Source organism: Haemaphysalis longicornis, unplaced genomic scaffold (genome assembly GCF_048455015.1).
Source record: "Haemaphysalis longicornis isolate Haplotype H1 unplaced genomic scaffold, Haemaphysalis longicornis Haplotype H1 scaffold_16, whole genome shotgun sequence".
Lineage (NCBI taxonomy): Eukaryota > Metazoa > Arthropoda > Arachnida > Ixodida > Ixodidae > Haemaphysalis > Haemaphysalis longicornis.
This window is the reverse complement of record NW_027526266.1, coordinates 8,927,592-9,071,770: the sequence shown is the minus strand read 5'-3', so window position 1 is coordinate 9,071,770 and position 144,179 is coordinate 8,927,592. Positions and strand designations below refer to the sequence as shown.

Sequence of the window (144,179 nt, the reverse complement as noted above, 5' to 3'; positions counted from 1 at the left end):
ATTTGGAAAGACAGGAAGAAAGTCCAGAATACTTGCCCGCTCGGTGGGATCCGGCGGAAGATCCGGGTTATATACAGGGTGATTCAGCTAACTATAACCAGAGTTTAATCATTAGTCGACGAACTCGAAGACGACGCAATCAAATGCATGTTGCTCAACTTTGTATGTAGATTCTCACATAATTTCTGCATTTTGCTATTATAAATTAGGTCCATTTGAATGACCCAACGTTCGCGCCAACACATCTACACAAAAATCTCGATTAGAAAGTTGCAGAACGGCATTTAAAACGTGAGAATAAACAGTTCCTGTCTTTATATTTATTAAGTATTAGTGTTTTTCAGCTCGTTCAAGATGCCCATGAAATACAAAAGAATACCACGTGACCTCCCGGCTACCGCGTCTTTACTGTAGTCCTCCCACATATTCAGCGCACAAACTGCAATATTCGGGCTGCCGATTAAAAGGCGACATATTATACACATTTGCGGCTACAAAGTTTGGAAGATGGTAGGGACCCCAAAAAATAAAACTTCAAACAAGGTACCGACCATGATTATTCTGAGGCTTTCCTTCAACCTGCAGAAGGGAGGTGTCTTTGCTGAAACGCTGGGAAAAATAGTGGTCAATAAATATATTGTAATGTAGTGATGTGAACGTATCACCCGATATCGATCGGCCAATCCCTGCTCGGGTATGCACCTGAAGCATCCAGCTATCATCATCTGTGTGCATCCGTGTGCTAGGAGCAGCGACCACCTATTCGGTTCATCTTGAACAGGCTGTGCTAATTCCCGCCTCCTGCTTTCACTACTTTAGTGATTAAACCGCCTTGCAAGTGGTTGAGGAGCCGGGGTACGAGGTGAACCTACCTGGAGCTTCGCAAGCCCACGGTACCAATGTCCATCGACCCCGCCGACGTGCGCCAACAGCCACCATCCCCGGTGCCACCGGTGATCTTCACCGGCCCCACTCGTTAGCACCCCAGCACTCGGCATACATGTCTTTGTTACTTAGATGACGTCGTCGTACTGTCTCCCGATTTCGCCGCACATATAACTAGTCTCCACAAGATCCTGACGTCTCACCTCTGCCGGCTTCCAACTGAACCTAAAGAAGTGTCGCTATGTTTCGCGCAAGTGTACCATTCTGGACCACATTGTTTTAAAAGATGGTTTATCAACTGATCGTGATAATCTACGTGCTGTCGCCGACTTTGCCAAGCCGATTTCTATGAAAACCCTTCGCCGGTTTATTGGGCTCTGTTACTATTTCCGACGCTTCGCCTGAAATTTCGCTACCACCGTTGCCCCCATAACAAGACTGCTGAACGGCAATAAAGTTTTTTCTGCGTGGTCCTCAGAGTGTGATGATGCCTTTTTCTTCTTGCGACCTCTCGTAATTTCACCACCTATCCTCCGGCTTTACGACCCGGCAGCTCCTACTGAGATGCACACTGATGCCAGTGGCGTCGGTCTAGGTGCAGTGCTCGCGCAGTGGAAGCCCAACTACGACGAATATGTCGTAGCGTATGCAAGTCGAACTCTTACCAAGGCCGAGCGGAACTAATCCGTGGCCGAAGATGAGTGTCTGGCCATAATATTGCCGCTCACCAAATTCCGCCCCGTCATTTTTGGTCGCCCCTTTGGTGTTGTCACTGACCACCACACATTGTGCTGGCTGTCGTGTCGCAAAGACCCCATGGGACGACTCTCTCGATAAGCCCTCCGTCTACAAGAATTCGACTTTCGCGTTATGTATCGATGCGGATGCAAGCATTCTGAGGCCGACGCCCTCTCTCGCTCACCTCTGTCTGCTGGTACCGAACACCTCAACACGACGGAGTCTCCTTGGTCATCGGTTACTCTCTCAGAGATGGCCTCCCAGCAGAATGAAGATCCATGGATCGCTCCTTTCGTCAACTTCCTTTCTTCACCGTCGAACCTTCCTCAGCTTAGAGCCCTGCGGCGCTGGCCTGCTCACTTTTCCATTAGCGACAACCTCCTCTACCGCCAAAACTACATGCCGTACCGCCGCAAGTGGCTCTTTATGGTTCCACGGATCCTCCGCGTAGAGGTGTGTGCCGCTTACCATGCTGATCCGCAGAGTGCTCACGCGGAACTCTTGAAAACCTATACAGGACTTTGTCAAAGATACTGCTGCGGTCGTATGTACAGCTTTGTACGAAGATTTCTTCGTGCCTGTACTGATGTTCAATGACGTAAGCCGCCTTTCCCCAAGCCGCTCGGCCCGCTACAGCCCCTGCCATGCCCCGTACGCCCATATGAGTGTGTTGGCATTGATTTATAGGGTCCTCTGCCATACACCTCTTCTGGTAACCGTTGGATAATTGTGGCAGTAGATTACCTCACGCGCTATACCGAAATACCAGCGTTTCCCTCTTCCACAGCCCGTGAGGCTGGTGCTTTTATTCTGCACTCTGTCGTCCAACGCTTCGGTGCACCACGGGAACTCCTCAGATATATGGGACGTGTATTCCTGACTCAGGCCACTGAAGCGCTCCTCGCAGAATGCAACATTGTGCACCGCGCCACATCCGCTTACCATCCTCAAACCAATGGGCTGGCAGAAAGATTCAACCGCATGCTCGGCGACATGATCACAAAGTACGTCGCGCAAGACCATTCGAACTGGGACTCCGTGCTGCCGTTTGTAACGTCTGCTTATAATACGGCCGTGCAGACCACTACAGGTTTTTCACCCTTTCTTTTTGCTGTACAGACGAGAGCCATCGTGTACAATGAATACCATCCTTCCCTACAGCCCTGATGTGTCCGAATGACATCTTCTTTCCGACGCAACGCGCCACACAGAAGAGTGCCGCCTGCTCGCACGTTCATTAATGTCAAACGACCAAGCTCAACAGAAGTACCGTCACGACTACGAGCACTCACAAAATTCTTACCGTTCTGGCGAACTCGTTTGGCTGTGGACACCATCTTCCACTGCTGGTCTCTCCTCCAAGCTCTTTTCTAAATACCATGTCCCTTGCCATGTCGTCAATTCTTCATCCCCTGTTAACTAAGTTGTGGAATCGCTGCCGGACTCTGATGATCTTCACCGTCGCTGAACTATTACGATGCTATTGTGCTCAACTCGCCATAGGTCGCTAGGGTGGCTCTCTATTCGGCGGGGGGGGGGGGGGGGGGGGTGTGATTGTAATGTAGAGATGTGAAACGATCAACTGACCTCCATCGGCCAATCCCTGCTCGGGTAGCGCCAGCAGCATCCAGCTATCATCATCTCTGTGCGTCCGTGTGCAAAGCGCAGCGATCCCCTATTCGGTCCATCTGGAACAGGCTGTGCTGATTCCCGCATCTCCCTTTCACTACTTTGGTGATATGTAAGCCGCCTTGCAATATATATATATATATATATATACAAAGTAGAAGTACGCTCTTCGGAGACTTTATTTCCAACGTTTCGACCTGAGACAGGTCTTCTTCAGGAATGAAAGCTTTGGGTAAAATCGTACGGACTCAGAGTGGGGGCGGCGCCCCGAAACACAAGCCACATGGGAAACAAACACACAAACGACCACAAACAGCATACAGAGCTTCTTCTCCCAAAGGCAGGCGAAAAAAAGCCTTAAAGAAAGGCGAAAGGAAGAGGGAGGAACAAGGTGGCAAGGAGGAGGCAAGAAAGAGGCAAGGAGGAACACACTGCATGAACGCGGGTTGTGGGGATAACAGAAAATGCGACGAGTTCACGGGTGGCGAAAGGCCCAAAAACATCCGGTGTCTCCGGGAGGGAAAAACTACAAAGCACACGCCGCCAGGAGCAGTGAGTTTACATGCGCGTCACCGGTAACAAGGATTAACTACTGACCGTCTTCAGCGGCATGGTCAAGAATGCAAGCGGGGCCAATTACTGCATCTGAAGCGCAGGCAGCCTCCACGACTTTGGGGGGTCCCACAAAAGCCAATGGGGGAGCCCATTTGAGGCATCCCCTTCTCCGCCTAAGCCTCCATTTGTACACGGCGTCGCGTCGTGTCGCGCCAGGTCAATGTGCGGCCTGTTAACTGTTAGTACTCGGCTGTCGCCGGCACGCGTGGAGCCCTGGGCCCAATCCACGAAAATATGTCGGAGCGCGGCAATTAAAAAAAAAACATGAAAACACGAAGAGAGAGGCGACCGTCGGTATGTGCCGTGCCTCTTGGGCAACCAAAGCAAAAGAAAAAGAAAAAGAGGGAAACAATGAAAAAGAGAAACAAAGCAAAACATGAGTGGAAAGACAGGAAGGACGCGTGCACTCCGTGAACACCAGCATTGGGGATCACAATGTGATTGCAAAACACCCGAGGCATAAGCCACAACGGCACCAAAATAAAATACTTCTTACACGCTCGGTTGGAACTAAAAGCTTGAACATTCCGTTTCACATTTCTCAAGGATAAAATGGGTATGACATATGGTGACATAAACAGGCAATGGGTACCATCTGGGTATTAATGAGGCATGTTATGCTTGCTGAGCGTTGAGACAAGGAAATGAACATTTCTCTCATTTCCTTGTCTCAACGCTCAGCAAGCATAACATGCCTTAATAATAACCAGATGGTACCCATTGCTTGTTTATGTCACCATATGTCATACCCATTTTATCCTTGAGAAATGTGAAACGGAATGTTGAAGCTTTTAGTTCCAACCGAGCGTGTAAGAAGTATTTTATTTTGGTGCCGTTGTGGCTTATGCCTCGGGTGTTTTGTAATCACATTGTGATCCCCAATGCTGGTGTTCACGGATTGCACGCGTCCTTCCTGTCTTTCCACTCATGTTTTGCTTTGTTTCTCTTTTTCATTGTTTCCATCTTTTTCTTTTTATTTTTCTTTGGTTGCCCCAGAGGCACGGCGCATACCGACGGTCGCCTCTCTCTTCGTGTTTTCATGTTTTTGTTTTAATTGCCGCGCTCCGACATATTTTCGTGGATTGGGCCCAGGGCTCCACGCGTGCCGGCGACAGCCGAGTACTAACAGTTAACAGGCCGTACATTGACCTGGCGCGACACGGCGCGACGCCGCGTACAAATGGAGGCTTAGGCGGAGAAGGGGATGCCTGAAATGGGCTCCCCCATTGGTTTTTGTGGGACCCCCCAAAGTCGTGCATGCTGCCTGCGCTTCAGATGCAGTAATTGGCCCCGCTTGCATTCTTGACCATGCCGCTGAAGACGGTCAGTAGGTAATCCTTGTTACCGGTGATGCGCATGTAAACTCACTGCTCCTGGCGGCGTGTGCTTTGTAGTTTTTCTCTCCGGAGACACCGGATGTTTTTGGGCCTTTCGCCACCCGTGAACTCGTCGCATTTTCTGTTATCCCCACAACCCGCGTTCATGCAGTGTGTTCCTCCTTGCCTCTTTCTTGCCTCCTCCTTGCCACCTTGTTCCTCCCTCTTCCTTTCGCCTTTTTTTAAGGCTTTTTTTCGCCTGCCTTTGGCAGAAGAAGCTCTGTATGCTGTTTGTGGTCGTATGTGTGTTTGTTTCCCATGTGGCTTGTGTTTCGGGGCGCCGCCCCCACTCTGAGTCCGTACGATTTTACCCAAAGCTTTCATTCCTGAGGAAGACCTGTCTCAGGTCGAAACGTTGGAAAAAAAGTCTCCGAAGAGCGTACTTCTACTTTGTGTGTATTCCTGCAGCAACTAAGGACTCCACTTCACGTCTTTATATATATATATATATATATATATATATATATATATATATATATATATATATATATATATATATATATATATATATATATATACATGAGCATCGTTCAATTGCTACCGTTTAGGCCCAGAAATTTGACATCGCCAGGCGACACATGCTCATCCTTGGCACGCCTTAAATGGGCTGAGACCCTATTATACGAAAGGTGTCAGAGGGAAAGAAGTGGAGCGTAAGATAACGATTGCTTTGGGAGTGCATGGGAGGTGGTAGTCGGGTGAAGCAAGTATGCGTATTTTTTTCCTTCGCAGCGGCTAAGAGGGAAATCAGGTTTGATGAAGTTTCCGTGAAAATCATGTGGGGAGAACGAGGTGTTGTCCCGGCATGCGAATTCGCTCAACGCAATAGGGAGCGCCAGAAGTGGAACATTTCGTGCAAATTGTTATCAATTTGTCTGTAATCCGCAAGTAAAACAATCATACTGAGGAATCTGTGGGTTTCCTAAACAGCAACATTTCTGTACAACGCAGGTTCGGGGAAAGAACGAAAAGATAAAACTAGAAGCATGTAAAATGCGCAACACAAAGTGGTGGAAAACCCAAATGTAAGACATTCGCGTTAAGTTACCGATGACAACCAGTGCATACTGATCTGTGCGTAAATATGGAAAGAAATATTTAGGCGATCACTTCAGGTGCTTGGGGATAGGGGTAATATTGCTGGAGAAACATTTTTGCCAGTCAGTGCCTATGCCTGTGGTTGCTGAAAACGTCGTAAAGCTTCTGAGTTGCCTTAGGAAAGAATAACTCTAGTGAGTTCTAGGGAGTTGATTTAGAAATAGAGGTTTTCTCGGTATTGCTCTACGTGGGAAACTTCAGGTTGTGCTAAAGTATGCGCAACTTCAGTTCAATAAAAAGGTGGCCTGGCTGTTTGAAATGTTGTATGGTTGTTATTTCGGCTTTGATAAGGGGATCCGTTCGGTTACGGTCAGGCCTCGGTACCTAGATTGACTAGTTTCTCCTATATACTGTTATTGAAACAATAGACAATCTAACAAATATACACGATGTTGCGTGAAGTGGACGCAAAATGAATTAATTTTAACCATTTTTGTTACTGTCTTTTAGGCACCACGTCGTCTTTAGGATTATTTACAAGTTCGTAGGCCTGCTCAAGGACGTTTACGTGGTGGTGTGTGTTTGCAAGGATAGACGTGGATTTGTGCAGATGTACTACATAGTCACTGTCATCACTGCATACTTTTGTAACCCTGGTAGCTCGTCGTACAAAAATCCGTCGCTTGCAATGTCACATTTGATGACTTTTATAATCCAGATACTGTTGCTTATTCGGTCGTTGTATAAAAATGTTTTCAACTTACCATTGTCTATCATAAAACTAGAAATCACGAAGTTCACTTGTTTAACAGAATGCCTTAATTAAAATATAGTAAGATGCAAATAAATGAGATGACATATAAACGTTGCTAGAGTCGCACATACGCGCTTGCAATTATTGAAGATGTCCTCTATGTAGCAGAATTAAACCTGACGTTTATACGGGAAGAGTTGAACCTTGTAACTTCAACCTCTCCAATTAAAAGTAATTTCATAGTTCCGCGTAAAAGGAGTATTTATGCTTGTTGGAAAAATTTGCCAATGGTAACATGTGTTAAATTCCAAATGATTGAGAGCACAAACTAGCTTTAGTAATTCTATGTGCCCCTGTGGTGCATGTTGGTGAAGCTGTCTATCATAAAATTGTTTGAATAGCTTCGATTCCTTGAATAAGATGGTGGTTTGTGCACAAGCCACAACGTTATGAACAACCAGGAGGGTGTAATTGATGGGCGGCCAGTCATATTGCTCTCCTATGTTATACGGAGTAAGGGGGGGGTGTAGCGAACAAATGAAGGAAGAAGGGACGGATTGTCGGGCAAAGTATGATTCAGAAACACCGATATTACATCAGTTGGGCTGTTGTTAATAAACCTATGGGTCTGCCAGGTAATTAGGTAGTAAACAATGATTCTCTAGGGCTTAATCATTTTTTGAGAGAAGATAGAAACGTGCTCCCTGCTTATTAGCTAGTACCATCAAGCTTGGGTCGGTGATCATTATTCTTGCTCTAGACAGAAGATGTATATAGGTATGAAGAATTGTATGAAAGCTTCTCCTGGCCCGGAATATAGCCGAAGGGCTTGTAGTTGTGAAGGCTGTTAAGCTGCCTGTGAGCTTCGTCTATGTATTTTCCAAACCGTAAAAAGACTACACAACCACTTTCGTGGGCAGATTCATTAACTGTCTTGGTTCTGGCTGCTAGTATATTCAGGGCAGCTTCTTCCGGCAGAGGTGGGCTCTTAGGCTTCTTTGATTTCTTCACTACGGGCAATATATGATTCCGTACAAATTCGGAGTACAAATCTAATCCCGGGAGTTTATATGCAGCTGGAGTCAAAGGGGTAGGTGTGCGGTCATTATAATCGGTCTGGTCCCGTTTTACAGAACAAAAATTCTCGAAGTCTCACTATCTAAAAAAATTCAGATATATCATTTTCTAAATCGTCTTTATTCACATGATTGTTTGCGTTACAGCTAGACCACATCCTAAAATACATTTGATCTGTTAATAATTTTTTGAAAATGTCTAATATTGGTGTTACTGGTACCAGTGGAGCGGTATTACACGTTTTACACGTTTTGTTTAGTTGCTCATTGAGGGCATGTTATTACCGCGGTTATTAACACTGCGCGAGGAGTGCGCAGTGCGCAGTCGACCTGTTCGGACGTCCTTTCTGGTGCTCCGACAACAGCGTGTCTATAAAGCGAAGGACAGCGAAACGGCAGAGACAGCGGAGGACAGCCGAAGCTGAGTATTTACCGGCACGGTTTCTTTCTCGTTGTGTCGGGGTTTCAGCCCAGATGACGCGTAGAAAGATGGTACAGTGTGGTAGCTGTCCGCGGCACGTACACTCAGAGGAGTTTCAGCGGGATGGCGGCGAGGCAGATGAAGGGGCAGGTACGTGTCAGTTATGCGTAGTGGTGTCGTGGCTAGAACGCGTAGAAGCGTTTAACTGGGGGTTAGCTAAGCAGGTTGCAGAGCTGGAGGCAGCGTTAAGTAACGAACGCTATGAACGCAGGGCCGTTGAGGGAAAGTTAGAAGCGGCTGAGAGGAAGCTAGAAAGGACCGTCATTTCGCCAACAAATGATGACCACCTGGCCCCATGCAGCGAAGCGGAGGCATGCGCCGAGGTGACACCGGGGGTGGAAGCAACAATAGGCAACCGCTACTCCCACGTGCTGCGAAATAGGACAGCAAAACCAGTCGATAACCCGGGTACAAGTAAAGAGCGGCACGTGTCAGATGATAGCATGGTAATCATTGCGGGTGATCCTAACATGAAGAGGAGCAGCGCTGCCATAGTGGAAAGGGTAAAGGGGGATAAGCGTATGAAGGTGGGGTGTTTCCCAGGTCAAACGATGCAGACGGTGATTACTGCAGCGAAGGGGCAGCTGGCCTTGTCTAGTAAAGCTAGAAACCTTGTGGTGATTGCCGCGGGGCCTAACGATGTTCTAAAGGGAGATGAGGGAAAACTTGGCCAGGAGATAGCGAAGGTGGTAAAGGACCTGCGGGCGACGGCCCCAAATGTGCGTATTGAAGTCTGCACCGTGCCGGAGGTGATGAAGCAGGGCGTGCACACCGAACGGGTAGTACTCGCTGCTAACAGCGAGATCGTGAGGTGCGGCATGGAACTTGGGCTTGAAGTGATAGACGTGAACAGGGTAGTGGGCAGCATCGGACATAGGCAAGCTTTTCAGTGGGACGGGATTCACTTCAGCCCCAGGCTAGGAAACAAGGTGGGGGGGCGCTTAGGTGGGAGAGCGGTAGCTTTTTTAGGGGGCCCCGCGCAGCTAAGGAAGGTAAACAGGAGACGAAGGGGAAGAAAGAGACACATGCAAACTCAGGGCTCGGAGGCAGCCAGGCCTAGAGCTAAACCGAGAACCTGCGGACGTAACTGAGAGCGTTGACAGAAGCCATTTAGGTGGAAACAGTGGAACAAACAATTTTGTAAAAGATAAAAACAGACCCCGTAAGAGGAAAGGGAAAAACAAATGCAATAAATATTTAATCAGCTACATAAATATTGAGGGAGGCAGAAAGCCAGATAAGTGGGTGGAAATTGAAAAGCAAATTGAACGGGAAGGAATAGACATGTACGCTTTAGCTGAGACTCACCTCCGGGAACTAGAAGCCCCACCTATCATAGACAATTATGTCTGGAAAGGTTGCAACAGGACCGCAGGAATGAATAAGGGGGAGGTGTTGGCATGCTCATTAAACAGGGGACCGACGGGCAGAGAGTGCATGAAAGTTGTAAAGAGCATCTATGGGTTAGAGGCACCATAGAGGAGAAAAATACATGGTTAGGAGTGGTGTATCTGTGGGATAGTTGAAAATGGAACAGACAGCTTTGAAAGTGACCACAAGCGGTTTAGCTTGCACTTTGGAGGCGCGACCCGGACAAATGCAGAAATAGGTACAATAGGCGGAAATAATTTGAATAATCAGCAGTTAAAGATCATCGCTGATAGATTGGAAGATGAAATCAATAAATACCCAGGCAAAAATTGGGATTACGACGAAATGATTGTGTTCATAAAGGGTAAGATGAATGAAGCAAAGGAACGAAACCGATGGAAAGGGAAGAGAAAGCTGAGAAGCTGGTGGAATAAGGAAATAAAAAAGGCTATTGACCAGCGAAGAAAGGCGTCGAGAGAACATAGAGAAGCAAAAAGAATTGGTATGGAACCGGAGGTAGTGAAGGAAACGTGGGATGTCTACCGTGGGAAAAAGACTAGAAGTGCAGAAAATGGTACAAGCAAAGATCAAGCAGAAAAACGAACAATGGATGGCAGAAATACGGAAGAATGGCAAACGCGCATCCAAGAAGTTGTGGAACCATGTAAAATCACTCAGCTAAAAAAACGATAACCATAAAAAATTCCTGATTGATGAGGAGCGGGAAATTTTAGAAGGAGAGCACGCGTTGGCGCATATTCATCGAGTGATTAGTGAGAAGTTCAGGAAAATAGTGGTAGGGAAACCTGCACCGATAACATCAGCTCCACAAAAGACTGCGGAAAGGGAAATAAGTTTGAGCAACCTTTATTGGAAAGAAGCAGTGCAAAAGGTTTCCCCCCAGGCAGCAGTGGGCCCGGACGAATGCCTATGCAACTGATAAACCTACTTGGACCTAAAAGTAAGGAATCGTTTATGAGGGCAATAGATAAGGTTATAGAAAGCAAACAAATACCAAAGGACTGGTTAAAAAGTAGAATGAATTTAATATATAAAGGCAGAGGAGACAAAGCCACTATTAATTCATACAGACCACTCACAGTAACGTCAGTGGTATATAGATTCGCAGTGCAGGCGATAAAATCAGAAATTTAAGCATGGATAGAAGAAAATGAAATACTTGGGGAACTGCAGAATGGATTTAGACAAGCAGGTGACTGGATGACAATCTGTTCGTGATAACACAATGCATTGAAATTGCGAAAGCACAGAATAAACCACTATGGATTACGTTCTTGGACATTAAAGGGGCATATGACAACGTAAACAGAGAACGGCTGTGGAGAATGCGGAAACTCCAGGGATTAGATGGCGAGTCAGTACAGTTCCTTAAAGCAACATATAAAGACAATAGAGTGCCCCTTACTTGGGAAGGACAGAAATTCGCCCAGCAGGTCAACATCCATCGGGGACTGAAACAGGGATGCCCTTTGAGCACAATACTGTTCATGCTTTACATGGCAGAGTTAGAAAAGAAACAGGAAGAAAGTCAAGTAGGGTTTAACCTAACCCATATGCTGCAAGGCGAAGTGGTACATCAAGATATTCCGGGAATGTTATACGCAGACGACAGTGTTCTTTTAGCAGATAATCAAACCGATATGCAGCGGCTTATAAATATTTGCGGCCAGGAAGCCACTGACCTGGGGTTAAATTTCAGTGCAGAAAAATCAGGAATAATGATTTTCAATGACGCTACCACCGACCTAGTGTCTATCCAGCAAGACGAATTACCTAGAATGAAGGAATATAAATATTTGGGAGTGTGGATAAACGAAGGGGATAACTATTTAAGTACTCACGAGGAGCAACTTAAGGTTAAGGGGAAGCGAAACGCAGCTATAATGAAGCATAGAGCTCTGTGGGGGTATAACAAATATGAAGTAGTAAGATGTATGTGGAAAGGAGTAATGGTTCCGGTTCTCACGTTTGCGAATGCTGTACTCTACTTAAAATCAGACGTTCTTTCAGGCCTTGAAGTAAACCAGAGAGCGGTAGGACGTTTGGCCTTAGGCGCGCATAGAAAAACAACTAACGAATCAGTTCAGGGAGATACGTGCTGGGCTTCGTTTGAAGTTAAAGAAGCTCAAAGTAAAATATGCTTTGAGATGAGGTTGAGGGCAATGGATCAACGAAGGTGGGCAGCTAAGGTTTTTAGGTACCTATACTGGAAAAGCGTGGAAACGCGGTGGTTAAGAAAGACTAGAAGGCTAACGAGAAAATACGGAAAGAACAGTGGGGAATCCAAAACAGCCAAGGTAACCAAATAGAGGCAAGGCAGATTGAAACGAATAAATGGAGGGAAAAATGGAAGCTAAAACCTCGTTAGAGATGTACAGGGCTGAGAAGATGAACATCAGAAAGGAAAATTTCCACGATAATTCCCAGGGCAGTGCTCTGCTTTTTGAGGCTAGAGCAGGTTGCCTGCGAACTAAGAGTTTTGTGAGGAAGTATTCACAAAATGACGGGGTATGTGTGGTCTGCGGAAAAGAAACGGAAACTATGCGGCACATAGTGTTAGAATGTGAGGGTATCCATCCAAATCTACATAAAGGGAATATTGTTCTTTCAGAAGCTATAGGATTTAAGGGTATCAGAGAGGAAGTTAACTTCAAGGCTGTCAAGGGGACGAAAAGAAGGTTAGAATGCTGGTGGACGAAAATCAGAGAGGGGAATATTGCCTAGTACATTAACCACCTGTAACAGGGAAAAGAAGGTATTTCGGGCCTAATAAGCTTTAGTGCCTGCCCTAAGCAGCGGTATATTAAAACAAGAGTGTAAAACATGGTTATATTAGTCCTTTTGGTAAGATGACATGTCATCACCCCACTTCAAAGGGGAAACCAATAGGAATCATCATCATCATCATCATCATCCTGCGTCGAGAAATGTCTGTACATGGCTTACTGCTCCATCGTCGGTAATAATGGAAAACTGATGTTCTACAATGCAAGCTGTATTTCACGCGGGAAGCTGGCGACGTTGAAATCTTATGGTTTTCTTACACGCAGTTCGTCTTCCTTGTGGTTTATAAAAAATATTAAGATCTACGTTTTCCTGACCAGTTAGAAAAATATATTCCGTCTATTTATTTAAAAGGTCCTGTTGGTTGTTACCATGGTCTTTAAGGAATTCTAACAGGGAAACTGACGCATTCTTCTGAATACCCGACCACCTGGGTGTTGTTTTGTGGGAGAGATTGCCAACACAAGGGATAAGATTAGGACGGAGGTGTTAAGTGATCTTTTTGTTTAGGACGTAAGTGAAATAGGTTTTGAAATAAAATCTGTAGTTGGTTTCTTTGCCGCTGAGTTTCTAAGCTTTAAGGAAAGCGCGGGATTGAAGGGGTGGGGGTTCCGGTTTATTCGACTTGAGGATTTTGCATTTGCTTTGAACAGACCCCCGGGGTCACACATATTTATTTTGAGTTCCCTGTTCAGGGCGGCTGTTAAGCGCGTGGCCCAGATCGATGTTGGTTTGGTTGCTTCTTTGCGTTCAAGTGTGTTCCGGCATCTTCGGTATCACTGAGGCTCATATTGATTATGTTTGCGGGTGTTGGGCCAAAACTGTGGTGTAAAAGAAAGATGGGGATGGCCGGTATTGCAGACTTGATGAAGGCCCATGCTTGCCATTTCTTAGCGAACGACGGCCTGGATTGCAGCGATTGTAAGGAGTTGTAAGTGATCATGTGCATATGGCAGTGTGGGGGTCGGGACCATAGCTTCGATTTCGCGGCGCACGATTCTGGTGATATCCGCTGACGGGGCGACAGGGTCGGCTTGCGTGGAGCAGGAAAGGGTAGATGGACGTCATCACAGGAAGACGTAGCAGCAGTGTGCGGGAGCCGGGCAAATTGGTGAGCTATACGGCGTCCCTTGACCTACTCAAATCGCAGGCACTCGTTAATGATGGAATCAACGGTGGCGCAGTCCTTACAAATGAGTATGTGAAAGGCCTCGTCGGCGATGCCCTTTAGGATATGGCCAACCTTGTCCATTTCCGACATTCCTGGGTCAACTTTGGAGCATAGGGCCAAACGTCGTGGATGTAGGCGACGTAACTTTCGGTAGATGTTTGAGCTCGCGTTGAGAGCTCTTGCTGTGCCGCAAGCTGGTGACCAACGTGCTTCCCGAACACCTTTTGAAGCTCTTCTTTGAAAACAGCCCAACTGGTTAATCGCGCTTCATTAGTGTCAAACCATGTCTCAGCCGGTTTTTACAGGCACAAAGCAGTGTTCGCGAGCTTAAGGGTGTCGTCCCATCTGTTGTGAGCACTCGCACGTTCGAATCTACGGAGCCAATCTTCTACATCAATGTCGTCCGTCCCAGTGACGTCGCTGGGGTCCCGAGGGTGGGACACAACGATGAACGAGGAAGGGGATCCGCCCTCATTGGTAGGCATCGCGTGGCCGCGAGCATTGCGGCCACTCCGAAGTTCCATGTTGGTATAAAGCCTCGCTGGCAAGAGGTACAGGAATACAGGAAGTCCAGCGCCTCCACCAAAGATGTCACGTGACAAAGCAGAGATAGGTAGTCAGAAAGCAGCTGTACTTACAAAAAAACACAGTAGTCACCAGGAGAGAGGCGGGTTGATGGCACGAACCCAGTCCAGCGAGAGCTCGGACTTTGTCTACCTTCTCTTCATTCCGTTTAACAACGCCCAGCGTCTTTCCACGGGAGCACATACCAAGATAGGGAGAGATCGGCCATATGGATATGCGGGTATGCTCCGTGTAAGTTTCTCGGGAAGCTGTCCCAAGTCTGAGATAATATATATATATACACACTGGAAGAAGAAAAGTTTCCAATGGTCCAGAACAAATATAAAAAAGTAGAGTCCGTAAACGACTGTACCTCCAGTTGAAACGTTAGAAAACATGTTTGTTTTTGCTTTTTGAGACGTGCGTCGGACTCTAGTTTTGAATATATATATACATATATTGTAAGAGGCCTTCAAGGAGACGTCGCTGACTAAATAGAGCGGAGGAGACATACGCCGTTTATTTGGCGAATGCGCAGCCAAGCAGCACTAGCCTCAGGGATGATAATGATCATGTACAGGTGACGAAGATGAAGCATTACTGAAAAGGATGACAGGTGATGATGATTCACAGCGGAAATCAGCGGAATAATGTGCTGATTGAAATGCGCTGATTGAATAATGCGCTGATTGAAATCAGCGGAATAATGTGCCGTGGAGAACTACACTGCTTAGACTAATTGCCCCCACTCGAGGAAGGCGGCCGCCCGGCCGCTGGCATTTAGTAATAGCGAGAGTGGAACGTTTTGAGACGGGAGACATCCACAATTTCAGTTCTCCGACAGCGACGGTCCGTGCTGGGAGACACAGGGGTGACCCGATAGTTGACTGGCGACGTCTGCTCCAGAACGGTATAAGGGCCGATGAATCGCCGAAGAAACTTTTCGCATAGCCCAGGCACACGAACGGGAGTCCAGAGTAGAACCTGGCCCCCTAGGCGGAACTGGATACACCGGTGAGAGGCGTCCTACTGGAGCTTGCGGTGCTGCTGGCAGGCTTGCGTGTTTTCACGGGCAATACGGTGGCAGTGGTGAAGGCGAGAGATGAATGTTTCAGACCCGGGGACAAATCCCGTCGCAGGTGCCTAAAACAGACACGTGTCTATGTCGAAGGAGGGATCACGGCCATAAACAAGGAAAAACGGAGCGTACCCAGTTGTTCGTTGGCGTGCCGTATTATACGCAAACGTTACGAATGGAAGAATTACGTCCCAGTTAGTATGGCGTGGTCCGATATACATGGAGATCATATCTGAAAGTGTACGATGTAAGCGTTCCGTGAGGCCGTTTGTTTGGGGGTGGTATGAGGACGTCATTTTGTGGATGGTATTCGATGCACAAAGCAGGTCTGCAATGATGCTTGAAAGAAATGTTTTTCCACGGTCACTTAGTAGAACCCGGGGGGCGCCATGGCGTAAGATCGCGTTATGCAAGTTAAATTCGGCGACTTCTTGGGAGCAGGCAGAGTGAACAGGGGCCGTCTCTGCATAACGCGTCAAATGGTCAACGGCGGTCACGATCCAACGGTTGCCGGATGAGGTGGATGGTAAAGGGCCGTATAGATCAATACCCACCACGTCAAAAGGTTCCGCCGGACAAGGAATGGGTTGTCGAAGTCCAGCAGACGCCGTTGTAGGTCGTTTGCGATGCTGACACAATGCACAGGAGCTGACATACTTAGCGACGCACCTTGACATGCCAGGCCAGAAGATGCGAGCTCGGATCCTATCAAACGTTTTTTGAAAGCCGAGGTGGCCAGCAGCTGGGTCATCGTCAAGAACTTCTAAAAGCTTTGGCTGCAAAGCCCGAGGAGCCACAGGCACCCATTTTTCTCCGGCAGGGTGATGGTTGACGCGGCAGAGCACACCGTTGCGGACCGTGTACTTTGCAAGCTGGAGTCGTAAACGGCTGTTAGGAGGCTGCGTCACCCAAGACAGTCGGTCAGTTATGGTTCCGCAGTGCGGTTCCACCTGCTGAAAAGACACCAGCTTGGAGCACCGAACGGATTGCGCAGGGTCGATGGGAGCCAAGGATATAGCTCGTGCAGCGGAGGAAACATCGCCAGTGGTGTTTGATGTCGACCCGAGGGGCATCGTGACAAGGCATCCGCATCAAGGTGTTTCTTGCCTGATTTGTACTGCACAGTGTAGTCGTACTCTTGTAATCGCAAAATCCACCGTCCGAGCCGGCCGGAAAGGTTCTTCAGCGTCGATAACCATCACAAGGCGTGATGATCGGTCACTACGGTGAAGTAGCGGCCGTATAAGTAGGGACGTAATTTTTGTACCGATCAGACGACAGCCCGGCATTCTTGTTCAGTAATGGTGTAGTTCTTCTCTGCGTAACTGAGAGTGCGACTGGCATAGGCCACAACACGCTCTCTAGATTAGTTATCGCGCTGGAGAATAACAGCACCAATTTCGTACCCGCTTGCATCTGTATGTAATATGGTTGTTTTGGTGTCGGCGAAATGGCTCAAGACGAGGTCAGAGGTAAGCGCATCTTTTAAGGCTTGAAATGATTCTTCGCAGTCCTCAGACCATACGAAAGGCGTGCCAGAACGAAGAAGCTGATTTAGCGGAGACGCGAGGGTGGCGAAGTTGCGCACGAAACGTCGAAAGTAGGAAGCCAGACCAAGATAGCTGCGGAGCGTCTTCTGTTGCTGCGGGCGTGGAAAGCTCATGACTAAGCTAATTTTCTCAGGGTCGGGCCGGACACCTTCTTTGCTGACGACATGGCCAAGGACCTTGATGGCCTTGCTGGCAAAATGACATTTTTTTGTGTTGACCTGTAGGCCGGCGCTAGCGAGACAGGTCAGCACTTCATCTAGCCGCTGCAGGTGCTGAGACAAGGTAGACGAGAAGACAACGATGTCGTCCAGATAACACAAGCATGTCTTCCACTTTAGGCCACGCAGAACAGTGTCCATGAGTCGCTCAAAGGTGGCGGGCGCATTACACAACCCGAACGGCGTAACGTTAAACTCGTATAAGCCATCGGTGGTACAGAACGCTGTTTTCTCCTTATCGGCCTCGTACATTGGTATCTGCCAATACCCTGAACGTAAATCCAGGCTTGAAAAATATTGAGCTCCTTGCAAACAATCCAAAGCATCGTCAATCTTTGGCATCGGGTAGACATCTTTCCTGGTAATTTTGTTGAAGGCTCGATAATCCACGCAAAAGCGAACTGACCCATTCTTCTTTCTAACTAATACAACAGGAGAAGACCAGGCACTCGCGGAGGGACGAATTATGTCTCGCTTAGGCATATCTGAGACATTCTCTTCAAATATTTTTCGTTCAGACGCCGACACGCGATACGGACGGCGGCGTATGATGTGAGGACTGTCTGTCTGTATGCGGTGTGCTGTGCAGTGGTCTGGCCTAACGTTTTGGAGAAGGAGTCTAAAGACAAACGGTGCTTGGCCAGTAAGGCCAATAAGGACTGTGCCTCTGCCTGCGTGACGTCGGGGCTAATGGAGGCGGTCAGCGCTGAAGTACAAGTGTCCGACAAAACGGAACGCGGAAGAGCCGACAACGAGCCGATAGGAACAACATCAATGGTTTCTCCCTGATGAGTCGAGGCCATTGTGGTTCCTTCATGCAGCAGGATCAGTTCAGGGCTAGCGTTGGTCACGGGAAGTGTTGCGAACCCATCGCAGAAGCGTATTAGGCACGTAGCTATCACGACTTTTTTAGAGAGTAGGATGGCACAAGGGACGACTAATATGTCCCCCTCAGTGACGTGGGCCGATCTAACTGTGGGAGAGTAGCCAGTCCTGAAGAAAGAACACATTCTGCAGCCACTATGAGGTTCACTTGAGGCATACTGCAAACACTCCAAACTTGCTCATTGGAAAGCTCAATGGTTGGGCTATCACAACAGATGACGGCTGAGGCGGAAGAGAGAAAGTCCTACCCGAAAATAAGCGAATGAGCACACGACGCCAGCACTGCACACGGGATATGATGTCGAAGGCCGTCGATAAGTACGCGCACCGTGCACTGTCTAGAGGGCTGAATCAAAACATTATTTGCCACACACAAGGTCGGGCCAGAGTAGGGCGTTTGCACTTCATGAAGTCGAGCACACAAGTCTGCATGTATAACTGAAATACTGGCGCCAGTGTCCACAAGAGCATCAACACAAATTCCTTCGACGATGACAGATAAAATGTTCGATGGCCGCTGCGGAGGAATTGTACTTTTACCAGGTATAGCAGTTTTCCCTCCAAAAACTGCAGAGGTTAGTTTTCTTGTCGGAAGACAGCAGCATGAGACGCGGGGCAAAGGGGCGATACAGAGCGGTTCGGGAAGGGAGATGGTGAACGGCGCCGCGATGGTCGGGAACTTCCAGGAACGTCATGTGTGTCCGGGGTCGACGGGAAAGGCCGCGGCGGGGAATGATATGCCCGTTGACGAAAGCCATTTGGAGGTCGGTAGGTGCTGCGCTCCGGTATAAGGCCTGCACGTTCCTCTTGCTGACGCCGTCAACAAAATCGGGCAATATGACCCCTGATACCACAGTAGAAGCAAGTGGGTAGGGGGGGTCACCAAGGAGCATAGTACTGGCTGTAAGGCTCAGGGAGTCTCGGAGAAAGGGCAGACAAATGACTCTGAGCAGGCGCAGGATGCGGGAAGACTGGCTGTAGCGGGCTCATCTCAGCGTACTGAGCCACGTGCTGTAGAGCGGCGTGTTCGGTAGAGGGCCCGCTTTCCATGAGACGCAGTTTTTTTTAACCAGGTCAAGCAAAGTGGCGCCAGAGGAGAACTGGCGATCACCAGAGAGTTCAGAGGTCTTCTGCGCTTCACGTTCTTCCCTAATGATACTACGTATCAAAGAGCGCAGCTCCGTGTTGGGTGGAAGGCCGGCTGGTGGGGTATCCTGCTGGATGCGAGCGGACTGTAGCGCATCCAAGCGCTGGCAAATCGTAATTACGTCGCGTACGGTGGTGGTATTTTGAGCGACGAGAGCATTAAAGGCAAATGTGCTAATGCCTTTCAGAAGGTGCCGGACTTTGTCGTTCTCCGACATGTCCTCGTTCGCCTGGCGACAAAGCGCAAGCACATCCTCAATGTAAGACGTGTAGGTCTCACCTACATGTTGAACGCGCTGGGAGAGTTTCTTCGTGGCGCTCCCCGATCGGCTCGCCGACGTGCCAAAAATCTTGCGAATCTCCTCCGTAAACGTATTTCAATCTCCTTGGCGATGTGCGTTGTTATAAAACCACGTCCTAGCAACTTTGTCAAGGCAGAACGGGACATTGTAGAGCTTCATAGAGTCATCCCACCGATTAAACGCACTCACTCTGTTGTAATACTGGAGCCAATCGTCGACGTCTTCACCGCGACGGCCATCGAAGGATCTGGGGTCCCGTTGGCGGCTGGTAACGGTCCACGCAGGAGGCGCAGAAGCCGTTGCAGGGGCGGTGTGAGTCGGGACGTCCTGTTCCGTTGGCCCGGTTGGCATTTGAAGGCGTCTTCCTGAACGTAGCTCCAGGAGTGCGCTAGGAGAGCCAGAGGGTGGGATTGAGGTGCACCTCCACCACGTGTAAGAGGCCTTCAAGGAGACGTCGCTTACTAAATAGAGCGGAGGAGACAGACGCCGTTTATTTGGCGAACGCGCAGCCAAGCAGCACTAGCCTCAGGGATGATAATGATCATGTACAGGTGACAGAGATGAAGCATTACTGAAAAGGATGACAGGTGATGATGATTACACATAAGATTGAAATCAGCGAAATATTGTGCCGTGGAGAACTAAAGTGCTTACAATATATCTATCTATCTATCTATCTATCTATCTATCTATCTATCTATCTATCTATCTATCTATCTATCTATCTATCTATCTATCTATCTATCTATCTATCTATCTATCTATCTATCTATCTATCTATCTATCTATCTATCTATCTATCTATATATATATATATATATAGTATAATAAAGAGTCGGATACACAGCAAGAACAATAACAAACAACAATGTTTACTTACGTAGCGGCAACGGGACTTGCCTTCATCAGAGTAAAGTTACATGATTTTACTCATCTACTCATGTAAAATCATGTAACTTTACTCTGATGAAGGCAAGTCCCGTTGCCGCTACGTAGGTAAACATTGTTTGTTATTGTTCTTGCTGTGTATCCGACTCTTTACTTATACTATTTCTGCGCGCTTTGTGAGTTTATCTTTCTATAGATTTATATATATTGATTTTACTGTCGCAAACATTTTGAACACATTTCTTATATAGGTTTGCATAAAACTGTGAGAAAGACCGGAAAATGTTCCGGAAATGGGGAGTGTGCATACAGTCAGGCTACGCCTATGTTACAACATCAACAAACAAACAAGAAAAATAAAAAGGGGGGGGGGAGCGAGAGAGAGAAAGAGGGGTCGTGTGAACAATGCAGCGTTCAAGGTTGCACCATCACGGGTTGCACCATGACGAGGTTAGTAGAGACAGAGACAAACGAGAAAGACGTAGAAATAAAAAAAAAGTTTACTGACGTTTCAGGGAGAGGACTTCCTTTCTCTCAAGAAAGGGAGTCCTCCCCCTGAAACGTCAGTAAACTTATTTTTATTTTCTACGTCTTTCTCGTTTGTCTCTGTCTCTACTAACCTTATTTTTTTCGCGCTCTCTGTGAGTTTTTATCTTTTCAGACTATATATATATATATATATATATATATATATATATATATATATATATATATATATATATATATATATATATATATATATATAGTAGCGACACCATCATCATCATGAGTGCCACAATCATCTTCGGTTGTGCTTGCCCGGTGGAGTCAGCAGTGACACGCGCCACAGATCGAACACGACCGTGCAGCTTGGAGGCCGCATGTCTGCACAACTCCCACTCTTGGCCGGGTATATGCTCTCTAAATAAATGTAGAAGGCCACTGCACCTCACCGAGTGTGCTTCCTACAAGTGGTGACCAGGATGTTCCACGCCTGATACTCCGCCAGCGGCACACCGACATGGCGACGTAGGGGGACCCGCCGATACCTGTGTTCGACGCACGCCACTTCAGAGGATGGTTCTTCAAGTTCTAGGCTACCCTCTGGCTCAACCACGTCATTGTACAGCCTCTGAAGCACTCCAACCTCTGGGGGACGCTTCCGCTAGAGCTTTGCTGCGTCCTCGCACTCCCACTGCTCAGCGCCACCCCCTACGATGAACTTCGCGCTGCCGTGCTCGCGCACTACGGCTTGCAGCAGAAGAGATACCAGCACGGTCCGCGCACGCTTCGCCCCCACCTGCAGCACACGAAGTACCCGCATGGCTTGCACACACTACGCTGCCCCACACGGTACCCCCCGTGCCACCCAGCACGGCTACCTCCTCCACCACCGAGGCCGACGACGTGCTCTCCATCTGCAGCACAGCATCCCCACATTCCCCGACCGGACTTGAACCCGACAACGTCGCATGCGCTCACCGACGACCTCCCGCAAAGCCCGCTTCTGCCACGCCACGCGAAGGCACTGGTGAGCCAAAAAATACTGAAGCAGCAGAACCTAAACCTAGGACACTAGGAGCGGACGACGTCACGGAAACACGACAGTCACAGCCCGCCTCGACCGCTTCTATTACCCCAGGCGAGGGCTCCGGTGAGCGTCTTTGCTCCGTGACCACGCAATCTTTCCGAACCTTGTAGCCCGATACGCCAGCGTTCCACGTCAACCCCGCCACGGCATTGACGCAATGCCCTCCTCTACTGCAATCGCAGCCCGACTCAGGTGAAGCGTACATTGCGGCCCTCTCCGCCGACACCAACAAAACGGCCACAGCCATAGCTCTGCATCAAACGCTCCGAGAGAATTTTGTAAACCGCGACGTGCACGATGACCAGGAGTGCCTTCGTGAAACTCAACGCCGACGTCGCCATCGACGCCGTAAGCGCCGGTCCGGGAAACGTTTTACCAATTGCTAACCCCGACCTCCGACCACGTCTTACATGGCGGCCGCCGTAAAAAAAGACGTTCTACGTCTCCCGCGGCGGTAGATAAGCGGCGCTAGTTGACCGTCCTCAGACCACTTGTAAGTATAATCCCCCGATTTAAAGCCGAAAGGGGAGCCGCCGCTTGATAGCATAATTGGACAGTGGACCGCACGCGTTATGCGGAGATGTGGGTTCGACTCCCGCTACCGGGAAAAACGGCGGACTTTTTCTCTACGTATATTTTCGCTTATCACTGTATCAAAGAAACATGACAAACACACGTCATTCGGCACTATTAAATATATCGGAAACAGCCGAATAGCACTTGAAGTGACGACTGCAAGCTTGATAGGTGTCCTTACCGAGTCCCTCGTCCCGTATCTTGCTGTTCTGCGACATGCATTACGAGCCACTGGCTCCAGCAGTTCGGATATGCCAATTGCTAACCCCGACTTCCGACCAAGGTCTACGTGGAAGCCGCTGGGGAACAAGACGTTCTACGTCTCCTGCAGTGGTTGAGGGGCGGCGTTAGTTGACCGGCCTCAGAGCACTTGTCAATATAAAACCCCGCGGTAAAGTCGAGAGAGAAGCCGCTACGGGATAGCGTAATGGCGAACGCACCGTACCGGTTATGCGGAGATGTGGGCTCGAGTCCCGCTCCCGGATAAAACGGCGGATTTTTTCCCGGCTTATATTTTCACCCGTTTATCAATGTAACAAAGGAACGTGACAAACACATGTCATTCGGCACTATTAAATATTTTGAAAAAAGCCGAATAGCACTGGCAATGACGTCTGCAACCTTGATATGTATCTTTACCGAGTCCCTCATCCCGTATCTTTCTGTTCTGCTACATGCATTACGAGGCACTGGCTCCAGCAGTTCGGATATGCCAATTGCTAACCCCGACTTCCGACCAAGGTCTACGTGGCAGCCGCTGGGAAAGAAGACGTTCTACATCTCCGGCGGTGGTTGACGGGCGGCGTTAGTTGACCGGCCTCAGAGCACTTGTAAATATAAAACCCCGCGGTAAAGTCGAGAGAGCAGCCGCTACGGGATAGCGTAATGGCGAACGCACCGTACCGGTTATGCGGAGATGTGGGCTCGAGTCCCGCTCCCGGATAAAACGGCGGATTTTTTCCCGGCTTATATTTTCGCCTGTTTATCAATGTAGCAAAGAAACGTGACAAACACATCTCATTCGGCACTATTAAATATTTTGAAAAAAGCCGAATAGCACTGGCAATGACGCCTGCAACCTTGATATGTATCTTTACCGAGTCCCTCATCCCGTATCTTTCTGTTCTGCTACATGCATTACGAGGCACTGGCTCCAGCAGTTCGGGTACGCCAATTGCTAACCCCGACCTCCGACCACGGTCTACGTGGCAGCCGCTTGGAAAGACGTTCTACGTCTCCCGCGGTAGTCGAGGGGCGGCGCTACTTGACCGCCCTCAGAGCACTTGTAAATATAAATCCCCGCGGTAAAGTCGAGAGAGAAGCCGCTACGGGATAGCATAATGGCGAACGAACCGCACCGGTTATGCGGAGATGTGGGTTCGAGTCCCGCTCCCGGATAAAATGGCGGATTTTTCTCGACCTATATTTTCGCCTATTTATCAATGTATCAAAGAAACGTGACAAACACACGTCATTGGGCTCTATTAAATATTTCGGAAAAAGCCGAATAGCACTGGCAATGACGACTGCAACCTTGACATGTATCTTTACCGAGTCCCTCGTCCCGTATCTTTCTGTTCTGCTATATATAAATTATATATATATATATATATATATATATATATATATATATATATAAATATGAGTTATGTACATGAATATATTCCGGGATTCTTTTTCGAAAATACATGAGAGCCCTAGACGAACGTGTGAAACTGATGGTAGATTGATAGATGTAACTTCATCATGAAAAGGGCTGGCGCAGAGGCATATATGAATGGTAGGGCGGAAATGGAGGGGGCAAAATTAAGCCGGGCTCAGAATGTCAGCCTCGCGTGCGAAGTCCCAGAGGGAACGCAGGTCTCAGGCTGCGTTCGTGTGCTGTGGTGCCGAGATCCAGTACTCGTACTTCGGAACTTGGTGGCGATGGAGCGCGCGAATAGCTTAAAGCCCGGGACACTCCCATACAAGATGCTGCATAGTGGGGCGGCCCCCAGGTCGCATGTTCGACAGGTGACGTCGGGATGGGAGGAACAGAACAGAACAAAGTAGTTTATTTCACAGAAAAACATCACAAAAACATGTTGATAAGGTACCTGGATCCATAGCCTGTACGGCTAGTATTGGATCCATTACAGAAATATTTTCAAAAATACAATCCTGGGCAAAAATGGTTGATTGTCGCACACAAGTAAAATAATTGGCAGCAAGTTACATTGTTTAGTGTTTGTATAGTTGTGTTTCTTACATTCAAGTTAACGATTCTGGTTTATTGTACTTGAATTCTAAAGTAATGTTTTAGGGACGGCAACATATTTGTATTCTTTTGATGGAGTTTGGTATGCTATTCCATATTTTTGCTCCCATGAAGGACAAGAGGCGCTGACCATATACATTACGCACTATTTGTAGGTTAAGATTTTTGTGATCAGCATGCCTTGTATCTCGCTTGGGTGTAATTAGCGTTGACGAGTGGTACGGATTCTTTGTGGTAAGTATTTTGTGGATAATAACAGCAGTATTATAGTCCCTGACTCTATCAAATGGTTTACTCGGCGAATAGCGTAGCTGATGGCTGATTCCTCGGCGCTCCGGCCAATATTCTAATGGCTCTTTTTTTAATTATGCACAGTGATTTGCAGTACGACGCGTACGTGAACCACCATGACTTTATGCAATACGTCATATGGCTGTAAATAAGGCGTAAAACGTGCGGAGGAAAATGTTTGCGTGCCTTAACCAGTGTAAAACCGCCACTTGCTAATTTTATTGTTAGTTGTTCTATATGAGGGGCCCAGTGCAAAGACAAGTCTAGAGTTATACCGAAGTATTTATGGGTGGTAACATGTTCTATTGTTGTTTCTCCAAGGTTTAAGCTGCATAGGCTGGTCTGTACTTTTCGGTTCGATGCGAGTATTATAAACTTGGTTTTTTCAGTGTTTAATTCGAGCTTATTACTTTAAACCAGCTTAAGGTGTTTCGGAGTTCCTGATTAGCAAGCGACTCTGCTTCTTGCTAGGATGGACTAGATATAAGGGCCGTATTATCCGCGTACAGAACAGCATTGGAGTGTTTTAGCGAGCGTACAGGGGCATTAATGTAAAGAGAAAAAAGAATTGGGCCTAATGCAGAGCCTTGAGGCACGCCCATTTTGTCATCTTTGAGTGACGATTTACTAAATGCTATTTGGACAAATTGTTTACGGTCGGAGAGGTCACTGCGGAAAAAGTTAATAGCTTGACCTCGAAATCCAGCGTTATAGTTTTTGTAGTAGTATGGTATGGTTCACGGAATCAAACGCTTTTCTGATATCCAGAAATATACCAACTAAAATGTTATTACCGCTAAGGGCCTGATTTACTTTTTCTGTAACCGCGTTAAGCGCAGTACTAGCTGAGTATTTATTCCTGAAACCGTGGTGGTGTTCCGTTAATGTGCTAAATGTTTCTAAAAAGTTCATTACACGTTTCGCTATTAGTTTCTCAAATAGATTGTCGATGCAGGACAAAATTGTTATGGGACGGTAGTTAGCCAGGTCATTAGGATTATCTCCTTTATAGATGGGCACAACCCTTCCAATTTTTAACTGTGTTGGTAGGTTCCAGAAAGAAATGCCTGATTAAACATTGCTGCTAACGCTGGCGCAAGGATTTCAATGTTGTCTTTGATAATTTTAACAGGAATTACGTCATGTCCCATAGCCCTATTTGATTTCATCTGTCTTGCCGTGTTTAGAACTTCCATTATTGTTATCTCACTAAATACGAATGAGTTGGGTTGCGGGAGACGTAAGATAGGCTCGGTTTCATCACACTTACTGGTAGGGGGTACTTTGCTAGGTGTATAAAGAAATCGTTAAACATTTCCGCAACCCCATCCTGACTGCAGTTTAATATCCTGAAATCTGGCGGAGTGTTGCATTTTTGGGGCCATTTTGGTACAGTGTTGATTATACGCCAGATTTCTTTGGAATTGCCATTTGCTTTGAGGAACAGGCTGTTGTAGTACTCTTTTTTTCTTTTGCGCATGAGGGCAAGTGATAAGTTGCGCGCTGACCGATACTGTGCTTGATAGTAAGGGTTGTCCTTGTTTTCTTTCATCTTGTTCCGCCAGTGCTCTTTGCGCTTGATAACACTGATAATGCTCTCCGTCATCCATGGGCAAACGGGAACCGAAAAGTATGTCGCTCGGCGGGAAAAAGTTTTAAATTTAACACGGGCTGACAAAAGCAATTTCGAGAATTTACCGTAAGCTATGTTTGCATCTGGTTCACAAACCGATGAGAAGTTTTGCTCTTTTAAACCCTGGCTTGTTTTTTATAATCCCATCGTTCCAACATTTGCGTCTGTTGATTTCCCATTTTGCGATATTCAACCGTTGCCAACAAAAATATCGGATAGTGATCGGTAATATCCTCTGTTAGTACTCCTTCCTGGACACAGTTCTCATCGTAGTTTGATAGTATATGGTCAATTATGGAAGACGTATTTGTAGATACTCTCGGGGGTTTACTATATGGTTTTGGAAGCCATAGGATGACAGCAACGTTTGGTACTCAGTGTTCATGTTATTGGTCGTGTTTAGGTTGAAGTCACCGCAAATGATAGCTTTACAGCTATTGTTAGCAAAGTACTGCGGAACGTCCTCCATCTTTAACATAAAAGTCTTAACTTGAGACCCTGGTGGCCTGTAGACTACGCCAACAGAAATTTTGTTTTCTAATTCAACGAACAACATTTAATGTTCCCCTAAGCGTGTTTTGGTTAAGCTGAGTTTTTTGTAGCGAATTTGTGTGGATAGGTAGAGAGCAACTCCACCGCCTCTAGCATCAGCTTTTCTAGGAAGTGATACAAACGTGTAGTTTGGCAAATTATTAAACTCTTTATCGTTCAACCAAGTTTCTGATAGAGCTATGATGTCATACTGTGAATTTTGACGTGTTAGAAGAGAAAGTAGTAAGTCATATTTTTTGTTTAGGCTTCTTATGTTGCAGTGTAGGAGACTAATAGTGGGAGTACTCGAAGAAAAGTCAGCACTCGGAGCACTATTATCCATTTCGAACAGCTAGCATACAAGAATTTTTCACCTTAAACAATTTTTGCGAGGTCCTCTTTTGTGGCAATGTTGATAGCCTTGGCGTTTTCTGCTTTCCTTGCGAGGATTTTCGACTCGGTGACCCAAACGAATTTCCATTTTTTCGCCTTCTTTTTTGCGATGGCCATGCCCAGCAAGGCTTTATTCTCAGGACACAGGTGTTCATTGATGAACACCGAATTCGTGTCTGCGAACCCTATTTCGTTTGCTGCGAACCGCTTTTTCTTTGCTGCCTGGAGAACTTCGTCACGTCTAGCTAGGGATACAAATCGAACAATCACGTTGGTTTTATCTTTCTCTTTCGTCGGCACTCTGTGTACCACATCAATGTCTGAAGCAGCCACTGCTTCTCCGACTTTCTCTCCTATCTTTTGAACAACATCCACGAGTGATTGATTTTCTTCTTTGGGGATTCCTTTTATCTCAAGGTTGTTCTTTTAGTGTACTGCTTTAGTTCAGTTAACTCTTTCGTTGCACTAAGCAGTGACAGAGCCAGTTCGTCTTTCTCTTTTTTGAGGGCGGCATTATCTTTTTTCATGTGTTGTTCATAAATTCCATGCTTTTTTTAACTTAATCTAATTCTTGTTTGAGGTTTGATGTGGTGTCTGTGAAGTGCTTCAGCAGTTCCTTTATACTGTTTGGGGGGTCTGTTACCCATGGTCATGCAGCGGCTGACCGTCTTCAGGTTGCTGGCATCCATGACGAGGAATGTAGGCTCGCCATTTAGCAATAACATCATCGGTGAGTGCCGCTCAAGCTAAAGCCTTATGAATAAAAACCTGGGCACCATGCGGCAGTCCGCTCGGCAATGGATGGGCGTCAAGAGGGAGCGATGCGAGGAGCACGTGCCGTCCGCGTTGCTTCAGAAAGTCACGTTGGTCGTCGGGGTCCTGGAGTGGACGCGCGGTAGTGAATCCGTGTTCCAACGACGGATAGCGGGAGTTGAGAAGCGCGCTCGGCAAAGCGTATGCGGCCTCATTTCCGAAGCCGCCCGCGTGCCTGGGAACCCAGGTCACTTGTACGTCCACATTGTTTTGTACTGAAAGTGCACGGCAACTGCTCTTAATTTGATGATTTAGGCAGCCGTGCCGTGGAATCTGCTGTAGTTTTTGATGGCCTGAAGGGAATCTCAGTAAATGGTGAGGCACCTCCCTGGCGAAAAGGCGCCTTGACACTCTTGTTGCGATAAAAATCCAGGGCCAAATGAATAGCGCGTAACTACAGTTCACAAGATATGGGGAACTCCTGATCATTGTACTGGAGCACCAGGCAACGGCGCACGTCACATTGAGAGTGGTAGAAAGCAATGCCTGCGCCGTGGGTTGTAGGATCGCAGGAAGTGTCTGTAGAAATGGCCCCATGATCGTCATCGGCATGGCAGCCTGAGCGCTTCGCTGGAAATCGTGAGACGCTTTGGTAATCTTTCGGGTAGTAGGATTGAGACGGCAGACGTTTTCATCCTCCCATGGTGGAATCTTCGGAGGAATGTTTGGCAAGTCGGTATGGCGCACAAGGAGTCCAGCAATAGTAAACGTGGACCAGAAAGAGTCCATGTGCGGCGCGTTGAGTGATTACGCCTCCACCTCTCGATAGTCGCAGCTATTGCAGGAAGGCGAGAGAAACAATGGAGCTCTTCTAGCCGCGTGTGCCGAGGAAGGCCCGGAATACCCAGCATGAATGCTCGGTGCAATACCTCTAGTTGTTTGGTTTAAAACAATGATAAAACTAATGTTTTTGCTGATGTCTTCATCATTGCGATATATATATATATATATATATATATCTTATATATATATATATATATATATATATATATATATATATATATATATATATACATACGGTGTTCCAGCTAGCACCAAGATTTTAAAAAAGAGTAAGTGCGTAACTTGAAGAAAACCTAGTGGATAATGTTTGCAGTACTGTGGAGAAGCGGACAGCATTTTTTTCGTTAAAGAGACATAATTAATTAATTGTAATTAATTACCTAACTCGCGAAGTACTGTCCTAATCACGAAAGTGTCAATGAGGCACTTGTAGGTACCGACGAGGGGCGTCCAACTGCGGTATTTTCAGCGACGAACTAATTACGTACACATTTATTCTGGCTGATAAACAAAACCAGCGAAATATGAAAAATACCACGTGATGGCGCGTCCGCGCGCATCGTAAAGCAACGCCCTCAAACAGGCTGCCTCTGAGTTAGCCAGAATGAAATAAACAAAAGAAAGAAAGAAGAAACCGCCACCAAGTTTGTCTCTTATCTGCACACGCGCCTTATCAAGGTGATGGGCTGTCTCTTCCGGTGGGTAACACCGGAAGCAGTTGCTTTCAATCAGGGTATTTAGGGACGCTGCTTTACAAAGCGCGCGGATGCGCCGTCACGTGGTATTTTTCATATTTCGCGGGTTTTCTTTATCAGTCAGAATAACGGAGTACGCAATTAGTTCGTCGCCGAAAATACCGCAGTTAGATGCCCCTCGTCGATACCTACAAATGCCTGATTGGCACTTCAATTATTAGGACAGTAATTATCGAGTTAGATAATTATTAGAAATAATTAGTTAAGTCTCATTAATGAAAAAATTAGTCACCGCTTCTTCACAGTACTGAAAACATTATCCAAAAGGTTTTTTTCGAGTTACGCCATTACTCTTTTTTTAAAACTTGGTGCATGATAGCTGGGACACCCTGTATATATGTAGCGAATAAGACAATGGGAAAATAAGGAGCTCCGTGAAAATAAGACAGAAAATAAAGGTTGGCAGTCAAGAAAACCTCGAAAAGCAAAGGGGAGGCTATGGTGGGTCACAAAAAGAGATGAAGAATGTTTTGAGTCGAAAAGAAAGTGGTGAAAAAATTCCCGCCGGGTGGGTAACTAACCCACGACCTCAAGAATACCGGTCTGGTGCGATAACCACTACGCTACCGGCGGGGCTGTTTCCCCAGCACTATGTCGGGTATTAATGTTAAGGTATTTTTCTTTCCTGCACTCGTGGGTGGTAGCCAGCGCCACTCGCACTACTCGGGGTTAAGGGGACCTTCTTTGTAACCCCCGGGCCGTGGCTGAAGTGTCTACGACATGTCGAGAGTGGTCGACCAGCGTTGAACCCTCTTAAGCTCTCTTTGGCACCACGACTGCCAGAACAGAGGCCCTCGCTATGCATGTAGCGAATGGGAAAATGGAAAAATAAGGGGCTCCATAAAAATAAGACAGAAAATAAAGGTTGGCAGTAAAGAAAACCTCGAAAAGCAAAGGGGAGGCTATGGTGGGTCACAAAAAGAGATGAAGAATGTTTTGAGTCGAAAAGAAAGTGGTGAAAAAATTCCCGCCGGGTGGGAAACTAACCCACGACCTCAAGAATACCGGTCTGGTGCGATAACCACTACGCTACCGGCGGGGCTGTTTCCCCAGCACTATGTCGGGTATTTATGTTAAGGTATTTTTCTTTCCTGCACTTGCGGGTGGTAGCCAGCGCCACTCGCACTACTCGGGGTTAAGGGGACCTTCTTTGTAACCCCCGGGCCGTGGCTGAAGTGTCTACGACATGTCGAGAGTAGTCGACCAGCGTTGAACCCTCTTCAGCTCTCTTTGCCACCACGACTGCCAGAACAGAGGCCCTCGCTATGCATGTAGCGAATGGGAAAATGGAAAAATAAGGGGCTCCATGAAAATAAGACAGAAAATAAAGGTTGGCAGTCAACAAAACCTCGAAAAGCAAAAGGGGAGGCTATGGTGGGTCACAAAAAGAGATGAAGAATGTTTTGAGTCGAAAAGAAAGTGGTGAAAAAATTCCCGCCGGGTGGGAAACTAACCCACGACCTCAAGAATACCGGTCTGGTGCTGTAACCACTACGCTACCGGCGGGGCTGTTTCCCCAGCACTATGTCGGGTATTTATGTTAAGGTATTTTTCTTTCCTGCACTTGCGGGTGGTAGCCAGCGCCACTCGCACTACTCGGGGTTAAGGGGACCTTCTTTGTAACCCCCGGGCCGTGGCTGAAGTGTCTACGACATGTCGAGAGTGGTCGACCAGCGTTGAACCCTCTTAAGCTCTCTTTGGCACCACGACTGCCAGAACAGAGGCCCTCGCTATGCATGTAGCGAATGGGAAAATGGAAAAATAAGGGGCTCCATGAAAATAAGACAGAAAATAAAGGTTGGCAGTCAAGAAAACCTCGAAAAGCAAAGGGGAGGCTATGGTGGGTCACAAAAAGAGATGAAGAATGTTTTGAGTCGAAAAGAAAGTGGTGAAAAAATTCCCGCCGGGTGGGAAACTAACCCACGACCTCAAGAATACCGGTCTGGTGCGATAACCACTACGCTACCGGCGGGGCTGTTTCCCCAGCACTATGTCGGGTATTTATGTTAAGGTATTTTTCTTTCCTGCACTTGCGGGTGGTAGCCAGCGCCACTCGCACTACTCGGGGTTAAGGGGACCTTCTTTGTAACCCCCGGGCCGTGGCTGAAGTGTCTACGACATGTCGAGAGTGGTCGACCAGCGTTGAACCCTTTTAAGCTCTCTTTGGCACCACGACTGCCAGAACAGAGGCCCTCGCTATGCATGTAGCAAATGGGAAAATGGAAAAATAAGGGGCTCCATACAAATAAGACAGGAAATAACGGTTGGCAGTCAAGAAAACCTCGGAAAGCAAAGGGGAGGTTATGGTGGGTCACAGAAAGAAATGAAGAATTTTTTGAGTCGAAAAGAAAGTGGCGAAAACATTTTTTCACCCCTTTCTTTTCGACTCGAAAAATTCACCTCTTTCTATGACCCACCATAACCTCCGCTTTGCTTTCTGAGGTTTTCTTGACTGCCAACCCCTATTTTCTCTCTTATATATATATTATATGTGTGTCTGTGTGTTCACATATATTGTATATTCGTATAGTACGTGAATGGCTAACGATAAAGCAATATAAGAACACCTACCGAAAACCATAGGAAAAGTTACTTCATACTGCTTCATACTGTATTTTATTGACGAGTGTAAAGTTCAATTGCATATTTCTAAATTTTCGATCTTGTTGTTCCAAAAATTTACATTACTGTCCACACAATAAATCGCTATAAGGATAATTTGCTGCATGTTTCCACATAACGGAAAAAGAAATTTACAAAAGTGCTTTCGCAAATATGCAATCCCGCAGCATTATCAAAGATAGTTCTGATAGAAAATGTCGAGCCTAAGTTAAAATTCCCCGCCCATCTCCAAGATCAATATTTTTATCCTTTTTCTGTTTTCATTCATGCGGTCGGTAAGCAACGTAACTACTTGTCGTCTTGTCTCAGTGGCTACATAGGCGGCGCAAATTTGTTCGATATTGTACATTACGTGAAGGCCACAGTCATAGGCATTGCGCTGCTGCAAGCAGGCGCACTCGATCACGCGCACTTCGTTCAGCGCCAGAAGAGGCGCCAGGGCGCGAGCGATGGATCCTGCGTGGCCGAAGTTGTGCCCCTTGAAGGAGTCGTAGTGCTCGAAGGTGACCCTCGACCTCACGAAGACTAGAAGGCTCCAATGTGTGCCGCCGGGCTGGTCCATTTCTTCGGAGTCATTGACGGGAAGAAAGATAAGCGATTTCTGGTTCAGCTTTAGTGACTTGAGTTCCTGTTGAACGTTAAGCGCTGCCTTCAGCTTTACGAGCTGCACGACAGTCGGTCCCACGAATTCTATGTACGGTTGCCAAGATGTGTAAATTTCGTGCTCGAGGTACTGCATCCAGAACAGTATTAGGTTGTCGTTCACCCAGTTTGGTTCGTGAAGGAGCTCTACGTCCGCTTCACGGATCGTCGCATCGTGGTAGCTGAACCTTGCGCCAGCTCCCGAGGCCATCACATTGGCTTTACGTCCCCTGCAAAGCAAAAATGATACTAGGAGCTTCTGGCACGCCTTCCTGGTAGTTTTTCAAACTACAAGTGCACCCATGATTGTGTTCTCTGAGGATATATTTTAAAACAAAAGATAAGCAGTGAGAGTCTGTAAGAAAACTGTGTATTCGAAGTACCTTGTAAATCGGAAAAGAAACTGGCATCAACTACGCCTGTTATTTCGACGAAACATGTTTACAGCGCACACCTGTCTCGAAAAGCCGGACACACGCGTTGTTACGCTCAACTGATTAGCTTTATGTGAATATCCAAAAAACCTACCGGTCTTTAGGCGAGGACAACCAGTATGTTGCAAAACAGTGCGCATGTTGCAATTAGCGATATACCAGAAGATTTCTGCAGGTTTTTTAATTTGCCCGTCAGTTTTCACAAACTCAAGTTTTATAATGCGGATTTCGGGATTCCTAAAAATTCGCAAATTTGAAAACAACTATTTTATTAATATTAATTCATCTTGAAAAAGTAAGCGGGTTTTACGTTTTGACCAAAATTTTAGACGTGTAAAAGATCTTGACTCCTAATAGTTTTCTCGTGACACAGACAGTGCAGACCGTGCGACATCTTGTATTAGAGGGTGCGGGTTAAACATACTGTGTTTATGGCTCTCAGACCGCTTTTTCATGAAGATTACGCGTTTTCACGGCTAAACAGCATTTGATATGATGATACACCTGTGTCATGCACATTGGAACATCTGAATATTCTACTGTACCAACTTATCACTTGTTTTAGGGGCGAAGCTCCTTAAGGCGTGGGTCTGTCCATCCTCGATGTATGTATGTAGCCACCTCTAGTTTAGTTCTGGATTGTTTACTAGATGGTGGTACTTGTATATGATGAAAAGATGCGCTTGGATTGTTTACTAGATGGCGTGGCTACCTCTAGTTTAGTTCTTGGATTGTTTACTAGATGGCGGGGAGCGTTGTAATAAAATTCGTTCGCTGTTGGCGCGCGCTCGGAGTCGCCCGATGGATAATGCTGCGGATGTGCGAGCCCGCGAGGCATAAGCGCTCCGTGAAGCTGCGGGAAGCCGCCGCCAAGATCCTGCCGTACGAGAGCGGGAGGCCGAAGCGTGTCGTCTGGCTGCGCGACGACGCCGCCAAGATCCCAGCGTTCGAGAACGAGAGGCCAAAGCGTCACGGCAACGGCGCGAGGACCATGCCGTACGCGAAGCGGCACGGCTGCGGCGGGAAGAGGATCTCCAAAATGTTAGAGAACGGGAAGCGGTGAGAAAGCGCGCGTATCGGCAGGCAGACCCCGATGCAGTGAGAGCTCGTGAGGCGTCTGCAAAACCAATCAGGCGAGCTCAGCCCTAAGGTGCCGACGCGCGGTTTAAGCGAGACTTTCTAGACTTTACGTTTGGACCCAGATGTAGTGGGCGAACTTTCACTGAAGAGTCACTGTTTTACCGATGATTTCCCCTCAGGAGCTTCGCCCACTCATCATCATTCACCCCGTGGATATGCTGTAAATGTTTTTATTTTTTGACACAGTCGATGTACACACACACACATACACACACAGATATATATATATATATATATATATATATATATATATATATATATATACTTTGAAGAAAGGCAGTCCTCTCCCTGAAACGTCAGTAAACTTATTATTATTTTCTACGTCTTTCGCGTTTGTCTCTGTCTCTACTAACCCTATATATATATATATATATATATATATATATATATATTGTCACGTTTCCAAAGACGACGCCGCTGTCTCGAAGAAAAAACATGTTCATTAAAGGGAACTTGTGCTCAACTAACCATAAAAGAATACACAGACGGCGATACCGCGGTCAACAAAGTGGCGTACGTAGACTGGAGCCGACGAACCAAATGCCACGGCATCTGCTCTGCGGGAATTTATCACTTGGCGCAATTGTTTCTGGAATAGTCGAAATGTATCCAGAACACTGTCGATCATCGGATATTATTCTAGGCTGTTCAGAACGCTCTCACTAACAGAAGATATACAACATGGGTACAGACAAAAAGAACGGAACACGCGCCTGTCTTGCCACACACAACAGGGTTAACACATACCGGCGCAGCCGGGCGGCAAAAGCAAAACACAAACAAACAAACCCAATGCATAGTTCACGGCATTACGCCCCCCTCTAAGAGTGAATCGACCCGATGCTAACACAAGCGACAGTCCGCAATATAAAAATTAGAAGTAGAAAGGTTTTAAGCGAACCACGTGGACGACTTCGGGCCGCGTGCGTGGTCGTGATGATCCGGAATCAGAATCGTGTATCACCTCGCAGGTAAGATGGCCGCGTCGTTGTAGAATCTGGTAGGGTCAGAAATGCCGTAGTATAAGTTTCTCAATGAGTCCACGTTGTCGGATGGGAGTCTAAACCCACACACGATCCCCTGGGCGGCACTCGGCATCTCCGCGACCGAGGCTGTAGCGTCTCGCATTCACCAGCTGCTAGCCCGCTGTGCGAACTGGAGCGAGCTGGCGGGCCCTCTCCGCACGATGAAGGTATCCCTGGACGTCGGCGTTGAGATCGTTTTCTTCCACGTGGGGAAGCATGGCGTCAAGCATAATAGTCGGCGGCCTTCCCTAGACAAGCTCGAACGGTGTCATCTGTGTGGTTTCCTTGATAACCGCGGTTTACGCAAACGGGACATATGGTAGGACTTCGTTCCAAGTCATATTCAACGTCGACGTGCATAGACAGCATATCCGCTATTATCTTGTTCAGGCGTTTCTTTAGTCCGTTTGTTTGGGGGTGGTACGCCATAGTTCTTCGGCGATCCGCGTTGCTGTAGTGTAAGATTTCTTGCATAACCTCCCCAGTGAAGGCCATTCCGCGGTCCGGGATTAGGACTTCAGGAGTTACATGTCGCAGCACAGTTTGTTGTATGAAGAACTTGGTGACTTCTTGTGCAGTCTCCCTCGGAAGAGCGGCGGTCTCTGCGGAGCGCGTCATGTAGTCTGTCGCTACGACAATCCATTTGTTCTGTGATTGTGACGTAGGGAACGGGCCAAGAAGGTCTATTCCTATCTGTTCAAATGGCCTCGACGGGATGGCGATTGGTTGCAGTATTTCGGCGGGTCTTGTCGCCGGCGTTTTTTGTCCCTGGCTGTCACGCAACTCCGAACGTAGTGGGTGACGTCGGATGTAAGTGGGGGCCAGAAGTACTTCGCCTTAATTTTTGCAATAGTGCGAGCTGTTCTGAGATCTCTGGAAGACGGGTCGTCTTGACACGCTTCCAAAATTTCGTCACAAGGGACTGCGGGGATGACAAGTAGATAACTTGATCCCGTTCCGAGGGTGAAATTCTTCTTCACGGGGACGGAGTGTTTGAGGCTGAATGCTGGTAAGGCTCGCTTGAACGCCCTAGGCACGGTGACGTTGCGCACTTCGAGGTAGTCGATTATGACGCGTAAGTCGGGGTCGGCACGCTGCTGCGTGGCTAGGTCGCTCTCTGGCACGACTCCGAAGAACGCGGTGTCTTCATCGGCGTCTTGTGGTGGTGTGTCGACGGGGGTGCGAGACAGGCAGTCAACGTCGGAGTGTTTCCAGCCGGATGTGTAGACTATTGTAACGTCAAACTCTTCCAGGCGAAAGCTCCACCACCCAAGACGGTCAGAGGGGTCCTTCAAATTGGCGAGCCAACACAGCGAATGGTGGCCGGTCACAACCTCGAACGGTTTGCCATACACGTATGGGCGAAATTTTGAAAGGGCCTATATAATAGCCAGGGACCGTTTTGGGGGGCATAGCAGCTTTTTCTCCTCCCACAGACCACGGCTTGCATAGGCGATTACCTTTTCGCAACCGCTTTGCTTTTGAACGAGGATGGCACCCGAACCTATATCGCTGGCACCTGTGTGCATTTCCGTTTCAGCTTTCTCGTCAAAATGAGTGAGCACGGGCGGTATCGGAGGCGTTGTTCCAGCCCGCACAATACTTTTTCTTGGGCGTTTTCCCAGGCGAAAGGGTGATATCGTTTTTCAGGGGCGTGAGTGGCTCTGCTATGCGTGCGAAGCTTGCGACGAAGCGCCGGTAGTATGCGCATAGTCCGAGAAATCTTCGTACGCTCTTTTTATCTTTTGGTCTTGGGAAGTTCGCTGTGGCTGATGCTGATGTTTTTGCCTGGTCAGGTAGGGCTCCCGGGGCGTTGACGACGTGTCCCTAAAAAATAGGTTCCTCGTAAGCAATGCGGCACTTTTCGGGCTTTAGCGTTAACCCCGACGAGTGAATAGCCACGAGTAAAGGCTCCAACCTTTTATAAGGTGTTAATGCAAAGCCCGGGAGAATACAACAACTCGTCAAGGTATACCAAGCAGGTGTGTACTTCAGGCCAGCTAGCAGTGTCCATTACCCTTTGAAACGTTGTGGGCGCCGTGCACAGCCCAAACGGCATCACCTTGAGCTCGTATATACAGTTTGGGATTATAAATGCAGTCTTCTCTAGGTCTCTCTCGTATAATTCAATTTGCCAGTAGCCGGTCTTCAGACCCATCAATGAGAAGTACTTCGCGTGGGAGAGGTGGTCGAGGGCGTTGTCGTTTTGTGGCGGGGGGTACACGTCCTTTTTGGTGATTTTGTTCAGTGCTCGGGTAGTCAACGCAGAACCTTAAAGTGCCGTCTTTATTCTTCACGAGTATGTCCAGCGTAGCCCACGGACTATTCAATGGCTGTATTATATCGCCGCTGAGCAAGTCGTCTACTTGAGTCCGGATAGTTTCGCCCTTGTGTGAAGACACGCGGTACGTCGACTGTCGGGTGGGTCGGGATCAATCTTTGGTTATTATCCGGTGCTTCGCCAGATATGTCTGACGTAATTTTGAGTTCGGCGAAAAACACTCGCTGCAGCTATGAAGCAAAGCCAATATCTGGTTTCTTTCTTATTGCGGTAGCGCCGGATTCGCGTCGAAAGGATGCGGCAGCTTAAAGGTATCTTCGGGTGTTTGTTCAATGTCGGCGACTGCGATCACGTCACTTGCTTGTTGCGCTTCTTCGAGGAACGCAATTGCAGCGCCCTTGTTTAAATTCTGGTACTCGTCGGTGAAACTGGTGAACAACACGTGGGATCTGCGTTGCTTAAACAGCACAATGCCTATTGCGACAGACACACCGTGGTCGAGAAGGAACCTTTGGTCACTCTCCACAATAGCGTCGACGTCAGGAGCAGCACCTTCACAGTAGACGGTGACCATCAAGCCTGCGCGGGGGAGCAGGGTGACATTTTCATCGGCCATCCTTACAGCCGCAAGGTGTTCGGGGTTCGGTTCCGGCGTCATGGAGTGATCGGAGGAAAATGTTATCGACTTTGTCGGGAGATCCATATATTACCGTTGTCCGCCAAAACTCCTCCCGCGACGTAATTCTCTGAATGCCACAATTACGTCGCGGGAGAAGTTAGGCAGGAAAACGAACGCGCAGGGTACGTGATGCCGTCTATGGTGACGCGGGATGTCCACGTTTCGCTTGGCGTCACGAGGTGGTCTCCAGCTGTGCGTATGTGCGGACCGCCCCATCTGGTCACGACTTTTAAATGCAGAGCATTTCTTTAACTCACGATGTCACCCGGTGTTGTCCGCGTGCCTTGGTGTCCGCAACAGCCGTTCCAGGTGCGCCCTCTTCCCCACTCTCCTCTCCCGCATCACGCTACCCTCCTCGCTCTCAACAACAGGTCCGCAGCCCTCCCACTACACTATATAAAAAAATAATACTTACCGGCGCCTGGTTTCGATCCCACGACCCATCGAGCGGAACGCAAGGTACATGGTGCTCTACCCACTGCGCCACAAAGCCGACACAGAATGGAAGGCTACGAACGCGACTTATATCCTTGACTCATTCAAACTACGTCAAGAAGCTGCAGATACAACGCATTCACTACCTGTGGGCGGAACGCGAGGTACATGGTGCTCTTCCCACTGCGCCACAAAACCTACACAGAATGAAAGGCTACGAACGCGCCTTATACCCTTGACTTATTCAAACTACGTCAAGAAGCTGCTGATACAACGCATTCACTACCACCAACTCCCCAAACACTAAACGTTAACGCAATACACCCACCCCCTATGCGAAGCATTTACTCGAGTCCCCCTCGCGGGAAAATGGGGCCTTTTTTTCAGCTTAGACGCAAATGGTCCGCTTATTACTGAGTAGTCCACTCCCGTGTCTACGCGGTCGCCTACATCAAAGCCATCGATAGACACCTTGACGTCGGATGCCGCCTTTCTCGAGTTCCGGGTGCAACGGGGCGTCCCTTCTAGACTTGTGCGTGTTGATGGTCGTGCACTGTGCGTCGTCGTCGTCTTCTCAGCGGCAGTCTCGGTCATGTCGGGTACGCGTCGTGCCGTATAGCTGTCGTCGTGTTCGGGAGTTTCGTCAGGGTTAGGTCGGGTCGTCGGGATGAGCGTATGTCGTGAATCACTGGTTTCGGTGTGTCCTTGCGTCGTTGTACGGTTTCCGGTTTTTTGCAATAGAGCAACTTCACCTACAGGAGTGACTGCTTTTAGTTTCCCCCGCGTGGGGTGGGGTACATTCCACGGACGAAGTCAGCATTGCTACTTCGGTTCGGCGATTGGTACGGGTAGGGCGACGGCAAGCGGTTGAAACGGGTTGGGCCACGGCTTGTTTGAGAGAGATACTCGTTGATCTGACGTGTTCGTTGGTCAGGGAGAGGGCGAGGTGCGTCGACGGAGAATCCTCGCAAACCTAGACTTTTCTGTCGGCCTCTCCGCAGTTGTAGCACCGAGGGCGATTATCGGGCGTTCGCACACCTCGGTCTTCCTTGGCGTCTGGTTTTGGGTTACAGGGGGTCGGGCGGGCGACATTGGGCGGCGGTACGGTGAATCCTCTTGGCGACGTAATGGAACATGGCGGGGTCGACTACCAGCCGAGGAGTAGGTCATAGCCTCTGGCTGGCGGGGTGCTTCAGATGGCATAGAAGTTCCCAAAGCCTCCTGTACTTCTTCCCGGATCACGTCAGTCAGGGAAGCGACTTGAGGTTGTCGCGGCGTCGTCGTGAAAAGTTTCCGCAGCTTCTCCCGCACCACTGCACGGATGGTGTCGCGTAGTGAGTCGGAGTTAATAGTGCCGGCCCCAATCGTCTCCCAAACTAGCCCATTCATTGGGTGGCAGCACTGCCTCGTTCGGATATCGAGCGTCTCCCCAATCACGGCGGCCTCAGACGCGAATTCGGACACGGTTGTGGGGGGTTGAGAAAGAGGCACTTGAAGAGTTCTTGCTTCACAACTCGCATTAAAAACCATAGTTTCTTTTCTTCTGTCATTTCTGGGTTCGCACAGCAAAAAAGTTGCGTCATCTTTTTGACAAAAATCATGACCCCTTCTTTGGGGTGCTGCGTTCAAGTTTCCAGTAAAAGAGCTGTGCGTTCTTGTCTGACCCCGGTAGTAAAGGCCTGCAGGAACTCGCTTTTAAAATGAGCCCCATTGGTCATAGAGCTCTCGAGGTTCTTGAACCAAGTGCGAACTCAATCTTCCAAGTAAAAGCAAACATGCCGAAACGTTTCTGCATCATCCCACCTGTTGAAGATGCGGACGCACTCCAGTTTCTCTAACAATTCTTCTGCATCTTCTTCGGGGGCTCCTCAGTAGGATGGCGGTTCCTGTGGCTGCTGCAGGACGATTGGTGATGTTGCTTCTTGCACCATGGTGGTGGTTGCAGCGATCGTTCTTTTGGGTCCGTCTGGCAGGAGGCCAAACTCAGCGGGAGGCCTTGGAGTCGGCGGCCCTTTCTAGTTGGACTGTCTTGGTTGTTTCTAGAGGTTGTTGTTAGCATTAAGGTGCGTACCCCGCACCTGCACCAGATGTCACGTAGCCAAAGACGACGCAGATGTCTTTTAGAAAAAACAAGTTCATTGGAGCGAACTTGTGCTCCCCTAACAACTCAACTATTACACAGGCGGCGAAACAGCGGTCAACAAAGTGACATGCGTAGACTGGTGTCGACTATTCGAATGCCGCGGCGTCTGCTCAGCGAGAATTTATCACTCGGCGCGAGCGTTTCTGGCATAGTCGAATTGTATCCAGAGCACTGTAGATCACCGAAGATTATTCTAGGCTGTTCAGGTTAGGTCGGAACGCTCTCCCTATCAGAAGAGATAACACATACGGCACAGAAAGAAAGAACGGAACACGCGGCTCCCTTTGCACACAGAACACCGCTAACACAGACCGGCACAGCAGAGCGGCAAAATCAAAACACAAACAAACCCAAGGCATTGTTCGCGGAATATATATATATATATATATATATATATATATATATATATATATATATATATATATATATATATATATATATATATATATATATATATATATATATATATATATATATATATATATATATATATATATATATATGTAGGTGTGTGTGTGTGTGTGTGTGTGTGCGTGTGTGTGTATGTTTATATATACGTCGACTGTGTCACAAAATAACAACATAAGTTAATAAGTTGGTACCGTCGAATATTCTGATGTTTCAATGTGCACATTTGAACATTAAAACGTTCGACTGTGCCAACTTATTACTTATAACTTATTTTTTTTATTTTTTGACACAGTAAATAAATATAATATATTGTAACGAGAAGACGAGGAAGGGGACAGTGCAGCCTAGTGCGATGGGCATCTTACACCGACGAAGACTAAGACGGTGGGCGTGGGATTATCGCTCGTGCTGTGATGGCCGAATTGTAAATAGCTTGCATCTCTTTCTGTAAATAGATCGCTTCAGCATCGACCATGGTACATGTCATCCGTCCTACCGCCACGTAACATGTTTTGGTGGAGGTTGCGGTTCTGATCCCCTTCGTAGACCTCCAGCTACGCCCACCTCGGTTTCTGAAGCGACCACCTCAAGGATCAAGGATCGCGTCGGTCCGCCCCAGCCCCGGTGAGCCATTGGCATGCGCAATCCCCAGCTCGGTGTCCCCTGCCCGTGATCCGACGAGACCAGCCGACCTGACTAGCCGCGACCACACCAGAAGCCGACGACATTCCCCTGCCCAGTTCTCCGGCGCGATTCCAACAGCTTGAGGATCCTTCGTGGCGTCGGCGGCATCGCTGTTCTGGGGCCCATCTTCATGAACCAATCAGCGTGTGCAGTGGCGGCAAGGACTTCACTGTTTATATTCAGTTCATCTTCACCGCACGGGTTCATTGACTGTGCCCTCGACCGGGATGGCCGTTTTGGATGGCGGGGGGATATGTAACGAGAAGACGAGGAAGTGGACAGTGCAGCCTAGTGCGATAGGCATCTTACACCGACGAAGACGAAGACGGTTGGCGTGGGATTATCGGCCGTGCTGTGATGGCCGAATTGTAAATAGCTTGCATCTCTTTCTGTAAATAGATCGCTTCAGCATCGACCACGGTACATGTCATCCGTCCTACCGCCACGTAACAATATATATGTATATATATATATATTGAAATGGGGTTTATTGGCAAGGGTTGCTGTGTAGGTGAAAGACAAGGAGGGCACAGGCCGAGCACAGTCCGAGCACAGTCGACGCTTGGAGGAAGCAGAGCGAGAGAGAACCCCGTCTCTCCAGGCGATGGCGGTGCGGCTTCCATATTCAGCTTCTGCTACCGACGACGATATACTGGCGCACATCTCCCGCAGGGGATTGGTGACGGCCTTGATTCTTCCGGTCAACGTTGCCAATCTTCTGCATTACAATCACCCCCGGGTGAAAAGGGTAGCCATCCTGGCGACTCAAGGCGCTGGCGAAACAAGAGGATCGTAATAGGGTTTCAGACGTTCAACATGCACTGTTTCCCGACCACGGCGTCGGAGATCCTGGGAAGGTGTTAAGGGCTCGACAACATAATTGACTGGGGAAGTCTGTTCGATGACGCGGTAAGGGCCTTGATAGTTTGAGAGGAATTTCGAGGAGAGACCAGGAGTCCGAGTGGGTACCCAGAGCCATACACGAGAATCAGGAACAAAGCTCGGCACGGGCTTGCCATCAGTGTGAGATTTTTGGCGGCCCTGTTCTTCCGTGGTAAAAGAACGAGCAAGTTGCCGGCATTCTTCTGCACGCTTGGCGGCCTCCGATACCGGAGCACACTCAGATGGATCGGGACGATACGGCAGAATGGTGTCCAACATACACGATGGCTCACGCCCGTATAAAAGGAAAAATGGAGAGAACCCAGTCGTGACTTGAGTGGCGGTGTTATAGGCGTACGTCACGTATGGAAGCACCAGGTCCCAATTTCTATGATCCGACGCCACGTACTTAGACAACATATCTCCAAGGGTGCGGTTAAAGCGCTCTGTTAGACCGTTTGTCTGCGGGTGGTAAGCTGTGGTCATGCGATGGATGACATGGCATTCTTTAAGAAGCGCCGAAATGACGTCAGACAGGAAGACACGTCCCCGGTCACTGAGCAGTTCTTTAGGGGCACCGTGACGAAGTATAAATCGAGGCAAGAGAAACGAGGCAACGTCACGTGCCGTGGCAGTTGGCAGAGCAGCGGTCTCTGCATACCGTGTTAAGTGGTCAATGGCCACTATAGCCCAGCGGTTTCCGGCGGCTGTGCAAGGTAATGGGCCGTACAAGTCAATGCCAACACGGTCAAAAGGCTTGGCCGGGCAAGGCAGCGGTTGCAAAGGGCCGCTCAGATGGGGCACCGGCGCCTTTCGTCGTTGGCAGTCTTGGCAGGACCGAACGTATTTGAGCACAAAGCTGTACATCCCACACCAAAAGTAACGAATGCGCAAACGTTGATAGGTTTTGAGCAGGCCGGCATGACCGCACGTGGGATCGGAATGAAAAGAGGCGCACAAATCGGATCGCAAATGTTGAGGGATGACAAGTAACCATTTGCGGCCGTCGGCGTGGTAGTTGCGGCGATAAAGCAGCCCATCGCGTACCGCAAAGTGTGATGCTTGCCTACGCAGAGCCCGAGTCGTAGCGGCCCTGGAAGGATCGGATAGGCAGCTGATGAGGGAAGCGATCCAGGGATCCTTCCGTTGCTCGGCTGCCATATCAGTCACCGAAAGGGCCACCAGGTCACCGGACGGCTTCGCAAGGTCAGAAGAAACTGGTGAACGTGACAGAGCGTCGGCATCAGAATGCTTCTGACCGGACCTGTATATGACACGGATGTCGTATTCTTGTAGGCGAAGCGCCCATCGCCCAAGACGACCTGCCGGATCCTTTAACGACGCCAACCAGCAAAGCGCGTGGTGGTCAGTGACCACATCAAATGGGCGGCCGTACAGATATGGTCGAAACTTAGCAAGCGCCGAGATGATGGCCCAGCACTCCCTTTCGGTTACCGAATAATTCGCTTCAGCTTTTGTCAACGTGCGGCTCGCATAGGCAACGACATATTCGTCAAAACCAGGTCTTCGTTGGCAAAGCACGGCCCCAAGGCCAACTCCACTGGCGTCAGTGTGAACTTCAGTAGGCGCTGTAGGATCGAAGTGGCGGAGTACAGGTGGAGAGGTCAGTAGACAACGGAGAGTCTCAAACGCGTGGTCGCAAGCTGGGGACCAGTCAGGTAAGTCGCTGGCACCACCAAGGAGTTTCGTCAATGGCGCAATGATAGAGGCAAAGTTGCGGATGAAACGTCGGAAGTATGAGCAAAGGCCTATGAAGCTCCGAAGAGATTTTATATTAGTGGGCTTCGGGAACTCGGCCACTGCACGGAGCTTCGCTGGGTCGGGTAGAACGCCGTCTTTGGTGACGACGTGGCCCAAGATGGTTAGCTTCCTCGCGGCGAAGTGGCACTTTTTTAGGTTCAGTTGGAGTCTAGCTCGAGAAAGACAGGTTAAAACCTGTTCTAGGCGCTGAAGGTGCGTCGGAAAATCGGCAGAAAAAATGACAATGTCGTCTAAGTAGCACAAGCAAATTTTCCACTTGAGTCCCCTCAGAATATTGTCCATCATGCGTTCGAATGTTGCCGGGGCGTTACACAGCCCGAACGGCATAACATTGAATTCATATAATCCATCAGGGGTGACATATGCCGTCTTCGAGCGATCAGCGTCGGCCATAGGTACCTGCCAATATCCAGATCGCAAGTCAAGAGACGAGAAAAACTCTGCCCCCTCCAAGCTGTCCAGAGCGTCATCAATGCGTGGAAGCGGATAGACGTCTTTGCGCGTGATATTGTTGAGGCGACGGTAGTCCACGCAGAAGCGAATGGATCCATCCTTTTTTTGACGAGCACGACAGGAGATGCCCACGGGCTGCTTGAGGGTCGAACAACTCACGCTGAAGCATGTCGTCCACATGCTGCTCGATGGTGCGGCGCTCAGCTGGGGAAACGCGATAAGGCCGCTGCCGGAGGGGGGCATGGGTACCAGTGTCGCTGCAGTGCTCGACTGTAGATGTGCGGCCAAGTTCGCTTTGGGCCAAGTCGAATGACGATTGAAATCGTTGAAGCAGCGCGAAAAGTTGCACTTGCTGGGTAGGGTCTAGACCGTCGTCAACAGAGGCAAGAAAAACATCAGTCGAAGGCTCCGCCCCAGGCGGACATTGGTCAAGTCCGGCAACCTGAACCTGAGAAGTGCGGTCCGGAATGGCTATCACGCGACCAGGATCTATGTATTCCAAGCTGCCAAGTGTCTCACCCTCCAGAAGGGCGCACGGCGCCGAAGACACGTTAGTGACAAACATGTTGCCCGTTCCGGCGCTGAGAGTAAGGAGAGCAGACGGCAGGGGAAAACATTTGCGGCGGAGAAAAACGTCAGAGGGCGTAAACAGCGCCGTGGCGTCAGTCGTGGATGCGCAGCGCACGGGCACACAAACAGAAGAATAGGGCGGGACGTCGGTGTCGGTTGCCATGACAAGTTTGGTTGTGGCGGCACTTTTGCTGTCATCAAATAGTGCGTCACAGAAAGAAAACTCAACTTCTGCGCGCGCACAGTCGATCACTGCGTTATGACGCGAAAGGAAGTCCCACCCTAATATGACGTCGTGGGAACACGCCGGTAGCACAATGAGTTCAATGAAGTACAGCACGTCCTGAATAACGACTCTAGCCGTGCAAACGGCCATTGGTTCAATGTTGTGCGCGCTTGCGGTTCGGAGCGACAGTCCTTGAAGAGGCGGCGTGACTTTGTGCAATAAACGGCATACATCGGCTTTGATGACGGAAACAGCAGCTCCCGTGTCTACCAGGGCGACAGTGCGAAAACCTTCTATGTTAACGTCGATAACATTAGTAGGGGACGAAGGAGGGTGAGGCCTTGTACTTTTCGACGTCAGCGCAGTTCTTGCCTCGGGAACTGCGGCGACTAGTTTTCCGTGTCTTCGTTACCAGGACGACGTCGCATCGGAGAAAGCGAGCGACGGCTCGGGGAAGATGGACGACGGTCAGTAAATGTGGTGCGATCCGAAGAGCGAGGTTCAGTCGGGGAGCGAAGTGGCACCTGGGCTTGAGCCGACGGCGGAAAACCGGCATGTGTAGCGTCCCATAATGACGGCAGACGGCGGCGGCAGTAGCGTGCGACATGCCCAGGTACTCCACAAGCAAAGCAAATCGGACGATTATCCGGAGTACGCCACAGACCACCGGCCTGGGAATTAAACCGTGGAGGCGGAGGCACAGTTGGGACAGCTCGAGGTTGCACCGGAAACGTCGGCTGGTACGTCAGGGTTGACTGCGGCAATGGTCTTGCGGTGACGTTGGCGTATGTGACTGGCGCGGCAATCGGCACGTATTGCGGACCAGGCGGAAGTGCTTCGGCAACTTGATCTCGGATCACATGCTCGAGAGAAGGTCCTAGCTTCGACACAGGCTTTGCCGCGGCAGATAGAAGAGACAATTGACGGGCCACCTCCTCCCGCACGAAGTCTTTGATTTGCGAAAGCAACGAAGGATCTGCGTGCATCGCTGACAAACTTGACACACATTCATTCTGTTCAAGAGATCGTCGAGTGAGGGCCCGTTGCCTCCGTAACTCATCGAAGCTTCGGCACATGTTAATGACTTCGGTCACGGTGCGTAAGTCCCTCGACAAAAGCATTTGGAAGGCGTCGTCATCTATTCCTTTCAAGATGTGCTTGATCTTTTCAGCTTCTTGCATAGAGGGGTCGACGCGCCGACACAGGTCGAGTACGTCTTCAATGTAACTCGTGAAGTTTTCACCGACCTGCTGGGCTCGTAAGCGCAAGCGCTGCTCTGCTTGAAGCTTGCGCACAGCTGGACAGCCGAAAACCGCAAGGAATTCGTCCTTAAACTCAGCCCATGTCTTAAGGCGGCTCTTGTTATTCTTGAACCACACCTCAGCGACGCCGGTCAGGGGGAAGCTCACGTAAGTGAGTTTGAAAACATCGTCCCACCGGTTGTACGCGCTCACCCGCTCAAAGGTTTCGAGCCAATCTTCCGCGTCGTTTTCGTCAGTGCCGTTGAAGTCTGGCGGGTCTCGCTCACGCACAGCAACAGAGCACATCACAGGCCGAGGCGAGGGCGTAGCGGTTTGGTTGGCTTCGCTGGTCATCCTTTCGGGCAGCTTTCGGCTCCGGAGTTCCAGGACTGGATCGTGACCCCGGCTCCTCCACCACTTGAAATGGGGTTTAGTGGCAAGGGTTGCTGTGTAGGCGAAAGACAAGGAGGGCACGGGCCGAGCACAGTCCGAGCACAGTTGACGCTTGGAGGAAGCAGAGCGAGAGAGAACCCCGTCGCTCCAGGCGATGGCGGTGCGGCTTCCATATTCGGCTTCTGCTACCGACGACGATATAGTGGCGCACATCACCCGCAGGGGATTGGTGACGGCCTTGATTTTTCCGGTCAACGTTGCCAATCTTCTGCATTACAATATATATATATATATATATATATATATATATACATATATATTGTCACGAGCTGACAAAGGGAGCAGTAAGGTATGTGCCGCTGTGGGCCGGATGAAGATTGGCAAACGGTCGGCAATAGCTTCCTTGTAAATAATGTAAATAGGTCATCTCGTACTGTAAATAAATCGTGTCAGCATCCTCCATGGTTCGCTTCAATCATTCTGCCGCCACGTTACACTTTGGTATAGCTGCTGGGTCTTAATCCCCATGGCGGTTTCAGCCTCGCCCGGTCTCGTCTCCCGAAGCCATTGCTACAAGCCTCTTGGATCTCGTCGGCCCGCCCCAGCCCCGGTGAGACATGAGCATGACCATCTCCAGCCCCTTTCCCCAGCCAATGACCCTCCCTGACCTTCCCATGCGACCACGCGCGACAGAACGATACGACGACGCCGATCCCCTGCCCCGTTTTCCGGCGGAGCTCCTAGGGCTTTGCCGCGGCTTCGCTCCAACGGCGGGAAACGCTGTTCAGGGACCGCAGCTCATCGAACCATCGTAATTCGTGGCAGTCAAAACATTTCCCCTCTCTTCTCCTCGCATTCGCATCCTCACCGCATCAGAACATCTCTAAAAAAATTGTCACGTCAATTAGTTGGGCAAACTGGACGCAGAAAAAACGAGACGTTTAATATGCAATGAAAATAACGCGCGCGACTCCACACATCACAGCGCTCCTCACTGGAGTAGCGTAAAACGTTCAGGGCGCAAACACTATACACAGTTAACTTGCGCTCACTTTCCACATGATGTCCGTTGCTGGTTGCAGCTCTAGTCACTATGGACCGGTAGTCGATGACCACTTGAGAGGCTTGCGGGACACGGTGCCAGAGACCAGGGTGCTTCGCCCCGGGTGCCGTGGGGACCTTGTTTCGGGTGCGCAGCCCGAGCGTTCAAGCCAGGTAGCACCGCTGGTGGTCGTCTCTGAAGCCGACAAGGGTGCGTTTTTGCGCTCAGGATCGTTGTCGCTCACAGGAAGCTGGCTGGGCGCCTTTCCAGGTTTGGTGCCTAGAGATTCCGTGCAGGCGTCGCCATTACTCACTCTCCTCTCTCCACGAGCCTCTCGTCTTCTTTTCCTTCTTCCAGTTCCCTCCTTGAGGGGTTTGCCACGACATTCTTCATGTCTTCTTTTTCCTCCTCTTCTTCTACTAGTCTTCTTTGAGAAGTTAGTCTCTTGGGGGGAGTAAAGTGTTGATCCCCGTGAGGCCAGCCATGGCCCAGGTCTGCCTTGCGTCGTTCTTCCGCTTTATTCCAGCTCTGAGTCCCGTCCGCCATCCCCTATGAAACGCCGATCCCTGAGCCTACGCTTTGCCCCGAATTCCACCGACCGTTCATCGCGATGCCCTGGAACACGGGAAAACTGAGGTCAGCGACCCCGGGAGGTGACGCCGCTGGCGTCGACAAGAATCAAGATCGTCCATTGCGACGACGACGACGACAACTGCGAGATTCCGCTTGCCAAACGCATACCGGGAGTTGCCCCACTGAACATGTGACATGTGACGTATTTGTAGAAATCGACGAGTGCGAGATTACTGCATGCGCAAACACTGCTGCGGCCATCCCGTTATGAGCCGGATGTTGGCCACAGAGCTGAAGAAGGTGCTCACTCCATGGGCTGGCTTGCAGACCGTACTACTGGAGGCAATTTGATCAACCCTGTGGGTAGGTGAACGGCGCAAATCACGATCAATGGATTCGCATACAGCGGCACCTTCTTCGGGCTCCCCGATTGCTCAAAAAGTTTAAAACTTTGTATGGACTTCTTACAAAGAAACGGCGTGGTTATTGACTTGGAGAAATTCACGATCAGCTTCTCCACAAAACAAGCCTTCGAACGTGGCATCGAAGACCGACGCTACCCGCCTTTACGCATCGCTGACGACAGTGTCACGCTTCCCGCTCGCGCCAGCGTGCTCTTCAAGGTAAAGAATGACGCTTTCTATGACTGTGAAGGAATAGCAGAAGGAAACATGAGGTTACTCCTGGATAAGGGCATCTGCATAGCGAGGGGACATGTCGAACTAAAAAATGCGTGCACGTTGGTTTTGCTCACTAAGTTCTGTAATGCGTGTCGACATCTCGCGAACAACACCACTATCGGGTTCATCGAAGAGGCCGCCGACGTCACGCATCTAGCTACACTGTGAACGGTGCCACCAAATTCAGTGACAGCTGACGTCATGCTACCGGTCGCAAAGAACCCAAATCTCTCAGCCACTCAAAAGGATGCTTTGATGAGTCTGGTGCGCGATTTTTCTGATTGCTTCGCCACAACGTCTAAGGTTTGCCAGACTCGCGTGGCGAAACACCGCATCCTAACGGACGAATCTACACCGCCTGTTCATCACCATCCATACAGGGTGTCCCCAACGGAACGTGAAGCAAGTCAAAAACAAGTGAAGGAGACGCTGAATGATGACGTTATTAAGCCATCTAAAAGTGCTTGGCCCTCACCCGTCCTGCTCGTCCGGAAACAGGACAACACGCTCCGTTTCTGTCTCGATTACCGCAGATTGAACAGCGTCACAAAACACGACGTGTATCCACTCTCAAGAATTGATGACACAATAGACTGCCTGCGCGACGCCAAATTTTTTTCTTCTTTGGACTTGAAATCTGGATTTTGGCAAATTGAAGTTGAGAACGGGACCGTGAGAAGACGGCATTCGTGACACCGGACGGCGTCTATGAATTCAAGGCGCTTCTTTTCGGCCTATGCTCTGCGCCGGCTACGTTCCAGGGCATGATGGATACCCTTCTCGCTGGGCTAAAATGGGAGCCGTGTCTGGTATATCTCGACGAGGTCGTCATCTTCTCTAGCTCGTTCTCTAGCTCTAGACGTGTTCTAGAGGACATCCGCTTTGCAGATTTAACAATCAAGCCTGAGAAGTGTCACCTGGGCTTCGAGGAGCTTAAATTTCTCGGCCATGTTGTAAGTGCGGCCGGCGTTCGGCCGGACCACGAGAAGACGACTGCCGTCGCTTCTTTTCCTTAACCTACCGATACGAAGGCCGTGCGACGCTACTTGGGACTATTTGCCTACTACAGACGCTTTGTGGAAGGCTTCTCAAGAATAGCCGAACCCCTCACGCGACATACAAAAGATGACGTTCCATTTCTCTGGGAGAAAGACCAGAAGGAGGCATTTGACACGCTGCGTAGCCGCCTTCAAACTGCGCCAGTTTTAGCCCACTTCGATGATGCCGTCGATACGGAAATTCGTACAGATGCCAGGAACGTGGGAATCGGTGCTATCCTTGTCCAGTGGCAAGCTGGCGTAGAAAACGTTATAGCTTATGCCATTCGCGCCCTTTCCAAAGCGGAAACAAATTAATCCGCGACCGAGAAGGAATGCCTCGCCGTCATCTGGGTAATTAGCAAATTTCTTCCATATTTGTACGGCAGGCCATTCAAAGCAGTGAGCTACCACCATGCCCTCTGCTGGCACGCGAGCTTGAAGGACCCATCGGGGCGACTAGCTCGTTGGAGTTTAAGGCTGCACGAGTACGACGTCACGATCGTATACAAGTCCGGAAGCAAGCGCAGCGATGCTGACTGTTTGTCATAGGCACCAGCTTCCGCAGGTTCATCCGAAGGGGACGAGGACTTTCTCTTCATCGGGATCATCCACAAAATGAATATGGCTGACTGCCAGCTGGCCGACGCGGAGCTGCGACCGCTTATCGAATACCTGCGAGATGACACCGTTGTGCTGCCCCGCGCCTCCCCTAGGGAATAGCTTCGTACTGTCTACGTGACAACGTGCTCTATAAGTGGAGTTACGAGGGCAGTAACGAGAAATTACTGCTCGTCGTATCATCAGCCCTACGTAGGGAAATTTTGCTAGCGTACCATGACGAACCTACGGCGGGGCACTTAGGCGTCACCCGCACGTTTGCCCGAATTCGCATGGAGTACTACTGGCCAAAACTGCTGGAATAGGACAAACAGTACGTCAGAACATGCCGTGATTGCCTGTGCCGGAAGTCACCTCCGGTAAAACCACCAGGCCTACTCCATCCCCTAGACCCCACCGACGCGCCGTTTTGGAAAATCGGAATGGATATACTCGGCCCCTTCCCGACGTCAGCCTCGGGGAATAAGTGCATAATCGTGGCCACGGACTACTTAACGGGATATGCCGAGAGAAAGGCCCTCCCCCTTGGAACAGCTGCAGAGGTCGCTTATTTTTTACTGAGCAACACAGTCCTCCGACATTGTGCGCCTGCCATCGTATTGACCGACAAAGGCACCTCTTTCACAGCCGACGTCCTGCAAGACGTCTTACGCCTAACGCACACTACTCACCGCAAGACGACCGCCTATCACCCCCAAACAAATGCCCTTACAGAGCGTCTTAACCAAACCTTAGCTGACATGTTGTCTATATATGTGGACCTGAATCCCACGACATGGTATGAAATTCTCCCGTATGCGACATTCGCTTATAATACAGCTGTGCAGAAAACGACGCGATTGACGCCGCTTGAGCTTGTGTTTGGCCGCCCAGTCACGACAACCCTCGACGCAATGCTCCCTGTCTAGAACGGCATGATAACCGGCACCAAAATTGACGACATCAAGCAGAGAGCGGAAGAGGCCCGTCAGCTCGCTTGATTCCGCATTCGCAAGCAACAGGCAACGGACGCTCGACAATACAACTTGCGACGACGACTCGTGGAATAGCGACCCGGCGATCTTGTTTGGGTATGGACGCCAATTCGCCGCCGCGGGCTTTCAGAGAAGCTACTTCGGGACCACATCGGGAACTTTTGATCTGTGTTGAAGATTGTATAGACAATTACGGTTCTGTTGCCTTTCAAATAACACAGGCTTGTCAGTTCAAGGTTTTTTAGAACTTTTAAAGATGTACCTAACGTCAACTGTTACGACATGGGATGATAAGCTTTACATCCAAACTAATGGGATTTGCGTTGGGTCTTGCATAGCACCAATTCTGAGCGATCTTTTCTTAGCCCACCTAGATAATCTGCTGCATGATCAACTACAGAGTTCAAGTGTTACCAGAATCTTCCGATATGTAGATGATTTTTTAGTAATTCTTAATACTGACGAGGTGGGTCTCGAAACGTTAATGTTTCAGGTTTTACACCAGTTTCGTGAATGTTTTAAGCCTCTTGTTTTAACATTCGAATTACCAGTGGAAAAAACAATCAGGTTTTTAGACCTCAAGCTTCGGTTTTTGCCAAATCACATCTGCTGGGCGTATGATCCACGCGCCAGCAAGCCACTGCTTCCGTTTCAGTCATCTCATTCCAAACTGGTAAAAAGGTCGATAGTTACCACGTGCTTAAAAAACGCCTTAAACAAATCGTGTATTCACTGTATGCCTGACAGTTTTATTAGGCAGATTGACAGACTTCAGACAGCGGGGTACCCGAAACAGTTGCTATCAACTGTAGCAGAAGCGTTTCTACAAAAATTAAAAAGAAACGCGCAGGACAGCCTTCCAGTATCAGATGAAAACAGAAGCAAAAAGATAACTGTGATTCCCTACTTGCATCGAATTGCCCATAATTAGAAAAAAATAGGCAAACGCGCTAACGTGGAAGTAGTATTTTCCGCCCCCAATAAATTGTCAGGGATGTGCTCAAGAGTCAACAAAACAGCAAGAACAATGCAGTCTTGCTCAACAAAGCATGAAAATCGGTTTGTAGACTGCATAGAAGGGATAGTATATTCAGTTCCGCTGTCCTGTGGTAAACAATATATAGGGCAAACAGGAAGGTGCCTAAATGAAAGGCTGAAAGAGCACCACTACAAATTAACCAAGGCAATAAGTGGCCACTTGGGCCTCCACTGTAGGGACTGCAGCGTTAGCGGATGCAGCCCTATTTTTTCTGAAACAAAGGTTATAGCAAAAAATAAGCATAAAACCACTAGAGAAATAATTGAAGCTGCCGTAATCGCCCGCCTAAAAGATAAATGCGTAAGCATGCCCTCTCTGACCCTCTCCCAAAAAGAATTAGAATTTTTGACCCCAGGTTAGTGCAGCACGTGTTTTTGTGGTGCAGAGCGAATGGTGATGTGTGACGACCATTGGTGATAAGAGACACTATCGTGTTAGTCTTGCTTTTCCTTGTATTTTTAACCGTGGTGGTATATATGTGCCCGAGCGGTAAAGAATAAACTGTTGTAAGTCAGCGCTGTGCGTGTCGTCTCCTTCTTCTCGTGTCTGTCAAACTTGCGCTGTCCCCCTTCTTTTAACCTTGAATTTAACCCAATCTATGACTCATAATGACTATCTCATGATTAGAAGCATTAAGCCTTTTTATTTGTACCACGTGATTACCCTCGTCAATACCGTAAATTAATTACCCTGCACGCCGTAGGGGTCACTTCAAATTTTAACCCAATATAAGACTGACCTTGACTCTCTCATGGTTATAACCAGGAAGCATTTTTGTATTTCTCCCACGTGATTCCTCTCATCAAGGCCATTAATTTGATACCCACCACATGCTAGCTTAATCAATTTGAATGTTAAACCAATCAATGACTAACCATGAATATCTCATGATATAGCCATACCGCATTTTCTTCCCACGTGATTTCCCTGATCAGAACCTTCAGTTTGATGCCCCGCACGCCCAGTGGTGTCATTGTGAATTTTAACCTAAGTTATGACGCACCTTCAGTATGTCATGATAATAATCAGGAAGCACGTGATTACCCTCATCGAGACATCTAATTTGATACGCCCCATGCCCTAGCGCAATGAACCTAAATTTTAACCGAATCTATGACTAACCATAAATACTTCTTTATATAACCATTACTCATTTTGTCCCGAATGATTCCCCACATCGAGACCTTGAATTCGATTCCCCAGATGCCCTCGCAGCGTCATTTTGAATTTTACCCCAATCTATCACTCATTATGACTGCCTGATGACTACACTCAGGAAGCATCTTTTTATTTGCCCCTCATGATTGCGTTATTCGGGACCTTTCATTTCATACCTTACACGCCTTAGCGTCATCAGTTTGACATTTCACCCAAACTAATGCGGTCATTATTCTGTCTAAAGGGGCGTTGCCCAGTAAATTCAGCTAATTCATTTGAAAGACCAGAAGGGAAAGCCCCGCCCTTAATCCCCCCCGGCTCTCACCTCTGTCTTTGTGACCCCTATTATATCAATTCGTTAACAGTAGCAGGCGAACAACAAGCAAGCAAGCGCCGCAGTCTGCTTTCCCGCCACCCTTTCCTACCCTCTTAGTGGATCCATCAGGAGGAAAAGTTAAGACAACCGTTTTTATGACCTCACCAGTCAATTATCACTCACGCGCCAGCCGCGAAAACATGGTATACAGCAAGTGCTTAGGGTCATGAAAATTCAACCAGAAAGTAAAAAGAAAATCAGACACCCCCTCCCTCCCAACCGATCACGCGGATGGCGAATGGTGCCGTACCCGCAGGTAACCTGAATTCCGAGCCCACAGCGACGCATAAAACTTAACAGCCAACCAGAGCTGCCTGCTAGGCTACTCATATGTACTCAAACTCAAAATGGACTCAAAAGTCATATGTACTCAGAACTCAAAATGTTCTCAAATCTCAATACGTACTCAAACTCAAAATATACTCAAACTCAAATTTTACTCAGAACTCAAAATGGACTCAAACTCAAAATGTACCCAGAATTCAAAATGGACTCAACTCAAAATGTATTCAGAACTCAAAATGGACTCAAACTCAAGATGTACTCAGAAATCAAAATGGACTAAAACTCAAAATGTACTCCGTACTCAAACTGGACTCAAACTCAAAATGTACTCAAATTCAAAATGTACTCAAACTCAAAATGGACTCAAACTCAAAATGTACTCAGAACTCAAAATCGACTCAAACTCAGAATGTACTCAGAACTCATAATGGATTCAGAATTCAGTAGGTCTCACGCCTACTCAAACTCAATCGGACTCAAACTCAGTCGGGCTCACTCGGCTCAAACTCACTGAAGCTAGAACTCACCATGCTACACTAGCCTCGCGCTCACTCAAACTCAAACTCACGCGTGAGTTTGAGTGCAAATGAGTCTCAGTGAGCGGAAATATGAGTGAGATCTCCGACCTCTGGTCCTAGAGTACAACACAAGTAGCAGACCGGGCAATTATACGCCATCTTTCGCAGATCTGTCGTACGGTAGTACGGCTGGAAAGCGCTGGCCGCAGCTGTCGGACGACTACAGCGTACCTGAACAGTAGCGTTACAGGAGAGACGAGAGTGAAAAACTGCCACTTGGGCTTCAAGAGGTGCCGCTACGGGTGGCGCGAAGGGTACCATTGAAGGTGAAGCAAAAGGTGCTGTTACAGCGGAGGTCACGGGCGCGGGCAGAGGCGCCGGATGGCAGATTGAAGGAAGCGTCTCGGCAACCTGTTCTCTGACTAGGCGGCGCACAGTCGAAGGCAGTGGACCCGCAGGCTCAGGAGCATTGAGGAGCATAACTTCTGCGCGCACGAACTGCTTAATGTGGGGCAAAAGGCAGGACAGGTCAGGAGGCAGTGTTAAGGATGGTAGTGATCCTCAAGAGAAGCCGCCATTCGGCGGCAGACGCTGGCGTGTGAAAACACGCCTATTTCGCAATTCGTCCTAGCTCAGCACAAATCTGTGACTTCGCTGACTGTTTGCGGGTTCGTTCCGGGCAGCATCTGGAATGCATAGTCTTCAATGCCCTTTAGAATGTGTTCGATTTATTAACACTCGGGCATGGCAGGATTCACTCGCCTGCCGAGGTCAAGAACTCCGCTATATAGCCCTTGCATGTCTCGTTCTCTTGTGGGGCTCGCGTGCAGAAGTTTTGTTCAGCGCAAAGCTTGCGCGCAGCAGGTCGAGCGAATGCTTCCAGGAATCGGGCCTTAAAATCCGTCCAAGTGCGCGTATCAGTTGTATTGTTGCGGAATCACAAGTTTAGACTTCGTCTAGATACAAATCAACGTTGTTCAGCTTTGGGGCGTGATCCCATATGTTATTAACGCGCACCCTTTCGTGGAAGGTCAGCCAGTATTCTGCGTCGATAACATCCTTGCCGGTGAAGTGGGTACGTTCGTGTTTAAGCAGAACACCGGAGCACATCATGGGCGCAGGCTGCAGTGACGCCATTTCCTGGTCGATTCCTCCGGGTGCGCGCGCAAGCACTCGGTTGGTGCGTACTTCAAGGTTCAGGACCTTTTAGAGTGTGGGACCTCCACCAAAATATAATTGTGTTTATTTTCAGGACGTTGTAGCGAGCTGTTACTGCCGTGAAGTCCAAACGCGTCACAGCTAGCTCTGCGGTCTAAAAAGCTGTCTCGCGGACAGCAGTCTCGATGGGGCTGCCAGCCAGCACTTACCCATTTAAGGAAGTGCAATTGCTGCCCGTAGTATTTTCATTACACTATATATATATATATATATATATATATATATATATATATATATATAGCGAAACAGAAAATGAGAAATGAGGGGCTCCGTGAAATAAGACAGAAAATAAGGGTTGGCCGTCAAGAAAACCTCAGAAAGCAAATGGGAGGTTGTGGTGGGTCATAGAAAGAGATGAAGAATTTTTTGAGTCGAAAAGAAAGAGGTGAAAAAATGCCCGCCGGGTGGGATCCGAACCCACGACCTCCAGAATACCGGTCTGGTGCGATACCCACTACGCTACCGGCGGGGCTATTTCCCCAGCACTTTCTCGGGTATTTATGTTAAGGTATTTTTGTTTCCTGCACTTGGGGGTGGTAGCCAGTGCCACTCGGACTACTCGGGGTGAAGGGGACCTTCTTTTTTAACCCCCGGGCCGTGACACTCGAGTCACGGCCCGGGGGTTAAAAAAGAAGGTCCCCTTCACCCCTAGTAGTCCGAGTGGCGCTGGCTACCACCCCCAAGTGCAGGAAACAAAAATACCTTAACATAAATACCCGAGAAAGTGCTGGGGAAATAGCCCCGCCGGTAGCGTAGTGGTTATCGCACCAGACCGGTATTCTGGAGGTCGTGGGTTCGGATCCCACCCGGCGGGCATTTTTTCACCTCTTTCTTTTCGACTCAAAAAATTCTTCATCTCTTTCTATGACCCACCACAACCTCCCCTTTGCTTTCTGAGGTTTTCTTGACTGCCAACCTTTATCTTCTGTCTCTCTCTCTCTCTCTCTCTCTCTCTCTCTCTCTCTATATATATATATATATATATATATATATATATATATATATATATATATTTATTTATTTATATATAGAGTGAAAGAAGTCGACTAACACGTTCCCGTTTTTGGTTGCCAACAGTTTTGGGGTTAGAAACTCCTTCTTTAGGGCTGTATTTCATTTTTCTCACATTTCGCCTTTATACAAAAACTTGTGTGAGGGAAGGTAACTTCCCTAATCCCTGCAGGAGAGGTCGAGGGTGAGGGGTGTTTCAAGCAGTTTGAGAAAGTGAGGCATTCCGGTTGGCAAGAAAGGTGGAAGGTGAGGGAAGGGGAAAGAACAAGGACGAAAAGGTAGCACGAAAACACGATAACCAGAAGCACACAAGCAAACACAAAATCAAAAACAATAGTGAGTCCTGCGTGCTCCGTAAATGGTGTAAAAATAGTCAGCGGGAAGGGAAAAGGGGCAAAAAACGGGGGTGAAGGAAGACGGACCTAAGATGGCGGCACAGGCATAGATCTTCAATTCGCTCAAACTTAAAGGCGGCATGCATGCATGTCCCGCCCAGTCAGGGCATGGTCCCCGCGCCTTACTCACAATTTCCTGTCCCATTTTTGGGTTTGTTTTACTCCTGGGTAATTCTACAGCAGCTGCCGTGTTAGTGCCACTTCGACGAAACCGAGTGTTGTAGCAAAGCTATCCAGTAACGGGACGGTGACAGAAAAAATTCAACGCTTCTAACCATTGCACTAAATTTTTTCCCTTGAAATTCAACAAAAAGCACTTTCTTCAGATCAGTGGCACGGCGATGGGAACCAACATGGCTCCAAAATACGCCAATATTTTATGGCATCATTGGAAACTCCTTTCATTGAGGAAGAGCAAAAGAAACCACTGTTTTGCAGACGTTTCCTAGATGACATATTCATGATATGGCACCACGACAAAGCGAGCCTTCTAGACTTAATTTCAAAATTTAACTGCCTCCATCAATCAATCAAGTTCACCCACGACATATCTAAAGATGCTATCAACTTTTTGGATGTAACCCCTCAGCTACATGGAAACTCCCTCGCGGCCACCGTCTACAAAAAACCCACGGGTCGCCAACAGTACTTGTATTGTGGCAGCAACCACCCATGACATTGCAAAGTTGGAATACCATACTCGCAGGCATACAGATATCGCCGAATATATTTTGATGTTCAAGAATTTGACAGAAACTCGCAAAATCTAAAGAACATCCTTCTGAATCAAAATTACCCCCAAAATATAAATGATGAGGCAATCAACCGGGCCCGCCGAAAAGACCGCCAGTCAGCATTGTCAAAAGCCAATTCACAAAAAAAGGAAACACCCCAGACCAATCTGATATTAACATACGGTGCGAACATGCCACGAGTAAACAACATACTGAGCAGGCATTTCAACATGATCAAAGTGAGCACCTGTCAGCTATCTTCCCGAAACCACCCCGTGTAGTGTACCTTAAAGACAAGAACTTAAGAGATATGCTTGTCAAGGCTAAAATTTGAGTCACGAAACAACACTCAGACTGCCGTCCATGCGGGAAAACGCGCTGCAAAATTTGTCACCCTATAACCCCAACCGACACGCCAAAAACAAACATTTCCAAATTTTCCTTCCGAATAAAAGAAAACCTCGACTGTGATTCCAGTAACGTCGTATACAGACTGCACTGCGAAATGTGTGGCAAGGACTATATTGGCCAGACCGAGAATGCATTCAGGCTCAGATTAACCAACAACGAATCCCACGTCACCTCACAGCCGGATCTACCATTTTTCAAAAACATGCGCCTGCTGGACTATTCTATTGTGCATATCAGAATTACACTCCTGCAGTCCGGCTTCCGCTCCTCCCTCGAGCGCAAGCAGAGGGAGTTCTACTTTATACATAAATTCCAGGCATTTACCCATGGCATCAATGAGGATCTGGGCCGCCTCTCGTTCTTGCTGCCAAAACCTGAGCCTTAGGCGGAAATATGAGGGCCTTGCAGGCGCTAGAGGGGGTGAGTACGGAACCCGGATCGTGCATAAACGTAAAAAAAGAAAACAACAAGGTAAAAATGAAACCCGTTTGAGGGACTCAGTGAAGCAAACCAAACGTGACAACCCCCCCCCCTCCACCCTTCCCCGCCCGTTCGGCAACCATCACCCGATTGATCAGTGACCTTGAGGAGCTGTGAGCGGGCCCCGAGGGGCCGCCCATGCACAGTCGCCTGAATTATGACCACCGCACCTTTGACAGACAAACTGCCGAAGAATGCGCCGCAAACGAACCCAAATCCAAGAGTTACTTTTCCCGCGGCTCGCTGGCAGCGCAGCAAAGCTTTGCTACACCACTCGGTTTCGTCGAAGTGCCGCCAAGACGAGAGCTGCTGTAGGATTAACGAGGAGTAAAACAAAACCGAAAATGGGACAGGAAATTTCGAGTAAGGCGTGGAGACCATGCCTCGACTGGACGGGCCGTGCATGTATGCGACCTTGCGGTTTGACAGAATCGAAGATCTACGCCTGTGCGGCATCTTATGTCTGTCTCCCTTCACCCCCTTTTTTGCCCCTTTTCGCTTCCCGCTGACTATTTTACACCATTTACGGAGCACGCAGGACTCACTCTTGTTTTTCATTTTGTGTTTGCTTGTGTGCTTCTTCTTATCGTGTTTTCGTGCTGACTTTTCGTCCGTGTTCTTTCCCCTACCCTCACCTTCCACTTTTCTTGCCTATCGAAATGCCTCACTTTCTCAAACTGTTTGAAACACCCCTCACCCGCGACCTCTCTTGGAGAGATGAGGGAAGTGACCCTTCCTCACAGAAGTTTTGTCATACCCAGCTTTCTCGCTCAAAATTACAACCTCTCGGGAACCTAGAAAAACCACTTTAGGAAAATGATATGTGGCATAAAGCTATACGCTAGGATTAAAACCCTAAAAGTACATTTAAGGTTTCTGAATATTTTTTTATCTAACTCCCTATGCATTTCTATGCGATAGTTCCCATGGCTCAGGAACCCAGTCCCGCAACGTGCGCGACTTGAAACTCTGCACAAAGCAAGTATTCACCCAAAATATAACTGTGCAAGAGATGTTTTTGATTTCGCTAAAAAATTGCAGAGTAATTACTGTTGAAAGGACTGCCATGAGCAGAAAAGCTGCACATGTATAAAGGCGAAATGTGAGAAATTAAAATGCAGCCCTGAAGAAGGAGTTTCTATCTCCGAAACCGGTGGCAACAAAAAACGGAAAACGTGTCCGGCGACTTCTTTCACTATTTTTATACTGGCCCATCAAACCTCATCATCTCCCTCTCTCTCTCTCTCTCTCTTTCTATATATACATATATATAAATATATATATCCAAATATATATATATATATATATTCTGACGAAGGCCGGTTCCTCGGCCGAAACGTTAAACCTTTTCTTTTTTCGACGTGTGTCTTTCTTTTTTTGCTATATATATATATATATATATATATATATATATATATATATATATATATATATATATATATATATATATATATATATATATATATAGAAAATAAGGGTTGGCAGTCAAGAAAACCTCGGAAAGCAAAGGGGAGGTTGTGGTGGGTCATAGAAAGAGATGAAGAATTTTTTGAGTCGAAAAGAAAGTGGTGAAAAAATGCCCGCCGGGTGGGATCCGAACCCACGACCTCCAGAATACCGGTCTGGTATTTTTCTTTTCTTTTCGACTCAAAAAATTCATCTCTTTCTATGACCCACCACAAACTCCCCTTTGCTTTCCGAGGTTTTCTTGACTGGCAACCCTTATTTTCTGTCTTATTTCACGGAGCCCCTCATTTCCCATTTTCTGATTCGCTATATATATATATATATTTATATATATATATTTATATATATATATATATAAATATATATATATATCTATATATATATATATATATATATATATATATATATATATATATATATATATATATATATATATATATATATATATATATATATATATACATGTCCAGGTTGCAGTCGCCATTGCCAGTGCTATTCGGCTTTTTTCGAAATATTTAATAGGGCTGAATGACGTGTGCTTGTCACGTTTCTTTGATATATTGATAAATAAGCGAAAATATAAGTCGAGAAAAAATCCCCAGTTTTTCCGGGAGCGGGACTCCAGCCCACATCTCCGCATAACCGGTGCAGTGCGTTCGCCATTACGCTATCCCGCAGCGGCTTCTCTCTCGACTTTAAAGCGGGGGTTTATATTTACAAGAGCTCTGAGGCCGGTCAACTAGCGCCGCCCCTCTACTACCGCGGGAGACGTAGAACGTATTCTTTCCCAGCGGCCGCCACGTAGACCGTGGTCGGAGGTCGGGGTTAGCAATTGGCATATCCGAACTGCTAGAGCCAGTGCCTCGTAATGCATGTAGCAGAACAGAAAGATACGGGACGAAGGACTCGGTAAACATACATATCGACCTTGATATGCTCGGTAAAGATAAATATCGACTGCAACCTTGATATGTATCTTTACCGAGTCCCTCGTCCCGTATCTCTCTGTTCTGCTACATGCATTACGAGGCACTGGCTCCAACAGCTCGGATATGCCAATTGCTAACCCCGACCTCCGACCACGGTCTACGTTGCGGCCGCTGGTAAAGAAGACGTTCTACATCTCCCGCGGTAGTCGAGGAGCGGTGCTAGTTGACCGGCCTCAGAGCTCTTGTAAATATAAACCCCCGCTATAAAGTCGAGAGAGAAGCCGCTTCGGGATAGCGTAATGGCGAACGCACCGCACCGGTTATGCGGAGATGTGGGTTTGAGTCCCGCTACCGGAAAAACGGCGGATTTTTTCTCGACTTATATTTTCGCCTATTTATCAATGTATCAAAGAAACGTGACAAGCACACGTCATTCGGCCTAATTATATTTCTAAAAAAGCCGAATAGCACTGGCAATGACGACTGCAGTCCCGTATCTTTCTGTTCTGCTGGCTGCATTACGAGACACTGGCTCCAGCAGTTCGGATATGCTAATTGCTAACCCCGACCTCCGACCACGGTTTACGTGGCGGCCGCAAGGAAAGAAGACGTTCTACGTCTCCCGCGGTAGTCGAGGGGCGGCGCTAGTTGACCGGCCTCAGAGCTCTTGTAAATATGAACCCCCGCTTTAAAGTCGAAAGAGAAGCTGCTGCGGGATAGCGTAATGGCGAACGCACCGCACCGGTTATGCGGAGATGTGGGTTCGAGTCCCGCTCCCGGAAAAACGGCGGATTTTTTCTCGACTTATATTTTCGCTTATTTATCAATGTATCAAAGAAACGTGACAAGCACACGTCATTCGGCGCTATTAAATATTTCGATAAAAGCCGAACAGCACTGGCAATGACGACTGCAACCTTGATATGTATCCTTACCGAGTCCCTCGTCCCTTATCTCTCTGTTCTGCAAATATATATATATATATATATATATATATATATATATATATATATATATATATATATATATCGAGTTTTATTTACAGTGACCGGGTCGTACATTTTGGGCAACATCCCGTGCTTCATTTTCTTCCCCTCATAATCATCCTCATCCCCATTCGACCAATCTTCCTCTTGGGAAGATCATCATCATCAGAGGCTGGCTCTGGGTCCGCGAAGGCTGCAACGGTTTTTAATAAACGTCCTCCTGCACCTGCCCGTCAAGGCCCTCTCAAGTGGTGGAGGTCGACCTCGATCCTGTCCTATACGCCTTGTGATCGAACCCCAGGAGCTCCGTTCCGGGCGCCGTTTACTGGCACAAGCCATGCAGCGTAAAGACGGGAGCAACCCCACTGGTGCTGCTACTGCGCCTCCGGCGTTTGCTGTGACCACCCACCAGCGTGACCCACCGTTTTTCTACGGGCTCCGCGTCGAGGACGTCGATGACTGGCTCGACACCTACATTTGGGGCAGTGCATTCAACCGCTGGGAAGATGCAGCCAAGCTGCAGAACATATTTTTTCCCTAAAGAAGCGGTAGAAACATGGTATTTCGACAATGAAGCCGACATTTATGACTGGGCGATTTGCCCAGAAGCTGCGTAAGGCCTTAGGCTCTCTAGCCAATCGTTCGGACGTGGCGAAAAGGAAGCTTTCTTGTCGTATTCAGCACCCTGAAGAAACGTATGCCTCATACATCGAGGACGTCGTTGCCCTGTGTCGCCGAGTTGACGAAAGCATGCAAGAGGCCGACAAGGTACGCCACCTTCTCAAAGGCATCTTTGCATTTGCATTCAATGCCATGGCGGTTCAACATCCTAAAAGCGTAAGCGAGGTACGCGAAACGTGTCTACGCCTAGATGAGCTGCAGTCAATTCGCTTGCCAAAGGATGCTCAGACTAGTCAACCACATGGGGACTTGGAATTATGGGCTCTAATCCACGAAATCATCCGCGAAGAGCTGCAGCTACATGACCAGCCTACACTTCCACGTGATCCCTTTCGGAAGGATGGAATTCAGTTGCGGGACCTTGTCAAGGCGGAGTTGGCATCCATGACGAGTCTGTTACCAACCTCGTCTCCTCTTCCTACCACTCCCGTTCTGTCGTATTCGGCGATCGCCTCAAAGCCACCCTTGCCTTAAGAAGCTTCGCTGGCTCATCAGCATTTCACGGCGACCTCTCAAGCGCCTACGTCACGGGACTATTACTACACCCACATGCGACCCCGCCGACAGGCTTTCTCGAACAATCGTCCTGTCATTTGCTACTGAGGGATTAGGGTTCACATTGCACGTTTCCGCAGGCGACGTCTGCAGGAATAGCGACGAGGGTATGCACCATTTGAACGCGACGTCAGCATTTCTTATGGTACTCGGTACAACGCTCCTGTTTCACCCCCTCGCCGCTCTTCTCCACCTACAGCCCCTGTTGACACGCCTCAGTGTGGCGGTTCTTCATGGCGACGATCGCCCTCTTTATATCGCCGCTCTGTATCACCTCTTCGCTCCGCGTCCAACGCTTTGGGCCCCCATCCAGAAAACTAGAGCCTCCAGTTTTTGGAGGGGAAACTGCATTCGTTGAAAAGCCAAAAACTCCTCCAGCCCAACCGTCGAATACATTGCACGTACACGTTGAAGGATTTGACGTTGGTGCCCTCATAACACTGGAGGCAGTATATCACTCTCTAATGAAAATTTGTGTTCGCAGCTCATGAAAGTGAGAACCCGTTATACTGGATCTACTTTGTGCGGTGCTAACCAAGTTGTGTTCGAGCCCTCCGGATACTGTACAGTACCTGTATTGATTGAGAGAATTCAGCACCACGTCCAGTGCGGGGTCTTGTCCAGTTGCACTCACGAACTCCTTTTAGAGTGGCACTTCCTCTCATCCGCCAACGCTTTAGAAAGTTCGGATGTCCAAGAGCAGTGCTTGGTGGCTAGTGTGGACTACCTTGTGAGCCCTGGATATGAGACGACAATTTTTGTTCATGATGGAAACTGTTCTGATGGTGACGTGCTCATCGTGCCCTCCTCTCGGCTTCTCCCACGAGGTATTGTAATACACATCTGTCTTGCGCGCTTTACGCAAGGGTATGCCGCGCTTATTGCCATGAACACTAGCCCTGAGGCAATCCTTTTTCGACAAGGCACTACTATCGCTACCACTGCTCAATCTGGAGCTGTCTTTATTGTTCCCCTCTGCTGTATTTCGTTAGTTTCGAATTCGCCCTCTAACCCGCCACGCCTTGGTTTATCCGCCACTATCAGCTCCTACCTCTCTCCGGAACAAGCCAATTCTTTGCTGGACCACCTACAAAGGCACAAGTCGACATTCGGTTCTAAGAGTACCACACTCCGTCAAACATCCGTAACCACTCATCGAATTGAAACAGACGGTTCACAGATCATTCGCCGCAGACCATACCGGGTCTCTTCTTCTGAGTGAAAAGTCATTAACAAAAACGTTCCCGACATGCTCCAGCGCTAAATTATTCGCCCATCAAACAGTCCTTGGTCATCTCCTGTTGTCTTTGCGCAGAAAAAAGACGGATCCGTTCGATTTTGTATTGATTACTGCGCACTGAATCGAATCACACGAAAGGATGTTTATCCGATGCCTCGCATTGATGATGCCTTGGAGTGTTTACAAGGAGCGGAATATTTTTCTAGTATCGACCTTCGATCTGGTTATTGGCAAATTCTCACGCATGATGCGGATAAAGAAAAGACAGCGTTTGCCACCCCTGATAGACTATTATGAGTTTAATGTAATGCCCGTTGGGTTATGTAACGCTCCTGCAACTTTCGAGTGAATGATCGATACTGTTTTCCGGTGTCTTAAATGAAAAACGTACCTGTGTTATCTCGATAATATTGTAAGGGCCTTGGTTACTCGGTCAGGTAAGGCGTTTATTGTACGACTAAGCCGTCTCGGAACACCGGACCAGCCACTAACGATGATGAAGATCAGTCTCGTAGAAGACGAAGCGTTCCTCGATGTGTTTGGTGATGCGGATAATGGAGCAGTGAAATAAATGATTTTCTACGCTTCGTAGTCTCGCGCTCACACTTATTCCCCCCCGCCCGTTAAGGCGGCCTCCGGGCCGCAATCACACGGGAGGGCGACGATGGAACGGCTTGAGCCGAGACACGTGCACAATCTCGGTGCCACGGCATCGGCGGTCGGCAGGTGGAGTTACGGGGGTTATGCGGAATTTGACCGGTGAGGTTTTCTCTAGGACGGTGTACGGTCCAAGGAAACGGTGAAGGAATTTTTCGCAAAGTCCAGGAACCCGGAAAGGGGTCCAAAGCAAAACTTCATCGCCAGGTCGGAAATCAACAGTCCGGTGAGATGCGTTGTAGCGCTCTGTCCTGTCCTGCTGACACTCAGTAGTGCGGTCACGGGCAAGCTGGCGGCAATACTTCACGCGAGAGATGAACTGTTCAGTGCTTGGAGCAGAACGTGATAAAGGGGCGGTAAAGAAACGTGTGTCTAGTGGCGAGGACGGTTGGCGGCCGTATACGAGGAAGAATGGGGAATAACCGGTGGTGCGTTGGGTAGCCGTATTGTAAGCGAATGTTACGAAAGGGAGTATTTGGTCCCAATTGCTGTGATCAGGTGCAATGTACATTGAAAGCATGTCAGAAAGCGTGCGATGAAATCTTTCAGTAAGTCCATTAGTTTGAGGGTGATATCCGGTGGTCAATTTGTGAACAGTTCGTGAAGCATGCAAGACTTCTGCAACGATGTTCGAGAGGAACGTTCTCCCCCGGTCACTTAGCAGGACACGAGGGGCGCCATGCCGCAAGACGATGCGGTGCAAAAAGAAGCTAGCGACCTCTTCGGCACATCCAGTACGCAAGGGAGCCGTTTCAGAATAGCGTGTCAGATGGTCCACAGCTGTGACGATCCAGCGGTAACCGGTAGGAGTTCTAGGTAGCGGCCCGTACAAATCAATCCCCACAACCTCAAAAGGCTCACCGGGGCACGAGATAGGTTGTAGCTGTCCAGCCGGAGGTGATGTAGGGCGCTTGCGACGCTGGCAGGAGGTACAGGACGCGATGTACTTGGATACGCTTGTGGACATGCCAGGCCAAAAGAAACGGGCTCGGATGCGGTCATACGTTTTCTGATATCCGAGGTGGCCAGCGGTCGCATCGTCATGAAAGGCCTCCAAAATTTTCTGCTGCAGTGCCCGGGGTACAACGGGAACCCACTTTTCTCCAGTAGGATGGTAATTTTGACGATGCAACACGCCATCAACAACCCGAAATTTTGTTTGCTGGCGGCACAAGCGACTGTTTGGAGGCTGTGTTCCACCACTCAGTCTGTCGACAATGCTTTGACAATAGTGGTCTTCTTGTTGGAGCTTTTTAAGCTCAAAGCGTTCACCGACCGCAACGGAGCTGACAGGCGCAAGCGGCAACGCTTTTGCCGGCGGCGTTACGCAAGCAGTATGTGAAGACGATAGCGGGCAGCGCGATAGCGCGTCTGCATCGAGGTGTTTCTTGCCCGACTTGTATGTGACAGAGAAGTCGTATTCTTGTAAACGAAGAATCCACCGTCCAAGGCGTCCAGTAAGGTTCTTTAAAGTCGATAACCAGCAGAGTGCGTGATGATCGGTTACGATGGTGAAATGGCGGCCGTATAAATATGGCCGAAATTTCTGGACAGCCCAAACGACGGCAAGGAATTCTTGTTCTGTGATGCTGTAGTTTTTTTCGGCGGGCGTGAGAGAGCGACTGGCATAAGCAACGGGCCGCTCTCTTGATTGGTCGTCCCGTTGGAGGAGAACGGCGCCAATGCCGGTACCACTGGCGTCGGTATGGAGAAGTGCGGGTCTTGTCTCATCGAAGTGGCACAACACTGGGCGACAAGTAAGCGCACCTTTAAGAGCGTGAAAAGCTTTTTCACAGTCGTCCGACCAGGTGAAGGGAACGTCGGATTGCAGAAGCCTGTTGAGAGGTGAAGCAAGGGTGGCAAAACCGGGAATAAAACGGCGAAAGTAAGAGGCAAGGCCGAGGAAACTGCGGAGGGCTTTTTGTTGTAGCGGTCGAGGAAAATTGAGCACAGCTGTTATTTTGTCAGGGTCTGGTTGGATGCCTTCTTTGCTGACGACATGACCGAGGACTTTGATTGTTTTGCTGGCAAAACGGCATTTCTTTGTGTTGAGCTGAAGTCCAGCATTTGCTAAGCATGTAAGTACTTCGTTCAAGCGCTCAAGATGTTGAGGAAAAGTCGATGAGAAGATCACAACATCATCCAAATAACATAAACATGTCCTCCATTTGAGTCCACGCAGGACTGTATCCCTGAGACGCTCAAAAGTAGCTGGGGCATTGCATAATCCAAAAGGCATAACATTGAATTCATAAAGTCCGTCCGGGGTAGAAAACGCGGTTTTTTCTTTGTCAGATTCATGCATCGGGATTTGCCAATAGCCGGATCGGAGGTCAATGCTCGAGAAATATTCCGCACCTTGTAAACAGTCCAGAGCGTCATCTATCCGGGGCATGGGGTATACATCTTTTCGGGTAATTTTGTTTAGTGCACGATAATCAACGCAGAAACGCACTGATCCGTCTTTTTTACGAACCAAAACGACGGGCGACGACCACGGACTAACAGAAGGGCGAATGATGTTGCGTTCAAGCATGTCTGAAACGTGGTCCTCGATGATCTTTCGTTCAGACGAAGATACACGATACGGACGGCGACGGATGATACGAGAGCCATCCGTGTCAATGCGCTGTGCTGTTGCGGAAGTCTGCCCCAGCTTCGACGAAGAGAAGTCAAAACAAGCTGCGTGTCTTTCAAGTAAAGCAAGGAGGGACTCTGCCTCTTTAGGGCTGAGGTCAGAGCTAATGGTTGCGACAAGAGCGGCCGATGACGATGCAGGATCCGAAAGGCCCTGGCCTGCTGACGACGAGCAAATCGGCATAACAAACATGACCTGGCTGTCAGCAGCAGCAGTAGCAATAGAAGCACATTTGGGCAGCAAGATCGGCTCTGAACTGACGTTCGTTGCAGCAAGTACCGCCGACCCATTCGAAAACCGAACGAGGCAGGTGGGAATGACGACTCCTTTAGGAAGGAAGGACCCTGCAGGAACGGCTAAAATGTCACCATCTTGAATCCTATCTGAGCACATTGTCATTAGTGTCTCTTGCCCAGGAAGCAAAACTTGATCAGCTTGTGCCACCAACCGAGGCGGCTCCTCATCATCAACGCTGGAGAAGTGGGTAGCCGTGAGTTCGACAGCCGGTAAATTGCAGGAAATGACAGCGGACGCCGAAGATAGAAAGTCCCACCCCAGAATCAATTGGTGTGCACACGGAGTAAGCACTGCACAGGGAACGTGATGACGGCTGCCATCTATGAATACTCGAACTGTACACTGCGCGGAGGGTTGCAGTACGACTCCGTTAGCATTGCACAGTGAAGGACCTGTGTAGGAAGTTTTAACCTTACGGAGAGCGAACACAAATCTGCATGAATAACCGAAACGCTTGCACCAGTATCCACAAGAGCATTAACAAAAATTCCTTCCACTAGCACAGATAAAAAGTTTGATGGTCGTTGAGGAGGACTTGAGCATTTTCCGAGCGACGCAGTTTCACCTCCGAAAACTGCAGGCGCTAGTTTTCCGAGTGGTTGTCGGGAACGTGGGAAGCCGGGTGAAGAGGAGACACGGACCGTCGATACGGTGAGGGTGATCGGCGGCGGGAGGGACGATTGGTCTGAGGCGGTTCAAACGAGGGAGAGGGTGGCGATGAGCGTCGCGGGGTTGAATCATAGACACGACGGTGTGAACCGTAAGGATAACCGAAATCTCGTTCAAACGGTGCGTACCCTCTTCGTTCATCTTGCATGCGGCGTCGGCAGAAGCGGGATATGTGACCCCGGATCCCGCAGTAATAGCAGACGGGTCGGTCGCTCGGGAAAGCCTGGCGAGGGGTTCGCACGTTGGTGTAGTACCCCCGTGGAACGGTCGCTGCAGAGATCGCTGTTACATGTGCGGGTGCGAACGGGGCATCTTGAGGCAGGGGCGGTCGCGATACCATCGCTGAGTAGGACGGGGTGGGAGTTGTAGTAATGGGGGGTGGCGTCGGCATCCCACCCATCATGGATGCCAGCTCCTCCTTCACGAGGTCGCGCAACTGGAGCGCTTCCGAGCGAAAGGAATCACGTGGAGGAGATAGGCGGGTCATTGAACTGGAGCTCTTCGCGGATGATTTGACGTATGAGGGCGCGTAGGTCCACGTCCCCCTGTGGTTGCATAGCAAGACCATTTGCTGGCAGACGGACGGCTTGCAGTTCGTCCAGGCGCTGACAGGTTGTCCGGATATCGCTGATGGTCGAAGGATTTTGTATTACAAGGGCGTTGAAGGCAAAAGGTGCTATGCCCTTCAGGACATGGCGAACCTTGTCGGCTTCCGGCATGCTTGCATCCACACGGCGACATAGAGCGAGAGCGTCCTCTATGTAAGAAGCATACGTCTCCTCAGGGCCTTGAAGGCGACTGGCCAGCTTTCTTTTCGCCATGTCTGACCGCGCGGTTGGCCTACCGAATATCTGGCGCAGCTCCTGACAAAAGGTGGCCCAGTCGTCGAGCCGGTGGTTGTTGTTAAGAAACCATGTTTGTGCCACCTTGTCCAAGGAAAACCCAACGTTCTGTAGCTTCGCCACGTCATCCCAACGGTTAAACGCACTGACTCGAGTAAACTGATCCAACCAGTCTTCAACGTCTTCATGGTAGAGCCCGGCGAAATGAGGGGGATCGCGCTGGCAGCTGGTGATAGCAAATGCCAGAGGCGCAGCAGGGGAGGTGCCAGCGGGACTGCTTCCGGCCTCACGCTGCATCGCTGCTACAGCCAATCGCCTACCTGAACGGAGCTCCAGGGGTCTGCTTGGAAGGCGTTGAGGACGGGATCGAGCGCAACCTCCACCACTTGTAAGGGCCTTGGTTACTCGGTGAGGTAAGGCGTTTATTGTACGACTAAGCCGTCTCGAAACACCGGACCAGCCACTAACGATGATGAAGATCAGTCTCGTAGAAGACGAAGCGTTCCTCGATGTGTTTGGTGATGCGGATAATGGAGCAGTGAAATAAATGATTTTCTACGCTTCGTAGTCTCGCGCTCACAATATTGTTATTTTTTCTTCAACCTTTTCTGAACACTTAAAACGGCTGGATCATATCAAGATCATATATATATACACACACACACACATATATATATATATATATATATATATTTATTTATTTATTTACAGAGACCTCACAGGCTCCTGAGTAGGAGTATTGCGGGAGGGGGGGCTAGAATATTCATCAACAGTGGTAGGGATCTCGCGAAGGAGGTACATACTTAAACAGTAGTAATGGCATGTACACTTCAGTCCGGAGATATTGCAGGTAAGGCAGTCTATGTATACAGGAATGTAGAACAATATTATGACAATGCACATAGGTATGAAATAAAAGGACATAGCAACTTGGCAATAAAATGTACCTAGAACACAAAGTTGCTCAGTTCGCCTCTGAATACTACGGGATTACGGATGTTAACAATGGAATCTGGAAGTTCGTTCCAGAGTATTATCGCGCTGGGCAAGGCTGATGAATTGAAGGCGTTAGTGCGGCTAGGAAGGCGTTGGTAGCTGAGGTTATTATAAAGACGACGTGATGTACGGGACGGCTTTGTTAAGGGTAGGTCGAAAGGGCGTTGACTGTAGTGTATTTTGTGTAGAAGGGCGAGAAGGGCTATCTTCCCACGTGTCTGCAGTGTAGGTAGAGAGAGAGAGAGAGCTTAATGTTCGTGACGCTAGAGTTTCGCTTATAGTCACCAGTGATGAAACGCGCCGCACGGTTCTGTACGCACTCGAGGGCACGGATGCCTGGTGGAGGCACCAAATGGATGCCGCAAACTCAAGTTGGGGGCGAACGAATGATTTATATGCTATTAAACGAGTGGTGGCCGGGGAGCCGCGCAAATTTCGTTTAAGGTAACCTAAAGTGCGTGAGGCCTTGGCGGTGGTTTTTTCTGCATGAGTGGACCACGAGAGGTTAGGCGTGAAATGTATTCCGAGGTACTTGTAACTGAGTGCAGGGCATAAGGGTCTTTCGTTTAGGTTATATGTGAAGGTAGAGTTGAATCGCTCGCCACTAAAGGTCATTAATTTGCACTTATCAGTGTTAAGAGACATTTGCCCGGATAGGCACCATTCCCTAATACTATCTAGATCCGGTTGAAGAGCAACGTGGTCACTTGGAGAACACATTTTTCGATAAACTATACAATCGTCAGCAAATAAACGGATTGAGGAGGTAATGTTTGCGGGTAAGTCGTTTATATAAATAAGAAATAACAAGGATCCTAAAACGCTACCTTGTGGTACCCCGGATGTAACGTCACTTAACGGAGAATTAGTGTTGTCAACAGTTTGAACTGTTTGCGAAATGACAACAAATTTCTTATCCATGAGATAGTTAATGAATCTAGATGCAAGGATGATAGTTTGGTGATTAGACGACAGTGAGGCACCCGGTCAAATGCCTTAGAAAAATCAATAAATACACAATCAGTTTGAAGATATTGTTCCATATTAGAAAATAAATCGTTAGTAAATTCGAGTAATTGTGTTTCACAGGAAAAACCTTTCTTAAAGCCGTGTTTTTTCGGGAAAAAAAGTTGTTATCTTCCAAATGCTGCGATATTTTGGAGGCAAGTATATGCTCTAGGAGTTACGACGCGATACATGTTAGTGAGATAGGACGATAGTTCTCTACTTTGCTTTTGTCCCCAGATTTAAATATTGGTACCACTTTTCCAATTTTCCAATCAAACGGAATTTCACCTGATGCGAGGGACTGTTTAAAGATATGGTACAGGATGGTGCTGGAAAAGGGAACGGTCTGCTGGAGAATTTTTGTGTTGATGGCGTCAATTCCAGACGAGGTGGACACTTTAAAGGGACCCTGCAACACTCTTTGAGCAGTGCAAGTAAACCTGCGCGACGTTTAGATTACACTGCCGGGAATACCTGAGCCAAATATTACACGTGCACGTGAAGCGGTGGGCGCGCAAATCGATGTGAAAGACGCGGAAAAACCAACCGCTCTCTCTTCAGTTGTCCTCATTATGCATGGCCTAAGGGACGTCACATAGGCCACGGCTGCCCGATCGGCTGTCACTGGTCAACTTCGCTGCTAGATTCTCCAATTTCCGTCGTCGTCATCGCTGCGTGCGAACCTCTTCTATGCCTGAACCTGTAGGCACAGTTTTGCCGTTTATTTTGTGTTTTGAGTGCGCTCGGAGTTTGAGTGATGAGCTCAATACTTCCCTTTCAACGCGACCACTCGACTACAAACGTTTATTGCTTCAAAAACGCCCCACCAGCCCGAGCGTGCACTTGCGAGCAGGCACTCATGCCTGCTTTTTTGTGGCACCAGACCGGAAATAGGCCCCTCCGCGTTGCGGAGAAAAGGAGAAAACTACCCGGCATGTGATATATCGAAGGCCGCCGAAGAGAACGCCGCGAGCCGCCCCCTCTCCGGGAGAGAGCGCGCAGCTTTCGTCGCGTTGCCTGCGGTTGAGTTGAGAGGGAACGATTATGCGCGATTTCTCATCGCGCGTAGTTTCGTTAATTGGAACGGATTTTCATAACTCTTGCGGGAGGGGATTTCTGGGACAATAGACTTTATCCCAAAATACATTACTAGTAGTCGATGGCAAGTGTTGCAGGGTCCCTTTAAGATTTTTGATTAGTGACCTAAATCCTTCGATGGTGATATCTAGGGGACTCATAAATCGATAGTCAACATCTGAAACCGATGGAATACTGGAGTAGTCTTCTTTTGTGAACATCTCGGAAAAGAAGTCGTTGAAAACTCGGGGCATGCTTCTTGCGTTATCGGGGTGCCAGTGTCATTGCGAAGGAAAATGTGATCAGATGTGCTAGGAGGTATATATATATATATATATATACAGAAATATAGGTCGGCAGTCTACAACGCCAAAGGGGGCATAGGGGTGTGGTTAGGCTCTATTTTTTACCACGGGTAATGAAGTTAAGATTCTTTTTATTATAAGGAAGAAAGAAAGAAAGAAAGAAAAACACGCGCCCAGAGTGGGGACCGAACCCACGCCTTTCGATTAGATCTCGAATGCCTTACCAATTCGGCTATCTGGGCGACTGTGTTCTGCTTCACTTTCTGGGCTATTTATATTTACTAGAAGTGTATCTGACGCTTGAGGGTGGTAGCCAGCGCCACTCTGACTACACGGGGAGAAGAGGACCTTCTTTTCAACCCCCGGGGCGTGACTCAAATGTCTACAGCCTGTCATGAGTGGGTAACTGGCGGGAAGCCCTCTTATGCTACCTAGGCATCAAGGCTGCCAGAACCGCGACCCTCGCTAGGCTTTCGCAGAATAATATAGTAAGGAAATGAGGGGCTCATTGAGGAAATACAGAAACATAGGTCGGCAGTCTACAACGCCAAAGGAGGCATAGGGGTGTGGTTAGGCTCTATTTTTTACTACGGTTATTGAAGTTAAGATTTTTTTAAATATAAAAAAGAAAGAAAAACACGCGCCCAGAGTGGGGACTGAACCCACGTCTTTCGATTAGATCTCAAATGCCTTACCAATTCGGCTATCTGGGAGACTTTGTTCTCCTTCACTTTCTGGGCTATTTAGATTTACTAGAAGTGTATGTGACGCTTGAGGGTGGTAGCCAGCGCCACTCTGACTACACGGGGAGAAGGAGACCTTCTTTTCAACCCCCGGGGCGTGACTCAAACGTCTACAGCCTGTCATGAGTGGGTAACTATATATACATACATATATCCATATATATATAGAAAGATAAAACTAACAAAGCGCGCGGAGATAGTTTAAGTAAAGAGTCGGATACACAGCAAGAACAATACCAAGGAACGTTTACTTACGTAGCGGCAACGGGACTTGCCTTCATCAGATTACATTTATATAATTTTGCTGTCACAAACATTCGGAACACATTTTTTATATTGATTTGCAATAAACTGGGAGAAGGATCGGAGATGTTTTGAAAGCGGAGAGTTTGCATGCAGTCGGGCTAAGCCTAGGTTATAACAACAACAACAACAACAAAAACAACAAAAGGGGAAGGAGAGAGGGAGAGAGAGAGGAAGGGGTGATATTTACAAGGCAGCGGTCAAGGTTGCTTCTCGACAGGTCAACGTACCTGGCGTGGACTGCAAGTGTGGAAGACAAGACAATCGCGGTATCAAAAGTAAGGGAAAAGTACACAAAAAGGTATTCAGCGGGTGGGGAGACTGGTTCGGAGGGATTCATACAGGCATGAGCGAAGAATGTGTTTTGGGTGTGCCCCCCGCGGATGGACCGAATGACACAGCACACAAAAGTGCATTGCTCAAGAGATAGCAACTGAACAGTAAATAGATAGGGTGCATAGATAACAAAAGGTTAAACGTTTCTAAGTGGTGGGGGAACGCGGCCCCCTTCCCAAGGACAAATCGCATAGTTGAGTCGCATTAGACAAATAAAGCGTCTTTATTTGACACGTTTTTGCGAATTCAGCTGGGAAACTCACGGGTAGCATTAATGAAGAATGCGATTAAAATCATGAAGTCACCAATTTTATTCGAGGGATAAGCACTTTAGTTTTCGTAACTCTCATTAATACCGAGCTACGCTGGCCCAAACTTATAAATGAGATAAGATTCCCGAACATCACGGTCGTGGGGGTTTTTAAAGCGGATTCTAAAATTGTTGCTTTAAGATGTTGAAATGCATGACGGGGACCATTCACATGTCTTAGCAGGGGCAAATAAGGTAAACGTTTCGCATGAGAGCGGTGATTATTTAATGGTATTCCACATGCGTTTCAGTTTGTCCGATATATTGTTGCCTACAAACAGTGCTTTCTAGAAGGTATACGACATTAGCAGAGTCACAGTGGAAGTTAACCTTTATATTTACGTAGTAGTCTGATGCCGTGCTGGTGGCACGCTGTGCAGTGGTCATCTGTGGGCATACTTTACATCGAGGTTTATTGCAGGGCAAGCAGCCAGTAGTTGCAGGTCGGTTCATACGAGAGTCAACTAAATTCACCTAAATTCTTATTCCGCCGGTAGACAACGCGAGGTGGTTCGGGGAATATGCTTTTTAAGCGGTCACTTTGCATTAGGATATTGTGATGTTTTCTTAGTACGGTTGACACTCTTGGAGCGGAGGCTGAGTGGGTTAGAACAAGGTTGTTTTCCGGTTAATGTTGGGGCTTTTTTCCTTCATATTCTGTTACATTCTAATTGGTTGGGTCGCACAATAGCGTCGTCGATAACTTGTTCCGGGTATTTTTTATTCAGGAGGGTGGTCTTGCGTTCTCCACAGTTTGAGTCAAAGTCGGCTTGGTTCGTGCAAATTCTCCTAAAACGGTGGGCTTGGCTGTGTGGTATTGCTATCTTACAGTGTCTAACATGGCTACTTTCGAAGTGCAAATACTGCCGCGTGTCTGTGGGTTTTCTATACAGTTTAGTTTGAAGCCGACCTTGGGAAGTAGTAACGGTGGCGTCCAGAGCGTTTACACTGTTTTCCGAATAGGAATGAGTAAACGGAATAGTAGGATGGGCTAGGTTAAATGCCTCAATGAAGGTGAGCTCCGCGTGACCGTGCTGCCAGATCATGAATATGTTGTCAATATACCTTTTATAGTACAGTGGCTTTAAGTTTGAGAGTCAAGAAAGTTTGATTCCAAGTGAGCCATAATGAGGTTGGCGTAGTTAAGCCCGATTGGAGTTCCCATTGACCTTCTGCTGACTTGCATAGAGTGAACTCCGTCAAACTCAAAATTGTTGAGTTTAAGAATAAGCCTAAGGAAAGTTTGAAGAGTAGAAAAATCGATGGGTTTGTCGCACGATGACGTCTCATACGCAAGCGAAACAGCGGTGATGCCATCTTCAAGGGGGTGTTAGTATACAGGGACACAACATCGAGGGTTACTAGGAGACAGTTATCAGGAATTTCAATTTGTGAGATGTCTGAGAGAAAATAATCGGTATCCTCAATGAAGGAGGGAAAGCTGGGTGGAATGTCGCAAATGAGATTATTGACATAGCGCGAGAGGGTTTCCGTAACAGCGCCAATGCCAGAAACAAAGGGGGGCCCTGGGTTGTTCCCCTTCAGGATTTTAGGCAGAAGATAGAATTTACCGGCTACTGGGCCTAAATGGATCAGGGAACGAGGAACACAAAACAAATAACATAATATATATATATATATAGGGTTTGGAAATGAGGGGCTCGTTAGGAAATACAGAAAGAAATGCCGGCAGTCTACAACGCCAAAGAAGGCATAGGGGAGTGGTTAGACTATTTATTACCGCTAGTGACGTTACATTATTAATAATTTTTATTAATTACGTGAGACGAAAGAAAGAAAAACATGCGCCCAGAGTGGGGACTGAACCCACGCCTTTCGATTAGATCTCGAATGCCTTACCAATTCGGCTATCTGGGCGACTGTGTTCTGCTTCACTTTCTGGGGTATTTATATTTACTACAACTGTATCTGACGCTTGAGGGTGGTAGCCAGCGCCACTCAGACTACACGGGGAGAAGAGGACCTTCTTTTTCAACCCCCGGGGCGTGACGCGAACGTCTACAGCCTGTCATGAGCGGTCAACTGGCGGGAAACCCTCTTATGCTACCTTGGCATCAAGGCTGCCAGAACCGAGGCCCTCGCTAAGCTTTCGCACGATAATAGGGTTTGGAAATGAGGGGCTCGTTAGGAAATACAGAAAGAAATGCCGGCAGTCTACAACGCCAAAGAAGGCATAGGGGAGTGGTTAGACTATTTATTACCGCTAGTGACGTTACATTATTATTAATTTTTATTAATTACGTGAGAACGAAAGAAAGAAAAACACGCGCCCAGAGTAGGGACCGAACCCACGCCTTTCGATTAGATCTCGAATGCCTTACCAATTCGGCTATCTGTGCGACTGTGTTCTGCTTCACTTTCTGGGGTATTTATATTTACTACAACTGTATCTGACGCTTGAGGGTGGTAGCCAGCGCCCCCTCTGGGGCGCTGGCTACCACCCTCGGGTTCGGTTTCCACTCTGGGCGCGTGTTTTTCTTTCTTTCGTTCTCACGTAATTAATAAAAATTAATAATAATGTAACGTCACTAGCGGTAATAAATAGTCTAACCACTCCCCTATGCCTTCTTTGGCGTTGTAGACTGCTGGCATTTCTTTCTGTATATATATATATATATATATATATATATATATATATATATATATATATATATATAAATATATATATCAAAATTGCAGTCCTTATTGCCAGTGCTGTTTCGCGTTCTGACAGTGTTTTTATAGTGCCGAGTGTTCGATTCCCGCTTCCGGAAAAAACGGCGCATTTTTTCTCGACTTGAATTTTCAATTATTTATTCCTGCATAATAAAAAAAAGGCAATCATACCTCATTCGTCACTATAAAAACACTGTTAAAACGCTAAACAGCACTGGCAATAAGGACTGCAACTTTGATATGTGTCCTTTCGGAATCCCTCATCCCGTACGTCTCTGTTATATATATTTATATATATATATATATATATGTATATATATATATATATAATATTATATATATATATATATATACATATATATATATATATATATATATATATATATATATATATATATATATATATATATATATATACCTGCTGAGAGTCCACTGACGTCAAGGGTTGTTAAATCATCCGGAAAATCCACAGCCACAACAGAAGCCACGGTCTCGACGGGGCCGAAGCACTCTGCGCGTTGCAAGGTGCAGGGACATATATATTTATATATAGCCTGAAAAGGTAAAAACTCACACAAAGCGCGGAATAATAAGGTTAGTAGAGACAGAGACAAACGACCAAGACGTAGAAAATAGAAAGGAGTTTACTGATGTTTCAGGGAGAGGACTCCCTTTTGTCAGAGTACTCTGAAGAAAGGTAGTTCTGTCTCTGTCGTTTGTCTGTCTCTACTAACCTCATATATATATTGTAAGGATGATTTATTCCAAGGCCGAAGGACTGGTCAACTCAAAGTCAGCTCCAGGAGTCAGGAGCACGAAGTCCGCTCTGTAGTGTTGGCCGAGAGCAAAAGCGAGAGGCAGCTTCTTCTTCCTTCCAAGCGTTCGCGATGTGGCTGCCGCCTATTTTTGTCACTTGACTGCGATGATTATGCTCAACGGTTTCGGCACGTACCCTCTGATGGTGAGTGGAGAGTGCTCCCTATACTCGGGTTGCTCTTTCGTGAATAGCGCTGGCGACGGGCATCCTTAAAATTGCCCCCGGGGAAAAAGAGCCATCCTGGTGATCAGGGAGTCAAAATGGTCAGAGACTCAACGTGAGGCTTGATGCGCTGGACATGTACTATACCACGGCCGCGGCGTCGCTGGTCGGGTGATGGGGCAACGGGCTCGCCAATGTAATTGACAGGGGAGGTGCGTTTGATGACACGGTAGGGACCATCGTATCGGGAAATGAGCTTACTGCTCAATTTAAGAGCAGTCGTTGGCACCCACAGCCAAACAAGTGATCCGGGTAAGAAGCTTGGTGCAGAGGTCTTTTCGTCATGCTGTGTCTTCTGTCGTTGTTGGTCTTCCTTGGTTAGTGAACGTGCCAGTTGGCGGCATTCTTCGGCGTGTTTCGCAACGTATGACATGGGCGTGCACTCTGAGTCATCAGGGCTATAAGGAAGTATTGTGTCCAGCGTACAAGAGGGCTCGCGTCCATACAAAAGGAAAAACGGAGAGAAGCCAGCCGTGGCTTGCGTGGCGGTGTTATAAGCATATGTAACAAATGGAAGGATGGTGTCCCAATTAGAATGATCAGATGCCACGTGCATTGCGAGCATATCCCCTAGCGTCCGGTTGAAATGTTCGGTGAGACCATTGGTCTGTGGGTGGTACGCCGTAGTGGTGCAGTGGATGGTTCGGCAGGCTTTGAGGAGGGCTTCTATACCTTAAGACAGAAAAACCCTTCCTCTGTCACTGAGTAGTTCTCTAGGCGCTCCATGTCGTAGAATGAAGTGCCGAAGGAGGAAACAGGCAACTTCAGGCGCAGTTGCAGCCGGCAGTGCTGCGTCTCTGCATATCGGGGCAGGTGGTGAACAGCCACAACAAACCGCCTGTTTCCAGCTGCCCTGCAAGGGAGAGGCCCATAGATGTCGATGCAGACGGGTTGAAGGGTCGTTCTGGACATGGTAAAGGTTGTCGAGGCTCCATTCCTTGGCGAGGTGGAGATTTGCGGTGTTGGCTGTGAACACAGGAACGAACGAACTGACGAACAAAACGGTACATGCCGCGCCAGTAGTACCGCAGGCGCAAACATTGGTAGGCTTTGGGTGCACCAGCATGAGCGCAGTGCGGCTGGTCGTGAAAATATGCGCATATTTCTGCACGTAGGTGGCGAGGAATTACTAGGAGCCACTTGCGACCGTCGGGTTGGTAGTTGCGTCGAAACAGCAGACCGTCACGAATGGCGAAGTGCGACGCTTGCCGGCGTAGATTTCGAGATGCACCTTTCGCCGATGAGCCTGTCAGGAATTTAAAGATGGAGGAAATCCAGGCGTCTTTCTTTTGCTCGGATGACATGGACTGTATCTCCAGTGGTGAGAGGTAACAATCGGTAGTCGAGAGTCGCTCACGTTCATGCGGCAACGGGGAGCGAGAAAGGGCAGCAGCGTCATGGTGCTTCCGGCCTCACCGAGAGGTAACGCGAATATCATATTCCTGGAGTCGCAAAGCCCAGCGTGCTAGGCGACCAGATGGATCTTTTAGTGAGGACAGCCAGCAAAGCGAATGGTGGTCCGTAACAACCTCGACAGGGCGGCCATAGAATTACGGGCGGAACTTTGCAAGTGCCCAAACAACAGCTAAGCATTCTCGCTCTGTCACAGAATAGTTGGTTTCGGCTTTTGTTAGCGTACGACTTGCGTAGGAGACCACATACTCGTCATAACCTGCCTTCCATTGTGCGAGAAGTGCCCCAAACCGACTCCGCTCGCATCGGTGTGAATCTCGGTAGGGGCGTCGGGATCGAATTGGCGCAGGATTGGCGGAGATGTGAGGAGATGACGCAGTTTAGTAAAAGCATCGTCGCAAGCCTTTGACCACTCAGAGATACTGCCTTCCTTGCTGAGGAGCTGTGTCAGTGGCGCGATGAGGGATGCAATGTCCGGTACGAAGCGGCGAAAATATGAACACAGCCCAATGAAGCTCTGAAGGGCCTTCACTGATGTCGGCTTCGGGAACTCTGCCACAGCACGCAACTTGGCAGGATCCGGCAGGACACCAGCTTTAGAGACAACGTGTCCGAGGATGGTAAGCTGTCGGGCAGCAAAACGGCACTTCTTGAGGTTCAGCTGTAGTCCTGCGGTAGTTAAGCACGTCAAAATTTACTCAAGTCGAATGAGATGTGTTGAAAAATCTGGAGAAAAGACCACAATATTATCCAGGTAACAAAGGCATGCCTGCCATTTGAGTCCACGGAGAATGTTGGCCATCATTCGCTCGAAGGTTGCAGGCGCATTGCAGAGGCCAAACGGCATGACGTTAAACTCATAGAGGCCTTCTGGAGTAACAAAGGCCGTTTTTGCCCGATCAGCCTCCGCCATGGGGACCTGCCAATAACCTGAGCATAAGTCAATTGAAGAAAAAAACTCTGCGCCTTGGAGACAATCGAGGGCGTCATCGATTCTTGGCAAAGGATATACGTCTTTGCGGGTTATCTTGTTAAGCCGTCGGTAATCTTCGCAAAACCGGATAGAACCCTCCGTCTTCTTGGCAAGCACTACCGGTGACACCCATGGACTCGTGGATGGTCGCATCACACCACGTTGGAGCATGTCCTCGACTTGTTCGTCAATTACGCGGCGTTCAGTAGGAGAAACATGGTAGAGGCGTTGTCGTAAGGGTGCGTGACTCCCGGTGTCGATGGTGTGTTCAACAGTGGTGGTACGCCCCAGGCCAGTCTGGACAGAATCAAAAGACGTCCGAAATCAGTGCAGCAGTGCAAGAAGTTGGTCTCGTTTGGACGACGAAAGCTTGTCATCAACGGTGCGTAGAAAGACATCTTCAGACGGTGGGGGTGTCGCAGCTGCAGGAGCGCAGAGTCCACTGACGTCAAGGGTTGTTAAATCATCCGGAAAATCCACAGCCACAATAGAAGCCACGGTCTCGACGGGGCAGAAGCACTCTCCGCGTTGCAAGGTACAGGGACATGAGCCGTAGTTAGAAAGGAGAAGTGTAGATTGGCTGTTGCGGATTGGAAGCAGGGAGAAAGGAAGCGGAAGATTTCGGCGCTGGTAAAACAGGGTAGAAGGCGTAAAGGGTACTGTCGCACTGGACACAGATGTGCACGATAAAGAAGCAAGGACGGCGGAATGAGGAGGACTGCTAACTTCTTCCGCGAGGACCAGTTTTACGGCAAAACAAGCAAGCGGGTCATCAGCCGTAGGATCCATGGACGGGAAGAGCTCTACTTCGGCACAGCCACAATCGATTACAGCTCCATGTTGGGATAGAAATTCCCACCCCAGTATTACATCGTAGGAGCACGAAGGCAGGACAACGAACTGGATAACGTATAGGACGTCTCGAATAACGGCACTGGCAGTGCACACGCCTAGTGGATCTATGGGATGAGCCGTAGCAGTCCGCAATAAGAACCCGAGGTGCGGCGTCGTGACCTTCTTTAAGCGGCGGCAGATTTTGGCGTCCATGACCGAAACGGCGGCTCCAGTGTCGACAAGGGCTGAGATTTCGGCGCCGTCTATGACAATACTAATGATGTTTCCGGGAGAGGGAGGAGGTCTTGGGCAGATCGACGAGGACGCAGTTCTTGCCTCCGGAACTGCGGCGCCTAGTTTACCGTTTGCGTTGGGGCAGGACGACGACGCATGGGCGACAGCGAGCGTCGTCGCGGAGACGAAGATCGGCGGCCGGCGAAGTCACGGCTTTCGGAGGGCATAGATGTCACCGGCGAATAAGCGGCGCCCTCCTGAATGAGTTGCGATGGGGCGGTGGAATAAGCGGTGGGAGGGTTGCGTCCAGTTGTCATACTGCGGCGGCAATAGCGGGCGACATGGCCAGGAGCCCTGCATGCAAAGCAAATTGGGCGATTGTCCAGCGTCCTCCAAGGGTTAGTGAGTTGCGGACCAGAGCATCTGGGGGCATACAGGTACGCGGGGCTGCAGAAAGACGGGGCTTTGATGTATGTACCTGGCTGCGACTTCAGCATAAGGTCGCCGTGGGACAGAGTCAAGAAAGGTCGGTGGAGCGACCATCGGCATAGAGGGTATAGAATCGGCAGAAGCCAGAGTTGTGGTGACTGGGGCTGTCGGCGTAGCGTCGGAATAGGGCACGGGGGCGTCAACAACAGCAGTTGACTGCAGTGCAGTTGGAAGGGACTCAGCAACTTGTTGTTGGACAATGGTCCGGAGGTCAGGGCTGAGAGAATATTTACACTCCAGAATGTTAGGCATTACGGACAATTGACGAGCCACTTCCTCGCGCACAAACTGCGTGATTCGCTGAAATAATGTACCGTCACTGTCGTTAGCAGCCAAGCTGCACATAAACTCTGCTTGTGCGACGGGTCACCGAGTCAGAGCCCGCTGCCTACGCAGCTCGTCGAAACTCTGGCAAATGGTAACGACCTCTGCACAGTTTGGGGTTTTTCGCTAGGAGCATTTGGAAGGCATCGTCTTCGATGCCTTTCAGGATGTGCTTGATCTTGTCCGTTTCGGGAATGGCGCTTTCGATCCTCCTGCACAGATATATGACGTCCTCGATGTACGAAATGAAGTTTTCACAACTTTTCTGGGCACATTCAGGCAAGCGCTGCTCCGACCGGAATTTTCGTACAGCGGGGCGCGCAAATACTGCTTGGAAGTCGCCTTTAAATTCTGGCCACGTTTCACGACGGGCTGCATTGTTCAGGAACCATTTCTCCGCGAGCCCAGTCAAAGAATATTCCACGTTATTGAGCTTGAGGCGGTTGTCCAAAATGGTTATGAACGCTCACCCGTTCAAACACGGCAAGCCAGTCGTCGACGTCCTGCTCATCGGTGTCGTTGTACTTGGGAGGGTCCCGCTTACGGATCGCACCAGAGCAGACGATGGGTGTTGGAGTAGGCGGCGGGTTATCGTCGGGAGGCATTGTAGGAGGTTGAAGTGTCCGATTGCGGAGCTCCAGGGCAAGAAAACGACTGCCGACGCGGGTCACGCCATCTCGACGATTGTGCGAAGGCCGATGACGTGGGAAGCTGAGGCTAGGACGGGGAGGGGCCCGCACACTCCACCAAAACTGTAAGTAGGATTTATTCCAGGGCCGAAGAACTGGTCAGCTGAAAGTCAGCTCCAGGAGTCAGGAGCACGAAGTCCGCTCTGTAGTGTTGGCCGAAAGCAAAAGCGAGAGGCAGCTTCTTCTTCATTCCAAGCCTTCGCGATGCGGCTGCCATCTATTGTTGTCACTTTACTGCGATGTTGATGCTCTACTGTCTCGGCACGTACCCTCCTATGGCGAGTGGACAGTGGTTCCTATACTCGGGTTGCTCCTTCGTGAATTGCGCTGGCGACGGGCATCCTTACTATATATATATATATATATATATATATAGCAAAAAAAGAAAGACACACGTCGAAAAAAGAAAAGGTTTAACGTTTCGGCCGAGGGACCGGCCTTCGTCCTGACGAAGGCCGGTCCCTCGGCCGAAACGTTAAACCTTTTCTTTTTTCGACGTGTGTCTTTCTTTTTTTGCTACGACTTGCCGGTGTCCAAGAAATATTTTCCTGCAATATATATATATATATATATATATATATATATATATATATATATATATATATATATAGCGAATCAGAATAGGAAATGAGGGACTCGTAGAAATAACACAGAAATAAGGATTGGCAGTCAAGAAGACCTCGGAAAGCAAAGGGGAGGTTGTGGTAGGCCATTGAAACAGATCAAGAATTTGGAAAGAAAGAAAGAAAGCGAAGAAAAAATGCCCGCCAGGTGGGATCCCACCTGGCGGGCATTTTTTCTTCGCTTTCTTTCTTTCTTTCCAAATTCTTGATCTGTTTCAATGGCCTACCACAACCTCCCCTTTGCTTTCCGAGGTCTTCTTGACTGCCAATCCTTATTTCTGTGTTATATATATATATATATATATATATATATATACAACACAACGGCGAACACAACGGCGAGGCATTCCAATTCCGTGATGGTGTAGTTGCGCTCGGCTCTGGACAGGGTACGGCTGGCGTAAGCGACGACGTGTTGTGCCCCTTCGTGTAACTGGACGAGAACAGCTCCAACGCCCACGCCACTCGCATCGGAGTGGAGCTCGGTGGGTGCCGCGGGATCAAAGTGGCGCAAAATTGGGCCAGAAGTTAACAAAAATTTAAGCTGCTGGAAAGAGGACTCACAGTCGGACGTCCAAGAAAAAGGGCTGTCTTTACAGAGTAAGGACGTCAGGGGATGAGCAATTTGCGCGAAGCCTTGAATGAATCGTCGGAAATACGAGCACAGACCCAAGAAGCTCCTCAGCTCTTTCAGGGATCGTGGGGCTTGGAAATCGCGCATGGCGGAGATCTTCTTGGGATCCGGCCTGATGCCTTCCTTATCTACGAGGAAGCCTAGTACGAGGGCTTGGCGCTCCCCGAAATGACATTTTTTTGAGTTCAACACCAATCCCGCTTCCTCGATGCGGTCCAGGACAATGGCAAGCCTGCTATTGTGCTCTTCAAATGACCTCCCGAAAATAATGACATCGTCGAGATAGCACATGCAGATGTCCCATTTTAAGCCACGCAGAATGGTGTCCATAAAGCGCTCAAATGTAGCGGGCGCATTACATAATCCAAAAGGCATCACATTGAACTCAAAGAGCCCATCAGGCGTCACGAAGGCCGTCTTCTCTTTGTCGGATGGGTGCACTGGAATTTGCCAGTAGCCCGACCGAAGATCGACCGAAGAAAAGTACGACGCTGAATGTAAGCAGTCGATGGCGTCATCAATGCGCGGAAGCGGATACACATCTTTTTTTGTCACAGCATTGAGTCGACGATAATCTACACAAAAGCGCCAAGAGTTATCTTTCTTCTTTACAAGAATCACAGGAGCTGCCCACGGACTTGAAGACTCCCGGATTACCCCTTTTTTCAGCATCTCCTGCGTCTGTTCGGTTATTACCTTGCGCTCAGAAGGGGACACACGGTATGGCTTTTGACGAATCGGTGCCGTATTCTCAGTGATAATCCGATGTTGCATGCGTGACGCCGGCAGTGAAGTTTTCTGGTCATCCCGAGCAAAATCAAATACCGCAGCATGTCGGGTAAGCACCTCAAGTAACACCTGCTGCTTATGAGAAGGAAGCGAGGTATTTATCATGCGCTTGAGCTGGGTGGTGTAGTCTGTGTTGTTGGTAGTCGCGTCTTGCGTCCTATTCACCGCATGAATGGTTACGGCAACGTCTTCGTCGGAACGAGCGAGTTTAAGTCCACGGGGCAAAAGTACGGGTTCACTGGAAGCGTTCACCGTCCAAACGCAGCTGCACCCATCAACGACATCAACCAAAGCACGGGGTATCAGCACATTCTTCTTAACTGCGTTTGTTGCATCCGCCTCCACCAGAACTTCGTAGCTCACTCGAAGAAATGTTTCGGACTTCACAGAGACAAACATAGCCGTCATGGGAGGTAGCAGGACGTCATCGGTGACAGAAAACAGGCCTTTAGTGTCATTACACCCTTCTTCAACATAAATAGGTAGATTTTCGTTTCGGAGCGAAATTTCGCCAGTTCCGCAGTCCAACATCGCACCGCAATCACGTAAAACGTCGATCCCCAATATAACGTCATGAGTTGCCTGGGCTAAAACAATGAACTCCGTTCGAAAGCTGTCTTCGCCAAGAAAAACCGTCGCTGAACAGATTCCAACTGGAAACAAACGCTTGCCTCCGACTCCACGATACTGAATCTTTCGGTCACAGAAAAACATAACTTTTGGCCCAAGACGGGTTTTGAAAGCGAAACTCATGACTGAAACCGCAGCTCCAGTATCTACCAAAGCTTCCGTGTTCAAACCATCTACAGAAACAGTCACTTTGTTCTTTGACATAACGACGGGCAGGGGAATTGGCGAAAATGACCGGCCCGCGACCTCACCCCCGTCGGCCGCAGCATCTAGTTTCCCTCGTGTGGTGAGCTCATTCGGCGGCCTGGCGTTGGAGATCGCGGCCGTCGAGTGGTCGGAGGAGGAGTGAAGCTCCTGTCGGAACCCGGGGAATTATTGCGCATTGCAGTTGGCTGGAACGACCGCTGGAAGGGTGCGTTGGTCTGGTTATCTGTGTATGGCCGTCGAGGTGGCGGTTCGTAATGCTGGGGAGGCCGACGGCAAAAGCGGGAAATGTGGCCGCGGATACCACGTTTGAAGCAGGTGCGCTGTTCACGGAATGCGACCGGTTGACCTAAGGAACGGCGTGGTCGGGAGTAGGCGACAGGTGCGTAACGGATTGGCTCCTCGAAGTAATTTTCATACTCCCGAGGTGGATAACTGAAAGCTGTACGCCTGGTATGGTCTTCATTGTAAGCGGTACGCTCATTCCTATTCCCTGCTCGAACCCAAGGCACCTCAGAGTGACTCTGGACGGCTTGCCCTGTGCATTGACGAAATACTGGGTCAGGAAGAGCGCACTGGTGAAAGCTTTTGTCAAGACACAAACCTTGCTGTGCGAGTTCTTCTCTAATGATGCGACGCACCACCGAAGCTATGTCCTCGGAAGGGGACGAGCCGACGTCCCCGCTGGCAACAGTAGTCACGTTTGCCAGGCGTCCAAACTTGGGGGTGATACGTCGCATTTTCAGGGTTTCGAACGCGCGGCAATGGCGAATTACATCCAGAGCTGACGCCAGGTTTTCCTTAGTTATGAGGTAGTTATAAACATCCTCAGCGATACCTTTAAGCAGGTGACCTACTTTGTCCTCGTCTGGCATCGAAGGATTAACGAGGCTGCACAGTTTGAGGACTTCTTCAATATATGTGGTACAAGTTTCGCCCGGAACTTGAGCTCTCTGCGCAAGAGTCTGCTCTGCCTTCTTCTTTCGGGCAGCCGTGTCACCGAAGCTCGCCCGGAATTCGTTGACGAAACTGTCCCATGTATCAAATCTGTGCTCATGATTGTCATACCACATTAATGCAGTAAGGTCCAAGGAGAAGACCACGTTCTCGAGCTGTTCGCGAGCGTCCCACCTGTTATACTTGCTGACTCGTTGGTAGTGCTTGAGCCAGTCCTCGGCGTCTTCCTCGATAGTTCCATTAAACTTGCGTGGTTCTCTCTGATGAGGCCAGACACCGACCCTTCCAGGGGAGGTGGCACCCGTCGGCCCCGTTGGCATTGTCGCTTCTTCCGGAGGTAGCCCGGCAGCACGCCTGCTGCGTAGAAAATAGGGTGGTTCCGCCTCTTCCATGACGACGAATTACCCAGCACCTCCACCAGATGCTACGGACGTAAAAAATGGATGAAGGGTTTATTTACAAGTCGTGCGGAGCCACAGGCAAGACGTGCTACCACAGATGCCGGTCAGCAGCGAGCCGGGGAAAAACTCTTCTTCGCCCTCCTCTTCTACGTGTCAGCATACCCCCTGGATCCCGCTCCACTGGAACATACCCTACACAGGCGATTGACTGCCGACTAACGTAACAGACAACCTAGTGATTGTCCTGTACCTAACACTGTAACAATATGTATATATATATATATATTGTAATGAAACTGCGTCCATCTGTCATGCTTCCATGTTTATTCTGCCCCCGAAAGCGCACCGCTTCTATCTTCGTTTCCAGTCGGCGGCCGTACTCCTTGGTTTGGCTGGATTGGCCGCTGACGTTGCTTTCAGCTTTTGCTGTGTAATTCTTCATCTTCACTGCTTCACACTCAGCCACACTGCGATGAATGCCACCGGCGAGCTGTTTGAGCCGGTCCCTTACGTTGACACCCGTGTGGTTGTTCGCTTCTCGTCGGTGGGCATGCCTCGTGGCTCTGTGGCTCATCTCTTCCTCTCTATCTGGCACCAGGGATATGCTTTCTTTCGCTCCAAAGGAAGCCATGGCGGCTTCTCGAATGATCATGTTCTGTGTGCTTTTGCCGCCGCTCGTAGCTTCTTCGGTTTTTCCTTTGCTGAATGACTTTACTTTTGTCACTGTCTATTTGGGCGAGGGTTTATGGAAAGTTCTTGTCTGCGATGATTGCCTCCTTCTGTCCTTCACCCTCCTCGGCGGCTGACCAGGAAATCTCGGAGCCACTGGCGTTCCGCGTCACTTTGTTGCCGTCGAGCTGCGCAAAGGAGTCTTCGTGACTAGCGCAAGGGATCTTTTTACTGGCCAAGCTTTTGGGTATTTGTAGGTCGGTTGTCTGCATCAGATTTTGTTGGCCTTCCAGCAGGAAGAGGTTGAGTAACGGTGGTGGCCGGTCCTCCGTCAGCGACAGCCCTTCCTAACCTCGACGAGTCGAAGGTGGCCCGGATGCCTGCATTAGGCATGGAGGAAGCCATCCACTGGTTATGGTGTTGGTGTGGAGACTTGGGATGCGGGGCAACGTCGTCAGTAACAATGGGATTCATCTTGCTGCCTGTCTCCTCCTCTTTCAAGAAAGTATAACTCGATTCAGGACCAGGTCCACGGGACTCCGCCAGGGTCTGTACTGATTCCAGTAGGTGAGACTCCTGTGCCTGCCGGGTTGCATTCCGTTGCAGTTCTACCACAAGGTGGATAAAATCTTGCACGGTCAAATCTGGGGTCCGCACAGTCAAGATTGCAGCTTGGACATGGTCAGCCAGGCCATTTATGACATGCTGCCTGGCCGCACGGCACACCCCAAGAGTCCGCTGCCTACGAGCAGTCATACCTTCTGAGGCATGTAGACCTTGATGTCTTCACCGCGGCCTTGGTGCCGGCGGCGCATTTCCGTGTGGCAGGCGTCGTAGGGGCCTGGGAAGTCACCAAAAGCAGCAAGAAGCGCCCCGCTCCTGCCTGCCCGGGTCGAATGTGTGTTTCCTTGTACATATGCCATACCCGCGCAGCGTCGCGAAGGCGTTCTTCAGCGATTCACCTCTTCATGTGCTCGGGTCACGCGTGGCAAGCGGCAAGGGTGTCAATACGTTGTACCCACCGAACAGTGTCGTCCTGGAATCCACAAAATACCGGGACGTCAGCGTGGGCAGGCGATGAGAGCGCGCTGCCATGGACCGCGTATTCCGGGGCGGGCACGACGTCGGCGAGCCGCCGGCACACCTCTGTGAGGGCCTGGACAGCTCAAGAAGGGTGGCCGCCACGCGCATCACTGGTCACCATCTGTGGTGTCAGGATAGCCTCTGCATCACTGCCCCCATTTACATGTAGGGTCCAGTATACATACAGGCGTTTAACATGTTTATTTGCACAATATTGAGAACGGGTGAAGTTTGCTTCAGCAGCAACGCAAGGTACGCTTAAAAGACGCAGCGCAAGTTCGCCCACGCTATGGGTAAGCCATAACGTTTGGAGGAGCGGGAGAAGGGGAATAGCGGGTGCTATCGCCGAAGTAACGGTCGAGGGAGAAGGGCCGGAGCCAGCACGCTTTCGCCTCGTGGTGAGGACTACAGGTTTACCAAATAGCGAAACAGCGGCCCGCCGTCGAACATTGTAGGTTCAGCGTACTGCGCGAAGCGGTGTAACAAGTCGAAGAACGCTGGCCTCACCATTTCATCCTGGTAACAGTTTTTCTTTCGTGCCAGATGTGTCTTCATCTACAGCTTCAAAGACGCCCCGCAACGAGCAGGGATCAGGCAAGGAAGGGGAGCAAAGTCTAAGCCGTTTACGGTCATCACACCATACCTTCGCAGACACCCCATTCACCGTACCACCGACATCGCAGGTAGAGACGCACACTGCCTCTCTCTACACAAACAGCGGCCAAGATCTGCAGCACCACTGCAATTATTCTGCTATTTTTCTTACACAAGTTTTCCGGAGTGGGATTGAGGCGCAATAAAGTTAAGAAAACAACGAAGACAACACGAAAAATAGGAGAACCTGAGAGGCGTGTAGGTTCGTTTGAGGAACGGCTGCAGCCTTCATCTTCAGGAAATAATTTCAGCCCACGAATGGATACACTTCAAACACTTTTCATCCCTTCGGACAGTACTTAATAAACGGAGCCTAAAAGACCTCTACCACAAAAAATGCGCTACCGAAATTCTACATCTATAGGAACACTGTTTATTGTGTTATGTTTTAAAAACATCTTTGACATTTTTTTCACGTTTTCGGGCTGAAATTTCCAAAATCACACTCATTCTGTTACGTGTTTCGAAAAGTAAATCCTGAAACATTTTCGGCGCTTTTGTAGACAGCGTATATAAGGACAACAAATTTCGCATTTTTACGGCAGGAACACCTAATAAGAAATCTCGCTAAACGCAGTTTCCCGTAAATGCATTTTATTACATTAGCTGGCGGATAGGCGAAGTTACGTGAAGCAGGTTTTAGGCATTCGAATCAGTTTTCTGTAAAAGAAAAACCATTTGATGTGCGAACATGCCTGCTGTTTAAAAAGGAAATTTTGAAAAAAATGTTTTGTGCTTGTTTACAAGCTTAGTAGGGCAACGTTTTGTATTCAAGAATACTGAGCATCTTCAGTGTGATTGAAATGTACTTCCGAAATTTAGTCTTCTAGGCCCACCAGCGTGTCTGAGAATAGAAAACACTTCTAACACCTTTTCACTTTTGTCAGGGTGTAACGGACGCTATTTTGGAGTCGATTTAAGGCGAAATCGTTAAAAAAACCGGTTTCGTATCTGCGCGGCTAACTTTCCCGGAAAAAGCCATTCCATACCTCATTGAGTTGAATAGATCCTTACGTGGTGGCAGGGCGCCGTTAATGAACCATGGGAGTTGCTAACCATAAATTCAAAACTATTTACACGATGTCGGCGATAAGCAGCCTGTGCTCCTCGAAGAGCTCATTCTTCGCCACACGTTGGGCCCACTACCCTTCATCATCATGTTATTTCCGCGAAACATCCCTCTCGTTGAAGGGGACAGTGCCTGTGGAGTACGCAGTAAATGCACAGGTCAGTTGAGGATGCGTGATGATAGGAAAAATGGAAATATCCTTGGCACCACAGATGAGTATGAGGGTCGTGTTAGAACGGGCCTCGGAACAGTAATGCCTGCCGAACCAATGAAGCACCGTCCAAAGCCCTCTTTTAGCGCCGGAGATATGGGTAGGGGAAAAGCGTCGTCATCTTTTCAGGTAGCGGCTGGTCACGCCGGTTAGTCTCGGCCGGTCATAGGCTGCGATCACAGCGCTGGGAATTGTGTTCATCTATGGCTCACCGGTGTTCGGGTGGGCCGACGCGATCCAACAGCCTTTGGCCGATGTTCACGAGCAGAAATGAAGCGAAGATAGGGACAGGAGGCCATAAACCCCACTACCTCTATCGAAAGATGTTGCCTGGTGGCGGAACACAGGAAGTGAACCACAGAAGACGCGACCGATGCATTTACAGTGTTTGCACGATGTCAGCCATAAACGAGCACGCGCAGATATTCCACCCCTCACGACTTGTTCTTCGCCGGAGATAGGAGTAGCTGCTTTATTCTTCATCTTCATCTTCCCGCACCACGTAACAACATATTCGGTGTTTGTAAATTAAGCCTATTACGAAAAGCTGATTCGCAGCATAGGGTTCAATAGAGAAAACCCTGAATATACTGTTTGAAGATGTTGAGTACAGCGTATATCAGAAACGCACTTATATCTCTCAACAGTCAGATTATACATGTATGCGAAAACAAAGTTTCTGTTCTTTGTTCATTCAGTGTAAAATTCGCGAAAACACAGCCGTTGTTTATTTTGCGCCAAGTTTAAATATATTTGCACACTTTCATGAATATAGATATAAAAGTTCGGTCCAGTCTACGATGCACTATTGGGTGTGTTAGTCAGTTAATAGGTGAGTGAGTTAGTGATTGAGAGAGTGGGTCATTGAGTGAGTGAGTGAGGGAGTGAGCGAGTGAGTGAGTGAGTCAATGAGTCAGTGAGTGAGTGAGTGAGGGAGTGAGCGAGTGAGTGAGTGAGTGAGTGAGCGAGTGAGTGAGTGAGTGAGTGAGCGAGTGAGTGAGTGAGTGAGTGAGTGAGTGAGTCAGTGAGTGAGTGAGTGAGTCAGTGAGTCAGTGAGTCAGTCAGATGGGCACTTTATTGGTATACATACGAGTTGTGATGAAGCTGAAGCTCATGATAACGTATGGGCAATGTTTGTGTAAACTTTATGGGTGGAGTACCTCTTTATGGCCTGATCGGTAAATTAGTCCAAAATTATTATAAGCGCTCAGTGTAGCGAAGTGTTGGTTATGTGGCATAGCATACGTGCCACGTGCATGCTATGCCACAGTGCAGTGTACTCCGCTTGGCTGGAGGTCTAAGCGACTCCACTTCATCATCGTTCACCATGTACTACTATCAGCATCATTGGCCTCCCCAAATCCCAATTGGCCTTCCCATTTGGCCTTTCCTGCTACGCGGGGTGCAGCTTGCCCAATAAAGCCGTGTTCCAAATCTTCTCGCGTATAACTGACAATTGTTATGCAAATTTGTAACACCTCGCGTTTTCAGGTTTATATTATTTGCACTCGTGAAACACTTCAACACTGCCAGAACTACGCGCAAAATTCTATAACTGATTTGAATAAACATTACTGCGCCAATGGGTTTATTGTTTTCGTAAAGTTGACACCATGTCAAACGGTGCTGCAGAAAGGAGAGAAGAAACACATGATTGGACACTGAACTAGGCTGCGATCCAGCCGTTGTTTTCTCTTTTTTTCTATGTTGTTTTACCACTAAACTTCACTTTTATAAAGATGTTTTGGTATAGCGTAAAATTGATAATAATTTTATGTAGTTTTGCCTGTTAATGCACGTGCCTCATTACCCACCTCAGGTGCGGTCTAGTTCACGACTTTTTTCAAGACCCCTCAATAATCGCGTATGGTTACACTACAAACGGTTTCTTTGCGAGGAATGATTTTATTACCCACCAAAAAAAGCGCAGTTCAGGCTGCAAGGGGCTGTTCTTTAATGACCGTGGGCCTTTGGACAGAGCCTGTCAGACAGTGTGCCAATCGTAATTTCTGCATTCACTGCTTTGAAAACTCTAAGCCAGCCTCGACGAAATTGAGTAATAATGTGTAGGGGCTAATACGGGAGGTAATATTTTAAATCGTTTTTTGCGTCGCTCTCTTAAATTACAAGAGTTTTGTCGCCCTAAATATACTGTACGTTCATTGGCACAGGGTTTTCTTTGCTAAAAAAGCCTTCTCTTCTGTCCCACACGGCGGGTACATAACGTTGTCAGAATCTAGCAGTCACCTCACGTTAGTGGTTCCGCTATTTAACTGACCAGCAAATAGAGCCGCACTAACCACCGTGTCCCAAATGCGAGCAGCATTTTCTTTTTTTTCGCTAGCTATTGTTTGGAAACCGGCGTACCAAATTCTAAAGTGTACGTCATTTTACAAGAAAAAACTGCATTTCTTTTTGCGCGTTGATATTTTTAGCGAAATACGCAGACGTCCATACATTGTTGTTCTAAGCGTTTACAGATAGAAGAATTGGCACCCCAGTGCACTCCATCTTAACATATTTACCATTTCCGCCAATGTCACTTCAAATGGCACAGTGTAAACTTTGATTTCTTAGTTAAGCATTGATGCCCCTATAAAACTGTGCGCCTAAACAGTACTTTTTTGTTTTTTTGCAAGAGAACACCACCTCAAGCGTTTAATCAAACAACATTAGTTTAGTATACGTAGTTACACATTCCAAATCTCAACAGGCTAGAGGTAATATTCGGCGAATAAACCCCCATTAGCGTTCGTTTGATTTCATTTTCGCATTTCGCAAATAGTGATTTCACAACAACGTTAGGTACAACTTGCCTCCGCGAGGAACTATAAATGGCCACATTTTATATTCCTTTTCCTCAAATGGCAAGACATTTGGCCCTACCGAATATCGTTGTAAACATTGCCCCGAACTAGGCATTGGGTTTTTTGTTTATGTTTTGTTTTGACTGCCCGGCCCCGCAGCGCTATCTTACCGGTGTCCCAAGCAAAGCCGTTGTTGTAGTCTTTATTTTTATGCCGCACAGGTTATCTCATTCTGATACGGAGAGCGTTTCGCCCTAACGTCCCTAGTTGCGAATAATCGTCTTTGATATACTACGTTTTAGATGTAAATCGACGCTTCGAGAAACACTCGCGCCGAAAGATAAAAGCCTACAGAACACACACCGCGGGATTCCGATCACTGACACTCACTTGAGTACGTCACTCTGCTGACTGCTGCTTCACCGCCTGTGTATTTTAGTTGTTAGTGGAGCACAAGTTCGCTCCAATAAACTTGTTTCCTTGAAGACAACTGCGTCTTCTTTGGCATCATGACATCTGGAAGTTGCAACACTGCGGAAAAATGAAAACCCTCCAACGACGCAACGACTCGCCGACCACCATAATTCACGACATACCCTCAGCCCGACGACCTCATATAACCCGAACGTGACTCCCGAACACGACGACAATGACACAGCGCGACGCGCACCTGATATGACCAAGCCTGCCGCTTAGAAAACGACAATAACGACGACGCGTAGCGCCCAACCGTCAAAACGCACAAGCCCAGATACGACACCCCGATGCAACCGGAACTCGAGGAAGGCGGCGTCCGACGTCCAGTTGTTCATCGCGGGCTTTGATTCAGTCGCCCTCATTAACCCTGGAGCAGAGTACCTGGTGATGAGCGGATCATTCGCGTCTAAGCTGAAGAAAATTGCGACCAAATGGGACGGTTCGCACATACGCAACGCAGGAGGCCATCTCGTAACGCCAAGTGGAACGTGCACATCCCGCGTCACTATAGACGGCACGAAGTACCCTGCTGCGTTCGTCATTTTACCTAACTGTTCCCTTGACGTAATTCTCGGAATAGACTTTTTGACAGACAACGGCACAATAAATGATCTGCAGAGCAAGTCGATAACTTTTTCCTCTGATCAACCGACGACGCGGCCACCGAACCCCGATCACCGTGCTGCTGTAAGGATCGCCGACGATCACGTCACCGTGCCACTCCGCGCAAGCTTGCTGATCGCCGTCTAGTGTGAGGAAGCTGCTCCTGACATCGACGCTATCATAGAGAGTTACCAAAGGTTGCTTCTCCACCGCGGTGTCTCCGTCGTAATATGAACGACACTAGATACGCAGAACGAAGAGCCATGAGGACTAAATATTTCACCAAGAAAGGGGCAAGAGAACCCTAGCAAATGCATGTATACAATGTCGCGGCGGAAAAAGGCACCTCGTGGGCTGTCGCGTACTGGACGGTGCTGAACACAGCGTGTACCGAAGGGAACAAACAGATCAACTCAGCTGAAAAAGCGGAGCTATACGCCATTGGCAAAGCTGTTATCCACCTCTCCCAAGCAGCCCGTCTCCTCAATATCTATGCCGACAACAAGGGAGCATTTCGACTCAGACTCAAGTCATATATCCCGCTCTGCGGCACACCTATTCCAGTATATTCAAGGAACCGTAAGCTGTACTACATTCCTGGCCACGCCGGGGTACTGGGAAACGAAAACGCTAATCAACTTGAACGAGAAGCATACATCCGGGCTACCAGCAACGGCTGCCAAAGCCCGACATCTCAGGAACGAACTCACCCGCAACTTCACCTTAAGGAATACAAAACAGCGAAACATCTACTCCCAGCGCCCCACCGTAACCTAGCAAGGCAGCAGCAAACCCTTTTCTGAAAGGCACAAGCCGGAACACTCGAAAAAGCGCATCAGATAGGGCGAAACAACACCCTTACCGTCATGTTCCCAGTTCAAAATTACAAATAACCAAGACCACATTCTTTCGCAGTGCCCTTAATACATCCAAATTAGAAAACAATACACGGGGGAGTGGCTGACATCACCTAGAAGAAAAGAGGAGCAACGCGGCATGATTGACTTCATTCAAGAAGCCGTCAGCAGAAGCCTGGATCGATGCCTCTGAATCTTGCAGCACTCCCTACAACTACTCCACACTTTCTACCTGTGCATAAAATATTATCTATCTCTCTCTCTCTCCCCATCAGGTGAGGCACTGCGTGCTTTAAGCAATGCAAATCCCACGTTTTGGTCAACAATTTCACCGAGGAGTACCAGCATCTAAAGAAGGGCGCCGGAATTGCGTTCCTCGGAGAAACGCAAGAAGCAAGTCAACCGATCGCCAACTTTGAATGCGCACGGGCAGATGCTTCGAAGCTTCGCATCCTTTCGACGTGAACCCGGCGCTGTTGCTAGAAAATCGGGACAGAATACTGGATTTGCTGCGTCGCTACAGCGAGTGTTTTTCGTCAAACCCAAATAACGTGACACACCCCTACCGAAGCATCGAATTATAAACGAAAATGGAGCCCGACCTACCCGACAGTCACCGTACCGGGTCTCTCAAAACGCCGGGTATGATAAGGGAAACCATTAAATTTCTACATATGGTAGGTAATGCAATTTGTTCTATGAAAAAACAACATTAAAATGCTTTATTTCTCTTCCATCCTTATTTTGCTCCAGGGACAAACAAAATGTGACACTCACGTTTCTGCAAGCTTTATTCTAATGTGACGTGATAAAAAAGTGCTCACCGGGTTCGACATGAAGGAGGCCGAACTCACTCGGCTGAGCAGAGAGGCTTGGCAGTTCTCTGGGCTGAGGTGGCTGTGTCCGGAAGAAGTGCGTGGGCCCCGTCGTCCGCTTGGCTGCCCTCCGTAATTTTGGGCCGGCGAGCATTCCTGATGAAGCCGAGGGTGCAGGAAGTTTTGCTAGCCCTGGGGGCCGCCAGCCACGTCCGAATTTTTCAGCTCATTTTCTGGCTCTCAATGCTCCATGGCTATATAATAGGAATTGGCACAGCCGTTACCAGCTCATCATTTTCTTCTTTTTTCCTTTCACCAAAACGCCACTGCCAAATAAAAACACGTACTCAAGACATGAAATAAAAACCTTGCGGTTTAGTTTTTTTTGCAAAATACGTCGTTAATACCTAGAAAAAGTATATATAAAACACCAGTGGCACTCTTCAAAAACTGGATTCTAAACCCATATCAGAGACCAATTTCTCTTTGTCAAAAGACCTATTCATCCGAAAGCAAAAGTGCGAACGCATTTTCGCTGGACATTTACACGTTCGCGGGGTGGCATCTTTCAGAGCAATCGTGTAGCGGGAATTATCGTCCTCCTTTAGGTTTGTATTTTGTGCTGTTTAATTACCTCAGTTTCATCGGCAATCATTTCCCTTGTCCCCATTGTCATGAGCACTGCCTCGCGTGATTACAAGGGGCAAGTAAAGGCACTACCACTTAGCGTCCGTGGACATCTTGCTCATTTGCCATAGGTGGTTGCATACGACCGTCAGCTTGCCACGTCGTATCAAAGGGGCGAAGTAGAGTGTGCCACTCCAGTCCCCGCTTTTAAAGCGAAGCTCTTCGCCTTTTTTTAGTCGGAACATTTTGTTAAGTGGGTGAAGCAAAAATACCTGGGTAATATTTTAAGGCAAATGACGTATGCTTCTTCGCCATCAGCCATAGAGCATAGACCTCTAAATTTGTTATAAAAACACCGAACAAGCATAGAGATGGTGTTATGGGGGATAAGGCGCTGTCTACAATGAGAACCACCTCAATATGTCCTTGGTAACTATTACGTTTCTGGCTGCCCTCGGACAACGGGGTAGACTTCATTCGAAGTACTCGGGTAAAGTGCAATTAGCAACTCATTGCAGGTCAATCTATGACAGCCAATCTCAGAGCATGCAAAATAAAGACTCCCGGAGAGCAGCGTGAATACAAAAAGTGACGAAGGCAGAAAAATGCTCTTGCGCAACAGCGCCAAAGGCAAAAACCAGCAGCTAACATCCAGACGCCAAGCGCATGCGTCCAGGTTCCAGCATATGTGTGGCTTTACAATAGCTTCACTGGCCATTGACGTTTGCAGGGAAAAACGGCGGACATTTTTGTTCAAAGATACAAGCTCTGAACTCAAAACGACAACGGGGATGACGTTGCTTCAGCATTACCGGGTACATCAAAGCGAGGCGTATAGTTACAGGGCAGCTTAAGATATTCCCAAAATTTTCAAATGCGTGAAGATCATTTTAGGGGCAGAGTACCTTAGCACCGAACAATGCCCGTCCGCGTCCATGCGCATAGCATTGAAAATAGCCAAAAATCACACTGGCACCAGCAGGATCCGAGCCTGTGTCTGATAGACCAGCCAGAGTTAGCGTCAGTCGTCTTACCCATTGGGTTACGGCCGTGAGTTAGTACCCGAGAGTCAAACGGCTTACTCCCTCGCCTGTAGCGTTGCGGAGTACCTTAGGACCTCCCAATGTCCGTCCGCGTCCATCCGCGCGCACACCACCAGCAAGCGAAGTTCGATTTGAGCCGTGAGTTGCAGTTTCATTAGGGAAATAATCAAGCTGCAAATCACGGCTCAAATCGAATGACGGTCGGGGCGTAGATCATAAGTTACTCGTGGCGCAACTTGGATGTCATTTTGAGTCCCCGTACTCAGCACCCTCGCTATCATCCACGAAGTGGAGATGCTGCCATTTTTTATGCGTTTTGAAGTTGTGAATTCGCCGAGAGTTTCCGCAGCTGTATCCGTCATTGGTCAATCTCCTCGTGGGGTATGTGAGATTTGCAGGCGGGTATGCTGAAGCCGATACGGAGGTAATTCTTTTTGGTAGACGTAGCAGCGGGAACTTCCGGTGTGATTCACCTTTCTATAAGCGTTATTTTACTGTGAGCCGTTACTCAGCTGACCTAGAACATCCCTTAGCACCAATGACGGGATTTTAAAATATCATGCCTAGGTCTCCAACACCTGCAGTTCTAGACCTGGGCTTCTGAGCCCAAACACAAAAGTCGTTTCTGTCGTTACTGAAGACGGATGAATGTTAAAATGGAACCATTAGAAAGCGCGTGGGAGGAATAGTAACTGTACAGTTTGTGCCTTCTGCAAAAGAATATCGCGTTGAAGTGAAATTTAAATAGGCGAATACGTCAGTACTTTCTGACAGCTATTGCCATCGTCATAGTTCAATCCTGCGTCACTATCCTGTCGTCAGTACTTTCTGACAGCTATTGCCATCGTCATAGTTCAATCCTGCGTCACTATCCTGTCGTGAACACATTCAGCCTACATATAGGGTCACCAGGTGGTTGGGACTTACGAAGAAACGTGCTATTTTATACTCATAGTATGTCGAGCTGTTTCTCTGGGTTACAGCGCAGATGTGAAAATAAAAGAGTTAGTTCCAAATTACTTAACTCGGCCGGATTACTGCTGCCCCAGTGCTTGTCATTTGTCACTTCACCTGACCGGTTACGTTCTCATGTCATCGGTGGTTACGGAAATTTTATTTGGGGTTACAACGACATGCACATTGTGACAATATGCGGTCACGCTTTCTTTCAGTGTATATATCTCGACGCATTTTTTACCAGATGAGCACAATAACAACATACAGTGGAAGTTAATTTTCCAAGTAAAAGCTTATGCAATAAAACGGGATACAAGAACTGCCTGCATCATTGCCGCAGTTTTTCTTGCTACTGAAATAGTAGTTACCGCAGTTTTTGCTGCAAAGAAACTTTTCTAGTATGTTAGGCTGGCGATATTTGTGTTTAGTGGGTGACAAAACACAGCCAGTAATTAGTATTGTCAGAAAATTGCGCATTTTTTTAATGTTGAACAACAAATATTCCGTCTGTAAAAACAGTGAAGACTTGATCGGTATGCTTCATTCCAACCAACCGTTGATTTCTTACCAAGGATAACACTTATCCTAATATAATTTGCTCTAATTCCATGTTTTGTTTATGGCACGCAGATGTTGAATATTTATATCTGAACTTTTGTAGGACCAAAATTCAGAAAAACACCGTTAACAGTGAAGGGGATAATAAGGACCTGCGATATATTACCTGACAGCATAAAGCTTTCTTTCAATGTGTTTTGGTTTCTTTCTCCTATGCCATATTCCCCGCTACATTGAAGTGCCGCTACAAGAAGGAATTTGAATGCGCCACTGCAGTTACTAAACCAATATAGTTCGCTCGTTATTTTTAAAGGTGAAGCTGCTCAGCAAATCGTGATATTGGGTGTCCGCATTTAAAAATACGAAGAAAATGGTGAGCGCACGTGGGCCCGTTCTTCGAGGCGACCGCCCGGCAATTCAAAAATTAAAAAAATGCAAAGAGCTTATATGTGCGTTCCTCGCGGTGACCACACAGCCTCCCCGCCGCAGTTTTGTCTACCCTAGCGTACCCACATGGGAAGATTGGCCAAGATTGGCAAAGATGTACAGTCTTTGTTAAAATTTTGTGGGCCACGGCGACCGTGGCCGGAGCAGGCGCCCGGCCACGCAGCGGCGATCCGGCTGCCGCTATCGGCTGGTAGCGTGGCTAAAGAGAGCGAGGGGAACTTTGCTCTTGCCTTCATTGTGTCCGGCGCGAAGTGCTTGTGCTGAAGCGAAGTGCCTTGCACTGCTTTTGTCCGCTAACCCGCTAGCCCCACAACGAAGGCAAGAGCAAAGTTCCCCTCGCTCTCTTTAGCCGCGCTACCAGCCGATAGCAGCAGCCGGAGCGCCGCTGCGTGGCCGGGCGCCTGCTCCGGCCACGGTCGCCGTGGCCCACAAAATTTTGACAAAGACTGTACACCAGAGCTCACCATTATCGTGGCAACACTTGCTCGGAACAATAACGGCACGTAATAGCGTACGCCCTTCCAGGGTGAGTTCCGATGATTATCAATTACAAAACCAAAAAATGATTTACACACTTATAGCAACAATGATGGAGTAAAGGTCGTTGCAGGAGCAAAGAAGAAGCAAATCGCCTCCAATAAAAAGTCGTGATTGTAGTGCAGGTTGCGCACACCTTTGTTACATTCAAGTCAAAGTCCAAACCTATGTTCAGGTTCAAAGCCAAGACTAATGTTTTATAATCACAAATATGAAGACACAAAAAATTTGGTTTGTTGGGGCGGACACAATAACACACTAAAAAACATTGGGCACTGGCTGCCCATACGTTAGTTGAACAAGAAAGCTAGCTTGATCAGCTTAATTTATGGTTTGAGCAAAGACAATACCATAACGTTTGTATTGCTATAATTTGTAATATCAACCAAATTGTGCAATTTCTCTTACTTATCAGAAGCCCATTGGGCACCCATGCTCGATGCGAGTTGAGACGAATAAACAAGAATTTCGTTTTAGTACACGGGAGTACGTGCTGCCTTCTGTGTTTTTAATTTTTTAATAAGCGGAACCATTGTCCGTGAAAATACGCTGTTCAATATCGAAAAAAAAACACAAAGTGTGGGAGAAAAAAATATTGTTTAAGTTGTTCATCCTGAGCAACACTAGGGATCAAAAGGTTTAGGCCAAAATATATGGAGCGAAAATGCGACGAGAAAACGATGAACTGCGCCCGAGGCGTGGTGGCGGCAAAAGTGTCGTCGGCCGCCGATCTAGGTGGGTCACAAAAGTTTGACGAAGCGGCAAATCAAAGGAACTAAACAGCAGTTCCCATTTCTGACTCCATGGCGCGTAGAGACCGCTGCGGACAGCTGCTGTAGGAGAGTTTGATAGATGAACGCTTGGATCGCGCATAATTGGAGGTAAAAAACGAATTGCAAATCTGAGATTGTTTGAGGAAAATTAGTTTACAACTAGTGAAGTCCGCGTGATTCTCATAGCTCAAGCCGCAAGCAAAACACGGCTCCTGCCCAGCTGCCGCGGCTCTTGTCGCCGAAATAGCAATGTGCGATAGCTTCTGGTCACTTTAATAAGAAAGCCGACCCGGCTACATAACTTCTATTATTAGCATCGTGGGGCTCGTCTGCAAAATCGGCGAGACAGGAACATGTGTTATAACTGCGAAGTCCTCTCAAATACGACGAAGTACTAAAAGCAGCCAGGGGTACGTTTTCCGTTTGACATAGTCTATTTTGCACCAAGCGCCATCTGTTGAGATAGACTAGAGATAAGCTGCCTATAGAATAAAAGGAGAGACCAATAGCCGCGACGTCCCGATGATGCGATGGTGCTTCTATTTAGAAATATGGCGACTGATGAAGATGTAGCAGCTCGAGCGAGAGCTGCTCACGCGACTATGGGCACCGATGATGGTGATCACATCAGTGCAGCAATGATGACACCTATAAAGTTTCTACATATTCCCCGCCCACAACGAACCATGGTCAGTCCGCTTACATAAACTAAGAAGTTCGTTCCGATCCGATCCGGTAGGGCAGTCAGAAGGCGAAGCAGTCACTGTGGCCGTCTTCTGAGCACACGCCAAGTCTGTCGATGGAGTATATGTAGCCAGGTCAAAATTCGAAGCCCGTCTTCGACGGTCTTGTACCATGATGTAAGTTCAGGTTCGTTCGCTGCGATCTCAAAATAGTGCTTTGGAGGCTTCCGCTGTTTTCTGGAGTTCTGGACATTAGTGATACGATTTTCGTTGTGACGTGCCTTGTTGTTCAGATGTTTTCTGCAGTGTATCGTTTTATTTAGAAGCGATTGCCGAATATATGCCGCGGCCATTTTTCTCGCATACCTTTCAAAAACACACTAATCCCGCTCTCCAGCGTCGTGCATCGGTTTTCCTTTTTGTGTCGTATCTTGCCCTTGAAGCTCTCCAGGTTCCAAATCCATGGTCTCCCGCTTGATATATTCGCCATACGGAGACTCTGCTGGCGTCATGAGGTTCGATGACCTGGCGCCGGTCTTGTTCGTGGACATCTCGGCCGACTCTTTCAATGCTCGCGAGAGTAAGGCGCCTTGAGTTTCAAGGTCTAGTTCAGACAATGAAGATATCGAATTCTCAAGTCCTGTTTGCGATGGGAAATCTGGCTGAGGTGAGGTCTCTAGTAATAAGTCATGTTCCGCGGGTGTCTCCAAGTCGCATGGATCGTAGCACTGTTCAGTCATTGTAAAAAAACTCATTGAAGTTTTTTGATGAATGCAAGGTCTCCATAATTTGGCACTTTTCTTTGGTGTCACATTTCTTATCTTTCAATCGGTAGTACAATCGGATCGTGATATGCGTGATTTCGTCTTCATAGTCAATGTTGGTGGTAAATTCCAGGTCCAAATCTTCTATATCAATAAGCGGTTCGATCTCCTTATTCAACAACCTCAATTCAACTTCATTTTTCTGTAGCTGGCTCAGAAAGCTTGTTAACACCCCACAAACATCAGTGATCGTTACGGACGAGTCTAATATTGCTTTTGCGTTTCGACACAGTTCTCGTGCGATTAACCGCCTTTTTCTCTTTCATTCTTCAGTTCGTGGAGGCTCATCTTACATTGAAAAACACCCTGTTCGTGCATAAAAGGTAGTTCGTTTTTTATTGCGCTATGCGCTGCTGCACTCCTCTCACCTTCTACAGAATCGCTTTCTAGACCCATCGAAGAAAATGCTCAAAGGGGAGGATGTCTCGTCGTCTTGTCTTCCCATCGCGTCGGTCCGCCATGGGTAGCACCATCGTCCATATGTCCATTAAACGGTCCGTCGTCGGCTTCGGTAGCACCATCGTCGATATGTCCATCAAATGGTCCGTCGTCGGCTTCGAGTGGTCCTCCTTCTCGTAGGCCAAAGTTCGGATGAATCCGAATCGCACTGGGCCTTCTTCCCGGGTTTATCGGCACCAAAATATAGAATATGGGGAATTTGTAAATATGTAAATATGTAAATATATATGTAAATATGTAAATATATATGTAAATATAGAATACGGGGAATATGTAGAAACTTTATAGGTGTCATCATTGCTGCACCGATGATGGTGATCACATCGGTGCAGCAATGATGACACCTATAAAGTTTCTACACTGCCATTTTCATGGTTTCGGAAACGCTAGTTCGAATCATTCCGGGTGGCGTTCGTTTTTTCTAAGACAAAGCCTTCTGCCTCTTCTAGAAAAACGGTTTCCTCGTGGCGTGCGCCAGAAGAAACTCCCAGTCAGTCTAAATAAATATATTGGCATTGCCAGGGATTGAACGGGGGTCGGAAGAAAAGCGGAGCGAGAAGCCGTCCTCGTAGCGACTAAGTTACGCCGACACGTGGAGACAGGGAGACGGACGCTGGTTTTGATTCAGCGGCTCAGCAGCGGGAAGGCGCTCTTTGAAGGCGCCCACAAATTCAGGTAAACTGGAGCGCCACCTTTGATCTCAACGACGGGCAATTAATATACCTCCAGCTTTAGCCATGCGATATAAGCATCGGTTGACCAAGCGTGCCTATAACGTTTAAACACGCCTGTCGGAGGTAAACGGCCAACAGTACAAAAAGTGCAACAGTAAAACAGTACAATCAAACTTTATTAGAAAGGATGGCCAGAAGGCGCAGGGGAAAGGGGAGGGGAGGAACGACCATAATAATTTGCGGCTAACAGTGCAACAAAAACTAGTTACCAAGCGGATTAGGGCACTGCGCCATGAAACAAGTTCTATTGAAATTATAATGGAGGCTATCTGAAAAAGCGTGCCAGATATACTTATCGAGTTTTTTGGGCGTGGAACATTTGTGTTTTAACGCAACACTGGGCGGCGAACTACGTGCATGTGGTGTGCCCTTCAGTTTTTTTTTTCCCCATGGCTTAGGTGTTAGACGTATGGTGTCTCAGGAGTGAATTTTTTAGCATTTTAACCGTCGTTTTGCTACTGTCGGTGCCTGTGACGTGAGTTTTAGTGTCGGTGACGTGTTTGAAGTCTACTATGCGTTGCCGGAAGATGAGTGTCCAATAGATCGGCTGGCGCCTCGTAGGGGTCGTACATTCAGCCCCCTCCACCACCCCCGCTATCCCAAGACGTCATTGTTCGCAACCAACTGTGCAGTGCGGCACTTAACCAGCCTACTCTGCCTCCATCGCGATCGTTCGTCTCGCAGCAGGAAGACGGCCGTGGTAATATGCGTGTCGTACTGTGGAAGCTCGACAACAAAATCTGGCGTCTTGAAACTCTCGTAGTCACTTGCTGCCGCACGCCTCGAACCCCCGCTTCTTCCCTCGTGTTTCTAAGTTCCATCCTGGTACCTCTTCCTGCCTGTGCCTATTTTATTTCCCCTGCTCTCTGTATTTCTCATCTGTTTAACTACTCCTCCTGCGTCGCGGAAGGTTGCGAGTGCGCCATCCTGTCTCGAGAGCACGGTAGCTGTGAGGTGGACTGCGGGGAAATAACGGAGTCTCTCGTACGTGTTTGGGGGACGGGGTGGGGGGGTAATTTGACTACGCCGCCGAGGCGATAGGATGGGTGGAGGGGCGGTTGCTCACCAATATTTTGTCACTGTCGTAGTCACCCAGACTAGCACGTTATTTACAAATTGATTTATGCTAGTCCTATCGCTCGAAAAAGTGGCTTCATGTGGTCACATAATAATTCGCGCATAAAAATTGTTCATATGCGAAGCTCTGGTGGTGTGTGAAGCAAATTTTCAGTGAAATGCAGTTGTGTTCTTTCTTCAAGAACGAACCAAATGCTGCTGTCCTGAACGGTGACCCTCAAAAATAAATTCTGTATTTGCAGTACGTTTAGTTTAAGAGCGCGTGTTCACAAGCAGAGAGTTAAGGTTGAACATACTCGCAGGTCTACCCAACCAATTTCATTTATGTTTGGCGTACAAGGTCTGCGATGCACAGGAAGAAGATTCCTCGAGTTTCAAGAACATCCATTTATTCGTTCACAAGTTACAGTGGTGTACTTTCAATAGTACGGTGGGACTTCCACATAGCAGAATGGACATTTGCTCGATATTTCTACTTTGAGGCATGAAACTTGTTGAAGCATCCGTGTTTCAAACAAAGTGTAATTTGGCACTTTGCACATTCCCACATGGACCTCTTGTGGCAACACCGGCAGCGCAATTGCTTTTCCAACTTGTTGGGGAAGTGCCCTCCTTTGTCAAAAACAATGTCACTCACGATGGAAGCTGGCCGCCTACGGATGGTATGGTCTTTTGTACCAAGGCGGAGATAGTACCGTGTGACATTTCGTAGAAATGCAAGGAGGTCAACGGGCTCATCGGCAGTCAACTGATGAATTTTCCAAGAATTCACCATGGCCACATTCAGCATCTGTGTAAACAAAGGCCACCACCACTTTTTGCCGCGAATGCGAACTCTATAGTTGTTTGCGGCTTGGTCTAAGAGGTCTACCCCTCCCATACTGCAGTTATAGCTGTGGAACAGTTTTGGTTGCTGCACATTCACTTTCTCCCGTGCTGAAGATGACCACCGCTTTACAAAGCACGTGGGTAGAATGCTGTCGTAGTTGGTAGCCATTGTTACCACACTACTGTCCTTCCACTTCACAAGAAGAACCTCACCCACAGGGTCAAAACAATGAAAAAATTGTCCTCTCTGTTCTTTCTCCATTTCTTTCTTACTTGGAAGAGGGCACTTTATTTGCCGGTTCTCACGAAGGGTTCCTGTAGCCCTAAATCCCTTATTACGCAGTGCAACAAGGAGACTGTGACTTGTAAAGAAATTATCAAGAAAGACAATATGGTCACTGGGGTTCGAAGTTGCCTCAAGCAGCGAAAGAACAACACGACTTCCTAGAGGATTGTTATCTGTGCTTGCCGATTTTCCGCAGTAGGTATCAAAAGCATAACAATACCCGTCATCACTGCACATCATCCAATTCTTGTACCCGAAACGAATGGGCTTGCCACGCATGAATTGTTTTCTGAAATCACTCATCTAGAAGGTTCATGAGAGGACGCACTTTGTACATTCGATCAGTGGATCCCCCGATCAAGTCATTATCAGCTAGGTGCAAGAATCGTTTGATCTCGTAAAACCTATTTCGACTCATGCACTTGGCAACGTATGGCACTCCAACATCTTCGTCAACGCACCAGTAAAGCTTCTGTCGCGGAAGACTGTGGTAACCAGACAGCAAAAGGATACCGATGAACCTTTTCAGATCATCTAAACTGAGGGAAAACCCATGCTCGTTTTTCTGTTTTGCGTAGTTGCCAGTCTGTATTATGATGTGTGTAAGTACTTGATCATCAAAGATGGTACTGAAGATTTGACTGGGTGAATAACCTCCATACAGAGCTCTCAACTCAGCTTTGCGCACTACTGCTCCGTCAGTTGAGTTCCCCCAGGTGTACTCAGGTTCTCCTTTGCTCCAGTTCACGGCAGGGACCTTTGACCGTTTTAGCGCAGGCACGCTCTTGTCAGCTTCTTCTTCCTTAGCACGCCAGTGAACTTCCAGAGTGCCTGCAAAAAGCCACTTTGATGTAATGAATTTATAACGCTTGAAAGACTATTTCGCAGGAGCTACGAAGATATGACAGCTGGAGAAAGCACGCAAATCAACTGTGGCAGCGCGGCGTGAACACCACTTCGAAATTTTTCAAGCAAAATTGACAGCATACACTGCGAGGGGCGTCAAATTAGAAGAAAAAAAACATTCGCAAACACCTACACAAGCTGACACACAAAAATGACAAATTCACAGGACAAAACATTTCCACCTCTACCGGTTCACCAACCTGCGTGTATTTACAACGTCCTATTTCTCCCACTATGGCCTCACTTTATACTGTAGAATAGCACCGGCAAAAATCTAGACCTCAACACTGGTGACCCCGCGATCTCAAATATAAATCATTTAGAACGTTCAAAGTGCCTACAAATTGCAGTATCAGTGCGAAAGAAACCATTTCTAACCAGAAACGTCATTTACGGGCGCAGACACCGTGCAGTCCTCGTCTCCTTCTTCCTCATCGGTTTCCGGTGATGGGTCCGGAGGAATTATGACGACATCAACGTCGTCTTCAGCATTCTGTGCGATATCTGCTGCAGCCTCGAGGGCTTCGCTGAGTCGGCAGAACGGTTTTGTGCCGAAGAAAACGTCCGGTTCCATCGTATTGGGTGCCTGCAATAGCGAGCGCCCTTGTGCATACACAAAAGCCCAGCGTACTATATATAGTACAGCAACGTTTACATTTGCATACCACAAAAAGTATGAAAGCAATGTAACAGTCATAGAACTCAGCGTTTACTTCTACCTTTCTTGCGGGTTGATACAAAAAACTGTCGCAAATAATAGCATACTTCAGCCAGGAGAACAAAATTTCTAACCGCTCACCTCAGTGCTTGGCGGGACTGGAGTTTGTCTATATTTGACCGTAGACGTGTGCGCCCCTGAGCAGTGCGAACGCTGATACTTGATTTGGGGGTGTAAGTTATCAACCTGGTGGTAAAATAAAGAACTACTGAAATCGAAATATTTATTTTGGAGTTTTTAAAAAATAATTTTGTAGCTGTACTTTTAAAAGTACGCCGGTCCCTAATGGGTTAAGGAGGATACTGGGTACTCCTGTATTTAGTCATCAACATGCGTTCAACACTTCAGTAAATGCTTTTTCTGCGTATTACAGGCGCTATAGCGTACGGGTGCTTCCCGGCGTGAAGTGGCAGGTGCAGCAAAGGGTCAGCTCTCCCATGCTGGAGATTCGAAGAATACTGTGGTCGAACTACACATTTTCTTGTAGGCGAATATGTGTATTCTAGCAAAAAAAGTTGTTGTTTACATCTATGGGAATTTTCCCTTTTTGCAAACATCTGAAGCTGCTAAACACAGCATGAATTGATGTGTTTTATGAGCCCTTTTTTCGGCTTAATATTTTTGTGTTTTGTCTTAATGTTACAGTTTTTAAAGCAGAAATTTCTTTTCTATTCTTGCCAATGCCAATCATGTTTTTTTCAGTGAATAAATGTGTGATGTGCATAATAAAGAGTACGGAAAGAGAGCTGGCGTGTTAGGGTGCCTTGTTAATCCAAGTCACGTAATTTCTCCCCGAAGAATTCGTTTATTGCGCCCATTACTGTTATGTAATTGCTAGAAACACGTCGACACTCCTAACACTTGTCACGCGGGTTCATCATCGCCCGTGAAATTCATTTTGAAATTCATTTCTATTGTGCTGCGTGGCGTAGCTTCCTTCAAATTAAATTTTATGTAACGCAAGAAATTCAACAGCCATAATAAAATTTGTAAGCTATATTTATCATTGACATGAGGCACAAATGACCTTTCTAGGTCTACGAGTAGAAACTTGAAAAACGCCTTCTCTTCAAGCCATTGTAAATATTGTTGAGAAACTTTATTAATCCATGCAAGATCACTATGGTCAGTGCATGTAGTACACGTTGCTTTCAGGCCTGAGTTTTGTTTTGTACATGCCATTTCACAGATAATATTTATGCGCGCATTAAGTAATTTAATGATTGTAATAAATGTTTTCTGTATACTAGCATGTATAAAGAAAGAAGCAGGCCGCAAAGTAAGTCAAGAATTGGGATTCGCCGTAATGTGTAGACAGAAAGCCCGAAATTTGCTAAAAAATTGCATGGCCTCGGGGAATGGGTATTCTTACGGCGACATGTATTGTTATGGCAACATTCATACGGCAACACTAGCCAAGCATTGTGAGATATTCGCCTGCTATGGCGTGGCCGATGGTGGCTTGTCCCCTTTCTCAATCACCAGCTGATAATGGCGGCCGAGGTATTTCCAAGCTCAGACGCTTTAACCACTGATGATTTGCTATGCTTGGGTTCGGCACTTTCTGCTGCTTGGAAGACGATCATCGGCAACTACGTCTCGGGCTGTACATCAGGGATTTAAACCTTAAAGGGCATTGAAGGCGATTAGCAAGTTGGGCTCAGACAAGAGTTTAACTTCCCCGAATCCCTCTCAGCGTTTATTCGGGGGCGAAAGATGTTTTAAATGTCAAGACATTAGCGATTACAAAAAATTGCACCATCTTCACTAGGGGAACCCTGAGTAGTATGCGAAGCAGGCATGGGGTCGATTCAAGTGCCCATTACTTTTCAATTCGTCGTTTTCGTGACGTTGAGGTGCGTAGCTACCGTCATATTTACCGTTTGGTTTTCATGGTAACTACCACACTTTTCACTTACCGGAACTACGAAATGGGAAATTGCGTTGACCCCATGGCTGTTTCGCGTACTACTCAGCGTTCCCCTACGGGAAGATGGTGTAATTTTATTAGAGGGGGGGTGTTAGAGTGGAAAGGCATCAAGAGAGAGAGTGCGAGAGACGCCGTACGTGCTTTGTTTGCCTTTATTTACGCACTATCATCATCATGTTCAACGTAGGTGACGTCTAGCTGTGGTGGCGTTCCGCTTTGATTGTGACCGCCTTATGATCTGTGAAATGTAAAGCCAAGGGCTGTTGTGGTGGAGGAACCCTAAACTTTCTGAAGATGAGGTCGATGCACGTTCCCCGGATGGTTGTATGCTGCTTGTAATGACGGCCCGCCGAGGCTCGCCCACGCAAGTCGTCGCCGACGACGATGAAACGTCGAAGGCGAGTGAAGCGTGCTCGTCTCGTGCCGGCCCAGGAAGACCCCGGCAACACTGTCGCTGCTGAAGCCAAAGAAGCAACCGGGCGTTCAGCAAGCCGAGCATGCCCAGTGGGGGTGTGAATGGCGCAACAACAACGACAACGACAAGAGAGGGACATAGCCCCCACCATGACATGCTTCGCATCTGAAACACGCCTAATTCCTCGCGCCATTGTATGACGTTTTTCGTGATGTCAACGGTTGCCGGAGTGAGGAATACTGTTCTGTGGTCTAGCAGGAAAACTAAAACCTAGCGAGCGAACTATGGAGGCCGCAGGAGCCACTGGTCGAGCACTCGGCACATACGTTAAAACAGCTTGTCGGCCCCACACTTGCCCTACCTGCCATTGTCTTTGCACCAATCTTTGTTCCGCACGGCACAACAGGTGGTGGTTAAACAATGTCATTGTTAGGTGCGACTTTTCACTTTACCGATAAAACGTTCAAGGGACAGCGCAACTGCAGTGAGAACAAGGACGGGGGTGCTCTTTTGATTTGAATTCTTGTTATGAATAGTCGGGTTTATGTCACTTCGATGCACTCGGCTCTACAAAGTGGCGCAATCTGTTAGTTTAGGTTGTAACTAGTGCATCGCTAAATTTATTTGCCTTTGTTACATGGTACCGCCCATTCCGCTATCGGTTGAGCGTTTTGCAGAACGAGTTGCCTTTTAGACCATTGGCCATTAGTGTTCCTAGAGCTTCTACGAGCTACATAACAAGATACAAATATACTTTGGATGAGGTAAGCCGCGTAGTGGAAGCATAGCTGCACACAACACTCTGTTCTTCTGCAGAGAACGAGGTCACGGGTTCGATTCCCGACCGCGGCGGCCACTTTTCTGATGGATGCGAAAAACAAAAACGCCCGTGTGTACCAGATTTCGGCACACCTTAAAGATCCTCATGTGGTCAAAATTAATCCGGAGCCCTCCATTACTGCCCACCTCATCGCCTACGTTGCATCGGCCCGTTAACCCCTGCAAGCAATCAATAAATCAACACAACGCACTGAACCAAAAGTCCGTCTTTGACGCACACACTTTATTCAACTTCAAGACAATCAAGAAATGGTTTCAAAAAACACGTCGTCACGGCATGCGCTTTCATACCGATGCTTGAAATTAACCGGCGATCGATGGCTTCGTGTTTGTCGGAACGGTAGCACTATCTCATTGAATTTTTCGGGGCGAACAAGTCCATTCACTGCGCAACAAGCCGAGAAGTTTATTTTAAAAAACTCGAGCACACACTTCATACGTGGTGTGGGATTGAATCGTCACTAGTGGTAATTCCAACATAGTAAGTACAGTTCCACTTTCACGAGCACGCCTTCGAATTTCATCGCGGAGCGAACGTGACTAAAAAACTCACACAGCTTCGGCGAAAAGCCTGGTGGTGAAACTTACGTTGGGCCGACAGCCCACTGTGATGGACCAAAACAATTGTTTTATCAGGTGCAAATTACTGTACACAGAAGAGCGAACACATGGAAGGCCGACTCGCTACTTGCCGCCGTGATGTAAACTAGGAGGTAGCAGACATGTGACTTCGACGAACCTGCTATACTCACCGCAACCACCACGGGCGCCGCGGGTTGGCAGCTTGCGAATGTTTTCTGTACATCTATATTTGTGTATTCCTTATGAACCTGAATGTGAAAAAAAAAATTTTTTTGTTTCTTTGAGAGCCCGGTTGCGCAGTTCTCGTTCTGTTGTTCGTTACGTGACTCTCGGCATATACGCTCAGTCACCCTTGACGTCATCTTGTCTGGCCGGCTGACAGCCTATTTTTTTTATCATTAGGTGATTACTTAAACGGTACATACACAGAAGAGACTGTAATTTCTTTTGTGCGGATGCCATTCTATCTATTTTACATACTTCGGTTTTGTCATCACTGTCTCTTTAAATATGCGAGAGGACGAAAGCCACACGAAGCGGGGCTAAGTAGGTGCAAAATTACCCGGAGACATGACGTCTGTGCTCTGTATTATATAAGAGGCCACATTGGTATTTCTGTGGGACCGCTTCGCAACAACGCAAGGTGCGTTTAGGTTTTCTTTTTTTGGGTTGCGCGGATTGTTTGATAAGGACAAGAAAAGCTTCGCCAACCGCTACTTTTAGAGCTATATAGCGGATAGCCTGCTGGATCAAGACAACACATCCATTGCGCTCAGGAGAAAATGAGCAGCAGAATTGTTATAGGGCGCCGAAGTACGGCAGCTTTTCACGCCATTTTTGAGATATTGCGGAGGTTTCCAGTAGGCAAACAATATGTATGCTTCTCTCTCCTTGCCCGCAACTACAAGCTAATATTATCTTTGACAGTGCGGGTATGCATTGAAGTTGTTATTATATATGAGACACAGAACTTGTCCTTGCCTTCCAAACTTTTTCGCTTGTGTCGGCAAGCAAGCGTAAAGAGACTCGCTGGTGCAGAAGGGTTTGAGAAAGCAGAACAATGAACGCATTCTTCGAACGGCACGCCAAGCCAAAACCATAAAACTAAGCAATATATTACAACCATGTAAAGACACTGGACAATATTTGGCACAAACAGCAAACTTGCTAAGACACATAAACAAGCCAAGTAACTAAGAATAAAAATTTGCATTATACCGTGCTCTCTACAGTGGCTGGAACGTGTTACAGGACACCTAAATATGCATTAACAATACCGTAGGGTCAGCCCATCGTTATGATCAGTGAAAGAATTTCTAAACTTCTACAAGTGGTAGTAATAGTTGTTAATTTAGGTCGCCGTGGCGATGCTGGGTTGATTTGGACGGGTGTGATGTGTGGTCAACCTGTATCCACATGCAGTTCAGGTTTATCGGTGCAAAGTCTACGGAAAGACATGACAATACCGCAAGACGTCTGTAGCTTGCCGGTTGAGGACTGCCTGATGGCGGCCTCCGCGAGTATTCGGGAGGGTTGTTCATAGCCACCTGCATTAAAACTATGAAAAGAGCCATGCCTTTTCGTAACGCCCCGACACCTTGCTGGAGCAGATACTTTTTGAATTGACCTTGTAAAACATTTTTAGGCAAGGAATACGCCAAATTTCTAAATTTTCTGATGAAGCAAAAACAATCGTACTGCGTACATTGTCTTTCCTAAGGATAAATAATTTATTATTGCTAGAAGCCATTGTTGAGGAATTGGCAGCCTAATTTTTTTCCCAATTGCATTTGGAGGAACAACTTGCCGCTATTCAATTTTTTTTATTTCCACAGAAACTAAATACTTCGTCCATTCGCAGTCATGGGTTGGCCCGGCAGTTATTTCTTTACCACAAAAAGTGCCCGTTTGAGGCGCCGTCTAGGTTCCAACAAACGCAACCTACGTCTGACATTGTCAGATGTTTTAACAGAAAAAAACGCAGGCAGGTCGGGGAATCCAAAGAACACCAAGAGTTCACTAAGCAAACGCTCTCTTAACAACCAGCTCAATATATTTCCCTAAAGTTGTTATAACCGCCACCTTGCACCGCATGTCATGGTAAGCATATCTGCTGGCTTTCGCTCACGCGGTCATTGGGTAGGCTACAATACGTTGCAGCCTGCTAAGTATGTGCGTTTAAAGACGATAGTCTTTCTTGGGCTCCTTAAAGCCAGAAATTTTGGTCTGCCTGTATGTCTGTCTGTATGCGACTCGATTTAGCCACGCGGCGAAAGGGAAACAGATGCTGCGCTATAGTCGTATAGACCCACCGCCAAATGTAAACGTCTAAGTATAGTGTCAATTTTCATACTTGTCAACATTGTTGAACAAGAATACAACATTACGCAAGCTTAAGTAAGAAAGTCAATAAATGAGTGGTATTGGCAGTGTCTCTTTATGAAAAGAATCATGGATGCTTGTTTTTTACGATTGCAAATGAAATACTGCATCAACTGCAGAAAACGGTCGCCGGCTGTTGCCCGCCATCCGGCGGAATTTAAGAAATCATACGGGATCAGCAACGAATGTTTCCAATAAATAGGTTCCACCTTCCGTTTGGAACGTGGAGTAGGGAAACGTGGTTTTATGAACGTTGTAGCAGGATGCCTTGATTCACAGGAGTCTGCACCGTACTGCAGCACTGTCATCGAGGCACACGACTTGGAGCAGTGGAATGCAGCAAGCCTCTAGCGTGTCATCTTGGGGAACGGCATGTTAGGTGGAGTAGGGAAATGTTTGCCCTTATGTTTGCCATGATGTTTGCGTGACGTTTGCCGTGAGCTTCACGTATCATCACACAGGCGCCACGACAGCTTCAAAGCACGTTTTCCGATATTCGTCTGCATAACCTGCATTTACACAATCATCACAACAGTGAAGGTGGATAGGCAACTAGTGAACTCTTAGGCAAAAAGGAATAAAGTGCGTCTTCGTAGGGAACAATGACTCTTACCGTCAGTACACCCTAAATGTGAGCGCAGGAACGGTTAGTCCCCCACCTGGTTGGTCCTTTCCTGTGCTCTCCAAGTACTCACTGCTGGAAGGGCGTCGCAAAAAGAAAAATGGCAGCCTCTCTAATTCGTGAATGATGGCGAGGGTGCGGAGTACCACGGCTTGAAATGAGATCCAAGTTGCGCCACGAGTAACATACGATCTACGCCCCGACCGTCATTCGATTTGAGCCGTGATTTGCAGCTTGAATATTTCCTAAACAAAACTGCAACTTACGGCTCAAATCCAATTTCGCTTGATGGTGGTGTGCGCGCGGATGGACGCTGACGCCATTAGGAGGTCCTAAGGTATCCCGCACCGTTAGAGGCGAGGGGTAAGCCGTTTGACTATCAGTTATTAACTCATGGTCGTAGCCCAATGGGTAAGACGACTGACGCTAACTCTGTCTGTTCTGCCAGACACGGGCTCGAATCCTGTCAGTACCTGTGTGATTTTTTGCGATTGTAAATGCTATGCGTACGGACGCGGACGGATATCGTGTTGTCCTAAAACACTCCGCACCTAAAAAAACCAGCCCCGGCCGGGATATAACAACCGACTCCTATAAACAGTACCCAAGGAATCCACTACATTAGAACTAGGCCGCACAGGGCGACAACAGTTTTGTTAGAATATGTGCATTGAAGTGGAAAGCGTGGAGTAATGTGCACTACATGACGAGTCATTGCAAGTCGTATCTGAATTTGTATCCGTGCAAGCAATCGTGAATGCGATTCCCGCTTTCGTTACGCTAGGGACTATTGTTTATTTCGATTGTAAGTACTTCCTCAAAACCATAGTTTATTTCTCGTAAAAAATCCTCATCTCGTCACCTAGTGTAGACGGCTGGCTGGGTGAACAGATGGCTCGCTTGTTTTTGCACAAAGCAGCGTAAATACGTATATTCTTGATGTTCGCTGAATACGTTAGGCGCTCTAGGTATCGAATTTGAAAGCGGTGGTCTCCGTAGGTGTCAGAATAGGAAACGAGACCGTATTTTTCTGCGTAGGCGAAAACAAATTCGGTGTTGCTTAGCCTGAACTCCTCCATTTAGCGTTGCTAGACGATGAGTGCCGGGAGCTGCATCCGGGTCTTAGAGCAGCGGCAGCATTATCATAGCTTCGGTGAACGAGGAGTTTATGTACAGAGTGTAAAAGTTAACTTAAAAATGCTCAGCTGTAGAGAGAGTATTTGTATTGTACTTGTGATCACCAGCAAACAATGCGTTTTTCTAGTCTGCTGAACATATACATGCTCATAACGCTTACGGGTCTACGTTTTCTGTTTTCACTAATATTTTTATCATTGCTGACAGGCTTGAAATCTTTCATTTGCCCTTATTACCTCGCGCGAATCCTATGCAGCACAGCGTATTAACATGATCGCACCGAGAAGCGTTTCTCCATCGCGCTGCGCCTCTCCTTGCCATAACTCACCGCTCGATCAACCCTATGCGCTTTTTTTATAATTAACCTAGATATATTTCCCGTTGCACTATGTAACACACCCACTGAATGTGGTGACATGTGCTTTGGAAACCTTAAACTGTCCACAGACATATGCCGGAAATGGCAACCAGGACGCAATTACAGGACTTAACAACGCAGCCACAAGATTAAATGTTGCGTTCGGGCTTCCCGTTACTTCTTACAGATCGATAGGGACAAACATTGAGTCCGCAATTCTGCACACGGCACAAACGCTGCTGTTATTCCACTTGATGATGAATGGTTGCCAGCGAATACTATGGGCCTTATTGGGCCGCGATTTTGCTCCCTGTGGTCCAAGAGTGTGGCTGGGGCAGCGGTCCGCCAATGTTACGTAAGGGTACGCACGTGCATAAGAAACAATCGCAGATTAGCGGCCCCCAATTCACCCTTTCATGTCGAGGGGCTGGCGTAGGAAACCACCGCTCGCACTTGTGATAGAAAGAAGGAGGGCGCACAAACAGCTCCTCATTACCCAGAAGACTGTCTTTGCACTCGGTCACGAGAATACAGGAGGAACTTTGCATAGCTATCTTTATTATGACATTATGCCTGCAGCCATAGTAATTGCAGTTCTCGTACTTCATCAATAAAAAAAATTATTTCACAACATTAAGGCTCTCCTATAGGTTGTGTGGTGGGCGGGAAAAGATAGCATAGGAAGTCTACCTATCACGAATTATTGGCGGAAAATGTTTTCGCACTACTGAAGCATAGCCCGGAAACCGCGAATATGAAGTGGATAGCCTTGAAGTGGAGACAACGAACCTCTGTTACCATTTCCGTACGAACGCGCATCAGAAGCAAGCGTAGTCGTCAGCATTTATCCTTGGGTGCCGCCATGAGAATTTCGGCACTCCTTATGCTCTGTCTGTTCGGTTGGTACCGTGTTGACGGAGCCCCGACTGCGCCTGCGCACGGCGGCATGACGGGGAGGATATCCCCCACCCCGACGAATACACTGGCTTGCCGAGGGCCAGTCCACGGAACTAATCCACCATACCGGAACGAATGCGCACGTGCCCAGTCGTGTCCCGGTCAACACGGCATTAACGGAACTTGTTGAGCGTACGGAGTGCTCAATACGGCTGTAGCGCCCGCGCGCACGGCACCGTCTCGCAGTACAAGTTCTACGTTTTTCCGACCACTAAAAATGAAGTTTTATATTTATGCTTGTTACTGCGGAGGGGTTCCTGCTAAGAATGGGTGAGCTTGTTACTACGCAGAGGTTCCTGCTGACCGCTCACCTGCATTTGTGTGTGTCCACAACAAAGGCTTCGTCACCGCTGGGCACGTCGCTAGATATACTGAAAAAAGAATACTTTACAGCGAAGATGAGAATGTGTTTTATCCGGAGTTCCCATTGCGGCGAACTCGCTTTACTCAGCACCACCGTGTATCCCCTGCCCGCTATCGCTGACAGTTCCGTCACGTGTTTTGCACTTCTCACCACCACTCGTGCCTTTCTCACAACCTGCACATCTGCTGATAATGGCGCTACCACCGTTATAGCTGTTGCAGTTTGAAATCTCAATGAGACAGATGCGTGTCTCTGACCGCAGGATGAAGAGTGCGAATGATTATGATAATGATGTATGAATTTTATTGGCGCAAGACCAACTAAGGGCAAAGAGCGCCAAACAAAAGTGTTTTCATGAGAATGACATGAAGGTAAAAGTAACAAATTTTAGTAAAAATAAGCAAAGTGAGACACAACCTAATAAAGATGACGGTGTAAAGGGCCAGCTTGTCAAGATGAATGACACGTAATGAGATGTGAAAATTTTACCTCGGTAAGAAACGCAAAAACGCGTTTCATTAAAAAAATGGGCTCGTCTCCTAAGAAGTCTCAGGGGTGTTGTGAAATATGTCGTGTGTAGAGTTGTGGGAAGTGTTTGCGCCGTGTGGTGTCAAGTCCTTTGCATTGAATCAGTATGTGGATTACAGATACGCCGTCTTCACACCCACTGCACTTGGGTCTTGGGGATCCAGTGAGCAGGTGGGAGTGTATTACATGTGTGTGACCTATCTGTAACCTTTCCAAGGCAACTTCTTTGTGTCTGTTGTGTGAATCGGTTGTTTATTGTCCCAAGTGCCGTTTTACAATGTGCAGTTTATTTTCTGTCTGTTCACTCTAATGTTCTGGCTATTTTTATGTAGTTGTTGTATTATGTGTGGTTTGAAGTCCGTGTAGGGTACTGTTGTTATGTGCACCATGTTTGTGAGTGCAGCAGCGGCTATTCCGTCTGCTGTCTCATTTCCACCGATCCCGGAGTGGCCTGGGACCAAACAAACAGTCACCTCACGGTTTGCATTATATGCCGACATAATTGTCCTAATAACAACATTATTGATATAATATTTGGACTTTTTTGGGGTGATAATGTCCATACAACTATTTGTGAATCAGTGTAAATTGTGGATTTCAGAATATGACAATTCACAATAGGATTAACAGCGAGAACGATTCCATAGGCCTCTGCTGCGAAGATGCTACAAGTTACATTTATAGATTCAATAACTTTAAAATTGGGTCCGTGCGCAACACTTGACACGGCGGAGGCAGTTTTGGAGGCGTCGCTGTAAGATTGTTTACAATGGTGACAGAAAGTGCTGCAGGATCGCATTTCTCGATACTCTATTTTTATCAAGCTGTAGGAAATACAAGTCACACGACACAGTGCGTAGTTGCCTTAGTGCTATAAAATCAATCCAAGATAATTAGGAGGGTTTTTAAAAGGCAGACACCAAGTATAGCCGCCTCCTTTCTCACTGACTGTGAGAAAAGAACAGGAACAGATGGGCGGTTTAAAAAGAGGTATGATGTGGATGTGCGCATAAAAACAGGTTTAAAAGCATTGTTGTCGATTGACGATATTTTACAAATATATAAATGGTCAACATAGGTTCGCTGGTACACCAGGCAGCATTTGTCACTTTCCACGTACAGGCGTCGGACATGGCTTGAACGGAAATCACCACACGAAAGGCGAAGCCCCAAATGCAGCACTGGGTCGAGCATTTTAGCCCTTTTTTGTAGCCGGCCCGTAGACAACACTTCAGTAATTAAAACGAGACCCCAACCGAGAGGTATAAAGGCGCAGCAGGATTTCTTTATCTGCACCGTATGATTGCTGAGATATGACCTTAATACTATTTATTGCTTTTAGACAATTTTGTCCGAGATTTTTTTTGTGAAAGCTGAATGTAAGTTTTTCGTTCATCAACACACCCAAAAAACTTGTGTTCTGTGTTAACACGAATTGAGTCCCCAGTGAGATTTCTTTGAGATTCGAGTCTTCCTTTGCGTCTCCTTGAGAATACGACACAGGTACTTTTTGCGGTATTAAGTTTGAAACCATTTTCGTCTGCCCAGCGAGAAAGTGTCTTTAATCCAATTATACCCACTTGGTAGGATTGGCCAAGATTGGAAAAAAAACAGCAGTGATTACCATTATCGTGGCAATACTTGATCGGAACGATAAATGCACGTAGTAGCGCATGCCCCTTAAAGGTGATGTCCAATGATTATTACTTCCAAAACAATAAAGGATGCACACACTTAAAGCAACATTGATGGAGTAAAGGTCGTTTAGGGAGCAAAGAATAACCAAATAGCCTGTAATCGTGAACTTGAACAGTCGTGATGGTTGTGCCGGTGGCGTACACATTCGCTACATTGAAGTCCAAGCAAAAGCACAAACTAACCTTCAGGCCCAGAACTGTCATCTTAATCTTAAGATTGTGAAAGCATTTTTATGATCTAAAAGATCTTCTACACCACAAATATCAAGTCAGAAAGAAATTTAATTATTGGGACGGACACAGTGACCGACTGGGCACTGAAAAACAGCGGGCACAGGCTGCCCGTATGTAAGTGGAACAGGAAACTTACCTTGATCAGCTTAATTATTGTTTGAGTAAAATAATAACGTAAGTTTTGTATTGCTGTCCTTTGTAATAACCACAAAATTGCACAATTTCGCTTAACTATCAGAAGCCCATTGAGCACCCAGGCTCGATGCGAGTTGACACGAATAAACAAGAATTTTGTTTTAGTACACGGAAATACGTGCTCTCTTCTCTGTCTGAATTTTTGAATGAGCGAAAACTTTGTCTGTGAAAAGGCTGTTCAATATATAAAAAAACACAAAGTGTGGGAGAAAAAAATATTGTTTACGTTGTTGATCCTGAGCAGCACTGGGGATCAAAGGGTTTAGGCCAAAATATATGAAGCGAAAATGCGGCGAGAAAACGACGAACTGCGCCCGAGGCGTGTTGGAGGAAAATACGTCGTCCTCCGCCGATCTAGTTGGGTTATAAAAGTTCGACGAAGCGTCAAAGCAATGGAACCAAACAGCGGTTCTAAGTCTGACTCCATGGCGCATAGAGACCGCTGAGGACAGCTGCTTTAGGAGGGTTTGATAGATCAACGCTTCGATCGCGCCTACTCGAGCTAAAAAACAAATTGCAAATCTGAAATTTTTTGAGGAACATTATTTTACAAGTGAAGCCCGCGGGAGTCTCATAGCTTAAACCGCAAGCAAAACACGGCTCCGGCACACCTGCCGTGGCTTTTGTAACCGAGATAGGCATGTGCGATAGCTTCTAGTCACTTTTAATAAGAAAGCCGATCCGGCTACATAACTTCTATAAGAGTCCTTCAATGCTTTTTGAAGGACTCTGCTTCTATTAATAGTGTGACCAGAGTCCTTCAATGCTGGTGTGACGAAGCCAGAGACGACGCAGTTGCGTGATGGAAAACACGTTTATTGGAGCGAACTTGTGCTCCCCTACCAACTCAAATAATACACGGGTGGCGAAGCAGCAGTCACCAAAGTGACGTACTCAAGCGAGCGTCGGAGATCAAATGCCGCGGCGTCTGCTCTGCAGGCTTTTATCATTCGCCGCAAGTGTTTCTGGAACCGTCGATTCACATCCAGAACATTGCAGATCCCACAAGATTATTCTGGGCTGGCGACGTTAGGGCGAAACAGTCCGTTTATCTGAATGTGATAGCCCCTGCAGAATAAAAAAAAAAGAATGAAAGACACGCTTTGCTTGGAACGCAGATAAAACAGCCGAGCGTGGCCCTGCAGTAAAAACAAACAATAAGTAAGCAAACCCATACATGGTTCGCGGCATTACGCCTTCCCTGTAAGAGTGCATCGACCTGATGCTAAAATAAACGACAGTCTGAACAAACAACAAAACGGGTCCGTCATCTTGCATAGTAAGGTTTTAAGCGAACCACGTGGACGACTTCGGGCTGCGTGCGTCGTCGTGATGTTCGGGAATCACCATCGGGGATCACCTCGTAGGTAAGTGGGCCGACACGTTGTAGAATATGGCAGGTTCCGAGATGCCGTCGCAGAAGCTTCTCACTTAGGCCGCGTCGACGGATGGAAGTCGGAACCCACACAGGATTCCCAGGGTTGTACTCAGCGTCTCGGCGTCGGAGGTTGTAGCGCCCGGCATCCACCAGCTGCTGGTCCGTTGTACGTACTCGAGCCAGCTAGCGGGCCTCCTGCGCACGCTGAAGGTATCCTTGGACGTAGGCGTTGAGTTCGTCGTCTTCTACGTGCGGAAGCATGGAGTCCATCATCGTAGTCGGCCGTCTTCCGTAGGCGTGCTGCAACATGGAGCCCCGGAAGTCCTAATCACGGACCGCGGAACGAACTTTACTGCGGAGCTGACGAAAGGGATATTACGCTACAGCAACACGAATCACCCAAGAACGACGGCGTACCACCCCCAAACTGACGGACTAACGGAACGCCTGCACAAGGCAATCGCGGCTATGCTGTCACTGTACGTCGGCGTTGAGTTGCTCGTCTTCTACGTGCGCAAGCATGGCGTCGAGCATCGTAGTCGGCTGTCTTCCGTAGCCAAGCTCGGACGACGTGATCTGCGTAATTTCCTGGATAGCCGTGTTGTACGCAAAGTTGGCATACGGGAGCACTTTGTCCCAAGTCTAATGCTCAATGTCTACGTACATTGACAGCATATCCGCGGTTGTCTTGTTCAGGCGTTCCGTTAATCCGTAAGTTTGGGGTGGTACGCCATCGTACTTTGGTGATCCGTGTTGCTGTAGCATAATATCTCTTGCATCAGCTCCGCAGTAAAGGCCGTTCGGCGGTCCGTGATTAGGACTTCCGCGACTCCATGTCGCCACAGAACTTGGCTTATGAAGAACTTTGCGACTTCTTGTGCAGGCCCCCTCGGAAGAGCGGCGGTGTCTGCGTAGCGCGTCATGTAGTCTGTCGCTACAACAATCCACTTGTTATCCGATCGGGATGTAGGGAACGGGCCCAGAAGGTCCATTCCAATCTGTTGGAAGGGCCTAGGTAGGACGGCGATTGGCAACCGAAGTCCGGTGGGTCTCATCGGTGGCATTTTTCGTCGCTGGCAGTCACGGCAGCTTCGGACGTAGTCGGTGCCCTCGGATGCAAGGCGGGCCCAGTAGTACTTCATCTTGATTTTCTCAATTGTGCGAGCTGTGCCGAGATTTCCGGAAGACGGGTCGTCGTAGCGCGCTTCCGAAATTTCGTCACGACGATCTGCCCGGATGACAAGTACATAATTCGCTTTCGTTCCGGGGCTGAAATTCTTCACGAGGACGAAGTTTGTAGGCTGAATGCAGGTAAGTTGCGTTTGAAGGCCCTGAGCACGGCGACGTTGCATCCTTGGAGGTAGTCGATAATGACGCGTAGATCGGGGTCGGCACGCTGCTGGGCGGCCAGGTCGCTCTCAGTCACGACTCCGAAGAACGCGCTGTCTTCATCGGAGTCTTGTGGTGGTGGGTCGAAGGGGGCATGGGACAGGCAGTCGGCGAAGGAGTGTTTCCTCCCGGTTTTAAAGACTACTGTAACGTCGAATTCTTGCAGGCGCAAGCTCCACCTACCAAGACGGCCAGAGGGGTCCTTCAAAATGGCGAGCCAACACAGCGCATGGTGGTCTGTCACAACCTTGAATGGTCTTCCATACACGAATGGGCAAAATGTTGAAATGGCCAATATAATCGCGAGGCACTCTTTCTTCCTTGGAAAAATCACGGCTAGCATAGGCGATTACTTTCTCGCACCCGCTTTCCTTTTGTACGAGGACGGCACCCCCGCCTATATAACTGGCGTCCATGTTTATTTCTGTTTCGGCGCTTTCGTCTAAATGCGCGAGCACAGGCGAACTTTGCAGGCATTGTTGCAGCTCGCAGTAGACAATTTTTTTGGCATTTTTCCAGCTGAAAGGGGTGCTAACTTTCGTCAAGTGGGTGAGTGGCTTTGCAATGCGGGTGACGTTTGCGAGGAACCACCTGTAGTATGCGCAGAGTCCGAGAAATCTCCACACGCCCTTCTTATCTTTCGGTCTCGGGAAGTTCGCTATGGCGGAAGTTTTCGCCGAATCATGGCGGACTCCCGCGCCGTTGACGACATCGCTCAAAAATCTGAGTTCCTCGTACGCGAAGCGGCCCTTTTCAGGCTTCAGCGTTAACCCCGACGTAAGGATGGCCTCGAGTGCAGACTGCAACCTTGCAAGGTGTTCGTGGAAAGTCCGGGAGAGTACCACAACATCGTCGAGGTATACGAGGCAGGTGTGCCACTTCACGCAAGCTATCACCATGTCCATGACTCGTAGAAACGTTGCTGGCGCCATGCACAACAGGAGCGGCATCAGCTTGAACTCGTACAGGCCGTCCGGGGTTATAAATGCAGTCTTGTCTGGGTCTTTCTTATCCACTTCAATTTGCCAGTGGCCGGTCTTGAGATCCAACGATGAGAAGTACTTCGCGTGGCAGAGGTTGTCGAGGGCGTCGTCGATTTGGGGGAGGGGGTACACGTCCTTTTTGGTGATTTTGTTCAGTCGCGGGTAGTCAACGAAAAACCTTAATGTGCCGTCTTTTTTCTTCACGAGCACAACTGGCGCAGCCCAGGGGCTTTTCGATGGGTGTATAATGTCGTCGCTGAGCCTGTCATCGACCTGAGTCCGGAGGCTTCCCGCTTGTGTGAAGAGACGCAGTACGGTGACTGTAGGGTAGGTCGGGCTCCATCTTCGGTTATTATTCAGTGCTTTGCTAGAGGTGTCGGACGTAGTTTTGAGTTCAACGAAAAACACTCTCTGTAGCGATGCAGCAAATCCAATAATTTCTTCCGTTCTTCTTGGGGTAACGCCGGATTCGCGTCGAAGGGATTCGGAAGCTTGAAGGTATCTTAGTGTGCGCGTTCAAAATCGGCAACTGCGATCACGTCACTTGCTTCTTGCGCTTTTTCGAGGAACGCAATTGCAGCGGCCCGTTTATATGCTGGTATTACTCGCTGAAATTGGTGACTAAAACTTGGGATTGGCGTTGCGTAAAGCGCGCAATAACTCTTGAATCGGAGACACCGCGGTCGGGGAGCAACCTTTGGTCACTCTCTACGATAGCGTCGACGTCAGGAACAGCATCTTTACAGTAGACGGTGGTCATCAAGCTTACACGAGGTGGCAGTGTGACATGATCATCAGCGATCCTTAAAGCAGCACGGTGTTCGGGGTTCGGTTCCGGCGTCATGAAGTGATCGTAGAAAAAAGTTATGAACTTGGTCTGTAGACCAATTATTGCACCGTTGTCGGTCAAAAAGTCCATTCCAAGAATTACGTCGCGGGAGCAGTGAGGCAAAATGACGAACGCCGCAGGGTACGTTGTGCCGTCTATGGTGAAGCTCGATGTGCATGTTCCACTTGGCGTCACGAGGTGGCCTCCTGCTGTGCGAATGGGAGACCATCTCATCTGGTCATAACTTTCTTCAGCTCTGACGCAAAAGGTCCGCTCATGACTCATTAGGCGGCTCCCGTGTCTACGAGCGCGACTACTTCAAAGCCGTTGATGGACAGCTCAACGTCCGACGCTGCCTTCTTCGAATTGCAGGTGCGTCGTGGCGTCGTATCTCGGCTTCTGCGTGTTAACGGTCGGGCACTGTGCGCCGTGGTCTGCGCTGTATTCTCATCTGCAGGTTCGGTCATGTCGGGTATGCGTCGCGCCGTTTTGCTGATGTCGTGGTCGGGAGTCACGTCAGGGTTAGATTGGGTTGTCGGGGTCGGGGCATGTCGTTAATCAGGGTCTTCAGCGAGTCGCTGCGTCTTTGGATGGTTTTCATTTTTACGCCGTTGTCCAACTTTACGTCCCGAAGTTGCTGCTTTTAGTTTCCTCCGCGTGGGCTGGGGGACCTTCCACTAGCGAATTCAGCATTGCTACGGCGGTTGGGCGACTGGTATGGGTAGGGCGATGGCGATCGGTTGAAGCGGGCTGGTCCTCGGTTGGTGCTGGACAGGTATTCATCGATCTCAGTAGAGTGCTAGCCGAGTCAGGGGCGTGCGCGTCGAAGGAGAAACCACGCAGTTCGAGTCTCCTGTACGGGCAGCGACGATAGATGTGATCGGCCTCTCCGCAGTGGTAGCACAGCGGACGATTATGGGCGGTTCGCCACACGTCTGTCTTCTTCGGCGTCTGGTTTTGGCCTGCAGGGGATCAGGCGGGCGACAGTGGACGGCAGTACGGCGGGACTTCTTGATGACAGGTTGGAGCAGGGCGGCGTCGTCGAACAGCCGGGGAGTAGGTCATAGCTTGAGGCTCACGTGGTACTTTGGAAGGCATAGAAGTCCCCAAAGCCAGTTGAAGTTCTTCCCGGATTACATCGCTCATAGAGGTGAATTGGTGTTGCGGCGTTGTTGGGAAGAGTTTCCGCAGTTCTTCCCTGACGACAGCGCGGATTGTCTCACGTAGTGTGTCAGACCTAAAATCCCCGGCATCGATCGTGTCTGCAACTAGCGCATTGATGGGACGGTCGTACTGCCTCGTGCGAATTTCCAAAGTCTTCTCCATTGCGGCCGCCTGAGACGCGAATTCGGCCACCGATTTGGGGGTGCGGTTGCAGACAAGGCAAGCAAAGCATTCTTGCTTCACTCCTCGCATCAGAAACCTCAGTTTCGTTTCTTCCGTCCTATCCGGGTCCGCGCGACGAAACAGTCGCTTCGTTTCCTCAACGACGATCACGACTCCTCCTTTCGGGTGTTGCGCTCGAGTTTCCCGTAAAAGTGGAGCTCCTTCTTTTCTCACCACGGTCGTGAAGGTCTTAAGAAACTCGCTAATGAATTGCGTCCAGTCGGTCAAGGCACTCTCGTGGTTCTCAAACCAAGTTCGAGCTGCATCCTTCAAGTTTAAGAAAACATGCCGGAAGGTTTCTTCATCTTCCCACCTGTTGAAGATCCGCACGCGCTCCCGCTTTTCCCACCATTCCACCGGGTCTTCAGCGGGGGCTCCTCATTATGTTGGCGGTTGCCGGGGCTGCTGCAGCAGGATTGGCGACGTTGCTTCTTGCACCATGGTGGTGACTCCAGCAGTCGTTGTCTTGGGTCTTTCTGGCAGGAGGCCGAACACGGGCGGCAATCCTTGCAGCCGGAGGCTGGCTATAGTTGGACTAGCCTGGCGGCTTGCAGTGGTCGTCATAAAGGGTGCGTACCCCGCACCTTCAGCAGATGTCACGAAGCCAGAGACGACGCAGTTGTCTTGAAGGAAAACACGTTTATTGGAGCGAACATGTGCTCCCCTACCAACTGAAATAAAACACGGGCGGCGAAGCAGCAGTCAGCAATGTGACGTACTCAAGCGAGCATCGGAGATTGAATGCCGTGGTGTCTGCTATACAGGCTTTTATCTTCCGGCGCAAGTGTTTCTAAAACCGTGGATTCACATCCAGAACAGTGTAGATCACAAAAGAATATTCTGGGCTAGCGACGTTAGGGCGAAGCCGTCTGCTTATCTGGAAGTGATAGCCCGTGCGGCATAAAAATAAAGAATGGAAGACGCGCTTTGCTTGGGCAGGTAACACAGCCGGGCTTGGCCCGGCAGTAAAAACGAACGATAAATAAGCAAACCCATACTTGGTTCGCGGCAATAGCATCGCGGGGCTCGTCTGCAAAATCGGCGAGTCAGGAACAGGCGGTATCACTGCGAAGCCCTCTAAAATACAACTAAGTACTGGAAGCAGCCAGGGGTACGTTTAAAGTTTTACATAGTCTATTTTGCACCAAGCGCCATCTGTTGAGCAACACTAGACATAAACTGCCATTTTCATTTTCCCGGAGGCGCTAGTTCGAATCCTTTCGGGGGGCATTCGTATTTTTTTAAGGCAAAGCTTTCTGCCTCTACCAGAGCCTCGTGGCCTGCGCCAGAAGAACCTCCCAGTGAGTTGAAATAAATAATTGGGCAATGCCAGGGGTTGAACCGGGGTCGGAAGAAAAGCAGAGCGAGAGCCCGTCCTCGTAGCGACGACAAAGCGTGCCTACAACGTTTAAACACGCCTGTCGGAGGTAAACAGCCAACAGTACGAAAAGTACAACAGTACAATCAAAGTTTATTTGGAAGGATGGCCGGAAGGGGCAGGGGAAAGGGGAGGGCAGAAAAAACGATAATAATTTATCGTCAACAGTGCAACAAAAACCAGTTACAAAACGGGTTATGGCACTGCGTCACGAAACAAGATTTATTAAAACTATAATAGAGGCTATTTGAAAAAGCGTGCCAGTTCTTATCGAGTGTTTGGGCGTGAAACATTTGTGTGTTTTAACGCCAAACTAGGTGGCGAACTACGTGCATGTGGTGTGCCCTTCAGCTTTTTTTTCTTTTTCTTCATGGCATAGGTGTCAGACGCATCGTGTCTCATGAGTGAATTTTTTAGCATTTTAACCGACGTTTTACTACGGTCGGTGCCTGTAACGTGAGTTTCGGTGTCGGTGACGTGTGTTTGAAGTCTACTATGCGTTGACGGAAGATCAGTGTCCAATAGTTCGGCTGGCTCTTCGTAGGGGTCGTAAATGCAACCCCCCCAAAACCCAAGGCATTTTTTGCAGCCTTTGGTTGTGTAGTGCTCCACACAACCAACGTACTCGGCCGCTGTCGCGATTATCCGTCTCGCGGCCCAGAAGACGGCCATGGTGATAGGCGTGTTGTGCTCTGGACGCTCGACAATGAAATCAGGCGTCGTGAAATTGTCGCAGTCACTTTGCGGGCGCACATCACGAATCTTTGCTCGTTCCCCCGCGTTTCTATGTTTCATTCTGGTAGCTTTTCATGTCCTTGCATATTATTTTGTTCCTCGTACGCTTTGGGAACTATCATCGGTTTAACTACTCCTCCTTCGTTTCGGAAGGTAGCGATGGCAGCAGCCGTTATCGCGAGCACGGTAGCTGGGAAGCGTACTGCGGGGAATTAACGGAGTCTCGGGTGGGGGGTGGAAGGAGATTTTAAGAAGCCGGTGAGGCGATGAGGCTGGGAGAGCGGGGGGTGGGGGTGTCCCGTCAATAATTTCTCACTGTCGGTGTCACCCACATAACCAAGTTATTTTAGCCATTGATTTATGCTAGTCATTCCGCTCGGCAATGCGGCTTCTTTTGGTTACTTAATAATCCATGCATAAAAATCGTTTGTTATAGTAAGTTTTGCCACTGTGTGCAGAAGATTTTTAGTGAAATGCAGTTCTGTTTTTTTTTCAAGAACAAACCAAATGCTCCTGTCCTGAAACGTGACCTGGATAAATAAATTCAGTATTCCAGTACGTTTTGTTTAAGAGCGAAAGCTAACAAACTCCAAATTTGGGTCGAATATTTTCACAGGTGCATATGATAACGAGGATGGTGGGTACTACTGTTTTTAATAATCAGCATGCGTTTAACACTACAGGCGCTACAAGGTATAGGTGCTTCCCATCGCAAATTCGCGGATGCCGCGAAGGGTCATCTCCCCCAAGCTCGAAATTCGAAGAATACCGCTGTTCAACCACACATTTTCTTGAAGGTTGATCGGTTCATTATTAAAAAAAAGTAGTTGTTTACATCTACCCGATTTTTTCCGTTTTGTAACCATGGGAAGCTGTTAAACACAGTATCTATCAATCGCTGCTTTATGAGCCCTTTTTTCTGTTTACTATAACTCTGTTCTGCTTTTATGCTGAAGTTTTTAGAGTAGAAAATTATTTTCTATTCTTGCGATTACCTAATATGGGTTTTGTTGTAATAAAACCGTGATATGCGTAATTAAAAATACGCAAGGAGAGCTGCGTGTTGTGGTGCCTTTTAATGATTTATTTATTTATTTATCTAGGTATTTTAATTTACCTATTTATTTATTTATTTATATTTTTATTTAGTTAGTTAGTTAGTTACTGAGGTATTTACGTACACAATACGGTTAATCCCAGTGAGCATATACATTCAATGTTAGAGAAAAGATGCCGAACTTTTGCATCAAAACACCAAGAATATCGCAGTACTACGGTGCCCATTCAGAGTAGCCATATTCAAAATATTACAGTAACGAGAAACATTATTTAAAAAATACAAACTCCAAGATGCTTACAAGCATCACATTAGTTAGAATTCAATGTATTTAGGCAATTCATGAGTAATAACTCCCGCCAATTACATACAAGGTAAGTACGAGCACCACCCATCAAGGTACACAACCTAGCACTTTTCTCATCAGGTTGTAGACATTTTTTCAATGATTGGCTGATAACAGGGCAAAATTAATTCCATTCACGAATGCTGCGTGGCAAAAAGAGAAAAGCTCTGTGTGGAAAAAGGCAAGTGACGTAGTTTCTTCCCTGCGAATTCGTGCCCAATGCCGTTATGCAATTGCTAGAAATACATCGACACTCCAAGCTATTGTCACGCGGGTGCATGTTAGCCAGCGAAATATACCCTTCGAAATTAATTTCAATTGTGCTGCGTGCTGTAGCCTCCTTGAAATTAAATTTTATTTAACGGACGAAATTCAAGTGATAATAAAATTTGTGCAAAATATTTATAAGGACACGAATTACACACGTTTTTTAGAGGCTAGGAATAGAAACTTGAAAAACGCTTTCACTTGGAACCTTTGTAAATATTGTTGAGAAACTTGTCTAGTGCACGCAAGATCACTATGGTCAGTGCCTGTACTACAGGTCGCTTTGAGGCCTGATTTTTGTTTTTGTATATTCCAATGCACACTAAATATTGAACGCGTGCAATAAATATATCATTGCTTGCAATAAATGTTTTCTCTATACTGGTGTGTACACATAAGGAATCAGGCCGCAAAGTATGTCAAGAATAGGGATTGGCCAAAATGTGTGGACACAAAACCACAAATGTGCTCGATAACCGCATGGCCTCGAGGTATGGGTATTATTAGGGCAACATGCGTTGCCAAGCATTGTCCGATATTGGCCTTCCATAGCTTTGTCAGTGGTGGCTTGTCACCTTTCCCAATCACCAGCCGATAATGGCCGCCGGGTTATTGCCAAGCTTGGACACTACGGCCACCGATGATTTGCTATGCTTTGGTTCGGCATATTCTGCTACTTGGAGGATGATAGTCGGCAAATACGTCTTGGGTTTTACATCAAAGATTTAAACAAAAATAGGGACAACGAAGGACTTGAGCAAGTTGCGCTCAGACGAAAATTTAACTTCCCCGAATCCCTCTCTGCGTTTATTCGGCGGCGAAAGATGCTTGAAGTCCGAGAAATTAGCTATTTAAAAAGCGCATTTCTTCTTTCACGCAATTTTATGACAATTCGCGGGATGTCAAAAGTTGCCCCAAGCGAGGAAGACGGCGCTGTGGTTTAGCAGCAAAACTAAAACATAGGCAGCCAACTATCGATTCTGCGGGAGCCACTGGTCGCGCCCTCAGCACATACGATAAAACAATTTGCCGGCCACGCACTTTCGTTAGCTCCCACTGTCTTTATGTCTATCTTGGGGCTGTACGGTACGTGAGATGGTGGATAAATATTGTGATTGTGCCGCGCGGTCTTATACCTTAGCGAGAAAACGACCAGGGGACAGCGAAACCGCAGCGAATGTGACGACTAAGGCGGTATTTTGATTTCGTTCCCATTATGAGTAATCGGGTTTTCGTCTCATTGATACACTCGGCTTAACAACGTGGTTCCATCTCTTATTATAAGTTGTAACTGAGTGCAAGGCTAAATGTGTTTCTGTGGTGATATGGTAACGCTTATTGCGCCATCTTTGCAACGTTTTGTGAAACAAGTTGCCTATTAGCCCTTTGCCGCAATTGTGCCTAGAGCTTCTACGAGCGCCCAAACGCCTTGGCGCCAGTATGGAATAAAACCCGCGCATAAAAAGACAAAAATATTGTTCGGCCTAAGAAAGCAGCGTAGAGGAAGCATAGCTGCACACAACACCCTGAACCAAAAGACCCTCTTTGACGCACTGACTTTGTTGAACTCCAAGACAATCGGGAAATAGTTTCGAAAAAACCCATCGTCGCGCATGCGGTTTTAGGCCGAGGCTGGAACTTAACAGGTAATCAATTACATTCTGTTTGTTGGAAGGGTAGCACTAGCTTCTTGGGTTTATATGGGTGAACAATCCACTTTACTGCGGCACAAGGCGAGAAGGTTTAAGAGAAACTCCTACATACTCTACATACCCGGTGCGAGGTTGAATCGTAACTAGTGATAATTACAACATACTAAGCACAGTTCCACCACGCGAGCTCGTCGTCAAATTTCATCGCGGAGCGAACGAGGCTAACTAAAGCACGCGCATCAGATTCGGCCCCCGGCCTGGCTGCCAAACCTCGTTCGGGTAGACAGCGCTACGTGAGGCAGCAAAACACTTGTTCTATCAGGTACAAATTACTGTCCACAGAAGAGCGGAACCGCAGAAGGCGGACGAGCTACTTGCCGCTGTGATTTAGACTAGCAGATAACAGATATATGACTTTGCCGAAACTGGAATCACCACCACAAGACCCACCAGCAACGCGGCTTGGCAGCTTCTGATTGTTGCCGTACATCTTTAATTGTTGACCTCTTAAGAAAGCGAATTTGCAAAGAACGATTTTGTGTTTCTTTGAGAACTTGTTTGTGCGGTTCTTGTTCTGTTCGTGACGTGACTGTTTGCACATCCGCTCAGTCGCAGTGGAGGTCATCTTGTGTCAGTGGCTGATATCTTCATTTTATTATCATTTACGCGATTATTTATGAGGTACAGACAAAGAGGAGAGCGTAATTTGTTTTGTAGGGATGCCACCTTATCACTTTTACCAACTTCTGTTTTCTCTCTATTGTCTCTTTAAGCGTTTGATAGGACAAAAGCCACATGAAGCGTGACTAAGCAGGTGCAAAATATCCCGAAGACATGACGCCTGAGCTTTGTGTTATGTAAGAGGCCACAATGGTATTTCAGTGCGGCCGCTGCTCAAACACTCAGGGAGCGTTAAGGTTTTCCTGCTTCTCCTTGTGCAGATTGTGTGCTAGGGAGAATAAAACCTCAGCCAACTGCTACTTTTCGCAGCTGTGGAGCGCATCGCCTGCTGGATCAAGACAACCCATCTATTGTGGTCATGGGGCAACGAGCAGCAGCATTGTTATGGAGAGCAGAGGTACGATAGCTTTCTTCGCCATTTTTGATATATTGCGCAGGTTTTCAGTTGGCAAACAATATGTATGCTCTCTCTCCTTGCCCGCAAGTACAACTTATTATTTTCTGTGACAGTGCGGGAAAGCAGCAATGTTGTTATTTTATCTGAGACAAAGAACTTACTTTCCTTCCTGATTTCTCTCTTGCGTCGGCAAGAAAGAATAAACAGACTCCCTGGTGTAGAAAGGTTTGAGAAAACTGAACAATAATTTACAGCCATGTAAATACAATAAACATTATTTGGCAAAAACAGCAAGCATACACCTCGACAAAAACACATACACAAGCCAACAAAGTAAAAATAAAATTTGCATTACAATCCACTTGCTACATTTGGTGGAACGTGTTACACTACACAAAACTAAATAGAGTCAGCCTGCCGTTACGATCAATGAAGGAATTTCGAGAAGTCTACAACTGGCCACTAAAATTGTTAATTTAGGTCGCCCTGGTGAGGCTTGGTTGATTTGAACAAGAGTTATGTGGGGTCAACCTGTATCCACATGAATATCAGGTCTATAGATAGACGTACCAATACCGCAATACCTATGTAGCTTGCCTGCTGACGACTACCTGATGGCGGTCTCGACGAGAATACGGGAGGGTAGTGCTTAGTCATCTGCATTAAAACTATGAGAAGAGGAACATGTTTTTGTAACGCCCTGACAACTACATGCAGCAGATACTCTTTCAACCAGCAATGTAAAACATATTTAAACAAAAGTACACACTAAATTTTACAATTTTCTTTTAAGGAAAAAAACAGCCGTACTGCGTACATTGACTGACAGTAGCCGAAATCGGTGTTTATGCGGAATAATGTAAGCTGACCTGCTACTTCTAGATATTTCCTGGAATGAGATGCCGAAACGCTGAAGTGGTAGAATTTTATTGCTTATCTTTCGTACTGGCATATGATTTATTATTGCTGCTGGTCGATGCGGCTGAGGGGCCAGCTTATTTTTTCCCAGTTGCATTCCGAGGAAAAACCGATTGCTACAATTCTATTCTTTTGAATTCCAGAGAACCTCAACACTTCATTCATTCCTACACATGGATTGGCGAGATGGCCAATTCTCCAACGCAAAACGTGACTGTTGGCGGCGATATCGACGTTCCAACAAACGCAACCTACATCAAACATTGTTAGATGTTTTACGGGCAAAAGAGTACGCAGACATGTCGCCGAATTCAAGGGATACCAGGAGTTTATTAAGGAATCGCGCTCTTAGCAACCACCTCTATATATATTTGACTAAAGCGTAGTAAAACCACTACCTCGTACCCCATTTTTATGGTAAGCTTGTGTCACGGCTTTGTCTCGCACGGTCATTGGGGAGGCTAACATACGTTCCAGTCTGTCTATTAAGTGTTTCCCACCTCCTATCACCTGCTACGTTTGCTAGAAGCTTCCTGTTTTATCACACCGGCACCATGACACCTTTGGTGAAACTTTATGGTCATCATCGCTGCACTGATCAGATTATCATCATCGCTGCTTCTCATCTCGCTGGAGCAGCTCAGCTCACCCTCGAGCTGCATCGTCTTCGTCTAATCCACCATCTTTTTAAATAGAACCACCATGAAATCCCCCGGACGTCTCGGCCCCTTTTAGATGCGGTGCATCTTATGGTCTCGGCAAGTCCCGCGTCGGCGTCCCCACACACACTGCGCATGCACAACTCTCCTCCTTACACCCCCAGCTGCGCGATACTACACTATAAAAAAAGAAATAGTTAGCGGCACCCGGTTTCGATCCCACGACTCTCTGGCCGCAACGGGAAGTGCGCGGTGCTCTTCTCACTACGCTACAATTTTTTTTTCTTATTACAAGGGAGAATGCGGTCAGACGTTGCAGTACGGGGCATACAAGCAAACGAAAAAAATACACTGAAGTTATGAGAAGCACATATACATCAAAATTCAGGCAAACACGCACAAGCGTTCAAGAGAGGGAACCAGTCAGGTGGTTAGTCAAGCGAACTATACACACTATGTACAAATGCCACAGCTCCTCGGAAATAGGACTTATTTGATCTTGGTGGCTCAGCATGTCTATCACATAAGCGGTATCGCCACAGACTGTACAAACCAATCAACACGAACATGTCATAAGGCGGCTCACCAGGATAGTCGAATGGCAAAAATCGGATAGAGAAAGGCGTAACATCCCTGTCTTTTTTCAGCGTTCGCTGTAAAATGTCCCAGAAAAAGACAGCATGTCTGCAGTCTACAAAGCAGTGATCAATTATCTCTGGGCGAGTACAGAGCCGACAGTCTGTCGACAGAGCTATAAACAGACCCCGGGCTTTCATCCAAGTTCTAACAGGGAGCGTCCCAGTGTGTAATTTAAAGATAAATGTTTTAACACCTGGCGGAACACACATTTTACACACTCTATTGAGGACATCCTGGTACGGACGCTGTAGGTACAGAACACGATATAAAGGTGTGGTAAAAAGCCCAGAAACCAGGGAATCAGAAATAGACTCGCGCGAAGCAGTAAATATGTACTCAAGGCTAAACCGAGCCTGTAAGAAGCGAAACGTGTCAACCACTTCTTTCAGGAAACCTCGCGGGCTTCGGGCTGCGTCCACAGACAGCGAAGACAGCACAATATCGGGGAGTAAATGTGCAAGACGTATTTGCAGTACAGCTTTTAAAAAAGGATGTTGAACATCTCGAAAGTAGAATAAACGAGAAAGAATCTGCCAAAGAAACAGATAAACAAACCCAAGTCCCCCTCGCACAACCGGAAGAAAAAGGTTATTGCTACGCGTTGGCTCACTACGCGAACACCAATTGAAGGTTGCAAAAATCCGGTGAAAAGACTGTATCCTCAGTCGCGAGCAGTGTAACACCTGTAGGACATAAAGAAATCGGGTCACGAGAAACGTGTTACATTCCCGAGCACGAGAAAAGATGGACAGCTGCCGCCCCCGCCCGTCATTCACTTGGCGCTGTAGCTTCACCGCCTGCTAAGACCAATGCGAGTCAGTATTGCGAAACGGCGAGAGGGGTACTCCTAAATAAGTTAGGTCTCTATTCCAATTCCTTCCGGCGAAACAATCGGGTGTTGTTCTCCATTCTCCCAACCAAAATCCGCAGCTTTTCTCTAAATTCAGAGCCGCACCTGAAACCTCGCAAAATTCTTGTGCAATGGCAAGAGCATTCTCCACGCTGGCCTTGTCAGTACAAAATAAAGCGACATCATCGGCATATGCTAAAATTTTCAATTCGAAAGACGATAGCGTGAACCCTCTAACATTAATGTCTGCTATTATGCGCATGCATAATGGTTCCAGATATAAGCAAAACAGGAGTGGTGATAATGGGCACCCTTGACAAACCGATGAAAGAAGGTGGATTGGTTCGGTTAGTCGATTGTTGACTATCACTCTTGTAGAGCCATTAGCATAACATATTTGAAAACCTTCAGTAAGCCAAGATCCTGCATTCACATGCTATAGACCACGAAACAGAAATTGGTGACTGACGCGATCGAATGCCTTTGCCAAATCTAGTTCTACTAAGGCTACCTGGGCTGACGTACCCGAAACACACTCCAATATAGACCTTGCTATATGAATGTTAGTTTGAATAGATCTCCCACAGATGCCACATGTCTGAAAGTCACCAACTAGTAGAGCAATTACATTTTGAAGACGGTTAGCCAAAATCTTAGCGAAGACTTTATAATCTACATTACATAAGGAAATGGGACGATATTCTTCTTCTTTACGCAGTTTGTCAGGATCATTGCTTTTGAGGCATTAGAACAGTGTGGCCTTCGTACAGCGCAGGTGGAAGAAATCTAGTCTTGTAAGCTTCGCGGTAAACCTCAAGTAAAAATGGAGACACCAGAGAACAGAATGTGTGCTTAAAATCTGCAGTGAGACCATCAGGTCCCGGGGTTTTGCATTTCGACAATGATTAAATGCTAGACACCAATTCTTGAATGCCAATCTCCTTAACATGGATTCACACTCGTCCTGGTTTGATTTGGGCAGCAAACTAATGAATTTGTCAATAGAGTCCTTGCTAACCGCTTTTTTGGGAGCTTGGAATAGAGTTCTATAGTAATAGACGAAGGCCATCATTATCACAGTAGTGTCATCAGTACTTTTCTCTTTATACTCAATTTTCAAGTATTTGTTTAGACAGAGCATGACGGCGCTCATCACCTAGAGACCGGCGTCCCGGTTGCACTTCAGCAAAGCGCTGTGATCTCGTTAGCACTAGTGCTCCCCAGTATTTGTCAACATCCAAAGCCTGTAGCTGCGCCTTGACATTCCGAATGTCATCCACATATTGACCTGGACATCAGCCTTCAAGTTCATAAAGTTCTGTGAACAATTTAGTTAAGTGATTTATGTTGTTTTTCTTTTCAAGCGCCATAACTGTAGCCTCTTCAATTGCCGTGACTTTCACTTCTTGATTAAATATTTCCCACCGTGCGAGCATTGGCAGATCTGGCGATTTCTTGCATTTTGCCTAATTTCAGGCACATGATTTAAAAATGGCTGGTGGGATAGTAAAGAATTATTAAATTTCCCCAATTCCCAATTCAGGCGACGTCTCCGACACTGTTGGCTACCATGCGCAGCAGATAGAAGGCAATGGTCGCTAAAAAAACCGGATGAACAGAGTAGCTATGAACACACGGTAGAGAATGTAAAGAAACATAAATACGGTCTAGCCTAGCGTGAGAGGCTCCCAGGAAATGTGTAAAACGATTTTGCAGTCGGACATTTTCTCCTATATCACAAAGGTGAAAGTCACAAGCAATGTTTCCAATGTTATAGCGCTTAAGTCCGATCGTTGGGGCTCACATGACCTGTCACTCGGGTTACACACACAGTTAAAAACTTCTAAGACCATTAGGTGGCGGTCAGTACGCAGGTGACTCTGTAATGACAGGAAATATTCTTCGCGTTCGCGAGGTTGCGACGGTGCATAAACGACAATAAACCTCCATGACTGTCCCACGATCATTAGGTCACATACGATAAGGCGTCCCTCCAAATTAGTGGATACAAATTCCACACAGCATTGGAGGGGCTTGATCAGAAAGAGCATGCACCCAGGATATAACCCATTGGCGTGGCTAACGCACACTTCGTACTCTGATTGAAAAGGAGCTAGGGCTTCCGCAGTCCCTTCATCCCACTGAATTTTTGTTTCTTGAATGGCCAATATATCAAGGTTCCAACCCCGCATTAGGTGAAGAAGCTGGCCTTGACGCCTCTTGTTACGTAAGCCACGGACATTTAACGTTCCAAACTGAAAAGAAAGAGCTCCCACCATGACACCCTACAGCAGTGTAGCGTCTCTACCTCGCCTAGCCACAGTTCCATCAGGATCTGGAGGCCGGGCAGCAGGACGGCGACCAGTAGTTGCACTTTCCGCAGCCGGGGAGGCAGCCAAAGCTGCCCCTGATGATGATGCAGGGACAGCAACTAGAGAAGCCTCTGAGCTTATGAGGCCTCTGTCGCAGGGGGATGTGGCACCCGGGGACAAAGCCGTCGATAGCACCGCCGAAGCAGCAGGAGCAGGATCCGAAGCATCCCTGGCAAGAAACTCCTTCGCCTGCTTTATCACCATGACCTCTGGTTTTGCACCCGAAGCCTCAGCTTCATCAAGGGGCGCAGGTCGCTTTTTGGTACCAATGTGAACTTCCATTTCTTTATTATCCGTCGACGGTGGTCGATCCAGGTAAAGTGGCGACTCGGCCCATGTTGCAGGCAAGACCGCAACGTTAGTGCCCTCTCGTTGATCTTCAGGCGGTACCAAACGGGACGCATCCTTCGTGGGCACCGCAGGAGCCCTATCTTCTCGCCGCTGCTCCGCAACAGCTTCCCCTGAAGAATCCACGAGCTCACTTGATGTGAGATGAAAAAGTGTCATCTTCCACTTCACGACCCGAACGAAGCTTGTCTGCGTAGGTTTGCACACACGCTGATGACAAGTGGCCGTAGCGGTGGCATTTCTTGCAACGTGGAGCCTTGCACTCCCTCCTTATGTGACCTACCCTATTGCAGCACAAGCAGAGTGGCGGACGCCCAGGAATCAAGATAAGAGACCGTTGACGGTAGACGTCCAGTAGGTGTGGAAGCGAGTTGACTGAGATTCTATCCTTCAGCGTGAATGACACGTCTCTGTTGGTCATCTGCCAATCCTCCATGCCATCACACCGCCACATTTCTCTTGTGATAGACTGGACCGTGCCATACAGTTCCAGCGCTTCTACAATTCGGCGTTGCTCTATGTGCGGGGAAACCCAAAGAAGCTTTCTTTTGATATTCCTGCTCTCAGGATCAATGACCAGGCACTTGAGGCCTTTGACCGCAAGTTCGCCTCGCTCTACTAGCTGTTGTTTCGCTGCACCGTTGACGCATGTGACAAGCCACAAGTGACTCACCTGATAGTGACCACAAGCAAGAATGTCCTTGGTGTCTAGAACGGCAAGCAAAGCATCACGAAAGTCCGGGGCACGTTACGGTCGGCCAGACAGGTCAGCATGCAAGAAAACGGAGTTTAGAACGGTGTTACCAGAAGGCAGACGGGGAAGTACGACCTTGTAGGTTCCGGAGTCGTCAGATGACGCAACTTCAGTACCTCGGTCCTAGGCCGATGCGCTGTTTCCAGCAGAATGCATTGCAAACGTGGCCTTACCAGCCGTCGTCGTCTTCTTCTTTTAGCAACAATGATGGAGTAAAGGTCGTTGCGACATCCGCGCTACAAATCCGGGACAGGAGCAAGTGCTACGAACGAGCCCTGTGTCCTTGACGCATTGAAACTACGGCAAGAAGCTACTGATGCAACGAAGGCACGCGAAGCTGAACGTCAACTTAAACGATGAATTGAAAACTTTAGGGGAGGATGTGGAATTTCCCGTGGGACAGCTGTTGCGGGAAGCACCACGCGCCTCGCAACTCAACCAGCCCCGTCCGCAGCGCCTCTGATGCTTATTCGAGCAGGATGCCCCTGGGGATTGCCCGACCAAAGAAACCATCACAAGATAGCTTCGCGTTCAACCACCGTCGTCATCTTCCCGTAGAAGAACCGCCGAAGAAGAGGAAGGATAAGACAAAGCTGCGAAGAGGAGGGCGTGTACATTGCTCTCAGCCGGTGCACCAATGTCAACAACCTCTACTTCAACAACGCTGACGCAGACTACCGATTCTACCACAGAGACAACATCGACAAGAACATGATGGAGGAGTTTCGGCGCCTCGAGAACCACCGCCTACTCACCGTAACACAAGAGTACTTGCGTGCCTTTGGCACCGGTGTGGACCCGGACGCGGAATTCCCTAAGGCGCTAGTAAAAACCAGATCGCTCAACATAACGGCAACACAGTGGAACCACACGGAACCGCCACGATGCTTCGCATCCTCATCAGGGTTCCCCATGGGAAGATGGTGTAATTTTTTTAAGTGCGAATGCACTTCTTAAGCGAGCCTGAATCGTCCGCCGCCGTAGTCCGCATAGCAACAGCTGAGGGTGCGCGCGCTCCTCATCTTCCCTAGCAACGGGGGGAGATGGGCGCGCGCTGCCTGGCCGCGTCCCCATGGCTCATTCTTGTTGTTGTTCCTGCTGACATGGCACATACCCACGTTGGGGATTGGCCAGGAATCGGGCGTGAGAAGGGCTAATGCACCCACTTAAAGGAGTACTGACACGAAATTTCAAAGCTGAGATCAGCTCTAGGAATCAAGTACAACGACAACACAAATAGGTGTCGGTGAATAAATGCATCTTTCTTTCTTTGTAGTTGTGTGTGTGTGTGTGTGATCTCTCTTTCGCGAACATTACCGAACCGCGCAAATTCAACTCGTGCTTTCGCGCTTTCACATTCTTCCCCTCGGGGAAATGCGGGGAATTTTTTTTTCATCTTATATTAAAACCTGCAAAGCACGTTTTGGGATATTCGTCCGCATCGCCTGCATTCACACAATCATCACAACAGTGAAGGGTTGGGGACAGGCAACCTGTTAACTCTTAGGCAAAAAAGTACTAAAAGTGCGTTTTGTGTGTGAATAACGGATTTTGCCACAGCCATTACACACTTTCTAGGCTAAATGTAAGCGGAAAAACGGTTACTCCGCCACCTGGTTGGTCCTTTCCGGCGCTCCCCAAGGAGCAGCTGCTGGAATGGCGTGGCAAAGAGAAAGAAAACCAGCCCCAGCAGGGAAGGGACAACCGACTCCTTTGACAACAGTACCAAAGGCATCCAGCACGTTACCACTACGCGCCGTGCGCCGACAGCAGTTTTGTTAGAAACTGTGCATTGAAGTGCACGACGTGACGCTTTATATCAACTGGTGTCTGAATTTCCATCTGTGGAAACTATCGTTACCGCGATATTTTCTCTGCTTACCGTAGGAGCTATTGCTCATGTCGGTTCTAAGTAGCTCCTCACAACCACAGGTTTTTCTCGTAAAAAACTGTCATCTCGTCACCTAATGAAGATGGTTGGCTGGGTGGATGGATGACTCGTTTGTTTCGGCAAAAAGTTGTGCAAACTAATTATACTCTTAGTGTTGGCTGCATATGTAAAGTGCTCAAGGTATCTTATGTGAAAACGGTCGTCGGCCCAAGTGTCAGAATAGGAAAACAAGCTGTGTTTTTCTGCGTAGGCGAAAACACCTCGGTGTTTTTTAGCCTGAACTCTTCAATTAGCGTCGCTAGACGATGGGCACCGGAAGCTCCAGACAGGTGTTCAGGAAGCTGTGGCACTATCATAGCTTTGGTGCTCGAGGCAATTATGTACCTAGTGTAAAAGCTAACTTCGAGACGCTTAGTTGTGAAAGTTTTCGATTACTAATTATTGTCACCAGCAAATAATGCGTTTTTCTCGTATTCCAAACATATACATATTCATAATGCTCAGGGGTCAAGGTTTCCTACATTCACTAATATATGTGTTGTTTTTCACGCGCTTCTTTCATTTGCACTTATTACCTGCGCCAGTCGTATGCAGCGCAGCGTATTAACATGA

The 144,179-nt window shown here is 48.0% G+C and overlaps 1 protein-coding gene and 1 non-coding gene across 2 annotated transcripts; one reads left to right on the top strand and one right to left on the bottom strand.

Moving 5' to 3' along the window:
- Nucleotides 1–33,002: 33,002 nt before the first annotated feature.
- On the bottom strand, nt 33,003–91,575 carry LOC144166216 (sentrin-specific protease 8-like). The gene is made up of 4 exons (XM_077695801.1): nt 91,407–91,575; nt 91,143–91,225; nt 90,737–90,966; nt 33,003–33,666 (listed from the first exon to the last, which is right to left on the bottom strand). The coding sequence occupies exons 1-4, from the start codon at nt 91,573–91,575 to the stop codon at nt 33,003–33,005; spliced, it is 1,146 nt and encodes a 381-aa protein (XP_077551927.1).
- On the top strand, nt 58,478–58,550 carry Trnat-ggu (transfer RNA threonine (anticodon GGU)). Its single transcript has one exon. It is a non-coding gene; the product is annotated as a tRNA-Thr (tRNA).
- Nucleotides 91,576–144,179: the final 52,604 nt, after the last annotated feature.

What these genes read in the sequence shown, in the direction of transcription:
- LOC144166216 (XM_077695801.1), bottom strand. Translation starts at nt 91,575, where the DNA reads ATGCGCGTGGCGGCCACCCTTCTTGAGCTGTCCAGGCCCTCACAGAGG. An exon ending in TTCCAGGACGACACTGTTCG is followed by an intron (nt 91,226 to 91,406) that starts GTGGGTACAACG and finishes GTGACTTCCCAG; the next exon opens with GCCCCTACGACGCCTGCCAC. An exon ending in AGGTCTACATGCCTCAGAAG is followed by an intron (nt 90,967 to 91,142) that starts GTATGACTGCTC and finishes GCAACCCGGCAG; the next exon opens with GCACAGGAGTCTCACCTACT.